Source organism: Lytechinus variegatus, chromosome 3, assembly GCF_018143015.1.
Source record: "Lytechinus variegatus isolate NC3 chromosome 3, Lvar_3.0, whole genome shotgun sequence".
Classification (NCBI taxonomy): Eukaryota; Metazoa; Echinodermata; class Echinoidea; order Temnopleuroida; family Toxopneustidae; genus Lytechinus; species Lytechinus variegatus.
Window position 1 is genome coordinate 13,141,272 of NC_054742.1, and position 144,179 is coordinate 13,285,450.

Sequence of the window (144,179 nt, forward strand, 5' to 3'; positions counted from 1 at the left end):
AAATATGATTTCCTTATCAAGCTTCAAAGTTGTGCAGTTCGTAACATGAAAAAATAATAAATTGAATTTCAATATGATCTCATTGCTTGTTCTTAAATCTCTTTATAAAACGCCTACATGTATTATGATTTATGGAATACCAGTAGCGCCATGTAGGGGAAGGCGGGGTAAGTTGTGACAGTTTTTGCTTTTTGCATGTTAGAATTTATATGATTAACAATCTTGTCGAAATAAGTACCTTGCCTTGAAATTTAATTCTTCTGAAATATTTTCCACCTATATATAACTTTCTATCCCCACACTGAAAGTCATCGTGACCTTTGAAAAAAACAATGTCAAATGGCTCAACTTGCCCCATATATGGGGTAAGTTTGAGCCACCTTCTGGGGTAAGTTGAGCCACAAAAACTATGTACAAAATGTATGAGGGGAGAACCAGCATGTCAATTTTTTGTTTAAAGTCTTTTCACTTGCTAATTCTCTATAAATACTTACATCCTTTAAAAGGAAAAGAGCAGTCATTTAAATTTGCTCCTTTCAGCCAGCATTTCAATTGATTTTTATGGTTTGTTTAATTTTTAAGATACGTACATTACCATAGGAATTACCATGGCTCAACTTGCCCCATGCTGTTTGGCTCAACTTACCCCAGTCCGTACTTAGTGCGATAATTTTGTATCCACACATTTATTATGCATCCATCATATAAAAGACTATGACAAGAATAAAGATCCATACCTGGACTAATAATGTTGTTATCATGTCTTTATTATATTTAAAGACGTGTGTGTTTTCAAAGCACTTATCTATTTCACACTCTTTTTTACTTTTTTGGCTGAAATTCATGTTTTTCCCTCTAAAAAACTACTGTTTGTTTCAAAGTTGAAAACAATGTGGTGGGGTTATGCTATGGGTCATCAATACATGACACCACCACAATGTCTGACTCATTCATTATTGGCCTGGGGCTGGTGGCTCAACTTGCCCCTATGCTCAACTTACCCCGCCTTCCCCTACCCTTCTCCATTGTGTGTATTTGTGTTTTCACCGAGGGAAGGCAGGGCGCACCCCTGGGAACGACAAGAAAAAAAGTTTCATTAGCTAAAAAATAAGGTCTCGTTATGGTCCCATGAAATATGACAAGCCCCCCCCCAAAAAAAAAGGAGGGGGGGGGGCACTAAAAATAGGTCCTTTAGGTTGCATTCACGAATTTTCCACATACCGTACTAGAATTCCAGGGGTGATGCATTTAGGAATTGGATAGTTTTCGCATTTATAACGGGGAAACTGTCTACAACGCATTGATTCCTTTAAAAATGCAATTGAAATCACAATAGCATTTGTCGAAAGTTGGTGGACTGGGACAGCAGATCATCCGAAGATTTGCGCACCGGACCAACAATTGCAAATTTGTCGTTGAAGATATTATTTCCCATAGATATTATTGACATCTCTATGATTTCCATGCTAGCGCGCCGGCTATTTTTCAGCGCAGCGCGCTGCGCTAGCGCTCGCGCTCGCGGCCCGAGCTAGCTAGCTAGCTTCCTATATACTAAAGGTGAAAAGCCGTCTTGTCAGAATGGGAGTAACGTGGTATGTTTTTTTTCCAATTTTAATTGTTCAAAGGAACCATTGATATTGGGCATGCCTTATATTGATTTCAACTATCATTTTCACTACTTTATGAAAGAATTGTGATTTGACTTATATCACCTGTAGATGCCAAGCCAGCGGCAGGGCAAGGACATCCTAGTCGTCTATCGTAGGTTTGGGTTATCCCGAGGAGCTCCCGCCCGCGAAGCGCTGAGCGGCCGGGAGCTCCCTGGGTTAGGTTTGGGTCAGTGTCGCTAAACTTACATGTGCCCATATACTGAATTTCGTGATGTGTGACTGTTAGGGTTGGCGTTACCAGAGCAGAGACTGTCACTGTATCAGTGTCGCTTGACTTGCTACATGGTTTTCTGGTCACATCTTCACTAGATTTTAGTGATAGTTATCGTACATCAAGATTTCTTTAAATAATTTTTCAGAGCAATTAGGCCTATGCTATGGCCTTATCTTAAATAAGTTGTCTCTCTTCTCGTGTGTGAGTGGATGTGTGTGCGCAGGTTGTGTACAAAGCAGTGTTGTAGTCAAGGCTCAAACCTCCAAGGCCAAGGCTTTAATACCCAAGGCCAAGGCTTCAATAACCAAGGCTGATGCCAAGGCATGGAAACCCAAGGCCAAGGCCAAGGCCTGAAAACCTCAAGGCCTAGGCATTTCAATTGTACAATATATGGAAAAAAAATTAGACAACAATGCTTAGGCAGCATACATGACACACAGGACCGAATTTATAAAAGGTGTGAGCGAGCAAAATTTTTGACCCTTGTACATTTAAAACGAAAATAATTTCATGATAGATCCTGTATTAGATTTAGACATAAAACATTTAATTATTGTTCTAGGCGATTCACATTGCAATAATTATTATTACCAAGGTAATCTGATCCTGGCATGCCCATTCTCAACATATGTCTTTCTCCTCTACCTGGTACAGGGGAGCAGAATGTATTTTTTTTTTTTTGGGGGGGGGGAGGTCAAAGCCAAATATGCACTTACAATATAAGTCAAAATGAGAATTTTGGTGCAGTTCAGCAAAGCTTTTTTAAGTGATTTATAATTGATAAGACAGGTATTTTGATTTAGGCTTATATAGAAAGCATAGCGAGCAAGTGGTTTTGAAAAAAAATCAACTTTGAAGTTGTAAAACTCGATTTTGGGTCAATTATGGTGCTAATCACTGTTAAAAGGGCATCCTTGCGAGATGCTGTAATAAGATGTAATAAGAAATGAAATTTAAATATTTCAAGCTGTTTTCGTAATCATGAAAAAGGTGTGTAACTTACTAAACAAATTAATGCGAGCACAAAACACAAGCTGAAATTTTTACTGACCAGAAAAGGAAGCTGTTCTGGACTGCATTTAGTGACTCATAAATAGGATACATAACTCACCTATCAAACAATGCGAGCGCAAAGCGCGAGCTCAAAAATTTGTAATATTCCGACCTAAAAACTAGACATTCTAAGCATTTTTTTTTTGTGTAAATTGAATGCGAACCTTACTTAACAATAATTTATGCAAGCACAATCCAAAATTTGTTGATTTTGAAACCTAAAATTTTGCTCTGTATGCCATGCTTGGCCCCTCAAAATTTTTGGCTCATCATGCCATTGATGCCATAGCCCATTTGGAAATGACGAAATTGAAGTTTGTGTTCAAGTTTACCGAATCTTTTCAGAATATCATTAAGACTTAAAACATTCTTGTTGGTCAAAGAAAATAATACAAGGAAAACCTAATGGAATAGAAATCATCCTTGTTATCATTCTTTAGTAAGTAAGCTATTTTTAAAGTATGAAAATTGTCAAAATTGCAGTCAGATCTGTCAGAATTATTCCTGTCATAAAATCACTATAATCAGTGGCGTACCGTGGGTCACGGCATTGGGGGCACCAGCAAAAACCTGGAACTGCCTAGTGAGCTCGCGAAGCACGCCCAGTTGCCAGGTATACTGACCTAATAGAGATATTTTTATAAGGACAGTGCCAATGTACGGACATGTATCTCACTAGTCAAATAATGCGAGCGCAAAGCGCGAGCTTAAAATTTTTGATATTCAAACATAAAAAGGGACATTACAATCAATCTCTTGTAATCATGATACGTACCTGTCTCGCTAAATAATGCGAGCGCGAACTGAAATTTTTGTAAATATTGACCCCAAACAGGAAGATTTTAAGGACTATATTTTAGGAATATTTTATCTATTAAGATTATACACATCTCACCATAGTCATATAATGGGAGTGCCAATAAGCACTTGCTGATTTTGTTAGAATTACATCTAAACATGCACATAAAGCACTTGTAATCATGATTAACATACCCATCTCACTAATCAAATCTTGCGAGCGCGAAGCGCGAGCTGAAAATTTAGGAAATTCAGACCTGAAGAGGGGCATTTTGAGGCTTGTTTGTAAGAATTCAAGAAGACCTTACGTAGTTCACTAACCAAATGATGCGAGCGCAAAGCGCGAGCTGAAAATTTTTGATATTCAGATCAGAAAACAGAAAAAGGGACATTTTAAGGAATCATTCTAGGAATTGATGGAGAGCAGACATCTTTCACCAATCCACTACTGCGAACGTAAGCACAGACAGGAAATGTTTTATATTAAGACCTTAAAATGGGACAATCACTTAAAGTATTCATGAAAAAAAGCATACTATTGTACATGTAAAAGAATAACTCGAAGTGCGAGGAAATATATTTGGTAGTTTGGTGTATATTGACTTGAAAACGGGAGGTTTTAGTATAGCAGGATTATATATCTCGGTAAACAGACAATGGGAGCACCAGGAACAATGAAGACATATATGCCCTGAGCCAATTATGTTTCATTTATATGAAAAAAATGTTTCTTATGTAATGTAACATAACATAATTATAACATTATAATGAACATTAATGTTTTCTTTCCCACTACGTTTCTCTTCCTTTCTCCCTCTTCCTCCTTTTTTTTAGTCAGCCGATGGGGGGGGGGGGGGCACGTGCCCCCATGCTCCCCCTGTAGTTACGCCACTGACTATAATCATAATCATAATTATTATCATTATTATTGATATTGTCATTATCCTTATTAGTCATGATTACATCATATTACCAATAAACAATATTAATTTTCATCACTTCTCTTTGTTACATAATTATGTGATGATAATTGCAACTGATGGCACTGCTAAGTACACTTACTGCTTCTGCTGCTGCTGACTGGTAGTATTTAGTGTCAGTAGATGTACAGAACAATTGAAACATTTGTAATTACTTTTATAAAACAAATGAAAGTACAAAATACAAAATGCCTTGAAAAAGCCTTGAAAATGCCTTGAAAATGCCTTGAAATTTCAAGGCTCAAAATCCTCAAGGCCAAGGCTTGAATGTTCAAGGCCAAGGCTTTGAAAAAATAGGCCTTAAGGCGCCTTAAGGCCAAGGCCGAGCATCAAGGCACTACAACACTGGTACAAAGTCAGTTGGAGATGAAAAAATCACCACTGCAGACGAAATGAACGGCAGTGAATGGAGTGGTGACTTAAACCAGGATAATGCTGCATGCTGCAATTATCTTATTCATTGGCCAATAATAATAAGCTATATGAAATTTTTCAGGCTCTCTGTTCGACCTTGTGTGTGCACTCATTGACATTGTGCACAAAGACAATTCAATTTTAGTGGAATGAAGTCGCCAGTGCTGACAAAATAAATCAATAGCAGTGAATCATGGACTTTTTGGGCCCATTTTAAAAAGAGTTACGATTGATCCAATCGATCGTATTCGTAGCTATAATATGGAAATCCATCAGCGTCACAATTTTTTCTACAGGAAATTTGCACAATGTCCTTTGTAAACAAAGAGAAGCACAGTGAATTTTCAAGAAAACAATGCATGAATATACATCATTGCTGGAAAATATTTTGAACAAACGTGCATAATATTTTGATGTTGCTGGCCATCCATAGTCTTGATTGATCGGATCAATCGCAATTCTTTGTAAGACAGGCCCCAGGATAATGTCATGGAAGTCTATTAGTATGATATTTTGATTACATCTAGACCTCGTCATTTTAAAATTTGATGTCAAAACTGTTTAATTAATTCTATTCCAAACTGGCTTCCAGACTCTTGACTTCTAATCAACTCATTCATCATGTTCATTGTTTAATATAGATCCTTTGGCTTTGTCACTTTTATCTCCATGTAAGCGCGACTTTAATCTAGGCCCATATTTCATTTCAATTTAGAACTTTCTCTTCAATAAAATAATTTATTTATTATTGTACCAACTACCAAGTAAAATAATGAGCTATCTTCTTGACCATTTTCTAGGCTTTTTATGACAAAACAATTACAATGTTGTTGCCTCTTTCCCTCACTTTAAAAAAAATGCCCTTTAGAATAAAGTTTTGTGTTACATTTTTTCTTCTACATTTGCCAGTACCGTAATGAATCAATCTATCAATGACTAATATCATAGTGGTGTTGTGGCTCAGTGAATAAGCCCCTGGACTTAGAACCACAAGGTCTGGGGTTCGAATCCCATGGCAGGACTCTCGTCCTTTGGCAAGGCATTACGTATATTTGCATCTTTCCAACCAGGTTAATAGCAGTGTATGCTATTGCCAGACACCTTTATTTCAGTGCTTTAAACATGACTACTAGAGGAAATACAACTGGGAAAAATTTCACTTGCTTTTCCAAATATGGAAATTATGAAAATGATAAAATCATTTTATATTTACCAACCATTTTCTTTGCATTGTTCTTACCGCATCCCCCTCCACAAAAAATATTTATTTTCGTGTGTGACATATGCGCTGGATAGGTAAAGATTTCTTGATTATAATGATGTAAGAGAGAATTGGTGTGAATTTTTCTTCATGTATCATATCATGAGTAAATTCTAAGTTTTTGTTTGCTTTTTTCATATTGAATCTGAGCAGATGTTGGTAAATGATATGTGTTTGCTAACTGATATTATTTTGTTGTCTTTTTAACTGCATATGTTCCATGCCCCCATGGCACTTTCCAATATTGTGCTCATTTGTATCATGATGCTCATCAAGTTCTATTGATGCGCTGTCGATTGTCAACGGCTCTTATGGTAAACCTCGCGTACGGGTACCTTGAGAACTAGCTGACGATCACCCAAAATACATGCCACACCTCAACATTCGTTTGAAGCAGCGGATGTGATTGAACTTCTGCAAATCAGGCCCATATTTCCATCAGAAAATATATCAATCAATAATGCAAAACTGTGTCATATGATATTTAAAGCATTTTCTGTCATTTTTGCCTTGTTATTGCTATCTTGTTTTATGTATTGCTCTGTGAAATTGAACTGCAGAAGTCTACAAAATTATTTGTGTACGCAGTAATATGCACGTCCGGAATCATGATAGTGTCCAGTAATACAATACATGACTATAGTACGTCACTACTTGGGTTTGTAGTAGAAAAAATTCCTTGAATGCTTGATATGAGTAGCTGTGCTGAATTTGGGTAATAGTATAACAAACTTAGAAACATTGCATTATTAAGTGCTAGAAATGTTGCAAAGATTATTATTATTGTGAATTTTAAGAAAGTTTGTACTAATGCCTATAAGACTGTTTACAGAATTCTGATTCCTGAGGTCATTGTGGTTTCCTTAAAGACATGTCCAACCCAACAAAAAGTTGATTTGAATAAAAGAGAAAAATCCAACAAGCATAACACAGAAAATTTCATCAAAATCGGATGTAAAATTAGAAAATTATGACATTTAAAATTTCCGCTTATTTGTAACAAAATGGTTATGTGAGCAATTAAGTCACAAGTAAATGAGAGAATCGATGACGTCCCTCACTATTTCCTTTGTTTCTTATACAATATTTCAATTTTTACAGATTTGACAAGGTCCAACTTGAATGAACCATAAAATGTTATTGTTATGGTAATTCCACATGTTCGGGGAGAAATAAAATCTTGTTTCACAGGACAATAAGAAAATTAGAATATTTCATATTTGATATAATGAAATTCAAAAGAAATAGTGAGTTATGTCATCAGTCTCCTCATTTGCATACTGACCAGGTTGTGCATATAACTGTTTTGTGAAATTAAGCAAAACTTTTAAATGTCATAACTGTCTTATTTTATATCTGATTTTGATGAAATTTTCAGTGTTATGATTGTTGGATTTTTCTCTTTTTATTCAAATCAATATTCTGTTTGGATGGACTTGTCCTTTAAGTTTGCTGTATAGATACACAAATTTACTAGTGTCAATGATCCTTTGTTCTGATGAAACTAACTCTTGAATTTACTATTTAGAATCTAGGCCTTGTTCAAAATTCATTAGCTACTTGTTGTGGTCAAGCTCCAGTATTTAAAGTCTCTCAACTTGTTCTAGCTCGCTGTCCTTATGTAAATCAGCATAAGCGCAATTGCAACTCATAGAATAATTAAAAGAGCCATACTTTTTTTCCTCCATCAGTGTGACCCAGTGGCCAGTTACAGATAACAGGACTGTACCCCAAGCTGTTGAAGTCCTCACAAAGCGTCTTGATGCATTGGGTGCAACAAAAACAGGAAATTTTGGTGTTGACTGTGAAACCTACCAGTCAGTTCCAACAAATGGTGAGATTTCACTTGTCAAATTTTACTCTCTCTTCATTGCCTTTCAGTTTTTTTTTTAGTTTAAGTTTGGTAGGTACATCTGCACTGAAAATATCAGGAAAATATTGTTTGCTGCCTGTTAATGCCACAGGGCTTTAATCAAAGGCCATGTTGACTTGCCTTCATTACCATAAAGGAATATGCCTTGTGGAAAAGTGTCTTTGTCAATGAGAAAAGGAAATAAATCACATATCACCATTTAGGTCAAGGTCACTTTTCCATAGTGGCAGTGGGAAAGTCTTGGATTAATTTAAACCACCAATATTTCTTATTGATGACAATACCCTTCCTAAAGTCTAAACTCTCTTTTCGGGGGGGGGGGGGGGGGGATAGGATCTCTTTGAATTGATTTAAGTCCAATTGTACTGTAGATATGATTTCTGACCGATAAAAGTATAGAAAGTAGATTCCAAAATAGTCAGTACTATTAAGTATTAAGCAACGTGGAGCGTTGTGGACCAGTGGATTGGTCTTCGGACTTTGAAACAGGGTCGTGGGTTTGAATCCCAGCCATGGCGTAATTTCCTTCGGCAAGAAATTCACCCACATTGTGCTGCACTCGACCCAGGTGAGGTAAATGGGTACCTGGCAGGAATTTATTCCTTGAAATGCCATCGTGCTGTAAAAGGCTGCGAGGCTAAAGCCAGGGTAATAATATCCAATTAAGCGCATAGAGACGCATTTGGCAGTGATATGCGCTATATAAGCATGTTGGTAACTTGGTATTATTATTATTAAGCATTTTTGTTGCTTTCAAGTACATGTACTTTATCGTTGTTGCTGTCTTGCTCATCTTATTACACACAAATACAGATCTTTTGCTTCTATCCCGCCGAGAAAAAGGTGTGGTTAATAGACCGTTACTTACGGTAGTACATTGAGAAGTGAGGATCAAGTATTTTGAATGATGACTTAATCACAGATGTGACGGGAGATGTGACAACTATCATGAAAATCTTTGTCACAGAGTAGGTCTGTTCTTGCTTGAACTAAGTAATGGAACAAAACTGCAAAGGATCCTTTTCATACTGAACTATCTTTACACTTAGAAGTTAGAGATTAATTTGATTATAGTGAAGATAATGATATTAATCACACTGGCTAATTTGTTTCATTTGATGTTTATAACATGCAGTTCCACCCAAGTATATCCATGTCATGCACAACAAAGAGCAACCATATACATGCTATGCAGTAACGGACAATAGAACCTGTCTCGTCTGTGAGAACTCTTTTGAAGCAATCATGCATCGACTCAATGGATTCTATGTGCCAAAGAAAACAGCAAGGATAGAGTCAAAAGGAACTCGTTATGAGATGGGTGATTTCATTGTAAAGATTGGAATAGTTTCTCTAGGACCCCATGCAAGAGGAGTACTTGTTGAGGTAATACTTCAAATAGCTTTTTGAACATTGCATTCAATCACATAATAATCTTGACATCTGACACCTTGAAGGTATTAATTTTTTTTCCAAAATAAAATAATTGATTTCATTCAGAAGGTACTTAATAATAGTCAACTAAAAAGTACAATTTAATTACAAGTTGAATGTCAATATCAGTACATTGGTCAAATCATCCTCAGCAGATGAGCACTACAGTATTTTGAGATCATGTATAAATATCATGTGCAGAGAGGCACTAACTGTTATTGAGACTCACTCAACCCATTGTGGAAAATCACTAGGGGGGTGTTTCACAAAAATCTAAATATGACTTACAAGTCGCACTTGAATGTCTAGTTGCATGCGTTATAAAAGGCTGGACCAAATTGGTTAGATCATGCCAAGAAGACGCACACCTTGGTGTATCGATCAATAAGATTGCACATTTCATGTTGTGTACGCGTTGGCATTTAAGTGCAACTCAAATCTTTGTGAAACAACCCCTGGTCTTGTTTGTATTTATGTAGGCCTATTGGCCTGTGTATTTATTCATTTTCATTTGTTTATTCATCTATTTTTTATTTTATTTAATTTTTGGACGGGGCTGTAGCAATGCAATTAACATGGTAGTACATATTATTTTTTATTGAGCATAATATAATCTTGGCCAATATTTAAGAAACCCACTCAATGATGATTACTCTGTCAGGAAATTCAAGGCATTTATTGATTGAATTTTTGAAAAAAAGTAAAAATGCATTTTCTAGAGCTTGTTCAATGATATCCTTATTTGTTTTGTCAACAGAAATGAAATAGTACCAGTACTGGTATAAGTGGAGATTTATATTTAAAAAGCATATAGGTATGGTACATGTGTACAGGCCTTAAAGTTGATGGGAAATTAGTTGATCTCTTTCTGTTCATGTTGTACAGGTGGAATACACACCATGTGTCATGATTCAAGACTGTTGGCCATTAATGGTTGAGTTTATGCAAGGTTTCATGGGAGCTCAGTACACACCAAGCCAACCTCCAACGTTAATTGCCAAACCAGAGGTACCATTCAGCGCTGAAGATACTGTCTTTCAGTATCTAGAACAGTTTGAAACTTTTGTCAGGAGAGGATCTAGCACGGCAACAGTAAGGTGATGTCATTACCGAAACTATAACTTCTCCATGTGTAATGATGGCTAGGAGAAGGTTGGACATAGTTTCTACATTTTATATTGAGGACCTCTAGCAGAACCTGTTAATGATCAGTTGCCTACCCGGAGGTGCTATAACTTAACCACTACTCCAGAGAGTCCAGACTGAAAACTGAAGAAATCATACAAATAAGTGTGAGCTCTTTCTAAGCTTTAGTGTAGAGGTGACGTACTGATATGAATTTAATGTATTTTCAGACATTGATATTACAATAATTATTCACATACTTCATGGATATTTACTTTGCTTATATTTCATATTTAAATTTTTGGAAGTAAATATGATTGAAAGAAAAGGCCTGAAAGGATGAGAGGTGAGTATTGAATAATGGCCATTGGAAATTGGTACTCTACTACAACAACTAGAGATGGAGTTCATTTCAATGAAAGGTCAAGTCCACCCTGACACCCCAGAATAATGTTCATTTGAATCAATAGAGAAATATCAAACAAGCATCATGCTGAAAATTTCATCAAAATCAGATGCAAAATAAACAAGTTATGACAGTTTAAAGTTTCACCTATTTTTCACATAACAGTGATACATGTATGCAGGACTTGGTGATATGCAGTCGATGATGTCCCTCACTTACTATTTCTTTTGTTTTTTGTCGTTTGTATAATATTAGTACAATATTTCATGTTTTAGAGATATGACAATGAGGACCAACTCGACTGAATCATAACATGTTAAAACAATGGTCATTCCACATGTTCAGTGAGAACACTGTTTTACAGGACATTGAGGAGCAAATTAGAATACAATACATGTACATGTGTGTCGTTTTACCGGTACTTAAATACAAAAGAAATAGTGGATGATGTCATCAGTTCCCTTTATTTGCATACTGACCAGGATGTGTATATAACTGTTCCGTGAAATTAAGCAAAACTTATGGCCCCATCACATCGTTCTGTGCAAGCCTTGCAGATAACTATTTTTACTACCCGCAGGAGTGCACGCAAGTCTGATTTGCCTGCAGAAAAGTTTTGAACATGCTCAATACTTGTACTGGGTGAGTAGCGGGTGATTGCTTACAGGTTCCACGCCGAACACAAGTAGGAGTCCCGTAATTCACACGCAGTTAACCCGCTTGAAGTACACAGATTGCCCACGGATCTCTGGGTATGCGTGTTATCTGTGGGAATTCTATGTGCAAAATACAGCTGAATTACTGGCAAGGTGTATCACTGAACAGCCTGCCTGAGTTTCAAGTCACATGACCAAGGTCAAAGGTCACTTAGGGTCAACAAACTTTGACAATTTAGGAGGTATTTGTGGCAGAGTCATAACTTTGAAAGTATATGGATCTAGTTCATTAAAATTTGGACGTTAGAGTAACCATGTATCCATGAATATCCTGTGGTGTTTCAGGTCACATGAGCAAGATCATAGGTCATTTAAGGTCAATGAACTTTGGCTGTGATGGGGGGTATTTGTTGAATTGGCATAACTAAGAAAGTTTATGGATCTACATGTAGTTCATGAAACAAAGACATAAGGGTAATCAAGTACGTTTTGCACATGTCTTAGGTCACATGATCAAAGGTCATGTTGGGTCAATGGACATAGTATTTTAAATATTTTGAGTGTTTTCTTTTGTGAATAATCATTCAATTGCTGTTTTCAAATTTAGCATTGCTTCTATATCGAATCAAGAAGTGCAGGTGAGACTGCTGGAGGTGTTCTACTTGTTCAATGAAAATCGTCATGGATTTCATTTCGACCATAAACAAAATGAAATTAATTGATTTTAATCAGTAATTGCAAAAATAGTGATATAATTATGAATTTTGGCTAAAAACATTTGCATTGGATTTGTACACCACAAATTCATGTTTTTGAGCAATATTGGGTCTTCATGCACTTATGAAATGTTATGTAATTTTGCACCGCATACCCGGGGGCCGCAATTTTGGTCTCAAAAGTTGCGCGAGACTTGAAAGTAAAAAGTCAGCGAGCGACGTAAAAAAAAATTCATGGTGGAATCTAATTAGAGTTATGGGGTGTTGCAAGAAACTTGTGATCAATTGCAAGTCTATTTTTGGTTACTAAATCATGTTTTGCAATTAATTGTGAATTAGTGATTGATTGCTAATCTGCTCCATGGAACAAGGAGTTTAATCTAATTTGCTATAACTAACGTTGATTTATCAGTTGTAATATTGCAACATAATATTTGCAATTGATCACAAATATTTTCTTTCAACACCCCCTAAGTGTCATAATTTTCTTATTTTGCATATGATTTTATTAAATTTTGAGTGCTATGCTTGTTGGATCTTTTTGTTGGGGTGGACTTGTACTTTAAGAACATGTGAAATAAACAACAGTGCAAATTTCATTGGGATTTGATAAAAAGAAAGTCAAAGGTACTACATTTTTAGGTTAGACTTTTTTCTGAAATTGAATAGAGGAAATGGCTTTGTCTAAAAGAAAGGGGTATTCATGTACATACCAAATCCAATTTCTTTTTGTCTCGCCCTAATGAAATTAGGCAGAGAGCTAGTAGCCACTTTGTCTGTTACCAAAATGTTAGTTTTTGTTCAATTTGCTCTAATTTCTTTATTTTTGCATAAATTGTATTCATACTTGGTGCATATGATCCTTGGGTAATAAATCCCATATGTGAGGTAATGATAATGATGGCCATTTCCTTATTTCTGCATCAATTTTTATCACTGTTGGTTCAAATAATCCTTGAGTGATAATACCACATATGTGTTTATGAGGTTGATGGGGTCAAAAGTCATTTAAGGGTGAAAACATCATATTGCATATATTCTATTGATAAAGAAATAGGCGAGACTCAAGGTTCGTGAATCACCTTGTTTGTGGGGCCAGGCTCAATTAGCACTTGTGCTATTTTCTGGTCCCATTTACCATCATATTTTTATACATGTGTAACTGTTATGCAATTTGTTTTATAACCTGTAAACATGTGAATATTGTTGGTAAATAAATCAAATCAAAATTATTATATGAAATTGAAAACGGTCAAATTTTCAAAGCCAAGATTTCACAATTGCTTAAGTGACATTGTCAGCTCAATCTTTAAGTAACTTAACTAAAAATTTGTTAATATCAATAAATCCCATTTTTTTGCTTGTTTACTACTTATTCTATTTATTCAATCCACTGGTCTGAGATGGGAGTACCACTTTATACCCCCTAAATTATAATGTGATTTTAAGACCATCTGCAGTTTGATTGTGTACATCTGTTCATGAGATATTGTGTCATATGTTCAGAACTATGCAAAATTGATGGTCTGGTAGCCTGGGGCTGCTACACAATTAATGTTCAGCCACCAGCAGTCATGAAAAATTCCAGTTTGTTGGACCAAAGTAGATTTAAAAGGGGTAAGTAAAATTTGAATTTTGTAATATATACTTGAACATAAGCAAGAGACAATCAATATATTGATCGTTTCCGCTCGATTTCTTTTGGACTTTTTATATGCCTGTCCTATGGGACGTATTATGGTATCACGCTCAGTGTCCGTCCGACAGTTAACATTTCTTTGTGAACGCGATAACTTAAGTTTGGTGTGTATGATACTACCCTTCTGCAGTCCTTGTAAATGCAATAACTTCAGTTTAACTTAGTCTAGGCTAATATAATTTGGCGTGTATAATACTGTACTAGTATGGATCCCAGGAAACCTATTGATTTTGAGGTCAGAGTTCGAGGTCACAGTGAAATGTTTTCATTTTACCCTTCTGAAGACCTTGTAAACTCAATAACTTTAGTCTTACTTGACCTAGGCTCATATAATTTGGTGTGTACATGGATCCCAGGAAGCCTATTGATTTTGTGGTCAAAAGGTCAAGTTCACAGTGACATATTTTCATCTAAGTCCTTTTAAACGAGATAACTTTAACTTAAACTAGGCTCATATAATTTAGTGTGCATGATACTAGCATGGATCCCAGAAAGCCTATAGATTCTGAGGTCAAAAGGTCAAGATCACAGTGACATGTTTTCATCTTACCCTTCTGAAATCCTAGTAAACATGATAACTTCAGTTTAACTTAACCTAGCTAGGCTCATATCATTTGGTGTGTATCCCAGGAATTCTATTGATTTTATGGTCAAAGGCGAAGTCGTCACCTTCCACTTTTCTTGCTTGACCAATAACTCCATTTTTCACGTTACCGGTGGGCGTATTAAGTGCTCGCCTTATTTCAGTCCACCAGAAATTAAAAATATTCGGCCTCTGACTTGGTCTCTAGAAATAAAAGTTAGGACGGAACCTAAGAATAGTGACAAATAAGTTCTGGTATAGTATACTATTACTCTCTATTTACTTCTTTTTTTATATACATCCTGTGCTTATACTGCATAGCAATTTCATTGATTCAATTAGATGCCAAGTTGACTTTCACATTAAATATCTTCAATGCAATAGGTTAATTAAATGTCATTCATTAATTTGTCTGAGGACAGTTAATAATGGTCCTTTGTAACCCAACTTATTGTCTTCAAAGGTCGAAACTTAATTTGTGCCTTATATTTCATCAACTATGTGAAGACTAGGAACAGTGGAGGACCAATGTTTGTCCTCGGACAAAGGTGTGTAGGTGTATGTTTGTTGGAAAGAAGGTATTTCCAAGTTTGAATTTATATTCTTATCCCAGCTTATCTCGACTGAAGTCAGTTCACTGAACATCAACTCAACCTCACCTGCATTCTTGAACTCATGAACAATAAATTAAGATTTATAACAATGCAGATTGTAAATAAATAGATCTTATTAGCATCCAAATAATTTTTTCAAAGAAATATTTCACCTGAATCATACCATACTTGTAATTTCAAGCAAGTCCATGAAACAAGATGAAAATACATTAACACGTAAGGCAAAGTTCGTAAGATAATTGATTAAACAACGGATCGAACATCGTACACTAGTAACACAACACCAAAAATATAAAAATCCATGTAACACTTGTGACTTTATTAAAAAAAAACAGTAACGGTACATTCCCATGCAAATAAGAGAAGCAATGATGTCACTCACTATGCCTTTTGTATGAAATAAAATTACAGTTAATACCATTTCAATTTTATATTGGTAGATTTAATAATAAAGAGACATATATTAAATGATGGTTATTAATATTTACAAAGTGAAGTAACAAACTAAAATAAAATTGTGACATCAGTGACTCTCTAATTCACAAACCATAACATTTTTCATTAAAAGTTATCGGGAAACTATTAAAAATTTATATAAAAACTTCATTTTCAATCTGATTTTGATGAAATATTAGGCATTACGCTTGATTGATTTTGCTCCAATTTACATCAAATTGCTTTCTGAGTAGTTTTAGCTGACTCAAATAACAATATCTACCAAAAGAATTAATAACTGTCCTTATAAAGTGATGAATGATACTTTCTTGGTGTCTACATGTATACCTCTCGTGAGATATAAAAATGGGATACAAAGGAGTGAACAGTGTGAAAATAGACAAGAAACAAAAAAGCATTTTGCACAGTTGAGGGAATTTTTTTACCTTATTAATAAAGATGAGAAAAAAGAGATAAGTGGTTAGTTTAGCACTTTTGAGAAATTTGAAATTTCATATTTGTGCATGACAACTTCCAGGTAAGGTAAACTATCTTTAAACAAATATGAACAACTAATTTAAAAAATACTACAACATTAGGGCTGCAAGATATTGCACACTTTGATTTTCTCACAATAAACTGACATACATTATACTCCATTGAAAATTTAAGATGTTCACAATTTTTTGCATACCTGTACATTTGTCTTAAAAAAAAACTAACAGAAAACAAAACGTGCAATCAAAGGAGAAAACGAATTTAATGGATGATACACTTCTGTGATATTTGGGGATTCCTGGGTTTAGTTCTCACTCAATTATGACAATTTCATACGGTTTGAGGTCTGAAAACACACAAGACTAGAAGATACATTGTGTCATCACAAAATCCAATATCAGTGAATTTCAATGTCTTGATATATTCCAAAATAATTGTGATATTGTACAGCTACTGCTATCAACTTGAAATTGAAAAAAAAATACACAAGTCATCACTATAATTGTCCTGAGAATGTCCAGATAGATACCACCTTCACTGCTGAATTTGATATTATCCTCACTTTAAACAATCATTTTATCTGCATGGTTGAAAATATGACTTGGATGGTCCAACAATACAGTCCATACTGTTTTACAGAATTCAAATCCATGTTTATTCCTCTTTTATGAATCTTCTTTCTGCATAAACTGAGAAGGCTTTTTAGTTTCTTGAAAGAGTTCATACAGCTGTCCAACCTGCATGTCATTCATATCATCTAATTGTTTTTCATCTATATGCAAACCAACCTGTTTGATCTCTTCCTCAGATTTCACTCCTTCTGTCTGAACTGATAACATTGCAGCATAACCCTGTTCATTAGATCAATAGAAAATATGAATTATATTAAAATCACTATGCCAACATTCATCACACAACTGAGTATTGAAATTATTTTTAAAATATACAATTATTTATCCTGATCTAAAAACCAACTTTTCCTATACTGGCAGGTGATATCCTACAGATTGTATATTTTCACCCCCCCAAAAAAGAAAAAAGATTATGTCAATTATATGTTAAAAGTGAAAGAAAAAGCAGTATGAAGACAAGTGTTTGAATGTAACTTATTATCCTTGAACCTGGATTTGTTCAATTTTAAGAATTAGCACGCAAGTTGCCAGGTCAAACATGTAAAAGGAAAATAAAAAAAGAGTTAATGAAAGACATGATTGGACTTCATATTTTATTCAATGTACATGTAAAAACTTGGATTAAGAGGTTTTCTGATAAGAAGGGGAAGGCGGGGTAAGTTGAGCATAGGGGCAAGTTGAGCCACCAGCCGCAGGCCAATAATGAATGAGTCAGACATTGTGGTGGTGTCATGTATTGATGACCCATAGCATAACCCCTAACCCCACCACATTGTTTCCAACTTTGAAACAAAAAGTAGTTTTTTAGAGGGGAAAATGTGAATTTCAGCCAAAAAAGTAAAAAAAGAGTGTGAAATAGATAAGTGCTTTATAAACACACACGTCTTTAAATATAATAAAGACATGATAACAACATTATTAGTCCAGGTATGGATCTTCATTCTTGTCATATCTTTTATATGATGGATGCATGATAAATGTGTGGATACAAAATTATCGCACTAAGTTCGGACTGGGGTAAGTTGAGCCAAACAGCATGGGGCAAGTTGAGCCATGGTAATTCCTATGGTAATGTATCTTAAAAAAAAACAAACCATAAAAATCGATTGAAATACAGGCTGAAAGGAGCAAATTAACATGACTGCTCTTTTCCTTTTACAGGATGTTAGTATTTATAGAGAATTAGCAAGTGAAAAGACTTTAAACAAAACATTAACATGCTGGTTCTCCCCCATACATTTTGTACATAGTTTTTGTGGCTCAACTTACCCCAGAAGGTGGCTCAAACTTACCCCATATATGGGGCAAGTTGAGCCATTTGACATCGGTTTTTTCAAAGGTCACGATGACTTTCAGTGTTGGGGTAGAAAGTTATATATAGGTGGAAAATATTTCAGAAGAATGAAATTTCAAAGCAAGGTACTTATTTCGACAAGATTATTAATCATATCAATTCTAACATGCAAAAAGCAAAAACTGTCACAACTTACCCCGCCTTCCCCTACTGAAAGATGGCTAGTATCTCTTTGTTCGATTGACCATATCACATAAAATTTAAGCCAGAGCAATGCTCGTTTACGATTATTAAATTATATTTTGTTTTCAAATTTTCTGCATTACTCCTATTTGATTAAGATCGGTATGCTGTAATGAAAATTATAAGTCACAAAAAATTGGAACCAGTGGGATTTGAAGCTGCCATCTACATATAATATGATTGGGTAATTTTCACATTTTTTGTCAGACATGCTGTATAATTTACTGCATCTCCTGGCCAACTCAACTTAAAAAAAAAGGTGGGTAACTGTAATTTTTGCAGAAGCATAATGAGCAAAAAGTTTTTAGGGGGCCAGACATGGTGTATGGGACTTATTTTATCTACCGTAATTGTAACACTACTAATAAAAAATCCAATCTTGTGGGGATTTCATTACAGTGCAAATCCAAAAAAAAAGTTTACACTTTGAAAAAGCCCTGGGAATTAAAAAATATACACCATGTGTGTAATTTTTTCACGTATAATCTTGGGTTTGGGTCTCATCTATCCAATGACAGTATAAGTTTTGACAAAATGTTCCACTTGAGTGAGCACTGTTCATTTTTGTAAAGCTCGCAGAAATCTGTTTGCGCAGAAATGCTCATTTTCACGCTGTGTCAAGGGGAAAGGGCAAAATTAAACTTACCCTGCGAAACATTTCTCATACATTTCCCTTGAACTTTGAGTCAATTGAAATAAAACGGATACATTCAAGCATTTTGTAACAATTTTGCCACCCAAAATGATATTTCAACACTTAGTAAGTACAACCTTTACCCTTTTTGTGCCATCTGGATCTGAGGACATAACTGAATCTGAACAAAAGTTTATATCAGACATCTCCAGCATTTTTTCACAAAGTTTTTATCATTTAAAGTGGGTTTACATTTCATTTTTAATTAAGTACTTGTTTATGCACACTTTTTCCGAGCTTGATAATGATTAACAAAATGAAAATCATGCCTAAGCCATTTCATGTAACAGCTCAGTGTAAAGCAATGATATCGTCACGGTAGCCTGGGTGTGTGGGGGAGTGGGGCGCAATGCACTCTTCAAAGTATTTTGGATAAGGAAACAAGTTTAAAAAGGTAAGATATCTTCAAATCAATTTTACTAGCTAAATTCCACATGTTCTTCATGATTAAGGTCTACTTTTATTTGCATGCCATAACTATTTCATAGTTCTGCACAAATCATTTTTCACTAACTTTTCAAAAGTGAATGGTGCTCACTCAAGCGGAAATATTTCTAGACAGTTATATCGTCAATTGCTGAAATGGATCTCTACCAATGTTAAAATGTGGAAAAATCTTCAGGATATTACAAATGTATAATTTTACAGGAATTTTTCAAAGTGTAAACTTTTTTTTGATACGCACTGTATATTTCAACATTTTTCCTTTCTGATATTTTTCTTCGTCCTGAAGCTTTAAGGACCATGGCCCCCAAGCCCCCCCCCTCATCTGAAAGCCAGTGATTTTTTGTTTCCTTTTTTTAAAAATAATAATTGTTTTTCTTTTTTATATCTCACAAAAATTTACTTAGTGGTAATCAGTTATTGTCAATCATCTTCAGACACCCAATTTAAAGTCCTTTTTTCTTCATCTGGGGCATGTTTTGTAGCAACTGTTGTAAATTTTGCTATAATGGCAACTACTATGGTAACAGGGCTCAGCAGCCAATCATTATCTAGGTTTCCATGGTTGTTGCCATAATGACAATGTTATAACAGTGGCAAGTCCTTTATGAAACAGACACCTAGTCATTTTGGAAGGCAAAAGTCCCAAGTTGGCCAGATAAGAGGTTGGAAAGTATTACATCATGCTTGGCTGTGAGATAATTTCCATATTTGTGTGGTTTTTGAAAATCAGAAATTCAATATGCCCTTAGAAAATGATGTTCACAAAAAAATATGAATACTTAAGTTCTACACATCGGTACCTTTATAATCAAAGCATAGAAAAGCTTCAATTGAATTCATATATATACAGGGCAACTGAAATGAGAGATCCCTAATTACATCATGATATATGATAATGAATAGACACCGTTAAATCTGCCTACTTGGTACTTATCTCATGAGATCACAGAAATCAATTTGACATTTTGATTTAGATTTGACTAAATGTTGCATGCTTTAAAATTAAATGTTTCAATAATTGCCTTGTCTTATAGTCTGAGATATCCTATTCATACTCAAATTCTACATGTATCTTTTCTTGTAAAGTCTTACAATTTTCTGAATCATATACTAATTTGTTACCTTTTCAAAGAAACAATTTTAAAGGCTGACATTCCCTTGTTTAATCTATCCCGGGAATCTATCCTTACCTGCCATTCCTTCATAAAGTTTTGAACTTCTTCAGAATTGACATTCTTGTGTCTTCTAAATTCTGCTTTTACATATTCATCTCCAAGCGCTTTCATCTCCAAGGGAAGACGTCGATGTAATTGAAGAATCCGTTTATACAATGCCCTCACAGCTGATCCATGTGAAACAGCCATATTGATTTCACATGCAAACCGAAAGTCCTTAAATCAAGTTAAAGAGATAAAAAAGAATAAGGCACTGTATCATGTACATGTAGGGTGAAATTACTCATCATTATGCGATAATATTTTTAGTGAAAATATTGCATTCAATTTATTTACCGGTATTTTTAACAAAATAGTTATATGAACGAGCTAATTACATCCAAATGAGAAAGTCAATGATGTCACTCACTATTTCTTTTGTTTTTTATTGTTTGAATTATACAATTCAATTTTAAGATTTTGACGATTAGGACCTCCTTGCCTGAAGCACAAAATATTAAAATAATGGAATTCCACGTGTTCAGGGAGGAATGAAACTTCATTTCACATGACAATGACAAGAAAATAAAAATATTTCATATAATAAAACACAAGAAATAGTGAGTGAGTGATGTCGTCAGTGTCATCAGTTCCTCATTTGCATACTGACCGAGATGTGCATATAACTGTTTTGTGAAATGAAGAGAAACTTTAAAAAGCCATAACTTTGTTATTTTACATCCGATTTTGATGAAATTTTCAGTGTTATGCTTGTTGAATATTTCTCTTTTTAATCAAATCAAGTTTTTGTTGGGGTGGACTTGTCCTTTAAATAGGCATTGTACAATAATAAATATTGAATGTTCTACAATACATTACTGGATTATATGAACTTCAAAATGCCTCAGTGAGATAAACCTGCACTTGGAAGGATTTTAATTTGTCATACATAATCCAGTATATTGATTGTACACTATGGGTTGTATGAAAAGGCTTCTGATTGGTCAATTGCCCTCTTTTTGGAAGTATGTAATCCGCTAAATGGCTATGATCGTGGCATACATATACCAGAAATTTCTGCACAGTAGCTTGTGTACAAAACCTCATAGGGTGATGTATCGATTGATACCTTGAAGAAAACAATTCTGTGATACTTTTCATTACGATAAATGAATAAATAAATATTCGCTGTTTGTGTTGTACAACACTTCAGAATTTAGCGAAAATACACACAAAAAAATCAAGTTTTCCCTGCATTAATCTATGAAAAAGGAGCAAAAAATATTGAAAGTGAAAAGCAAATCCAACAAGCATGTATGATACCTCGGGCAGCTGAATTGCGCAGCCAGTCAGCAGGCAACACGCGTAATTACACCTTCATTTTTTTACTGAGCACAATGAATTGAATCATATTGTGAAATCACCTAAAGCCGTGCAACATACGGTAGGTCTGCATTTTGTATTTCAATTAAGTTCAGATATATTTTGATACAATTTCAAGTCAAAGGTGTTCCAATCTTATATAACCCATATACATGCCAATTGTCATTCAACAACATCATTCGTATGAATAAATTTCTCTTATGTGTTTATATTTCGCCTCGTTGAAATTTTGTTTCCAATACTTGTTAAGGGTATGGTTTCACAGCACACGCCTATACTTGTTAAGGGGGCTTTTCAAGACCCCATGGTCGGGCATGGTATCCACTCGTCAATGGAAGTGGCCAGCCAGGGGGGAGGGGGGGCACTCAAACCAAAAAAGTGGTGGGGTGTGCAACGGGCGAGACAAAAAAACGGGGGCCTTGGAGCGGGCTTATTGTAAAAAGGATGGTCCTCGGAATGGGCTTTGGAACTACAAATGCTCGTGAAAACGGGGGTCCTTGGAACGGATCACCTGCATGTGAGTGCATATGCATGGTATGGAACGGTCATGTGTGCATGATGTAGCTAGCACGGCCTCCGCCGGGTGCCCTCGCAGCAGACTTGATGCGATGGTCGGACAGTGCTCTGTGGCCGCTCTTCACCAAAATTGCAGTTCATTGTAGCAGAACAATGCGAAGAAGAAAATGCTATGCTTTGGAGCGGCTTTCTTTGTTCTTTTACTCAAAAAGACAAAAATGCTATGCCTTGGAAGGGAAATTTGAGTGTAAAAATGGGGTTCCCCTCAGCGGCACATACCTACTATGCATTTTATACATGTACTGAGTGCCCCCCCCGGGTCTACCCCAATGGGTGATTTCAAGTACGGTGTTCGGTGTTGAGAGCGTGAAAAGGGTGTTGAGAGCGTGAAAAGGCTGCTGAACCGAGCCCCAACACCGAGCTGAGTTCAGAGGAGCGATACTGATCGCGTTATCAATATCCTATGACGTCATGCCTCTGCGCTGCTGATCATCTCAACTTTACGCGAGAAATTCTCAACGACGAAAGTGAAATCGGGAAGAAATTGCAGTAAAATCTTATCGTACAGAATACAGGTTAAAATCACTGCTATAATCAGAAAGCATAACCATTAATATTATTTTTCATTAAAATGTGTAAAACCCTAATGATTTGCGCTCATCTTAACTGTAATAATAGATAATTTTACGGGGGTGTTTCATCGTGTTCGCCTCCTGTTCGTGAACTACAGTTCATCAACACCAACACCAAACTTGAAATCACGATTTCCCCAATCCCTGGGGGTTGGTGTCGGTGAATAGGGAAATTGCACGTAAATCGTCAACAGTCACAGACAACACCAGCTGTAATCATGGTAATACTCGGTTCAGCTCAGCAGACTACATTCAACACCAGAGCTCAACACAAACTGCCGGAAATATGTCTATTTTCCGAGGTCAATCCCGACACCAGCGTGATTTCAAGTACGGTGTTGTCCCAACATCAACACCAGATTTCAACACCGTATTTGAAATCACCCATTGTCTCCCTCCGTCCCTCGTTTTGCACGGTCGACTCCTTCGCGGGCCGGAGCTCCCTGGCCCGGCCCGGGTTTTATAATATTGGAAGTGGAACTAAAGTCTTTAATTAACATTTGACTTACGTTACGACGGTATGTAGAACCGCCTGGTACACTGTGGGTAGACTCTCTATCTGGGAAAATAAAAGGGGAGAAATCGCTGTGTACTTTGTCTTGGACCTGGGCCTGCCTGGCTTAGCTTCGTGTCGAAATCCTTGGTCTTGCTGTATATTTATTAACAGCCAGCGATCCCGATATCGCTGTCGCGCTAAAGCTACATCAATTACGTAAGCGATGCAGGCTATATACGGTACATCGAGTGCTTGGTCTCCAAACATATCGTCCATATCACAGTCGACTAAAAAGGGTCTTAAAATCGGTATTGTAAAACATGGTTGAGTTGAGTGGTTACACTTCGTAATTCCGAAGGTTCTTTATTCCGAAGGTTCGTAATTCCGAAATTGCCTATACCTCGATGTTCGTTAATCCGAAAACGTAAAAGGGTTCGTTAATCCAAAAATTTGTGGCGTTATTCAGAAGGTTCGATAATCTGAAAACGAAATAAGGTTCGTTAATCCGAAAACGAAATAAGGTTCGTTAATCCGAAAACGAAATAAGGTTCGTTAATAATTTCGTTTTCGGACTAACGAACCTTCGGACTTACGAACCTTCGGAATCATACTAGTCAGGGGCCTAAGGCCTTAAATTTGAAGTTTTGGGGACAGAGTTTACAAAAGCACCAAACTTTCCCTATGTCACTATTAGGTCAATAGCTTCATTTTTTCCCACAGAACATGGTGTTGAAAATTGTTTCTTCATGCAAAAATATGCTAATTTATGCAAATTAGCAGTATTTTATGCATGAAGCCATATGCCATTAGGAATCAATTAATATTAAAAAAAAGATACCAAACTTTAGGAAAGTCTCTATCAGGTCAATAGCTTTAATTTTTCCCACAGGACATGGTGTTGAAAATTGCATCTTCATGCAAAAATATGCTAATTTATGTAAATTAGCAGTAATTTATGCATGAAGCCATATGCCAATGGGAATTAATAAAAGTTAATAAAAAGATGCCAAACTTTAGGAAAGTCTTTTTCAGGTCAATAGCTTAAATATTTCCCACAGAACCTGGTGCTGCAAATTGCAACTTTATGCAAAAATATGCTAATTTATGTAAATTAGCAGTAAGTTATGCATGAAGCCATGCCAATAGGAATTGATTAATAAAAGTAAATAAAGAGATACCAAACCAAAGAAAGTCTCTTTTAGGTCAATAGCTTTAAATTTCCTTATCAAACATGATATTGAAATCGTGTTTTTATGCAAAAATATGTTAATTTATGTAAATTAGCAGTTGATTTATGCATGAATAGTAAAAATTAGTAAAAAAGGAATAAAAAGAAACCAAACTTAAAGAAAATCTCTATCAGATCCATAGATTTAATTTCCCTATTAAACGTGCTACTGAAAATCACGTCTTCATGCAAAATATGCTAATTTATGTAAATTAGCAATTATTTTATATGTGTAAATAAGTCCCATTCCAGTGGGTTTAATAGTGGAAAAGGGGCCAAACTGTTGAAGTACCTCTATCACTCAGTTTAAATCTTCAATTGTATGCTATTGAAAATTCCGTTTCCATGCAAAAGTGTGTTATATTATGGAAATTAAAATAATTTATGTATGAAGCTGTATTCCATTGACTAATATATATTACATAAAGCATAAAGCCGTATGCCAACCAGAACAGTGGCAATAATCGAGCCAGAGCGGCCAGAATCGAGTCGAATTTAGCCCGAATCCTCTGATTTTCGCCAAATGACGACCTGAATAACGACCCGAATCGAACGATTATGCCCGAATTTGTTTTTCTTTTCGAAATTTCTTTCGAAATGGGCTATAATTCACCGATTCGGCAGCTTTTTGGATGCCATTTTTCTAATTTCTAGCCAATTCATCTCATTCGTCTGTATTCTTCTTTGTATTCGAGTAATGATTCGTATGATATGGGGGGGGGGGGGGGCAAGAGTCGGACCTTTAATTACTCTACGACTGATACGAATCGAGTCTTCCCAAAATACCCCAAAATGCCTCCAAAAATCGAACCGAATTCCATCGGAATACATCCCGAATGTGGCCCAAATGGAATTTGTTGTGGTCACATTCGGGAATAGTCTGGAGGGTATTCGGCTGGTTTTGACCATTTCAAAATGAGCTGAACTTTTTCAGCGAATGTTCCCGAATTTTCTTGCATTTACGAAGGCAAAACAGAATATTCCTGAAACCACCAGAATACGTGTATATGGATGGATTCGCAGCTAATTCGGTTCCGTTCTAACCCTAGCTTTAAGCAAAGGGTTACACCAAAACCAAATTCTCCTGAACAAAGTCGGATCAATTCTGCCCAAAATTGCCTGGATTCTGTACTTATTCATCTCGGATTCGGGGAGCTCCCAGAATCGCTTCGGAAGGATCCGGGACTATTCTGTTCTCCCTCCCCAACGGAAACATTCATGGAGAGATTCTGTTTGTCTTGAAAATTTTAAAACCAGCCGAATATCCTCCAAAATACTCCAGAATGAGGCCAAGACACATTTTTTCGAGCCACATTTGGGATGTATTTGGATGGAATTCGGTTGAATTAATTTTGGGAAGGCATTTGGACAATTATTTTGGGAAGTCGATAGCTCTGATTCGGGACCTATTCCAGACAGATTCGACTCTGATTCGGCCTAAAATTGATTAGGAGAATTTGGTCTTGGTGTTACCTTAGTTTTAGAGATAGAGATCAATTCATAAGCCAGTAAAGAAAAATCACTGAAATTATTCAAGTCACCTTCAATCAAGGGACGACAGAAAAAGAAGGAGGATCAGGTCTCTTTGCTCAAATCTTATGTGTGCCTGTTCTAAAAAAAATGTACATAGTAGTCAGAGGGGCAGACATGCACAGTTTTTTCTGCCATGAGAACCATCCATATACCCTCCTCTTTCTGACAGGGGAAAACTCTACTTGGGAAAGAAATCTGACCTCTTGAATTGCTTTGAAAAGAAAGATGAAATACTGTTGATCTTTTCCATATGATTTCGGTTTTTTTTAATTGTGAAAGGGGTATATGCACAGGATTTATAATTTGCATAAATTTGCATTTTAAACATGATGCTCTCGTCTGGTCGCATGGAAAGTCACCATAATGAATGAATTGTGTAACAGTGTCTCATATGCATAGTGTTGTGCTTGTCCCTCGGTTTAAAACCTCAAAATAGGATAGTTGATGAGTTTTACACATATTTGCATAAATTTGCATTAACATTGAAAATTGATTCTTATTCAGGAGCTGAAAAAAAAATAGGCTTCTATAGAAAAGTTTAGGTCTGTACTATACATATACATTAATTCACGGTAAATAGTGTGATGTTGCATAATTTTGCATAAATTAGCCCTATGAAAAAGGATTCCAGTCATTGATATCGAGGCATCCTATCAAGAATTAATGCTTTTGGTACCAGTGACACATGTGGAAAAAATTGTGATTTTGACAATTCTGTATGTCGATATATGGTAATACATGTGTTTTTACATATGATTTGCATATAATTTGCATAAATTAACCTTAAAAATTGATTCATACTCACCAATTTTATAAAAATCGACCTGCAGTTAAATGCTTAGCAAAAGAAAACCCAAATACACACAAATTGGGCATTTGAAAATTATTTTTAGTGAGATATGGTGAATTATGAGTTTTTTGCATGAAATTTGCATGAATTAGCATTTTAAAATAGGGTGCCCTTCACCGATTTCAAGGCACCCTATCTAGAATTAATGATTTTGATACCAGGGACCCACATGCAAAAAATGGCGCTTTTGTAAATCCTGTCCCCAAAATTTTGCTAAGGCCCCTGACTATACGAAGCTTCGGAATTACGAATGTATGGAGTTGAGTCAGTACTCTCCCCTTGAGGCGTGAAGAGAGGGGCTGTGGCTACAAATCCCACCCCGGCCCCCCCCCCCCAAAAAAAAAGGAGGAGAGAGACAGAAAAGTATATTCAAACAGGTTATTATAATAGATTTTGCTGTGGCCAGCCCCGGTAAAATCTTCGACTATTACACCCTATTACACCACTGCCTATTGTGGTCGGTATGGAACTTTAATAATTTCATGGAAAAAGTTGTAGGCCTATAAAATATCGAAAACAGAGAATCAGCGGGGGGGGGGGGGATTTCGTCCACGAGTCATGCCTCATACCCTCACCGTAGAAATGAATGAAAATGAGGCCCTCTGCAATTTCGGGTGCTTGATGTTTGGAATTTCGTGGGCACTGCAGATCCCGGGTTTCAAGGGGGGGGGGGGGCACATGGCGACGAAAGTTAGAGAAGCAAAAAAAAAAGAATAAATAAAAATAAGGTTTTCACCCAAAATTTAAAGTCACTCCTTCGCCGCTAGGAAAATTTACAATTTGACATTGAAATTCTGATCATCTCAAGGGGGGGGGGGGGCACTGGGCCTTCGTGGAGAAATGATGGTGCCTGAGCAGTAGCATATACGCAAGATTTTTTAACGAAAATTTACAATCACCCCAAAAAGGGAGAAAAAAGGGGGTTTTCATCATAGAGATTAATTTAGTAATCTTAATGTTTTTCACCCAAAGAATGAGAAAAATGGGTCTTTTCGTAACAAAAAATAAGTTGACAAGCAAAAAAGTGGTTTCTAAAAAAAAAGAAATGGGAGGGGGAGGGAGGGATTGAACCAAAGGTTTGAACTCCTGTACCCCCCTCCCCCGCCCCCGGCTGCGAGTGCGCCTGTGCACTTGCATGCCTGAGTGATTGAAGAGGAGAACGGGTCGTGCTTGAAATGCTGATGCAAAAAGGGGATCTTTTCTAAAGGGTCACACAGGGGCGGCGGAACCAGGGGGGAGGAGCAAGTGCCCCATGAAAAATTCCTCATGAGGAAAAAATGCCCTTTTTTAAAAATGGAAAATGCCATTTTTTCAAAATGAAATGTGCCGTTTCCCGAAATGATATACCCTTTTTGGAATACATTTTAGGCTAGAAATACGCAATTTTTTTGGCTTCGCGCTCGCAAGGTATGCAAGGAATTGTCATTGATATGTCCACACTGGCGTTCCGTGGGTCACGGCAGCGTGGGGGCACCAGCAAATTTTTTGAATCACTGAGTGAGCGCGCGAAGCGCGAGCTGATTTTTTTATATTCACACCTAAAAAGGGACATTATAATCAAATTAATGTAATCATGATAGGTACCTGTCTTGCTAAACAATGCGAGCGCGAAGCGCGAGCTGAAATTTTCGTATATTTTGACCACAAACAGCGAGATTTTAAGGAATATATTTTAGGAATCCATTAAGAGTATGCATATCTCACCATAGTCATCTAATGCGAGTGCCAAGCGCTTGCTGATTTTATTAGAATTACATCTGAACACATGAAACACTCTTTGTAGTCATTGCAATCATGATTATCATACGCATCTCACCAATCAAATATTGCGAGCGCGAAGCGCGAGCTGAAAATTTAGATAATTCAGACCTGAAGTGGGGCATTCTAAGGTTTCTTTGTAGGAATTAACTAGGACCATATAGGTATTTCATTAACCAAATGATGCGAGCGCGAAGCGCGAGCTGAAAATTTTTCATATTCAGACCAGAAGAAGGGACATTTTAAGGACTGATTTTAGGAATTCACGAAGAGCAGACATATCTCACCAATCCACTAATGCGAACGTAATCATGGACAGGAAAGGTTTATATACGGAGACCTTAACATGGGGCAATCACTTTTTGAGTCATGTAAAAGAAGCATATGTCAATATATGATAACTCAAGTGCTAGAAAATATATTTGGTTTATATTGACTCGAAAACGTGATGTTTTAGTACAACAGGATTATATATCTTGTTAAACAGACAATGCGAGCACCAGGAACAATGAATACGTAGGCCCTGGGCAAATTATGTTTCATAAAGTTATGATAAAAATGTTTCTTATGTAATGTAACATAAATAATTATAATATGACATTATAATGAATTATATTTTCTTCTTTCCCACTACGTTTCTGTTCCTTTCTCCCTCATTTCTCCTTTCCCCGTTTTTTTTTTTTTTTTTTTTTTTTTTTTTTGGGGGGGGGATGGTCAGCCGATGGGGGGGGGGGCATGTGCCCCCATGCCCCCACGGTAGTTACGCCACTGTATGTCCATAGGCAAATACCCCTCCGATATTGTTATTTTTTTTTACCCCATGATGGTTTTATTAGAGATTACATTCAAAATGTTTTGACATTCCATCTTAATCCCTCCCCCCAAACCCCAACATTGATGAATTGGAAGAAACGGGGGTTTCTCTTCAATGTTATAATAAGGACAAAACTATTTCGTTTGCAAATGGTGAACTGGCTCTTTATTTGCATTTTATGATCCAATGATATTGTTTTATTTCTTAAGCGGTATTTTAGGAAGATTTTTCACCAACAAAACAATTATCTCTTGTGATTTTTTTTTTCATTTCTTACGTAAAAAGTGGGGGGGGGGATGTTTGTACAGGCCATCCCCCCTCCTCGAAAAGTGGGGGGATATATCCCCCCAACCCCCGGAATTTACGCCATTGGTTTTGCCCCCCCCCCTTAGGTTCCCTAAAGGTCCTGGGGTGGTATTCTGAGATCCATTTTATCTCAGATAAAATAAAATATTTTATCTCTGTTAAAATCAGTAAGATAAAATACCCTTAAAATCTCTCCGAATTGGTATTCTGAGAACCATTTTATCTTCATTTTATCTCAGTAAGACACACCTATTTTTTAATCAATATCCAATTAGAAACACGCTTTTATAGCTCTCTCATATCACTCAACCAATTAAAATCCATTCCGCCAGGAGGTGTGGCAAAGGGGTGAGATTGCGTCAATTTATTGACTTCAAATACCCTTGCACTATACGCTTACGCGTCTTTACCGAGATTTCATTTTAACAAAAAGGACAATAATCTCATCTTTTTTCGAAGTCTTTATCGCATCTTTTCAAGCATCATTTCAAAGACAATATTAGTCAAGAAAAGTTTTATGAAATACTCTCTGATTGTACAGGAACAACGTTAAGGTGTTATTCTCAATAAAAATATAATTTTTCTTCATTTTTATGTCACCATTTGGTGTTAATTCACCTAGAAATATTGGTGAAATAAACGTCGCAGAGATAAAATAGCCTCTACCCTCTTTTAAGTTTATTTTATTTTTTCTTCAAAGTAACATGGGCGCAAGCACATCATCTGCGTTGCAACGGCCAGATACGCGATGGGTAGGTGAACGCAGGCATTGTTCTGTTGCGTATCATCTGTAGATACGCAAGATAAAATTTATAAGCAAGATAATATCTAAAATTTTATCTGAGAGATAAAATCTCATCTCAGAATACCAATTTCATTTTAAGAGATAAAATAAAATATTTTAAAGATAAAATGACCTCAGAATACCACCCCTGTTCATATACAAAAATGCTTAGAATGTCCAGTTTTCAGGTTGGAATATCACACATTTTGAGCTCGTGTTTTGCGCTCGCACCAATTTTTGTTGATTATGGAAGTCATTCTCTTTCTGTTTAATTAAGATGCATATAATGTCCAGTTATTTGGTTAGAATATCACAGATTTTCAGCTCGCATTATTCGATTTGTGAGATAATAATTATGTAGCCGCCATTCGTGGGTCACCAAATGCGGTCTTTAAAAGGTTTCTTTTCTGGTCAGTATGTTACAAATAATTCAACTCGAGCTTCGCGCTCGCGTTAATTCTTTATAGATTCACATCCCTTTTCCATGATTACAAAAGCTGCTCGGAATGTTTACTTTTCATGTCTAATTACATAAAATTTCCAGTTGAAGTTTGAACTCGTGATTCGTGCTCGCAACATCTCGCAAGATTCAGAAAATGCCATTTTAACAGTAATATTATTATAGGTTCATAAAATGACCAAAAAGCGAGTTTTACAACTTCAGATTTGTTTTTCTTGTTCAAACCGCTGGCTCACGAAAGATAAAACCTAAATATATATCTTATCAATCAGAAATCGCTTAAAAAAAACCTTTCTCAACTTAATTGCTACAAAACACACAACTTTTTCACACAGATGATAATATCATGGTGAAAATATCCGTTTGCACCAAAATTCCCTTTTTGGCATATAAGTGCCCTTTTGGGGCTTCTCTCCCTCACAAACGGAAATACGTTCCACCGCCCTTTGGGTCACAATAATTATTATCCTGATACCCAGAGAGTCAAAGCCATTGAACCAAGCGGCCGGAGCACAGTGCCCTGTGACCACTGGAACTTAGTTTTGGAGCCTGGCTTGCCATCCAATATCATGGTAACGACACTCAACAGACAATACTTTGGACAGCAAAGTTACCGCAAGTATTCAGAAGGCATGGCCACTGATGGAGAGATCAGTGGCCCTATGGGGCACCCCCGAAGTTTTCCTTGGGGTGCTGCGATTTTCCATAGGCAGCACTCCCTGGAAATCTGGTAGGTATGATAAATGACAGAAATGTAATGAAAATGAAAGACGTTTTGTAAGAACCAACACCCCCCTTCAGAAGTTTCCTACACATTGCTAGAAATAGTGTTTAGATGTTGTTTGAAGGTTTGCATGGTGGCATGTACAATTGCTGATGTGGTTTACGGTACACCATGTGGAGTGTTATAGAAACAGTGGATAATAGAGAAGAAATGGATAGGCGAGAAGGTGGATATATGAGAGTAGAGTAGGCCTATTCTTTCGTGAAAGTAGTCCTGAAAAGGACTGTGAACCAGACGGAATGTTGAGGTGAGTTGATTATGTCACATCCCCACTATCCTTTTTCTTATGTTATTAAAAGGTATCAAAATTGTTTTTTTCTTTCATGCAAGTGTGAATGATAATTATGTCTCCTTTACAAGTTGCAGCGAAGAAGTTGGTTGGTTTACGTTAACGCCAGAGCGTGAACCGAAACTCGACAGTACACATTTTGGCGATTTTATTGATGGCCGAACTGTCAGAGCTATTTCATTGCGCAAGAATATTCCACCACGGATTCGACTAGTCTGCGTATTTACGTGGGGCTTATTTACATTTTAGTAAAGTTATCCCTTTTTATTCTTCCAGCAATGTAAATCTATAAAATCTAGAATGTAAATATTTATTTTTATTATCAATAGAAGTCGTATAAATATTTTAGGGTAATTTCATTCTGTTCGAAAATGAATCATTTAGGAAAAATATAAATTTGTCTGGAAATAAGTTAGCATATCAACAAATTATGGGCGTGGCTCCTCATGTTGTTGTCCTCAAAATAGATAATTACAGCATGATCCAAATTGGGACGACTGCCTCTTGGATGTGTATACATATAAAGAGAGGAGAGCAGAGAAGATTTGAGTCTATGCGGAAATCCCATCATATTGCCTGTGCGTTGTGTCTCAGGGCCTGGGATACAGATCAGTGCCAGTGGTATACCGTACCGTAGTTGTTTTTGCCTCTTCCGTGATGTTTGCTTCCTCTTTTGGATAAATCGGAAAAAAAGGAGATCCGACACGTTCATGCTTTCAGAACTTCAGGATAAGTACAAGTAAATCCTGGCCTTGGGTTGGCTTGTCCAAATAAAGTCACAGATCTACAGCAGTACATAGCAGAGGGTAAGTTTCAGAAAATGAATCAATGTCAAAATTAGGGTGCATATACATATTATGTGTTCAATTCAAAGTCGATTTTCTAATTTGAAATTGAATTAAACAGCAACATGAATCATGATTGAAAACTCAGTTTAGAAATCACCTACACAAACAAGATCAACGCCAACAATGCTTTATTCAGTGTTGAAAATATTAAGCCGTCCATATTTTAATTGCCCGATTTCGTTTATAGTGCAGCTTTGACCCATCACAAAAAGGTCGGTTCTAGCTCAGTAGCTGGCACCTGTTTGTGTAGGCTTCCACTGCGAGAGCAAATTTAAAGACCTTTCGAAACTCAATTGTGATGTCGCATTCGCATCTTTTTCGATGTTTAATTTTCCTCTGAATCTTGATTTGAAAGATGTTTACCTTTACAACAGGACATGGAACACCCTTCGTTTCTAATATATCCATGGAACACCCTTCGTTTCTAATATATCCATGTTTTGTAACCATGTTTTCAATAATGATCCAAGTTGGCGTTTGAATTTGGAAACCGACTTTGAACACAACCTTAGACTAAAAAAGTAAATTGAAAATAAACAATTTATAGCTTACTATACAGTGCACAGGATGCTGATGCACTCACACTAGCAGTAGAGGTGCCGGTCCAAAATTGGGATTGTCCCAGAAATCAAGGATATCCCCATAAACAAAGACAATTAAGTCATGTCTTGATAAATTGAGATTGTCCTTGTTTATAGGGACAGCTTTTCTTCACTTACCTCTTCGGGACATGATGGCAATTACGGGATTGAGAGTGCTAAAAATAGATTCAGTGACCAGATCAATTCCCCCAGTCCACCGTCTATTTTACATGACTTGCAGTCTTCCAATAATCTTGTGATGAAACCTTTGCTTTCATAATGAGGAAAAATGCTTCAAAATACTTAAAATATCATTCCCAGACAATAATAAACAATTTGGGTGTCATGTGAGTTAATGAATTGGATGTGTCCTGTTAGGGATTTGTGCCCCAATTGGCTCTCCATAGTTAAATCACAACTTTAAACTAGGGTTTAATTTAAACCAGAGTTTAGAATACAGGCCTTAGGCCTTTGGTCTAATTAGACACTTACTGTATCTGTATGTGAACTCTGTCACAATGTCAAAGAAATGGAGTCGATAAAGTCAACATATTTTATGCCTTTAATTTGCAGTAATTGAGAATGCAGAATATAAAGCTGTTGGTGGTTGGTGATGGCGCTGTGGGGAAGAGCTGTCTTTTCATCTCGTACACAACAAACAGCTTCCCAAATGACTATGTTCCTACTGTCTTTGATAACTACTCGGCCAATGTGATGGTCAATGGTGTACCTTATAATCTAGGGCTTTGGGACACAGCTGGTCAGGTATGTTTATACATGTATTATTAATTTTCCTGTTGTATTTTTTTTATAGATGTATTGGTGCTGAATTGGAATGTTGATACAAAGTATTAGTCATTTAGTCTACCATATTGAGATTGTAATTTAAATGATCATCTTGATTGGGAATGTTAAACTTTTCTTAAGCAATTAAGATTTGTGTATTCAATACTTCTTGATTCTTTTTTATTTAGTATAGATTCATACAATTTCACAAAGTTTTATCATTAGAATCTTTTGACAGTAATTTAATAGTAAATTTCAGTATATGATTTAAAACATTAATGGTTCATTTATATTCAGATGAATTCAATTGTTTTTAATGTATATCTTCAGCAGATATGACCTAAAAATTTAAGTAAAGATAACTGCAGATAAGCATTGTTGATAATTTTATTTACTGATTTTTTCATCCAGGAAGATTATGATCGCTTGAGACCTTTATCCTACCCAGGGACTGATATCTTCCTTATTTGCTATTCAGTGGATAGTAGGGCTTCCTTTGAAAATGTTGAAGAAAAATGGTACCCAGAACTAACCCATTATCTCCCTAACACACCAATTCTTCTTGTTGCAACAAAGATTGGTAAGCAAAAAACCCAGTCAAACCAAATTCATTTAAATTATTGAATTGTTGTGTTAAGCATGTTAAGGTGACCGCACACCTTACGATTGGTCTGCGACTCAATTTTGGAATAAATCATAGTAAAATTTGATGCTAAAATTGAGACTTAGAATATCTTACTGTGTAATGGTAAAAAATCATCGTACAAATCCCTATGTTTTTAATCTGTGACTATGCTATTATCCTTTATTAGAATAAAAGCAAATTTAATATCTAGTCGTTATGACGTCATAGCAGTCGTACGATTGGCTACGATTTGAAACTAATTTGGCCTTTACTCCAAAATAAAGGCTTACAATCTTACAAAATGGTTATATTAGTATTATTTCCATTCACATTCACATTTTTAGAAAATGAGCAAAATGCGATTTGTTCCAAAATCGGATTGCAAACAGTTGTAAGGTGTGCAGTGGCCTTTAAGGTATTCCACAGTTAAAATGAAGTTGACCCATGTCATTTTCACCAAAATTTGCACAGAATCAGTTGGGTATCAAATTCCAATATTACATACACTGTTGGGAAAATTTGCAAAAAATTATAAGTTCATATTCTCATTTTCTTTCCCAGGGACTTTCATTTTGGCAAACTTGAAGGTATGTGACGCCAAGTAGATATTTACAAATGTTCGCTATGTAGGAGCATAATGAACACCTTGCAATGACATTATTCCCCAGCCCTCCCTCCCTCCTCCAATAAAAACTTGAAATCTTTGGACTTGGAAAAGCAGATTTTGTAATAGGAGACTCCTTAATAATTTAAATTGACAATATCTCATTGTACTAATTTTATAATGATTGATTATCAGATCTTCGTGGATCAAACACTGGCGGACAGTTTGTTAGTTTTGATGAAGGAGCTAGACTGGCAGCAAAATTGAACTGTGGCTTTGCAGAGACCAGTGCACTCACGCAGAGTGGATTGAAAGAATGCTTTGATAGAGCTGTAAGTTGAAACTTGTGATTGAAAATATCCCGCCAGGGAAGGGATGGGGGGGGGGGTCTGGGGGGAGGAAGGAATGTATAAACACACACACACAACCAGAAAAACAGGAAGGGTATTTTTGTGTTTTGTTCCTTGATTAAAAAGAAGAAAGACATTAGCAGGCCTATATGTTTCAAGCAAAAAGGCAAAGTTCAAGATATAAATTGTGGCTGTGGAGGTTATTCATTTGCTTAGAGATATCATTTCGCACAAATTAGTCAAGAATTTTATACAACCTAAAATTCAAAGTTCTTTGTATCAGGGTATGTTTAACACTGATGGGGTAGAGTGTACACAGAAAGCAAACTTAAATTATATTCAGTTTAACCCTAAAAAGGCTGGGCTATTTGAGATGTACTGAGGACGAGGGGGAGGGCCATAATAGCCCCCCTTCTGATCTTAACCACCGTTTGTGCGATTGTGCCAAAGTTTGGCACTCACATTCATTACCATATAGACTACAAGCCAGTATAAAAAAAATCAGATTTTTTTTTTTTGATTATGAATAAAGTATGCAAATTTATTTATGAAAATATTTGCATATTTAACACCCAATTTCACTTCAATTTTTTTCCAGGTGTCATCTTTGTAATCTAATTTCAAGGTTTCCACAAAGAAAAATTGCGAAAGCCAATTCTTTCTTGATAACCGTTTTTCTTTGTTTTTAGAATTTCTTATGTATTTTTTTGTTTTTACATCTTTTGTTTTTCATTGTTTTTTTTCTATGTAAATTATTACAGATCATTCAAAAACTAAATTAATCCCTAAATCAATTAAGCAGACCAATTAGAATGAAAAATAATCACCCTTTTATGAATTTCATCTCCCGTAGACTTAGTACACAAAGTATAAAGAATGAGCCATTTTTGGCATGACATTGTCTCGTGACATCCTGATGCTATACCGGTATGATCCAAATTTGGCATGACCCCCCAGTCCTTTTAGAGTTAAGTACATAAAGAAAATTTTGCTTTGAGATTTACATAGTTATTTAAAACATAAATTACATGATAACATTTTAAAATACATGAATGAAAGACATATTAAGTGGAAATGGTAATTATTTCCTATGTTCATGCATTCTATTATCACCTCCCCAATGCTTGTTGTAACAAGGAAGTGAAATAAATGTGTCAGAGTGAAGAGAGAGAGAGGGATAGAGGGGGGGGGGGGGATGAAGAGGGGAGAATAGAGAGGGTAAATTTTCTTAAGGAGAAATAGGAGAAGAAGAAGGGCAGCAAGACAACACAATTTCAAAGTATATATTGTATATTGCATTGGGATAATTATATATTGCACTTATAAACTTAAGTCATAGTATATTAACAGCATCATATCAGCATAATATGTTCCCCTTTACATGGCGTTGCTGTTTTGGTATTCAACTGCCATGCTCTGCCTGATTCCTAAAGCTGGAATGGGTTTAATAGCTTCAACGGCAAAATAATCTATACAACCCCCCCTCATCCCATGTCCTTATAAAATTAAATGAGAAAAAAATATGTTAAAGAATGATATAAAAAAAACAACCACAGCATTCTTTGTTTAGAAATATTTGCAGAACAGGATTATTTTTAGAATTGATTTATTCTGAAATACCTTCTATTTTGTTTTGTTTTCCAAATAGATTGAACTTGCTGCTAATTATTCATCGATGCAGAAGAAAAAAGGTTTCTTTTCATTAGGGGGAAAGAGCAAGAAGGTCATTCCTCTGCCTCCTGTTATGCCTTCAACAGGTGAGAAATACGTTCCAACTTTTAAAAGAATATAAAGCAGCCCTCAGTCTAATCTGTTTATTTCAATTGGTATTTGTTTTTCATTGACTGGGTTAAGAACTGAAATCCCAGCACCATGTATGGATAAGATGTTATTTACTGAATTATAGTTATGAAATGAGCAATAGATTATGAAAAAGATGGATGGATTTCAACTAGTTTTGCAATAGCACTTGCATATTATACATTTTTTATAGCTATAATCACCATTTACATATTTTTCATTGGGCCCCCATGAATCAGATATTGTGATATTATTTAAGTAATACTGACTAAAAAACATTTACCACTGATATTATAGATTCTGTTCCTCAGTATCCTTAAAATATATATATTTTTATCTTTAAAGGACTTGCACCATGGATTGAAATCAAGACATCTACCTTGGGAACAGATATGTCTAGTATCCTTGATGACCCATCTGAAACAGACGTAGTCTTCCATTTAGACGATGGCAAGAGTCATTCAGCTCACAGATTTGTTCTGTGTAGTGCATCAGATTTCTTCTGTAGGGTATTTGAGCAGAAGCTACCAAAGGTATGCACATCAAGAATTAAAATCTGATCAAACCTGTCTAGCTTCATGTCTGTTTGCACCCTTAGCAAATATTCAATTAACAATTATTGCTTTCACCAGCTTAGCATTGTAATTCACGAATGTGTGGGGAATTTCAAGTGATTTTTACAACGCCTGTGTAGAAGTATATTTTATTGAAAACAGAAATCCTCATCATGTTTGTGATTATCACATCAAGAACAAAGTCACTTTTTCCAAAGTTTATAAAGTAAATTCTATATTTGTTTTATACATCTATGGCTTTCTAATGTAATACTTGATAAATGTTCATTATATGATAGCCAAGCATTGTAAATTAAGAAACGTTATGTACAGCATTACAATGTTTTATGGATCCCTTGAAAGTAAATTATTCTCATGAAATTATATTCCATAAAAGACTCAGATATGTCACATGAAAATGTTGTAGGAATTTCATTATTTCTCTACCATTAATCATTTATCATTTCATAATTCAATAAATCTAATCTTGAATAGGATCAACAAGAGGACAGAGCGGTACGTGTTCCTGCCTTTACCTGGGATGAGATCAATAGTGGCAGTATTGCAGGTCTATCTAGCATCAAGCAAGCAGAAGAAGGGGTTGGGCACCAGATCGATGTTTGTCTCTCTGCTGATATCTCCTCACAGACATTCAAACATGTATTGAGATTCCTCTATGCAGGTATGTAGTCCCACTCATTGTAATTATTATTATCATTTTGTTTTTAACTTCATTGTGGATGTAGAATCTGTGTAATGTAGTTTTTTCAGACGTGTATCAATCAGATATGATTATCTTTGTCAGGGAGCGACCTTTGACGTTACCATCTGAAAGACATGACCAGGGCTCGAACCTCTGCGTCGATTTGTAACTTGCCCACGTAGCTTGGATTACAGGCACACGCCACAACCCCAGTTTGTCTGTGGTTCAGACAAAAAATGGAGAAGTTGCCATAGTAACAGTGGACATAATGTTCTGTCATTTATTCTGATGTAGCCCTTTGTCAGATCTATACCTTTGTAGATTTAGGCTGCATAATTCATTCAAGCATGGTGGACATTGCTCTATATCCCTTTTGCATCACTGAATGCTGAATGTATATTGCTGAGCAAAAATTTGCTTTAAACTTATTTTCAACTAATAAGTTTGTTTATGACTCTTGTTCTATTCTAATTTATATTCACATGTTTTTATCTGTAATTGGTAGTGTTGCTTCCATATTGGTGGCTGCTTTATTAGAGACCCATATTATAGATCATTCATCAATACAGTAGCAAAAGCAATTTTCCTTCTCAGAGCAAGTCTTGTCAGAAATATTATGCAATCTTGACATGTGTGCTAAAAGGAAGACACCCTTGTCTTTCTAGGTATTCCTAACATCGATGAAGACACTCCAGAAACTGAATTAGAAGCTCACTTGAAGGCAGCAGACACCTTCTATCTTCCAAGACTGCGGGAAATCATCAATAACATCCAAAATAGTGAGGAGTTTCTTAACCCCAGCATTGGCACATACCTTAATGACCTTACAGGTCAGAGGTCAAAAGAATTGTTCTTCAAGAAGCCTTTATTTTCAGATGTACAATTTGAAGTGGAAGGTGAGTGTTATCCATCTCTTCATTTTGCTGCTTTGCATTCTATTTTACCCTCAACACATACCTGCCAAGACAACATCCAGAAGGGTGATTACTAAATAACTCTGTTCATACATACGGTTTCATTCTGTAATACTAATTTAATATCAGGTAATTTAAAAAAAACTTAAGAAACTTGCATCATACACCAGGGGCCTGTTGCATAGAACTTTTTACCTGAGAAAACTCTGGTTAAAAACTGAAAACTATGGTTAGTCTGATTTCTGCCATTGACTTTAAGACAGGGCAAAATCTCCGGTAAAAACTACCCGAGTTTTCTCAGGTAAAAAGTTTTATGCATTGGGCCCCAGGATACATATCCTAGCTAAGCTCAGCACACATGAAGTCATTCTTGACAAATTGAACCCTTTTTTAGTTTAGTCCATTAAGATACCTGTCAGGAAAGTGAAATAGATTCTGTGCTATCATGCTGTGCCATTTTTATCTCATCCGCCCCGAAGGGCCAGAGGAGCTTATGCCATGCGTGGCATCAGTCGTCTGTCATCCATTCACAATTTCAAAATGCTTCTTCGTCATTTCAAGTCCGATTTCAATTCTGTTCGTCTTGTATGATAGCACTAGGTGGGGGATTCAAAACTTCGTCACAGAATTTTGAAACTTATGAAATATGCTAATTTATGCACATTTTTCAAAATTCACAAAAAAATGCTTCTCCTTTATTTCTTGATCAATTTTGATTTTTTGCTTCCACAGAATTTTGAAATTTTGACTAGAAAAAATTTTAAGCTAATTTATGCGAAATTAATTTTTGCATATTTTTAAAAATTCACATAAAATGCTTTATTTGTTGACCAATTTTTATTTTTAGCTCATCCGAGCTTATGCCGTGGCGTCCCGTCCGTAGTCTGTCCACAATTTCAAAATGCTTTGTCTTTATCATTTAAAGACCGATTTCAATTCTGTTTGCTTTATATGATAGCACTAGGGGTGTGATTTAATACTTCTACACAGAATTTTGAAACTCATTAAAGATGCTAATTAAAGGACAAGTCCACCCCATCAAAAACTTGATTTGAATAAAAAGAGAAAAATTCAACAAGCATAACACTGAAAATTTCATCCAAATCGGATGTGAAATAAGAAGTTATGGCATTTTAAAGTTGCGCTTATTTTCAACAAAATAGTTATATGAACGAGCCAGTTACATCCAAATGAGATAGTTGATGACATCACTCACTCACTGTTTCTTTTGTATTTTATTATATGAAATATGTTTATTTTCTTGTCATTGTCATGTGAAATGAAGTTTGATTCCTCCCTGAACACATGGAATTCCATTATTTTAACATTTTGTGCTTCGTCAAATTCGTAAAAATTGAAATATTGTATAATTCAAACAATAAAAGACAAAAGAAATAGTGAGTGAGTGACATCATCAACTCTTTCATTTGGATGTAACTGGCTTGTTCATATAACTATTTTGTTGAAAGTAAGCAAAACTTTGAAATGTCATAACTTTCTTAATTTACATCCGATTTTGATGAAACTTTCAGCATTGTGCTTGTCTGATTTTTCTCTATTGATTCAAATCAACATTTTTCTGAGGTGGACTTAACCTTTAATGCACATTTTTCAAAATTTACAAAAATGCTTCTCCTTCTATAATTTGTCTACTTTTTTTTTGCTTCATGAGGTTCCCAAAACCACTACACATAATTTTGAAATTTTGTGTAGAAAATTATATATGCTAATTTATTAGCGTTTTTCAATTGTAATGACAGGTCAGACCCTATATGCTCACAAAGCCATCTTGAAAGCTCGTTGTGCTGTCATGGCAGGGATGTTCAGTGGTGTCTTTGCAGAAAGTTCAACAAGTAAGGTAGGTTTCTACATTGATCAAGTATTCGTTTATTCCAAGAACCATCCCAGACTGGAACTCCCTCACACCCCCAACCATCGAAATCAAGAACATAGAAACCTTTAAGCGAAACGTACTTCAAATCTATACAAAGCAAAGCAAAGACTAAAAAAGCATCTTCTCTCTCCACGCCATTAACATCTGGGCACTTCCTGCTCGGTTGGCTCCCACTGTGGGGCGTTGGGAAGTATACCTAAAGAAGAAAGAAGAATGTCAGCTGAAGAAACTAAATAGGTCTTCAAGCAGTGATAATGGATCTATTTTAATGTCACCAAATTATCTATCATTAATTCATCTCAATACCTTTAGCAACAAACCTAATTGTTCCAAATTTTCAAAAAAGAAAATGTGGTATCAAATTTCTTAAGCACACTTGAATATGCACAAAAAGTATTAATATGTCTGCTGATGAATAGCATTGATTTGAATTTTTATGAATTCTGACACTAAAGCCATTGTACAGGGTCAGTGGCTTGAGTTAATGCTGTTTGAGGAAGTGTATTAGTTAATTGTAATATTGATGTCTTGTTTTCCTCAGAAAATTTGAATATGGAAGCATATTTAATATGAGGGATCAAACTTCTCATTTTATCCCAGATTCCAATTCTTGAAACCAGCATGGAATGTTTTACAGCAATCTTAGAATACATTTATACTGACCATGCCCCTATAGAGGAGGGTGATGCTGTTGGTATCTTAGTAACAGCTGAAAGGTTTGCTCAAGACAGACTCAAGAATCTTTGTGAACTCTACATCACCAAAGAAGTGGATGTTAGTGTTAGAGATCAGATTGAGAAAGCAGATATTGATGTCATTGGTCTCCTTCACACAGCACAGGTAAATGAACTATTTGCATCAAGTTCTTACAAGAATCTAAGGTGGTATTCTGAAAACATTCTTATCTTTTATCTTATCTCATTTAGGATAAGACACTAAAATCATTGCAAATCGGTATTCTGAAAATCTTCTTAATGTGTCTTATCTCGGTAAGGACTGCCCCTTTCTTATATTCAATAAACCTGTTTTTTAGATATTACCAGTCAAAATACACTTTATATTGGCAGTTTAATCAATAGAAGCGTTCCTTATGTCAAAAGAGTATCATGGGCGCTGCATGTAAACTAGTTTCTGGTGCATTGTGCAAAATTGGCATTTTCTGATTTTTAGCTCGGGCCGATGAGCTTATTCCACACAGTAATTTCAAAATACTTCTTTTTCGTCATTTCAAGTCCGATTTCACTTTTGTTTGCTTTATATGATAGCACGAGATGGGGGATTCAAAACTTGTACACAGAATTTTAAAATTTATTAAGTATTCTAATTTTTGTGCATTTGTCGAAATTCACAAGAAATGCTACTTCTTTCTTTGTAGATCGATTTTGATTTTTTGCTTTGATCTGGTAGAGCTTCATGAGATTCAGCAAGTCTCTATACAGAATTCGGAAATTTTGACTCTAAAAATTTTTATGCTAATTTATGCAAAATTTATGTGTGTTTTTGAAATTCACATTAAGTGCTTCTTTTGTTGACCGATTTTGATTTTTTTTTCCATGGGAGAGCTTTTTTTTTTTTTTCTGGGAGAGCTTCATAAGGTCCACCAAACTTCTCCACTGAATTTTGAAATTTTGAGTAAAGAAATTGTTTTATGCTAATTTATGCAAAATTTATTTATAAATCACAGAAAATGACTCTTCTTCATTTGTTGACCGATTTGATTTTTTTCTTTCATCTGGTAGAGCTGCATGATGTTCACCAAACTTGTATACAGAATTGTGAAATATTGACTAGAAAATTATTTATGCTTATTTATTAGAAATTTATTCATAATCACAAAAAATGCTTCTTCTTCTTATTTGTTGACCAATTTTGAAAGAAGAATAAAAAATTACCATATGATTGTGATCTTTTGCATGGTCAGCCCCCCCCCACTTTTGGCTCAGTCCTCCTTTGAAAACTGTTCCGCAGCCCATGTTATATGCGCGAGTTAGATTTTACGCACTTGATCAGCATAGGATGTAAAACAGGAAAGATAAGAAAAAGATAAGAACACTTTCAGAATAGCAATTTAAGATTGTAACTTAGATGAGAGCATTTTATGATAAGAACATTTTCAAAATACTGCCCATTCTTCATAAAGCTTTGCTCGACCTTGTGTTGAATCCTCATTCTTCTTCATTGCTAGAATGACATACCCTACACCATGAGCAAAACATTGCACTTTAAGTTAACCAACTCATGGGAGAGTTTTCTATTGATGTTCATCAAGAAACAAATGACTTCATAAATGAATGGTGTATGACATGGCAGACGTTACAGATTAAATGATAGTGTTATTGGTTCTTTCATTTCATTAAAAAAAAATGATAGCAAACCTAAGCTCATGATACCAATTAGTTCTCCAGATAATCCCTACACTTAATGGTTTACAAGACTATAAGACCGCTGTAGGATAACAATGTCTTTAAGGTTATATTTGCCTTTTCTTGTATTTGTCTATATAAATTCCTTTTTGTGTATTTGATGCTAATTTTGCAGTAACAAATGTTAGCCAATTTTTGGTCATAGTTCATTCATTGTTTATATTTCCTACATAGTTCCACAATGCTGATCAGCTATCAGCCTGGTGTCTTCATTTCATCTCATCCAACTACCTAGCCTTTGAGAAACGTGATGAATTCTCTCAGTTAAAAGGAGACAATCTGAATCATGTTACTGAGAAAAGATGGCCACCCATCTCTTATCTAGAGGAGGTGGAGATATGGGAGTCTAAGTATGGGGAGAAGAAGAAGAAATCAGATGAGAAATGTTCTATTATGTGATCAGAACAAAGGGGACTGATACAGAGGCTGAAATAATGCCCATCATAGCTATAGGGCTCAAAGTATTTTTTAGAACATTATATCACATGTTATCTCTTTGAGAGTTGGATTTAATTCAGAGTTCAGCAGAATAATCCAATATAAAATTTAGAGGGATTTTAGAATTTAATGGCATTAGTATATATAGCACAATCATTCAACCCTTATGAAACATGTTCATATCTACTTTACATGTATGACAATTGAAACAACTTCAAACTCGATAGAAGTCCTTGTGCAAGTATGACTGGTTTTTACTCTTTCCTTTTTTCATTCCCTTGTGGTACTGTCCTGTGTCATTCCATGATAAAATGACCAATGATTTCATTTGTGACATAAAATATGGCATTCATGCAGAAGTTATATCTCTATTTATGTTTTGTGTGACCTCTTCAATTCAATTCAATTTTGGTTTATTAGATATGAAATATGTACAAAAAATACAATGCTGTAGTCCGATGACTAATTGTGCAATGTTTACGTTAAAATATGATTTACATTTGAAGATTACCGGTATATGTACACTTAAAATTATCTAAGTTTGAAAGAGAAAACAGTTGATTGATTGAGACATGTATAGGTATTCCAGCAAGCAATGACTTGATTTGTGACATAAATTATGGCATTCATGCATGTGTGCTTAAAGAAGTTACAGCTCTATTTATACAATATTTGTTCTGACCTCTTATACAAGGTTATTTGTTTTGGAAATATGTATAGATATTCCAGCAAGCATGAAATATAATTTTCTATTCTATATATCTAGAATTTTGCCTTTTTATTGGTGAAAAGTAAATCATGTGATTGTAGATAAAACACAAAACAGTGTTCTGCTTTAAGCTGATCTCTTGTGTTAACAGCTTTGATCTTGTGAATCTCAACAAACATTATATTTTTGTATTGCATTGTGCTCTTCCTTTTGTAAAGTTGTGTTGCACTGTATATCCTAATAGGATAGCACTCTTAAATAACTTATAGTACAAATTATCCACAAACATGATTGCAGAAAACTATGTATGCATGACAAGTAAGCTTGGTTGTTCCCATGAATATTTGATTTTCTTAGCTTTAGCTGAATTTAAGTGTATGATTTCAGTTTAGGTGCCTTGACCTGAGATTGAAACTTTGTCATATGTTTTAGTTTGATTGAATCATTATTTTTGTATCCTTAAAAAAGTATATTTAAAAAAGCTTAACACTGAATGATAAGTTACTCATATATATTTAACTGGATTATTTTAAGGTGTGCTTATATCCCCTGTGATGTATATTCAGAACTAATCATGTATCATCATCATGTACCTGATATTATCTGTCCATACTTGACAGAGTTTGCATTCTACCCTAGATGGAGAAATCCTTGGTGGATTAATTTGTTATTTTGTGCTGTTTTTATTAAGGTGGACCTTAAACATATTATTGATCAAGAAGGACATCTGTTTTTTTTTGCTACACTTAACTTATGATTGGGGATGGCCAGTCCTAATAAAAGTATTAAGGATCGTTCAGACATCTGCAAAAATAACAGCTAGGTTTTTTGTATTTACAAAATCAATAGGGTATGAGGCATCGGACTAAGGTGTGTATTGTGTGTTTATTGCATATTTGCAAGGCGATATGTCACCATATGTTAACACTGAAAAATCAAATGCTGAGTATTGTCTGTTTATATCTGAACAAGGTTTTGAGATGAAGGTTCTACAATGTTATTTTATTAATCACATGTACGCAATAATAGACATTTTAGCATTACCTTACATTTGATATCTTTGAAACGGTCTAAGCATCTGCAGCTAGCCCATCAAATGTGTTTTAGTGATGACTGATGGAAGAAATATGCAAAAATATGAACTTTAGCCAAAGTCTTGTCATGCCAAGCTCTGATGATATTCTTCAACTTTTATTTGTCTCATTTGTATCCCTTAGTTGCAATAAACCAGGCTTTGCACCAGATATTTATATTAGTGCAATCAAAGTGACTAGATATCTTCACACCTTTATTCACTACTGTTTTTGCATTTAACATTTAAAATGTTTTTTACTACCTTTAGTTTTATACAAATTGTCTATATGATACGGCTAGTAATGTAATAATGATCATAATACTCTAACAAGGTTTCAGTAATAAGAGTCCAACAGAGATTCCACAAAGTTTAGAAGATATATATGTAGAAATGAAATGAAGCCCATTGTCCTTTTTTTTTCTTTTTATTACTTTTTATTAAGAATGTACAGATCAACTGAATTCCAACATTTGAAATTTCTTAAAGAAATATTTATTGTCTTAGAATAATTATGCACAATTTATACAAAAATAAACTATTGCTTTATTTTACACAAATATTCTCATTTAATATGAAGAAATGATTTTCCTTACTTTTTTAAATTTTCTTAGCTCTGGTCATTGTTTCACATGTTTTATTGACTGTAGAGAATATAAAAACAGATGATTATTCTTTACCTTTAGACAATGCTATGCAAAGTGATATAGATAATAATCAGAAATATTGCATACGCCAAATAACCTAAAACATTGTGTAAAATGTATGTACATATATTAATACTGCCACTGACACATTGCCAATTTGTGATACTTATTTGTTAACATTTGTTTGTAAATAAATACCTGAGACACTTTCAAGACTTGGCAATAAATATATTTTCAATTATTTGTATATAAAGAAGAATTTTATTTGCAGACAAAGTGTACACATGAAAATGGATTTGGGGCGGATGGGGATATGATGTATAAGTTTAATTTCAAGAGGGATTTTAGAAAATTCTTTGGTGAAATCACAATTCGTAGATTCAATTACAAATTGTGTTGTTCAGTAGACTTTTTCCTCTTTTCTTTGGTGATCAAATATTTTTTTTTTAAATTACGGAACGTTAACACTGCATGAGGCTCTCAGATTTACCTGAAGTATTAGTTATACCACACAGATCCCATCACATCTGTTGTATTTTTTTCCAATGAAAGATTTTTTTATTTATCATTTTTGTCTCATCTGAATATTAGAAGGGTGACACAGGCAGCATTGTCAGCATAAAAAAAGTTCAACAGGAACAATGACCTTCGACAGGTTGTGGTATCAACATGAAAAAAAAAATGAACTAAGATAAGATTTGGACTTTTCAAAAATAATTTTGAAAGTTTAACTCCAAATTAGATAAAACTTAAGTATAATGATTATCAAGTGTTAGCAAATAGATAATTTTGATTTTATGTCACAAGGCCAATGTTAAAGGTAATTTTCGGTCAGTAGACTTATTAATGGACAAGTCCACCCCAACGAAAACTTGATTTGAATAAAAAGAGAAAAATTCAACAAGCATAACACTGAAAATTTCATCAAAATCGGATGTAAAATAAGAAAGTTACGGCATTTTAAAGTTTCGCTTATTTTCAACAAAATAGTTATATGAACGAGCCAGTTACATCCAAATGAGAGAGTTGATGACATCACTCACTCACTATTTCTTTTGTATTTTATTAAATGAATTATGAAATATTTTTATTTTCTCGTCATTGTCATGTGACATGAAGTTTCATTCCTCCCTGAACACGTGGAATTCCATTATTTTAACATTTTGTGCTTCAGGCAATGAGGTCCTTATCATCAAATTCGTAAAAATTGAAATGTTGTATAATTCAAACAATAAAAAACAAAAGAAATAGTGAGTGAGTGACGTCATCGACTCTCATTTGGATGTAACTGGCTCGTTCATATAACTATTTTGTTGAGAATAAGCGAAACTTTGAAATGTCCTAACTTTCTTATTTTACATCCGATTTTGATGAAATTTTCAGCATTGTGCTTGTTTGATTTTTCTCTTTTTGATTTAAATCAACATTTTTTTGAGGTGGACTTGACCTTTAACTTCAAAAACTTATCAAAGGCTAAGATTTTGAATTAAGTCTTCATTCACTTAAAAGTAGATAATGGCAAAACAATATAATATTGTTTATCATTCTAAAAGGATTTATCAAATGAAACTTTTATGAGATGGATATTGGATATCATAATTATCAAATGAATAATGTGTTTCTTGCTCAAGGTCGAACTCTGTTCATAATGACTTGTATTAAAATGTATTATCCGGGGTATCATCTTGCTTAAGATTGCTCGAAAATGATGGGTTTGAAAGTGACTCGTTTCTCACAGCTGGGTTTCATATTATACTTCAAATGATTATTCCCATACATTTCCGCCAGTTCGCTAATATCATGCAAAATGATAAGATCAAAGACTTTGAAAACACATTAAATCGTCCAGTCATTCGTGGATTTTATGTCAGACAGACCTATTCAAAATATGAATCTAAATAGCATGTATAATTAGAGCAAAATGAGAATTAAATAAAATGAATTTGAAAAAGAAAAATTGCTATTGTCACAAAAATACATAATTTCACTATTGACCAACACTATCTGTATTCAAACCTTTTCAAATTGCAATTAAAGAGAGACGCACTAAAAACACACTCTAAAAATTAAATGTTAAATAAAAAAATTAAAGGTTGTAGGAGTGACAACTTTTTCTAACCTTGCATAAAGCTGAATGCGACAATTTAAGTGATGGGTCGAACCTTTCAAAGTGGTAAATGCAACATTTAGAAAAGCCTATCTCTCATCCAACCTTTGATTTGTGGATTTAACATTTCATTTTTTGGGGGGGAGTGTACAGAAACCAGGAGCGGGGGGGGGGGGGTAAATGTTTTTGAATGGCAGCTTATTTCATAACGCGTGACGTCGGAATTTCGAAAAACAATTAACAATAGTTCCTGAAAGTACAACCTGGTACAAAGTCCGTCTCCCATTGACTGCATGGATTCACATTGACATTCTATTCTTGCAATTGAAGAGGAAATATCAAACAACATTATGAGTGCGTGAGTTGACATTATACATTTACTACAGACCATTCTTTGAATCATGTCTAATTACATTGGATTGAATGTTGGTGGAAAAATATACAGGACCTCTCGCACAACATTGACCAGTATACCAAGGTCATTCTTTAGTTTAATGCTTGATGAATCTATACCGTCTGCGAAGGATGAATATGGCAACTACCTCATTGATCGAGATGGGAACATTTTTAGACATATTCTAAATTTTCTGAGATGCAAGAAACTTATCCTTCCAGAAGGATTCAATGAGTTTCGTCTATTGGCATGCGAAGCTGATTTCTTTCAGCTTGGCACATTGAAGGAAGAAGCTTTGAGTGTAATCGGTAGCTCTGAAATACTCGGTCTAAATGTTGGCGGGAAGGTCTACCAGACAACCAAGGAAACACTCATGAGAGAGCCTAATGGTTACCTTGCAACCATCATAAGTGAAAAGAATCTTTACAAGTCCAGAGATAAAGATGGAAACTTTGGAATCGATCGAGATGGAAAACTATTTCGCTACGTCCTTAACTTTTTGCGTGAAGGAGCCTTGATTCTGCCTAAAACTTGGAATGAATTCAATCTACTGGTCAACGAGGCATCATTCTTCCAGATTCCCGCCATCTGTGAACACTTAAACAGTTTGAGATATTTTGGTGAAAACAATCATCAGGCAATATGCTTTTTCCATTTTTACTCTTGGCATGGTAACTACGTGGCATATACGAGTCAGTACAAGCGTCGATTAGAAGGGTTGTTTTCCTTCAGGTTAAAATCTTGTAAATACATTGAATCTGTATTTGGTGTTCACGTACTGTCTTTCACATTGGATGACTCGCTTGCTGGTGAGTCTCTGGAGTGGTTCTATCCCAACAGTTCAGGACATAAATGTCGCAAATGCCTCACGTATCCAGGGAAAGAACAAGATATCATCAGCATGCTTCAGATTGCTAGGTACAGCATCCACCGTTCTATTAATTTGAATGAAGAATCTACTAAATATGAAGTCACGAGTGCCCCTGAAGAAACATCCATGTAACTCCACACTACTGATCATGAACGTGGCTTCAAAAATAAGTATTTTGTCCAATCTCAGCAGTCTCGTAGCGATAGCTGAATTTTTCAGTCACTATCAGGATTAACATTAGTATATCTATAAAGATTTTTCTTGTGTTCCCGAGCGGCGAATCCAGCCTGCTTATGAGCTTGGCTACACCACATGACTCCCATTTTCAGAAGAAATATATTGGAGAAGAGAACGAAGAAGATAGCGAGTTCGATCAAAATGACTTTTGTCTTTGACCACCGTGACTATAAGGAAAAGAATGAAAAAACGAAACAAAATCTTGTTAATCAGTTGAAACATATTGTATAGAACTAATATTGTGTACATACCATGGGATACTTATAACGTCTAAAATTGAAAAAAAAAGATTAGTATTTATTATTCAACTGCATTTGATTTTGATAACTGATTGTAATTATCTAACCAGTGATATAATTCACTCCAGTGTAGTAGGCCTATTTAGATAATTTAATTTTTGAATGCATAGCTTTATGTTAGGTAGTAAAATTATTATTTTTCTTTATTACCCTGTTGTGGAATTAACTCCTTTGGAATAAAACTGTGTTGGATTTAACTCCTTTTGGTATAAAACAAAAATTTACAATTAATATATACCAACCTTCCCATTTTTTTAAAATGCGATAAGATACATATGATTCCCGGGTCTACAATACGTACATCAACATCTAAATTTTAATTATAAGTGGATTTAGCCCCTTTTGGAATCAAGCTCTCCATGATTTATGTTGTAGGTCTGTAAGTATTAGCGAACAAGCGGAAGGTCAATCATTTAAAGAAAAAACAATCTCATGAGGACGGTACTTAGATCAGGGCCCTTCAGGGGCGTAAAAACGAAAAAAGATAATGAAAAAAAATCGTAACTTTCAGTGTGCGACTACGTCCCCTAACAATCTGCAGCTACATGTAACTATACAGTTATGTATAGGTTTCAAAATAATTTATGCCACATTTTCTCGATCTCCAAACCCATGATCGCGACCCGTGTTTATTATTTAATTGTTAGTAGCATTAATCCTATCAAAAGTAAGTTACAACCGAATTATATAGTAATTAAGTTAAATTTTATATTTTCAAGTTGGCATCGATCTTGGGACGCACGTCGACTATTAACATGATTAAAGTGGAGAAACTTGTGAGTGGAGGAATTGCTGATCTCTCGAACTTGAAGAGGCATTTAACAAATAAACCAAGTTTATATAAAAATATACTGTTTGAACCTTCCTACAGAGGCGTCGATTATGGGGGGGGGGGGCGATCGCCCCTCCAATGAAAATATTGGGGGGCAAAAATATAATTCCCCCCCAATAATTCCGGATATTCATAAAAAGAAAACAAGATTGTAATGTTCAGCAAGCGAGACGGAGATACACAACTCGTTCTTTATTTAAAATCGTGCACAAAATGTCCACTTTTCAGATTGGAATATAAAAATTTTCAGCTCGTGCTTCGCGCTCGCACAATTTCTGTAGCAAAAACGCATACTTTTCATGATTAAATAGGTGCATGTAAATGTCCAGTTTTCAGTTCTTAGCCTCAAACGAACTCCTTCTCCGATTTGCAATAATTTTTTCTTGGATATATCTTGTTCTTTATCAAAAACGTCCATTAACTGTCATTTTTTTCAGATCGAAATATCAAATTTTCAGCTCGCGCTTCGCGCTCGCATCTATTCTTCTTTTAGATACAAATCTTAATCATTTGTACCAAAAATGCTTAGAATATCAAGTTTTCAGGTCAGAATATAAAGAGATTTCAGCTCACTCTCGGCACTCGTACATATATGCATCCTCCTCATGAGTTACTACAAACAGTTCTAAACAGGCACGCTTTTCCTGTCATTATACTAAAAAAATTAGCCCGCGCTTCGCGCTCGCATTAATTTGTTGGTGAGATACGTGTCTGTGTCTCATGAGTCACATACATACATACATGTACACACACACACATATATATATATATATATACAAGGGTGTGTGTGGATGGGTGTTTTGTACGATCGAGCGCCTTTGGAACGTTGATGATTTTGCCCCCCCCCCCCAAACTGAAAAATGGATCGACGCCCCTGCCTTCCGATCTTGTCAAACTGTAGAATTTCATAATCTCTCGAGACAAATTGGTATTCATTAGTGAAAACATTCCCATAATAAAAGTATATGCCTATGATTCTATTTACAGTGCGATATTTGATAAAACGAAAACGATTTTTGGAAGATTTATCAAAACTTAATTAGAAATCAACAGAAATCTCAGAATCTCTTTCTTCATCATGGTCCCGTAACCATAGTAACATAAATCTTAGGCTGATCTTAAATCGTATATATTCGCATTGATTGTGTAGGATCAGTAAATTCAGCCATTTGATCAGCCTATATAGGGCATGATCAATCGATATAAGCTTTATATTACGTGTCCCGGGTATATCTCTATTAGATTCGTTATGAGTAAGTAAAAAACAATCCGAAGACAGGATCCCATTAAGAAATCATTAGGCAGACGGTTTCTGAACTGCAAAAAGACTCACATGTCTTAAGAGTTCAATACACGACTTTTAAACCGATAGTTCAATCAAAGAAAAGAAAATGAGAAATAAAATAGAAGTTTTAGAACTTTAGAACAATGCTTGTATTTGTATAAAGAAATGAAATCAACTTTTATAGGCTATAGCTGCCGCACTTACTAACACTCCGTTTGGAAATCCGTAAAAAAATATTTGTTTAATAAAGTTATGGAAATGTACGAATTTTAAAGACTTTGTTAATATTGATTATGTTTTCTGTGATATGTGGTTTTCTTTTTAAGAATTCAGATACCGCCCATCAGTAACTTTAAATATTTTTGTTCTATCTGCATTCATGCGTGACACAATAATCATTTTGTGATTCATATTCAGCGATAATTCTCGGTTTCGTTTCTTTTGGGACGGGAGACAGAGAAGGGGGGGGGGGTGCGTTGAGAAAGAGTTCGACTTACCACAGGAGGGAGTTTACTGGGTAGTAAATGACTTGGCGGCAATTCGTCTTGCACTTCGTCTTTAATGTTTTCTTCTGTCTCTCGCTTTCTGACATCATGTATACCCCGTTCAATGGAGTTAGTTTGTTTCTCTCTTGAAATATTTTTAATCTCAATCCATACGATGTCATTCGTCATCCTTAGCATCCCTCGATGAATTGGATTACTGGATTTATTGAGAGCGCTTATGTTAGATACTTGGTCAAACATCCATGCACTTGCCAACACTGGACGACTTTCTGTTTAAAGGCAAAACATTTTTTTTCAAGAACATCTTTGCTTGAATTCAGAAAACAGTCATAGGCCCAGTTTTGGGTGGTGTGTTCGTAGATCCTATAATTATAGATCCACACCCCGCGGTCATGATCTTAATGAAATAAGACGACAATGACACCAGAAATACCGCCCCAACACACAAAACCCGCACCCAAACAAAGGGGAGGAAAAACGCTACAAAAGTATAAAACCTCTAGATCTAGATGTAATAGTAATATAGATCCTCTAAAATTTAAATGGGGGGGGGGGGTGTATGCTTATAAACATTAATTCAGCATATAAAATAAAACTTGAATTTGTTTCAAATTTTACAAAACTTAATTCGTAGACCTAGCTTTATAAATCCAGACGCTGAATATTGCTCATTTTATTCTTAAAAATAAGTTTTCCAAAAAGCTCATAAAAATGAGCAAAACATTTCTTGCAAATATCACAGCTAACGTTTTTACCTTGTCATTTAGAGATTGAAAAAAAATGGTGCTCAATGTCTGCGCACCCATTCATACACGAGAGGTCTATGGGATTTGACAAGAAAACTGCATTTTGAGGCTGCATGTTACATGAAACTCAATATTATTTCACCATATTTTACTCGGATTCTTAAATGATCACCTTAGCAGGTGTTAATTCTGTGGTCGTTGCATGTCTTCTTTTATTACTAATCGCAGTAGGCCTGCACAGACTTGGCGCACCAAATCGGAACGACCAAACTTACCACACAGATTGCAGGCGTAAACGAAGCAAACGTAAATGAGCAAATACAGGTCAGAAACCTGCCACTCGAAATATAGTTTGATATTCAAATTCATGTTTTTTTCCAAGATCCCTCCACCATGATAATGTTCACTCGATCTTGAACCACATTCCTTGATTATGCCCGGCGCCGCGCCGACAAGTTGTAAGGCGTAAATCAAGATGCGCATATAGACATTGCGTTATAAGGCGCACCAGCACCAATTTCTGGCTGGTAGAGGATCTTCCTCGGGCTTGGGTTTTGAAAAAAAAAAAATCATATTTCACCAGTTCCTTTATAGGCATATCATAACCACCTAACTCATAAGAAATAATTCGTACGGATCTTAGATTACAGAGGAGGAAGGATACAGAAGAAGATCATTATTTCACCTTTTTCATCTTTGGTGTAGGTACTGCGTATAATCATAGGCGGCGGAAGCGGGGGGGGGGGGGGGACGTGTCCCCCCTAAATTTGAGGTGGGGGGGGGACGGTCCCCCCTAAATTTTTTTTTGATAACTTTTTTTTTTTTTTTTGGTTGTCTAAAATTTTTTGGGGCGCTTGTCCAATTTTTTACTTTTTTTACCTGTGTCCATCCCAAAATTTCAGGTGGACACCCCCTAAATTTTTTGGCTTCCGCCGCCAATGCGTATAATATGGGACACCAATTATTAATTCCACAGGCACTCAGAAGCTCAAAATTTATTAATCGTTGACGTAGCATAATATCTATATTTAAATTGTAATGCAGCAAAAAAAAATAGGAAAAAATTACGAAAACGCTATATTCTTTTTTCATATAAAATCTTTCGGACTACACCCTGACATTAGTCAACCAACTCGTATTTACTTTGAATGGAGTATCTCATTAAATTAAACAAAACATTTGCAATACACATGAAATATGGTATTTTCTTATAATAATCATATTGGTTTTCTTTCAGATTTTTCCAATCATATATCGTAATGGCGAAACAATGGTCTCATCAGGGGAGCGTTTCATCAATATTTTCATCCGACAAGTTGTCAGATCCGACATCTTTCCATGATTTTGATTGGCTGATAGGCACTGTTCCTATGGTAACTATCGGATAAAACGCCCGACAAGTCCTTTCATGAAACGCCCCCTGGCTGACATATATATATGTTTTCCATGAAAAAAAAACAACAGAAAAAAATATTGTTTAAAAGTTTAAAAAAGTTGTTTCAAATATAGTTTAAACAGTTGTTTAGAAGTCTGAAAATAATTGGTGGGGTGACGGCCTTAACCAAAGCGGTTAAAATATAAACAGTATTTTCAAATTGTAACCATACTATATTAAAGGGCCTTCAGCCAATAGAAATTATGACTACAAGAAGCAAAGTTTATGCCAAGGGATTTTTTTAGCAAGGGGATGAGGAATATAAACTGAGAAACTGAACCTACCAACTAATCAGGCACTTCATCAAAGTTAATTTACCTTGGGACCTTTTCCAGACTTTGCAAACAAGAGGAGCCTTTCATAAAATAAAATTAATAATCCGTGATTTCCACAAACAATTTGTTCTGACCCAATCAGATGCTAAGATTTATTAGTTTATAAGTCAGTAAAATCATGGCCCGTTTTGTTTTATGAGACGCTCCTAAGAAATTTAGAATATACGCTTTTGACTCCACATCTTTTATACAAAATGCTCCCACACCAGAAAATATCAGGGTACAGCCGTATTGCCCAAATTTTTGGCAGGGTTGAACCAAGGATTTTAATTCTCTTTTTTCCATTCATTCCCTCTCATTCGAATATGCCTTTGCATAATTATCAATCTTCCCTATATACCATATTCGTAAACAAAGTAAATGCAAAAAAAAATCGCAACACATACCGTAAAACTATAACTCTATTTAGCTTTTATTACTGTTATCATCATCTTCGTCACTTTCATTGTCCTCGTCATCGTCACCTTCATCTTCTCCTTCTTCCTCCTCCTCATCTTCTTCATCGTCTGGGATTCCCAAATATTTCTTTCCATACCTTTTGCTGAAATCAACAGTTTTCTCTGCTTTAGTAAACCATTTACAACAGGACTTGAAAATGCAGATGATCATTAAAATATTGATGACGGCTACAATGAGGATCCCTATCTCAAGGAAGTTGAACTTGAATTTGACCCACCTTCGCCATGTTCCCTGCAAGGAAATAAACACTGGATAGTTTTATTCTTCTTGTCAAAATTCTTACCAAGCTCTCATTCTTTGAATGAATCTAAATTTAAATTTAATGAAGCTTTTGCCACTCACACTAGCATCATAGTACATGACATGCCTTCACTGCAAACATAAAATACATAAAAAAAGTTTGATATACTTTCTGTCTAATCCCTAGTAATATTCTACCTTCCCAATCTTAAGTAGGTTTTACGGCATTAATTAAATGATGTCGCAAAGAACATTGCAAAGTTACATTATTATCATGTAAAAATTTCTAACATTGTTTTAAAATAGAATTCCAGGATAGAATTTCTCTCACATAAGATCTGTAACTTTTCGATGGTATAACGTGGACAGGAGGCACAATTTCCTTGTCTTCAGATTTCTGATCAATGTCTCGTTCAGAACGTAGGATGGCTATATCAAGCAGACTCTGTTCTGATGATTTTACTTGCATCACATTGTGCTCCCATCCGATCGACTTGCTCCTGGCCAACGAAAAATTACCTTAAAAAAAGTGATGAACAAAGTGTCTGACTCTACAAGTTTTCTTCTGGGCATTTGACAAAGTTTTTAGAGAGTTTTTACAGACGTGTATGATTGTTTGCCTCTGAACGAACATAATGACGCATCCCGAAAGCACACTCGCTTTTCTTTATAACGAAAATGCTCCACCCTCTTATTCATGTATAATTTCGTGCGAGATAGGTCATTTCGCAATCACTGTACGCATACACGTCTTATAATGCGGAAAATCTCTCGTCAAAAGTTATTTAATGACTAACAGCCTTTGTCGAAAATCGCTGAATAAAAACAGCCGTGTCGTTTTTTTTCTTTTGTTAAAACGAAATGTTAGCAATCTTCGGACGATCAGCTGTCCCGATCCACCACCTTTCTAAAAAACCTTTGAGATATCCATTATGATTAATATGAGTTGACTTGCATTTTTAAATGGTACGTTTTAGAGAGCGTCTGAGTAGTGAAATCTTGTGAAAATGCTTTAATAACTCTTATCGGAACGGTATAGATCTATGGTGTGGCAAGAAAATATCTGCGATCAATTGCAAACATTCTTTTGCAATTTTACATCTGATAGATCAACGTTAGCTGTAGCAAATCAGATTAAACTTTTTGTTTCAAGGAACAGAATAGCAATCAATCACTATTTACAATTAACTACAAGACATAGGCCCTATGATTGATTTAAGGACCAAAATAGACTTGCAATTGATCGCAAGTTTCTTGCAACACCCCAATAGTAATTTTTTTAATTGATGTTGGTTTGCCAAGATGGATAGCCATGATAAAAATGATATAGATTTAGGCCTATCCATCCGTTGATATCAGCCTAATACCCCCATCTCACTAGGTGGAGATTCCGCTGCGATCGTCAAAAATCGACAAAGCGTGGCTTGAACGTGGCTTGATCTTTTCAATATTCTCCGTCGTACCTTGATCTTTTCAGAAGCGGCAAGGATCGCCACCATCTTCCTGGTCGCCACAAAATTTTGAACATGTTCAAAACTTACGTAGCGAGATCGCGGAGGTGCTAAAGCGCATCATAATCGAGTCAAGAGCGTATTACAAACGACATATTCGTAGCTGTAACGGAGCTCCAACGCATAAAGCGTAGTAGAAGCGCACTAATAGCGGCACCGATCGCCCGTGTTTTTCAGGCCCGTTCCCAAGACAATTCTGCTACGCTGCTTCCGTTTACAAGGCGACTTCCTTGCGCTCGACACGCTTCACACCGTTTCCACCGCGACGCTTTCCCTTTGGGTGGCACGTGGCACACGTTCTCAGCCCGCTGCAGGCATTCGCGTTGCGCTTTTGCTGCGCCGCTGATGACTGGGCAGCGATTGAGCAGCAATCTTCCGCGCTGCTACAAAACACCGTCCCGATGGTGGCGGATTATCACATTTTCAACAGATTACGAGGCGACACCACGACGTTTTCAAATATACCTCCCAGAAAAAGGACCAAAAAGGGATGCCGGCGGTCCAAGAGGAAGAACAAGAGGTTATGGTGGTGGTAGAGGAGGAGGAAGAGGGGGGTACAGGAGGAGGATGAAAATCTAAGTGCTGAGCCAGCTTGAAAGAGAGAGAAAAAAAGACGCTCACATGTCTTGATGACGAAATGGGTTACCTCAGTCCGCAAAAATATATAAATTGACTGTTTTAAAACTAGAAAGAATTCTAACTACAGTGACAGTAGACAATATTAGAATTTTGTCACTGATGTATTGATTGGGAAAGCACACTTTATGGGGATTCTGGCATTGTGCCCCCCCCCTTATGAGTGCTTTCATATCAGTAGACTACTTCTTGTAAGCAAATTTGAAAGGAATTTACCTAACAATGTTGAGTGACAAACTTTTGTGGAAAAAATCAACAGAATATCAAATAATTTTTAAGCTCTTTTATGAACTTAGGGATGCATCCCTCATATTAACTTTTAGGCTCATCGACATCTTTTGAATGAAATCTTAATAGATATTGTATATTATGACTTAAGTGACAGCCAGGATCGGACCCAGTATCTTTTCGGCCTCCTCCATCTCCTTTCCTCGTACTCGACTTCGAACTAATATTGTTGTATAATGCTAAGATGTATAGGTCCAACCAAATTCTGGACATACATCTTGGTCGGAGGTTGGCAATCGACTGAAAAATGTCTCATGTGCCGCGATTAATATGCCGATTGCTTGAAATCGTTTCAAGAGCCCATCATGAACGTAACACAATCGCTCCATTCGTAGCACCACCGTACCGAGGTCCTAATTAGCGTATGAGCCTCGTTGTACGGTCGCTTTGATCGCAGAAGCAGCGCATCACATCAGCCTCAAATCGTGGCAAGAGAGTGGCAGCGTCGTACTTTCAGCGTATTACCATCGCCTTCAGCGCAGGTTCGTCGCAGTGAAGTTGCAGTGCAATCGCCTGTCAGGCTAAAAATAGAATTCGAGGACGATTCTGCTACGCTTTGCGGGATTTAGACAAGATCGCCATGGTCACCATGCATGACCGCCATCCTAGTGAGATGGGGGCTTAAGTATATCATCACCACCCGGGGGGGGGGGGCCACTTCCATTCACGAGTGGATACCATGCGCGACCATGGGGTCTCGAAAAGCACCCTAAACACGTAATTTCCATATTCTGAAAATGAACCCCTTAACAAGTATTGGCGTGTGAAACCCTACCCTTAACAAGTATTGGAAACAAAAGGAAACTCTTGGCAAATATTCCTTGAAATTAACCCCTAAGCAAGTACAGGAATTTATGTTTTATTGTTACGGGTCCTTCGGTCGTCGGCTTTACGTTATTTGGTGAAGTACGACCCCACCTTCTACACCTCCACATATCGGACTCTAAACACGAAGTGTTGGGGCAAAAAGGACATCCTTTATAAAACATTTTAATTTTGTTTTATCATCTCCGCAAATTCGACCCTAAACACGTAATTTTCCTAGCTAAATAGATACCCTTTTTTCATTATTTTTGTGTTTTTGACACCCTTATCACGTTACGTACGTATCGTGCCCTATCGTGAAAAAGACATCCTTTTTACGTGTTTTTTTGGTCGCGCATGGTATCCACTCGTCAATGTAAGTGGCCCCCCCGGGCATCACCACCATCATCATTACCATCAAAATTATCATCATCACGCATCAGCAGCAGCAGCATAACCAACACCATCACCATTATTGTCAACATCATCATTATCATCATCATCACCATCCTCCCAATCATCATCAAGCTTAATTATTGTCATCAGCATCATCATCATTACCTTCATCAAACGCAAATTCAGGGGACTCTACATAGAGAACACATGGGCAAATTTACAAATTTACTGGCTAATAAGACTAGATTCTTACCCGTTATCAAAAGGAGAGCAAGGCGAAAAACAGTTGCAGCACCCGGCAACAAAACAAGCAAAAAGCACGACCCTGATGTTTCCGCAGACATGGTAATGGAACCTTGATCGGATCCATGTCCAAGGACAGATAGAGAATGTGTATTGAGCACACCACATTGCGCATTATTGCGCATTAACAATTCCGCGCGATCACATTCTGACGCTTAGCGCTCAAAACTAGGCAAGTATTCACAAGCACACTTAGGGGGGGGGGGTGTTGCAAGAAAATATTTGCAATCAATTGCAAATATTCTGTTGCAATTTTACAATTGATTAATAAATTTTAGCCGTAGCAAATCAGATTACACTCCTTGTTTCATGGACCCGATTAGCAATCAGTTGCAATACCAATGATTGATTTAGAGACTGAAAATACCAGTGAAAAAAAATAGCACGTTGTTTATCAGCCTGCCACTTTAACAACAGGTTGTTTAAAATGTTTGTAATTGTTAAACCTTTTGAACAACTGGTTTAAAAGTTTAAACAGTTCTTTAAAAAGTCTAAACATTTGTTCAAAAAGTTTAAACAGTAGTTGTTAAAGTGACGGGCTTAAACAACGTGCTTAAAATTTTAAACACCGTTTTTACAGTGTAGACTTGCAATAATAATCGGAAGTTTCTTGCAACGCCTCAAAACTCACAGCAGAGATACTATTTGTTGTCTTTTTAGGAAAGGGTGTGAAATGATTTGTCTATACAGTAAAAACCATTTTCAATTTTCTGGGAAAATAACATTTCAATGATTTTTTTTACCATACGATATTTCTCGCATAATTTATGACGTCACAAATGAAATAATAAAAATTCGTATAACTTTTTAATCTTTGATTGAATTTCTCAATTCTTATTCCTTCAGTGATATTTTTTATTATTTTTTCTGCTATTTTTGCAATAAACTTTTTTTTCAGGGGTAAATTCCTCTTTGAGCTTATAAAAAAACATTTGTTACTATCTAATTCACATCAAAAGTGGATGAAGGGGTCCCATGTCTGCGCACCTATAATTATTTAGTTTAAGATTAAAAATGAATATCTATTTATTCCACAAAAAAACTGTTGTTATATTCTTGTAAGTGTGCATAAAAATTTCATAAAATTTGAAAGAAAAATATTTACTTCTTGTGAAAAAAACTCGGACAGTCATTTTCAGATTGAACAAAAATGGTCCCCACCAGATCACAATCAAAGGAAAACTCTCTTCTCAAATAAGACGTCATTGAGGATCTCCTCCAGTTTTCAATAGCAAGACTTTCCAATCTACTCAAGATAAGCTTCATCTTCTAATTTGACCATATAGCACCAGATCACGGATCACATTCAATGCAAAAATATTCTCTCTCAGAAATCAGTATTGAGCTTTCGTTCTATGCGACCCTCGACGGATTCAAGAACATAGAATATGAATTGTCATAATTATATTATGCTCTTCATGGCAGCAAGAATACAACCAAGAAGTCTTTGTCGAAAGAAACTGGTGAATCAAAACAGAAGTTTTGTCTGTTTGGAATCCATGGACTCTAGACATATTTGCAATATTTCTTCGGCACTAAAACTTAAGACGAAATTGCTATCCCGGTTCACTAATTTTCAACAAAGGCCTCCCAGCTAATTTGTGTCATTAGACGGGTATATTTTCAATAAAATTACTGTTTTAATGAATCCGTCGTGTATCGCGGAGCAATATTCACCTCTTATACAGAACAAAGGCTATAAAGCATTGGCATATGACTCTATTGACAAGAAAAAAATTCCTATTCACCCTCATACAGAACAAAGGCTTTATAGCATTGGTATATGACTCTATTGACAAGAAATATCTTCCGATTCACCTCTTAAACAGAACAAACACTTTATAGCAATGGTATATTACTCTATTGACAAGAAAAAACTTCATATTCACCCTTATAAACAAAAGCTTTATAGCATTGGTATATACAAGAAAAGAACTTTCTATTCACCCTTATACAGAACAAAGGCTTCATAGCATTGGTATATGACTCTATTGACAAGAAAAGTTCTTCCTATTCACCCTTATACAGAACAAAGGCTTCATAGCATTGGTATATGACTTTATTGACAAGAAAAATCTTCCGATTCACCTCAGAAACAGAACAAAGGCTTTATAGCATTGGTATATGACTCTATTGACAAGAAAAGAACTTCCTATTCACCCTTATACAGAACAAAGGCTTCATAGCATTGGTATATGACTCTATTGACAAGAAAAGAACTTCCTATTCACCCTTATACAGAACAAAGACTTCATTGCATTGGTATATGACTCTATTGACAAGAAAAATCTTCCGATTCACCTCATAAACAGAACAAAGGCTTTATAGCCTTGGTATATGACTCTATTGACAAGAAAAGAACTTCCTATTCACCCTTATACAGAACTAAGGCTTCATAGCATTGGTATATGACTCTATTGACAAGAAAAGAACTTCCTATTCACCCTTATACAGAACAAAGGCTTCATAGCATTGGTATATGACTCTATTGACAAGAAAAGAACTTCCTATTCACCCTTATCATACAGAACAAAGGCTTCATAGCATTGGTATATGACTCTATTGACAAGAAAAATCTTCCGATTCACCTCATAAACAGAACGAAGGCTTTAGAGCATTGGTATATGACTCTATTGACAAGAAAAACTTCCTATCCACCCTTATACAGAACAAATGCTTTATAGCATTGGTATTGACAAAAAGAGAACTTCCTATTCACCCTTACACAGAACAAAGGCTTTATAGCATATATGACTTTATTGACAAAAAAAATCTTCCGATTCACCCTTATACAGAACACTGAGTGGTTTATCCGCCAGAGCAATCTTCAGAATCGGGAATGCACTTATTAAGGGATGCTCCGGGCTGAAAAATGTTTATATCTGAATAGTAAAATTCACAAAGCAAAATGCTAAAAAAAATCATCCAAAATCGGGAAAAAAAATAATAATCCGCTTTTATATAGCGCTTAATCCATCGGAACGACGTGTCTAAGCGCTTTACAGATATAATTATTATTACCCAGGTCATCGGATTCAATCAGTCATTCCCGCACGCAATGTGTGCACATCCTCCACTCCCTGGGGAGTATTCCAGTCAGTTGCCTGTGAGGCGCACACAGTACTGGACAAGCTACAATGACTTTCACATCCTATCGGGTACCCATTTAGCACCTGGGTCGAGAGTGGCAAAGTGTGGATTAACGCCTTGCCAAAGGACGCCAGACCGTGGTGGGATTCGAACACACGACCCTCTGTTTACAAGGCGAGAGTCAGAACCACTACACCACGGCTCCTCCACATACCACCAATAACGAAGTTATTGAATTCAAAAGTTTAGCAATATTTTTTTTTAAACAGTTATATGCTCGTCGTCATGAGTGGGCTGATGATGTTATCCTCACATTCCCTTTTCATATGTTATTACATGAAATCATATAATTGTTTCATTTTTTTCATACATGTGTAAATGATGTGTCTCAATTACGATGAAATAAGTTGCAGCAATAAATAACTATTGCACTTTATCAGCTGTCAATCCAATTGTATTAGTTCTTGATACAACAATTTTGAATAATCCTAATTTCATATAATAAAATACATAAGAACAAATAGGGATGTGATATCATCAGGCCACCTAATGAATATTCATGATCATGACATGCATGCCTAGAACAGTTTCACCGGAATAATGCAAATCTTTAAAATTCAATAACTTTTTTATCCGATTTTGATCAAATTTTCAGCATTTTTCTCTGTGAATTTCCTCTATTTATTGAAGTATGAATATCTTCAGCCTGGAGCATCCCAGAAATATATGACAGCAATAATCAGATGTGTATTCAAAATTAAATACCAACATTTTCTGGAAGAAATCTATCTCATTGTTTGTCAAAGCGAACTTTAATCCTACACAGTATATCTAGTTACTATATTCCTCATTTTAAATTATTTGAATCATATACGATTAAACGCTGCTATATGTGGGCTCTTTATGCCTCACACTCTAGCAACTACTGTTTCAAGTTCGAAACAAGTTGTTTAAATACTGGAACAATAAAAAATAATAAATTGTTTAAAAGTTTAAACAACTTATTGGTAGACTGACTGACGGGCTTAAACAATTTGGTGTGACAACATATATACAGGCAATAACAGTAGCATGATACCATCATACATAAACAAACTTTTGAGGAAATAAATATCCTAATAAATTCTGAAAACATGTAAAACTGAAATTACTTCTTTACCTCTTTCTTCAAAATTGTATAAACACACATTTTGTATGAGTAACCCTCTTACTATGTAAACTACTTGTACTTACTATGTACCTTCAATGTTAATAATTTTCTTCGTTAAAACTAACAAACTATAACAAACTTTGCAACGATAAGAGCTAACTTTTGATAGATGGATGATTTCGTTTAGTTATTACTATGAAGCATTTTTCTTACCATGACAATCCATCTTCCGCAAGTGATTTTTATGTTCAATGATGTTCATATCTGATTAATTGTCAAATTTTCTTTGTTATATTTGTGTTACCATAATTATGCAGAAGAAAAATAAATCAAATCAAATCAGAGCAAGATATTGATATGATGCAAGAAAACGGGGGGGGGGGGGGACACGCATTCCTTTTTAAATATAAACTCTTTCGGTCTTCATCCTATCATTGGTCAACCAACTCGTATTACTTTGAACACAGTATCCCTTATTAAAAAAAAACCCGTTGTAATAAATGTGGAAAGTTCAAAAATGATCATTACCAGTATTTCTTACGAAACTGATTGCTATCAAAGAAAACAACAAAGGATTGGTACATTTATATACGTAAAATTACTGATGGTTTGAAAGACCTTATATACATAATACTGATTGATATTCGTGTATCGGAATTTTATTACTACATTTCGATATACAGTGCGTATCAAAAAAAGTTTACACTTTGAAAAAGCTCTGGAAATAGAAAAATATACAACATGTGGGTCATTTTTACACATATAATCTTGGGTTTGGGTCTCATCTATCCAATGAAAGTAAAAGTTTTGACAGAATGTTACACTTGAGTGAGCACTGTCCATTTTTGTAAAGCTCGCAGAAATCTGTTTGCGCAGAAATGCTCGTTTTCACGCAGTGTCAAGGGGAAAGGGCGAAATCAAACTTACCCTGCGATATATTTTTCCTACATTTCCCTTGCACTTTTAGTAAATTAAGATAAAACAGATACATTCAAGCATTTTTAAACAAATTTGCCACCAAAATTGAAATTTAAACACTTAATAAGCACAACTTTTACCCTTTTGTGCCAGCTGAATCTGAGGACATAACTGAATCTGAACAAAAGTTTACATCAGACATCTCCAGCACTTTTTCACTAAATTTTTATTATTTAAAGTGGGTTGACATTTAATTTTTCATTTAATACTTGTTTCTCCACACTTTTCCCAAGCTTGACAATGATAAGCAAAATGAAAATCAAGCCTAATTCATTTCATGTAAATCCCAGCTCAGTGTAAATCAAATATCGTCTTGATGGCCTTCGTGTGTTGGGGAGTGGGGCAGGGCGCAATGCACTCTTCGACGTGTATTGGGCAAGGAAACAAGTTAAAAAAGGTAAAATATATCATCAAATCAATTTACTAGCTTAATTCTACGTGTTATTCATGATAAAGGTTTACTTTTATTCGCATAGCTATTTCAAAGTTCTGCGCAAATCATTTTCCACTAACTTTTCAAAAGTAAGTGGTGCTCACTCAAGCGGAAATATTTTTCGATAGTTATATCGTCATTTGCTTAAATGGATCTGTACCAATGTAAAAATGTGGAAAAATCTTCAGAATATTATAAAATAATGTATAATTTTACAGGATTTTTTCAAAGTGTAAATTTTTTTTTTGATACGCACTGTATATTTAAAGAAAAAGTTTAGCCCTTCGTAATTTGCATACGAAGAGAAAAATGCACGTGTAAATACGTAAATCACGGATACTCCGGAAAGAAAATACTTAACTTAAAAAAAATCACTAAACCGTTATCGGTAAAATTGTAATGAAGCTAGGTAAAAAAACATAGAAATTTAATTAACGATATACATTAAGTCACTTTTAGAAGATTTTGTGGAAAATTATTCAAAACTATCATGGTTATCATAGTACTCTGCAAGCGCAAACATAGTCTACGTCAACATCATAATGAACAAAAAAAATATGATAATCCACAATACATCACTTAACAAAATGTATGAAATTGTCATTTTTGTAAATTATATCATCGGAGAATATTGCTGAAAATGATAACTATAATGTGTATTTAATAACACTTTTACGAACTCACTGTTTTTACAACCTGTTACTGAATTCGAGATTATAGAAATAATCGAATCACTAAAAATAATTCGTTCAAATTTGATATCATTCACACAAAGATTGTAAAAAATATTCTTCTGTAAACCTTCCGTATAAGATAGTGTTGCAGATAAATTAAAAACGGCTAAGAGTGTCCACATTACCAAGCTTCTAAAAATACTAGAATGATCGTTTGCACTCATTCATAAAGCTCACAATAATCGCAATAATTTTTTTATTTGATGTCAAATCATAAAATTGGATTTCTATATAAGGTCCCACTTCAAACAGGGCTTTAGACAAATGAAAATTAAACATCTTTGTTTTGTGGAGTCTGTTGAAACATTAATTAGTTTGCTGAGTCCCATGGAGGTGTTTCTTCCGATAACGATGGAGGAAAATGTGAAGATTGACGAGAATGAAGATGGCGCCCATCATGATACCAAAGATACGGAATACAACCATGAATGACTTCGTAGCATCAAATATAATACCTTACAAAGAAAACAAGAAAATATATAATCAATGTCAGGGAAATAGTTGACAAAAACTGACTAAGATCTATTGATACTTAAAGTGCGTTATTCATTCAAGTCTATCAACGTTCTTTGTGAAATAGAGTACTTTAACTCTTGTCTTTAGGACTACTCCCAAGAAAAGTAGTTTTTTGTTTTGAGTAGCTGATCTGGGAGAATAATGCCACTGAATATATTTTTTTTATTATTTTATCTTCTCCCCCTTCTATCTTCCTTTCCATTCCAATTCTCTTTTTCCGACTGCCCCCTGCTCTCTACAGCGCTTTTGTGTCATACGAAAAATGGCGAGTTGAACTTTAATAAATGTGATAATTTCTTTGCCGGTATAAGATCATGAAGTAATGAGGATGTTATTGTTAAACAGCAAAAAAAAAATGTTTCGTTTTTTTTCTGGGAGCACACGCATCATTTAATATTAAATCTCAGATTCAGAAAAAGATAAAAAGGGGGCAAATACTATAGGGTCTATAATTTATAGAAATCGAGTTCATCATGTTCATATACCTTTAATACAGAGATAATCGTATAGGGCCTATAAGAGTAAATATCACAAAATATAAAAATATGTTCCCATCCCCCAATCAAACACAATAATAATAATCTCACCTGCCAGTAAACCAGATAACATGGCTCCAATTCCAGAAATGAAAAAAGATATAGCGATAATCCCGGGAAAATTCTCTTCTGAGACTGTCACTGCGATGACTGCATAATAAGTAGAGGCACTTCCATAAATCCCATAACCAGCAAAGAATGAACAAATGATAAGATGGCTAAGATTGGAATATAATGGATACAACACCAACGATAGTCCTGATATGGCAACATCCATTGCATAGAGCTCTGGACTCCAAAAAGACTTATAATGCATGGCAATAGCAAGGGTGCTTCGACTAATAAAACCACCAGAAGCTGCAGCTATGGGGAGATAAACAGCCGAGGAAGGACTGAAACCAATATCAATAGCATAAGATACCATAAATAAAGCCCAACCTATAAAGACAATGTCTAAAATGATTTGACACGGCAAGAAAAAGATTGCAAAGGATGGTTCACGTCTAAGAGCTTTGATGTCGAAAGCAATCGAGAGGTATCGCAAAAGGTTGATACAACAGAGATAAAAACTGGTTTTATCTGAGTTGTCGTTTTTGCTTCTTCCATCATCATCATCTTCTTCGTCTAATTCATCCACATCCTGGCCATTTCTAAGACCATCTTGATCTGGTGTAGGAGGAGACTGAGAATCGGGAAGTTTGAAGATGGCACCGATTGGTACACTGTTTAGGAACAATCCACCTAGGCACAATAAAGTTCCTTGAAGACCATATGCTTGGTGAAGTTGGTTAGTTAGAAATGGGACTGTCATACCACCAACAAGTGATCCAAGGTAGCTGATGGAGTTTGCTGTTCCAAAGTGGTCTCCGAAATAATGGCGAAGTGAGACGAATGAAGCCTGACATATTGTAGAACTGCACACACCTGAAAAAATAATAATTACAATCTTAAAAAAACAAAGTAGGCTTATGTAAAAAATAATGTTCCCTTGGATCGAGCAAAAGACAAATATTAATCTAGAGACAAAGACATCTACAAACAATGTGAGCTATTGTAGACAATAATCTAAATGTATACCTTGATTTTTTAAAATGATATCGTGTTTTTTCTTTTTATCGCTAACCACATACTTTTCTTCTCCATCTCCCTTTATTCTCTTACAATTTTGCTCCCATGGAAGACCTGGGCCCCATGTTACAAAGAGTTACGTTGATCCAATCAATCGCAACTATGGAAAGCCAGCAAAGTCAACATAATTATAAAATGCTTGTTTGCTCAATTTTTTTTCTAGATATGAATGTATATCCATATTTTAATTGATTTCATGACAGTTTGGTGTGTTCTCCTTCGTTTACAAAGGACATTTTGCACATTTCCTGTAGAAAAATTATGACACTGGTGGATTTCCATAGAGTTACGATTAACTGGATCAATCGTAACTCTTTGTAAGACGGGGCCCATGCAGTTGTACTGTATTAGGGAGGCTGATGCACTTTCAAATCGTCTCTTTATCTTTCTTATTCCACCCTGAGTGTATATTTCCTTTGATTGTGTGATAATTATTGTAATCCTATCGAATAAATTTCTTTAATTGTATTTGTATTTTGTTTATGAATGATCCTATATTATTTTATGACGAGAAAAATGCACTTTATAAACCAACCGTTATAGACTGGTCTTATCAATATTACTGACTAAAGCTACCCCGTCAAATAGATATTTATATCAAGAAAGATGATGCATTATGTCATAAAGATGTCAAACGTATTTTGAAAAAGTGAGACGAAGAAATGGGATATCAATTTGACAGTTTTATTGACACATTATGACCAAAATTAATGACCCTTCTACTTTCATGCTTTAAAAAATAGCTTGTGATTTTTGTTCATTTGCATAAAATTATCTTGAGTGAAATAATAATGATTAACTTTGCGATTTTAAGCTTTGTAGCGACAAAACTAATTTCTTAATTTTTCTGGTTGATTTACCTATTATTTACCACCCTACGACCACTTCGGGTGTGGTAGAATTTTATCACAGACCGCGAAACCTAATCACTTGTGGGTCACGTGGGTCTAGTGTCATCCCACCGAGGAAAAATAGTCCTCCCCTTTATTATTTTTAAAAACATGTATTATGATGCAATTGTTGGACATTGATGCACGAATATAAATATACATATATATTATGTATTACACATTAATGTCGATTTAGTATTCACTAGCATATCATATTTTGATGCATTAGAATGTGACGTCATGAATATTTAATTGCGGAGATATATTAGGCAAGGCCCGGTAGCTGGGCAGTGGCATTATCCCGCGCACAACACAGAAGGAAGTCGTCGCGGCTTGTTGACTATTTTAGAGGCTGCACATTAGCTTTCGACTGTATGTTTGCAGTTGTTATTTACCAGCCGCTGATATATAGAGGCTGTTCATGGCTGCTGACCATGGGCGCAGCTGACCAGGAGACATATATTCCTGGGACCTTATTATACTAAGGGTTTTTCTGTTTTTCATTCTTCTGTTCTGTTTATGATTAATAAACACTACCCAACACATCTGCCTGTCCCTTCGCTCTCATCTGTTCTTCTCTTGTCGCCCTTGATGAGTGAATGGTTGCGGCCGACTTCGGCCCCAACAGCTTCACTCATTTTGGAACTTTATCTGCTATAATTACAAGAGTGACATATGTATGAAATACCCATTGGATTATCATCAAGAGTATTTGCAGGCCTATGTTAATCTACGAACAAGTTTTGGCATTGCAAGGATTTTGTGAAATTACCCTCATTCCCCGATTCTACGAGGGAGGTAGAGCGTATTATAGCGATCTTGGAGTGTGAAAATTAATATTTCTTAAAACTGAAATTTGGTTTTACGTTTCCTTCTACTTTAACTTTACAAATTTGTCCCAATGCCCTTGGATTTTGGATACACAAATTCATGCATAAAAATGGCTAAACACACGTTGATACAATCAGGGAAAGGTTATACTCAGAATCATCTGACATTTCTTCCATCTCAAATTGCGGATGTTGTCTTGCCGTCCCCCTATCTGCCTATGGCGCCGCGCCTTTGTTAGTCCAGTATACTGCACGCTCATTATAATGACCAACCTGCCAAAAAGAAGAAAGTACCAAGAGCCGATACAGACTTGGAAAAAGCAACACAGATGATACACAGACCAGTTCCTAGTCCTCCAAGTGTGGCTGTCTTCCTGACATCAAACTTCCTGAGAAGCAGCTGAGCCAGTGGACCTTACATGAATTTAGAAAGCAAAAAGAAAAGTTGAATGACGGTCATCATTATCTTCATAATGTCACCGCCCACCTACGACTGGTCCACGATCCGATTTTGAAACAAATCTCATTTATTGCTCATTTTCTGAAAATGTAACTGTAATTTTTTTTAGGTTTAAATTAATTGAAAGAATATTAAAATAATAATTTTGGATGACTGCAAGCCTTTATTTTGGAGTACAGTCCAGATTAGTTTCAAATCGTAGCCAAACGTAAGATTGATATGACGTCATTACGACTATGAAATTCGCTTTTATTCTTATAATGATAATAGCATATAGTCAAAGATTTGAACATAGATATTCGCGATGATTTAAAACATTAAGTAGCACCAAATTCCAATACGTTTTATTCCGCAATCGGGTCGCAGAGCAATAAGGTGGTGGCCTTATGAACTTCTAATGAAGTTAATTGCAGACTGAAGGAAGGAATAAAGGGGGAAAATAAAATGAATATGAACAAAAATAACGGTTAAGAAAAATAATAATGATTAAGAAAATATAATGGATATGAAAATTAAAATGAGAGCGTATAGGGTTGTGGAAGGTATATTTTTAGGGGATAAGGGAAACCAATATCAGTTTGAAGTTAAATTCTGCGCATGATCAGAAGATAATTTGAACTTAAATGGCATGGTAGTTTAATATCAAATGAGCATAAAGCATCAACTTTGATGTCTTGATTATTCATATATTCTTTTGAATTGTAATTTTCATTAGATCCACTGGAAAACAACAGTGCTTCAATTTGCGACTGGTATTTAATTGTTGGCCAAGTATAGCAACATGCTAATGCATTCAAAGTTTAAATGCAACAAATACCTTTATAAAGAGTGCTATTCTAGTCATCTGGTCTATGCAATTTCTGCATCCTGCTTTGACAGGCATGCTTACATAAAATCTTGTGTTGAAATTTGACTATGCTAATAGAGGAAAGGAAAGGTACTACGTCTTAACCAATATTATGTAAATTTTACGGTAACGATGATCATGAAGTCGACCTGTGCTTGCTGGCTATATATACGACTGGGCCTATTGAATTATAATCACATAGTTTGAATTCAATTCAATTGAATGTAAAATATTAAAATGAAAGGAGAGTAAAAAATGAATATATTTATTATAACAATAGGCCTTTAGCAAAATGGCACAAGACCTCTCTAACAGCAAGGCCTACAAGACATGGCGGACAACGTATATAGATAAGAATTTCACAGGCCCAAATTCGTGACATTATTAAGCAGCACATACATAACGTAGGTCTATAATGTGAGATTATGAACTTATGTAAATGTATTGGCATGTCTTTCAAATTTAAGATATTTGACTGAAATGTAAAAAAAGTCCACGGACCTATAAACATTGAGTAAAAAAGGGTTTTTAATTGTATAAAGTCACTTTGTACACTCATCCACCGGCCCGTTGAAAAACGACATCCAGAGAAGCAGTGTCAAGAACTTACATGCCATATAGTTCATGGTGATCTGAAGTGAGAGGAGAAAACCAACAGTAGCATAGCTGATGTTGAGTTGAACGACAAGAGCAGGAATTATTACCCCGAGTGATTTCATAATACCTTGTTGTAAAAGATGGTTTACAAACTTGGCAAGGAGTACAACATTTGAGGAGAACGCCATTTTGATGGACACTGACCACGAGCTTCACGCGATGCCATATTGTAAACAATATTATTGTAAAAAAAATTATCACAATGGTCAGCTGGATAGTGCTTTGGAAATAATTATATCTCGTGAACACTGTGTCAATAGCGATGCAATAAAACATCTTTGACCTGCGCTATAGGTACACAGTGATCGACCTGGTTACAATTTGGTCACACTTGGTCGTTTTTTCTGAAAACTCTGCAGGTATAGAAAATATGCATTGCTATAAACGTAATGGTAAATGATAAAAGATTTATAGAACGCAGAAACTATTCACTATTGTGTATGACGCTCCTTAAGTCCCCCTGGAATCGTAATGGGTAATATACATTTGAATAGGGTTGATAGTACATCTTTTATTTTGATTTGATTTATTGTTTTCTTCTGCATCCATAACATTCGTATACTATATTTTTCATAACATAATAAATATATGTTAGAATTTTTGGCATGAATCATAAATAAAGAGTACTAAAAAATAATTCCAGACAAAAATGATTAACTATATGATATTCACAATTTGCAGAAGGATTGTCATCATAAGCAGATTGCTTGAAAAAAAGACAAAATAGGTGAATAAAAATAAAGGAGTTTCTTCTTGGAAACCACACATTGAGGTATCATGTTCACGTATAAGACATCTTAATATTAAAAAAAAAATGAAATTCATTTTACCAAAATATACTATGATAACTTTATATAATAGTCTTGTTTTGCCACATTGCTGTCCTGAATTGAAATGTCATATGGAGTAATACATTTCATTCACATATAAATAAGTTATTTTATTGCTAAATAGTGATAAGACTGATTTCTAATGCTCCATTTAATACCATACTAATGAACTGTTTGTTTTTAATTCAAAAGTTTTAAAGATAAATGATTTGACTGATGAGTGTGGCTATTTTTATGTTAAACTATATAGAATCAATATACTTCCAGAAATGTTCAAAACTTTCTTTAAAACAAACGACTCTCATCGTCATACCTAATCTAACCCGCAAGAATAAAGATTATCGCTCATTTCTAGAACGTAAAACCACATCTCAACAATCGATCATTACGACTCAATTGTTAAAAATATGGAATAACTTATCAGAAGACTTTAAGGAATACCCATGCTCGACAGTCACTAGATTTACAAGAAAACTACAAGATTTAAACCACTTACCTTACCTGTTTTATGTAACTATTTTTCATTGTATCTCATAAAGGTCTTGTTTTGGGCCCCCTGAGATAAGTTCTTACCTTCTTCAGGGGTCCACACCTTATGTGTTAATGCCTTATTTCATTGTACATATCGTTATTGTTTTTACACATGAAGGTCAAATCAATGAAATGAATGAAAATGCTTATCCGGGCCGGGGGGGGGGGGGGGTGATGAGCAATATATTAAGCTGAAAATTCTTTTTTTTTTTTTGGGGGGGGAGGCACCTCACATCAAGGGCGATGTATATGGGGGTACATAAACATGTACACATCATCGACTTGGTGATGACACGATTTCCTTTCCGATGGTTGTTTTAGTGGTTTTAATTGTGACCACTGAGTAACAGTTTGACTGACCATTAATAAGCGAAAGAGCAAAGTGAGCGAGCAAATTACTGATTGGTGTCCAAACTTATTTCTTTTAAAGCCAAAACGAGAAAACAGCTCTTAATGAAAATTCAGTTACTCATTTCAGGTGGGAGATGTCATAACTATTAAGAATAAGGATGTCTTAATTGACTTAATGTAAAAATACATTATTGAAATCATTTTTAATTTACAGAGAAAATATAATTTCATTGAATTTTTACTACAAAATAAGATGAGCTGCATTACAGAGCAACAAGTAATAATGAATAAGTACAAAACTCAATGAAATATTACAGTTTAATTTACTAACCAATTAGAGGAATATATCGTCACTTGAAGAAAAGAAACAGATTTGAATCAACATGCCTATCCTATGATCTGTCAACACCATCAATTATCGTTTCAATAATTTTCTCCACTTGCTTTGTAGATATTACGACGGCCGCCGCCATTAAACTGGAACAGAATTAATTCGTTCTTTCATAAATGTTATTATTCATGCGCATAAATCAATCCATATACAGCTGTGATTTGCAATATAGTTTATAATTCGATAACTTGTGATTTTATAACAACGCTTCAGTGTGGAGCGTTGTGGCCCAGTGGATTAGTCTTCGAACTTTGAAACAGAGGGTCGTGGGTTCGAATTCCAGCCATGGCGTAATTTCCTTCGGCAAGAAATTTATCCACATCGTGCTGCACTCGACCTAGGTGAGGTAAATGGGTACCTGGCAGGAATTTATTCCTTAAAATGCCACCGCGCTGTAAAAAGGCTGCGGGGCTAAAGCCATGCAGGGTAATAATATCCAATTAAGCGCATAGGGGAGCATTTGGCAGTGATATGCGCTATATAAGCATGTTGGTATTGCGATTATTGTTATAATTCCTATTCCAGAGCTATAACACACATCGCGAAAACGTGCAAATCGATTTCATACTTTATTTCATACAGCATCGTCATGAGCAAAGCATGCGTTTGGAGGGACCAGACATGGCATATGGGAAAACAGTAGCCGCGAGCGAGCAAAATTTTCACATTATAACTGAACTGAATCTATTACCAAATAACGTCAAAATACATAGATAGGCCTACAAGGTAAATTGTCATATACTTCATTGGTAAAAGGAGTCCACAAAAATAGCAAGTATGACGTGGAGTCCCTATGCCATACATAATCATCAAAATTATAATTTTGTGACAGATTTTGACTTCATTTGCAAAAATTAATATAAAATATGCCACCTCTTTTCCTTTGTTTTCTCTCCTTACATGTCTTTAAAAAAAATTGTTCGTGACAATTTTGGGGGTCCCCCAACTTCTCCAAGCCCCCCCATCTGTATACCAGTGATATCATGATCGGTCTCCTTGTACATTTTGCTTCTCCCTATAATGGCATAATGTTTGATGGAAGTGAAATAAATAAATTTGAATTTAGCTCACGTTTTGCGCTCACCTCAAGTTTGTAGTAAACGTATATAGCCTCTCCACTGATTACTTACGTATTTAACAGTGCTTTCCCTATTCGGGTCAGTCCAAAGCGAGCGAAAAAAACCCCGCTATTTCATGAGAATCAAACTTTGAGATAGATTTTCACATAATATTCAGAAAGTAATATCATAACTTATCATGGGCGGAAATCTCTCCGCAAAGGTAGGGGGACCACGGGCTGGAAAATCTGACAAGCCCCCAATATATATATATATATCACCCCAAATGTCACGTAATTTCGACCAAAACAAATTTGACAAGCAAAAAAAAAAAAAAAAAAAAAAAAAGGTTATCACCCCCCTCAAAAGTAAGGTCATCTCGTCTATACATGTTGTATTTCGATTTGAATAATGTATTTCTTTCCATCATAAAAGACCAAAAATAGTAGGGGGACATTTGATATTGTGTCCCCCTACTATTTTTTGGTAGGGGGACGCATCCCCTCTTACACTTTTCTTTCTTTCCTCCTTTCTTTTTTCTGTTCTTGGTTGTAGAACTTTTTGGGACCATGGCCCCTGCCTGTTACGCCACTTGTAAAATACATTGTCTACCCCGACCACAATTGCATTCACACTAAGATAAAAATGGTCCATGAACTTGGATCATCTTGTCAATCTTTCTCAAATATTTCACTTACACATTTGTGTATAAGAACTTGACAAATAAATCAAATCAAATTATATTGATTGAAAAATCATATTTATTCATAAATCATGTAAACAGAAAATAAACGACATGAAATTAAATATACGTATTCAAAAGATTCTACCAACTTCAACTTGGTAAACAAGCTTTCTTAAGCCAAAACAAGACAAATTTATACCTGGAATCTTTGATTGGGAAAGTCAAAATCCCCCCAAAATAGGCACAGGCTTACCTACAAAATTAGAGATAGGAATAAACCTCAAATAATTTATTTTATGATAGTCCTCAACTGAAAAAAAGGATCAGCCCAATAAAGATATCATAAAGAAATGCAAACAAAATGATCATTAACAACTCGAAAACAAAAGTTATGTATTTTAAGAACCAACCTAAGTTACATAATGCAATGGCAGTTAATATCAATATATACATGGACAGTAAACAGTTGCTGTCTCCAAAAGTGTTAATTTTCTTGGTGTTATAACTGATGAGCTTTAACCTTTTCTGAACATCAAATGAAAATTTGAAGTAAGGTTTCTAAAAAGATAGGTATCCTGTATAAATTGCATGCTGCTTTGCCTGAGAAAGTAATATTTATGTTGTATAATTCACTTATATTAACCTATCTCAGTTAGAATTTGGGCCAATATTTATCATAAGCTAAAGCCAATTCACGTTCTGCAGAAAAAAAAACATTAAGAATTTGCTCATTCTCCCACTATCAAGCCCCATTTCTTCAAATTTTCAACCATTTTGTATGATATTCACAATGTGCAAATTGCGATTCTAATGTACTGCAAATTTAATAATTTTCTCCCTACGAATATCGATGGACTGTCTGAGTTTAACTCACATTTTCATGCTTACAATACCTGATCCTCTCAGAAATTCCACTATTTTGAAGGAAAAAGAAAAGAAAAACTTAACTTGAATTCTATTCGTCAAAGTGGCCCTCGCATTTGGAATGTCATTAATTCTGATATTGCATCTATCGGTAAATTATTATGTAAACATTCAAGGTGAAGTACAAGTCCACCTTTATAGCAGGATATGTACTGTAAATTGAAATTAATAGAACCGTATGTGTGTTTTGTGTATAAGTCTCTCTGTCTTGCCAATAATATTCTATCTAGTTTTTAATGTACATTTCAATTTCCCATGTGTATTATTACCTTTCTTAGTAGCTCATGTGCATGGATGCGCATTTGCGTGCGGTGTGTATGTTTTTTTTTCCTGAATTTAGATAGTTACATTTGTAAGTTATTTCATTCTACCCGTCCTCACTCTTTCTTCTCGAGGCTCTCCTCTCCTGTCTCCAGTTTCATCTTTTCGATTTACCTCCTAGCCCTAACGTCTTCTTTTAATTCTATTCCTTAAACTTCTGCCCTCTACACTTTCTTCTCTGCTATTCTGCTCGCTGATAAATTTTTGCACTGTATATATATGATTTACAGGTGATCTATGTCTCACAAGCTGTGCTTTTTAATACATCACTTCAGTTCTGCGTCTTGATTAAAGTGAATTCATTGTTACTTAATTTATGACATGTATAATGTTTTCGTACAATTGAAATAAAATTGAACTTGAAAAAAGTAGGCCTACATAAAAAAACTTATTTACTATGGAAGTAATACACATTATACAAAGTAAATATGAAGGAAAATTGAAATGGTAATATACTGACATAATGTCCATACAATACAATGATAAGTAATTCTCATAGTAACAATGCTAAACAGCCAATCGTAATCAAGGATTCCATGGAAGTTGTCTTTGGATTGCAAATTTCAATGATAGTAATTCTTATGCAACAGAGTGGTGAACTACTCATTACCGACCCTGTGTGTGTTTCATAAAGCTATTCAGAATAGTGACTTTATGAATGACTGATCATAATTTCTAAATCAACACCAATACATATTTGGCATGTATCACTTACAAGAAATGACCACCTGTTGCCTGTAACTTATAAACAGTTTTATGAAACACCCACATGAATACATCTTGATCATTAATTTTATCCCCCGAACAGAGTTCGGAGGATACTATGGATTTGGCCTCGTCGCGCCGCGTCCGCCGCCGCAGAGATTACCTTGTGAGCGCTCTATCAGCTCCATTTCTCTCCGATCGTCTTCAAATTTGGCATGAGGGTTCACTATGGTATAGCAAAGAAGCCTATCGATTTTGGTGCAGGCGGAGGTCACATGGTAAGGTCAAAGGTCATTTTCAGGTCAGCATTAAAGTTTACATGCAAGACTCTCTTATGACACCTAACTCCGCAACCGTAAGTCACTTTTCTACCAAGTTTGGATGGTAGATGGATTTGGGGTACCTGCATGCTATGCTGCAGTGGGAGGTCACATGGTAATGTCAAAGGTCATTTTCAGATCAACGTTAAAGTGTACATGCAAGACTCCCTTATGACACCTAACTCTACAACCGTAAGTCACTTTCAACCAAACTTGGATGGTAGATCGATTTGGGGTACTTGCATGTTATGCTGCAGTCGCAGGTAACGTGGTATGGTCAAAGGTCATTTTCAGGTCCACATTAAAGTTTACATGCAAAACTCTTTTATGACACCTAACTCTGCAACCGTTAGTCACTTTTCAACCAAACCTGGATAGTAGATGGACTTGGGGGACCTGCATATTATGCTGCAGTCACAGGTCACATGGTAAGGTCAAAGGTCATTTTCAGGTCAACGTGGTAGTTAACATGCAAGACTCTTTCTCCGTAACCACAAGTCACTTTTCAACCACACTTGGATGGTAGATGGACTTGGGGGCCTGCATGCTAGGGTCATTGTCGCCATGATAATTGTAGTTTTTTGTCAAATTTCTGTGTGAGCTCTATATATCACAATGACGGATGACGCGGTGGGTTCGGGGGATACATGTGTTCGGCTGCGCGACCAGCCGAGCTTCTCCAGTTATATATGCCCATGAGAATAGCAAATATCAATCTATTAACATTCATTATCATTAAAACATTGCTAAGAAACAAAGGAATTATGAATCTAGAACATTTCAAAGCATAAATGTTTCCTAAAATCGATTATTGTAATTCATAAAGATAAGAAAATGTATTTTCACCTGTTTCTTGGTAGGCAAATGAAGCAAGAATAACACTACAGTGCATTAGCCTACTGAGGGGATAACCTATACTGTGAAATTTGAGGGGGCAGCCACTACTAGGATCACTATCACTAAATACAACCCACTAAAAATAGAAATTGCCTTTTCTAAAAAAATATGCTAATTTATGTAATCAGGTAAATCTTAAATGCAAAGGTCTTTGCTTTTCAAGCACAAGCGTTTACTTCAATACAAAAACCAATTCCTGTTTTTGGACCCTAATCTTTTTAGTTCAAGGGAATGATGAACATCAATGACAAGATTTATCTTTATCATTTTCATGATTAAAACTGCATTATTCCAATTTCATATTTCAGAATCATTAGAGTGGCTGAAAACTTCACAATTAGCCTACTTTTGTCACTCTTAATTTACTTGACAGATTTGGTTTGAATCTCATCAAATCTACTCCCTGGTGTACGGTAATGAGTGCTGAATTCAACCAAAGCTTCATCTTCCATTATTCTTGGAGCTATAATTTTATGTTCACGCATTCGATCTATCCACTGATGCAATAAAACCAATGATTCTGGAAGATCACTGGATCCAAGAGCCATAGAGGAAGGGATTCGATAGATGAATGGCCAGATAGCATAGTCAACCATACCTGGTGAAGAACCTGCATTAGATGAGAATGAACGTAACAGCTGAAATGCCAGTTCCAGTTCCAGGTATTCTGAAAATTATCTCATCTTTTATCTTAATTACTGTGTAAATCTCGTAACATATTTTGAAGGTTGGTTAAGTATACAAGATTGTGTCAATGGATCACCCTCAAGTCAATAAGGGCACCTCATTTCTGATGAAGAATATTTTCAGGACACCTGCCCCCGGAATTGTTTATCAGTCAGATTTAAGCTGGAATAAACGTCCTCTCTTAGTTTTGAGAATCAGATTAAACAAGATGTAAAAAAAATATGTATGAAGATACTGACATAAGCAAAGCACCTCTATACTTAAACAAGTGGAGCGCAGTGCTGACTTTGAACACCACTACTTTTAAAAAGAATATAAAAAACCACCATTCATATAATGATACAATACTATGTTCTTTGACAATAAAATGACATTTGACCTTGATCATGCAACCTAAGACTTGTCAGTGATACTAGACTACCCGTATATCCGCATTTTACGAACTACAGTGCATATAAAAAAACGGGACAGTTTTGAAGTCTATAAAAAATTTGTTTCAAAATATGGTATCTGTTTATAGTTGCTCTGAGATCTTTTCTTTGAAATGCCATTTAAAAAAAATAAATTTTGTTCATGCTTGAGCGAACACGTGACATTTTTGTCGGGGGTGCAAAAAGAGGCTTGTGCCAGAATGACACAAATTAGAAATTTGATGATTAGACTTTCGGCTAATCAGCAGACTTCCTCTTTTCATTATCTTTGCCATAATTTTCGAATTATGCTGTCAAATTTCATTTACAAATTTCTATATTTACCTGAATATTTTGTTTTTCATTTAAACTTCTTTCACCTTTGAATTTCCCTTCATAAGTAAGACAAGAAGACTTTTTGTCAACCCAAGTAAAAAGATTTTCATTATTAAATGGGAGAATTTGTAATTATTTAAATCCTTTTATTATGTGAAACAAATTATATTTTGGTACCTATAAAAGACATGAATCCTATTTTCAGGGGTTATTGACATGACAAACCGGACAGGATTCACGTCTTTCAATGGCAATGGTGTATTGAGTCAATTTGAAGGAGCAAGACATGGCAGACCGGGTAAAATGTATTAAAAAGTTGTGAAGCGAGCAAACAAAAATTTCCACTTTTTTGTTAAAATTTTGTGATTTTTGAAAGTGATATCATATCTCACTTTCTATGTTTTCTGTTATTTTCCTGTCCACTTCTTTTCTTGGTCATGATTTTTTTTATCTGGGGGGGGGGGGGGGCGGGGCCGAGCACCCAGAGCCCCCACCCATCATAATGCCACTGTTCAAAGGCACCATAACCTTTGTAGCACACAATGAAAGGATTTGAAAAAAAAACGCTATCCCATACTTCGGTTTAAAAAAAAATTGTTCTTGCCTAAAGAAGGAATATTCAAAGCTAAAAGAGAACATATTAAAAAGAACAACAACAGAAATATTAAAGCAAATCCGTAGATTTGGAAATGAATTTTGAGCGCATAATTCAACAAGGGGAATGCCTCTGGCCGTCTCAACCTGCATCACGCGATTCAACATAGCAGCAGTGCTGACTTTGAAAACTACTATAACTCACACAAGATGTTCATTGATACTTGATTACTCTTATTTCCACGTTTTATGAACCAGACCAATACACTTACAGAGATAAGATGGTAATTCAACAAATACCCCCAATGTTGCCAAAATTCACTGACCTCACATGACCTTTGACCTTGATCATGTGACCTGAAATTTGCACAGGATATTCAGTGATACTTGATTACTCTTTTGTCCAAGTTTCAAAAGTCAGACCATCATAACTTGCAAAGTTATGATGGTAATTCAACAGATACCCCCAATTTGGCCAAAGTTCATTGACCTTTGACCTTGGTCATGTAACCTGAAACTTGCACAGGGTGATTAGTGAAAATTGATTACTCTTATGTCTGGGTTTCATGAATCAAATCCATAAACGTTTAAAGTTATGATGGTAATTCAACAAATACCCCCAACTTGGCCAAAGTTCATTGACCTTCAATGACCTTTGACCTTGGTCATGTGACCTGAAACTTGCTCAGGATGTTCAGTGATATTTGATTACTCTTATGTCCAAGCTTCAAGAATCAGATCCACAACCTTTCAAAGTTATGATGCTAATTCAACAGATACCCCCAATTTGGCAAAAGTTCATTGACCCTAAATGATCTTTGACCTTTGTCATGTGACTTGAAACTCAGGTAGGATGTTCAGTAATACTTGATTAAGCTTATGTCCAAGTTAAGTTTCATGAACTTGGACAAAAGGTTAATCAACTTTCATGGGCTGGGAACCCTTAACAAGTGGAATGCCTCTGGCCGTCTCACCTGCATCACGCTGTTCAATATAGCAGCAGTGCTGACTCTGAAAACTACTCGAACTCGCACAAGATGTTCATTGATACATGGTTGCTCTTATGTCCACTTTTTATGAACTAGACCAATAAACTTACAGAGATATGATGGGCAATTCCACAGGTTGGTCCAAATCATGTAACGTGAGTAACCGACACATTCCAAAGATTTGCCAGGGGCATAATAGAATTTCCCAAGTTTTGTTTTTATACAAAGGATAGTAAGACTGTATACTTTGTTGCGATAAAGAGATGTTTAGTTCCTATCAATAATAATGGAGTTACAGCTCCAAGTATGAGTCAAGGTGTCTCCAAATGTAATGTGAGTAACCGTGGAATAGCCCTGATGGTTATTCAACAAAAAACCCAAACGTGGCCACAGGTCATTGACCTTACATGACCTTTGACCTTGGTCATGTAACCTGAAACTCGCACAGGATGTTCAGTGATACTCGATTACCCTTATGTCCAAGTTTCATGAATCAGATCCATAAACATTCAAAGTTATGATGGAAATTCAACAGATACACCCAATTTGGCCAAAGTTCATTGGCCTTTGACCTTGGTCTTGTGACCTGAAATGCGCACAGGATGTTCAGTGATACTTGAATACTCTAATGTCCAAGTTTAACGAACTAGACAAATAAACTTTCAAAGTTATGATGGTAATTCAACAGATACCCCCAATTCGGCCAAAGTTCATTGACCCTAAATGACCTTTGACCTTAATCATGATACCTGAAACTTGCACAAAATGTTCAGTGATGCTTGATTACTATCATGTCCAAGTTTCACGAATCAGATCCATAAACATTCAAAGTTATGATGGGAATTCAACAGATACCCCCAATTTGGCCAAAGTTCATTGACCCTAAATGACCTTTGACCTTGGTCATGTGACATAAAACTCATGCAGGATGTTCAGTAATACTTGATTCACCATATATGTCTAAGTTTCATGAACTAGGTCCATATATTTTCTAAGTTATGATGACATTTCAAAAACTTAACCTCAGGTTAAGATTTTGATGTTGATTCCTCCAACATGGTCTAAGTTCATTGACCCTAAATGACCTTTGACCTTGGTCATGTGACATGAAACTCTAATAGGATGTTCAGTAATACTTGATTAACCTTATGGCCAAGTTTCATGAACTAGGTCCATAGACTTTTTAATTTATGATGTCATTTCAAAAACTTAACCTTACGTAAAGATTTGCTGTTGACACCGCTGCCGTTGGAAAAGCGGCGCCTATAGTCTCACTCTGCTATGCAGGGGAGACAAAAACTTAGGCATTACCCTTATGGCCAAGTTTCACGAACTAGGCCCATATATTTTCGAAGTTATGATAATATTGCAAAAATTTAACCTTAGGTTAAGATTTTGATGTTGATTCCCCCAACATGGTCTAAGTCCATTGACCCTTAATGACCTTTGACCTTAGTCTAGTGACCTGAAACTCAGGTAAGATGTTAAATAATACTTGATTAACCTTATTATTTATGTCCAAGTTTCATGAACTAGGTCCATATACCTTTTAAGTCATGCTGTCACTTAAAAAACTTAACCTTCAGTTATGATTTGATGTTCATGCCAACGCTGATGGAAAAGCAGCGCCTATAGTCTCATTCTGCTATGCAGGTTGGGTAATGCAAGTGAGACAAAAACATATTCAAATCCTGAATCTGCCACGTAACTACAAGTATTGCAAAATATATCTAATGTCATAAACTCTGGTACCAGTAAATGATATCGAATGCAATGAGTTGTTCAACTATATTTGAATTAATAAGGACGAGAAACCCCAAAATTATGACAGATAAGATTTTTAAGGATAGGAAATGATATACTCTCACATGGTAGGGGAAGGCAGGTAAGTTGAGCATAGGGGCAAGTTGAGCCACCACCCCCAGGCCAATAATGAAGGAGTCAGACATTGTGGTGGTGTAATGTATTGATGACCCATTATATAACCCTTTACCCCACCACATTGTTTCAACTTTGAAACAAAAAGTAATTTTTTTGAGGGAAAATACAAATTTGAGCTAAAAACATAAAAAAGGGTGTGAAATAAATAAGTGCTTTTTAAATGCACACATCTTAAATATAATAAAGAAATAAGAACAATATTGTTAGTCCAGGTATGGATTCTCATTCTTGTCATAGTCTTTCACATGATGGATGCATAAGAAATGTGTGGATGTGAAAATATCGCATTGAGTTCAGACTGGGGTAATTTGAGCCAGCCAACATGGGGCAAGTTGAGCCATAGTAATTCTTCTGGTAATCTATAATAAAAATAAAATCCTTAAAAAGCCATTGATATGCAGGCAGAAAGGAGCAAATTCACATGACAGTTCTTTTACTTTTAGAGGATGGTAGTATTTCTAGAGAATTAGTAAATGAAAAGACTTTAAATTGAAAAATGACATGCTGTTTCTTCTTGCATACATTATGTACATAGTTTTTGTGGCTCAACTTTAAAACCCCAGAAGGTGGCACAATTTACAACACATATGGGGCAAATTGAGCCATTTGACATTGTTTTTTTCAAAGGTCACAATGACTTTCAGTGTGGGGTAGAAAGTTATATATATATAGGTGAAAAATATTTCCGAAGAATCAAATCTAAAGGCTAGGTACTTATTTCTATGATATTATTAGTCATATCAATTCTAACATGCAAAATGCAAAGTGTCACAACTTATCCTGCCTTCCCCTACTTATAAACTGAAAGAAACACATTTACCTTAATTTAGTTTAGTATCCATGGTATGGAACCATGCCTGAGGCAGATTTCATGCATTAATTGTTCTTATACAACTCATACAAAGTTTCTTGTAATTTGATTGGTTGAAAGCCATTCAATATTTGATCCATTTTGTGCTGCATGCAAATTTTATTTTCCATTGCACGGTGACCATGCATTTTTTATTTTTCCATTGCACGATTGAGCTTTCTCCTTCAGTGTGTACCCTAAGCATGTGTGTATACGTACATTTTGTGTGTGTTTGCGCACATCGAAGTAAGCGCATCAACAAGGCTGGCTGTGCGCACTGAGATTAATGAATCAAAGTGCGTCACAAAAGTTCACAAACAATTAACTGCTTTCATAAAATGGGAAAACAAAAATATTTTCAGATAAAAGGAAGTGTCAGACAAAGGAAAAATATGTCCTAATTCCACCTCCTTTTGTTGATTTTTTTTCTTATCTATTGTCATATTACAAAATCTAGAAAATTTGTTGTATAAACCTAATGATGCATGCCTTTATTCGTCGATTATGTGACCTATCCACTCTCGTTGAGGCTGTGTTCACCCCATTGCACTCAGCCTAATGGCTGAGTGCAATGGATTAAACAGAGCCTCAACTCGCATGAGGATAGATCGCCTAATGTACTCTGTGCATGCATCATTTGTATATTAATTTAGCACTTATATTGAAAAGGTTCCATTGTCACAAGGTACTAAAATCATGCAATTTACTATACAGTGCATATCAAAAATAAGTTTACACTTCAAAAAAGCCATGGGAATTAAAAAATATACAAAATTTGGGTAATTTTTTTCACATATAATCTTGGATTTGGGTCTCATCTATCCAATGAAAGTAAAAGTTTTGACAGAATGTTACACTTGAGTGAGCACTGTCCATTTTTGTAAAGCTTGCAGAAATCTGTTTGTGCAGAAATGCTCATTTTCAAGCTGTGTCAAGGGGAAAGGGCAAAATCAAACTTACCCTGCAAAACATTTCTCATACATTTCCCTTGCACTTTTAGTCGATTGAAATGAAACGGATTCATTCAAGCATTTTTTAACAATTTTACTATCCAAATTGAAATTTCAACACTTAGTAAGCACAACCTTTACTCTTTTTTGTGCCAGCTGGATCTGAGGACATAACTGAATCCCAACAAAAGCTTATATCAGACATCTCCATTTTTTCACTAAGTTTCTATCATTTATAGTGGGTTTACATTTCATTTTTTCATTTAATACTTGTTTCTCCATATTTTTCCCAATCTTGACAATGATAAACAAAATGAAAATAAAGCCTAAGCCATTTCATGTAAATCACAGCTCAGTGTAAAGCAAATATCGTCACGATAGCCTTGGTGTGTTGGGTAGGGCGCAATGCACTCTTCGAAGTGTTTTGGGCAAGGAAACAAGTTTAAAAAGGTAAAAGATATCTTCAGATCTATTTTACCAGCTAAATTCCACGTGTTATTCATGATCAAGGTCTACTTTTATTGGCATACTATTTAAAAATTCTGCGCAAATCATTTTTCACTAACTTTCCAAAAATCAGTGGTGCTCACTCAAGCGGAAATATTTTTCGACAGTTATATCGTCACTTGCTAAAATGGACCTGTACCAATTTTAAAATGTGGAAAAATCTTTAGGATATAACAAATGTATAATTTTACAGGATTTTTTCTAAGTGTAATTTTTTTTGATACACACTGTACATTCAGCATTAATGAAGTTGTAGGTTTCGAATTTCATGTAACTACGGTCTGTATCAATTCATTTGTAGCCATGAACTTGAAATGTTTAAGACCTTGGACTAAGGTGGGCATTCATTATTGGTTCCTTCTCCAATATTTTGGCTTCAATCTGAGAACTTAAAGCTACCTTTGTGAATTTAGGCTATTAATTCTTAGCGTGCAAGAGAAAACAATACTCTCTGCAAGTACTATGTATAATCCAGTGAGAATGATGAATTTGGCAAGATAAGGGTAAATAGATCCTACCATAGAAAAAGGGTGTTCCTCTGTTCTGAAGCTCATCTTCAATCGAGTTCAAATTTTTGAGTAGTGCAGTTCTTAACTCTTCATTCTTTCCCTTCTCTTTTGCTGAGCGATAGAAGGCTGGAACGTACTGAAACAGAGGCAGAAATGTCTCTTGAGCATGCATGTTAACCAAAAGATAGCACATCTAATTATCTCATTACCATTTCATGTACATATATGGTAGATAAATCACACACTGCATTACATATCTTTTATAACAAATGTGCATGAATCATGACAAAATACAAGATATTAAAAGACCCAGCGAAAAAAAGAAGAAAAATAACTAGTAAAGTACAAGACCCCACCTGTATATAAACAAGAATGTCGCTATTAAAGGTGAGCACATAACACGCCCACCTGTAACGTGGAAAACAGAGTTATTGTTCAAGCAAGGAAAAAGGAAGGTGGCGACTTCACCTTTGACCCTCTGACTTCAAAATCAATAGAATTCCTGAGATCTATGCTTGTATCACGGGGGCGGATCCAGCTTTCGCCAATGGGGGGGGGGGGCGGCGGCGGCGGCAATTTTTTTTACCCCGACCGGCCGCTCAAAGTTGATTTTTATTTGTTTATTTGAAGGGGTAGTCCTAACAGCCACTTCATAGCTTCATTCTTACAAAACATAAATAAAAAAAAATCTCATATAAGCCCTAATTAAATAGTGCAAGCTAAATTTGTTGAAATTTCATGAATTTTGCCCTGAAAATTGAACATTCTGAGAAATGTTTGTGATCGTGAACAAGTTGTGTAAATGTAACTAAATAACCACTGCGGGCAGAAATTTTTAAAAAATGTTCTGCCTGATCGAAAAGAGACCTGTTAAGGACTGTTCTAAGCACTTTTTCTAATCATGAACAAAATAGGTACATAACTCAATTAATTTGAGCGTGAAGCACGAACCCCCCCCAAATAAAAGAAGATATTTTGAGCTAAACACGGGACACTTTATTCATGTTTTAAAAATCATGAAAAGGATGAGTAATTGGTTAGGTATCTTCCTCCATTAATAATGCAAGCACAAAGCACGAGAAGAAAAAAAAATTATATTCTGATGTGAAACTTGATAATATAAGCACGTTTTGAATACAGAACAAACTGCGTATCTAACATTTGAGATTTAGACATAAATTCTTGGCATTCTCGTTACATTTATTTCATTATAATAATAATAATAATAATAATAATATACCAGTATGTGATTTGTAATGCGCCAAATCCACTCGGCAGAATGCCCATTATGAAAATCAATAATGCTCAAGAGTGAGCTGAAAAATTGATGTATATGAAAAGGGCCGATTTAAGCACTATTTCAAGCATGTGTATAGGAAAATTGTGAAGTCAATATGGATAGCACTTAACAAATGATGCAAGCGCCGCGCCCCGAGCCGATTTTTTTTTATCATTTTGACCTAGCAATTAAACTGAAGTTATCGCCTTTACAAAAACTTCAGAAACATGTCAGTGTGTCCTTGATCTTTTGACCTCAAAATCAATAGGCTTCCTTGGAACCATGCTAGTATCATACACACCAAATATGAGCCTAGGTTTTAAAATTTAAACTGAAGTAAATCGTGTTTACAATGACTGCAGAAGGGTAAGATGAAAACATGTCACTGTGACCTTGACCTTTATCTTTTGACCTCAAAATTGATAGGCTTTCTGAGATCCATGCTAGTATAATACACACAAAATTATATGAGCCTAGGTTAAATTAAACTGAAGTTATCACTTAAACAAGGACCTTATAAGGGTAAAATGAAAACATGTCACTGTGACCTTGACCTTTGACCCTTTGACTTCAAAATCATTATACTTGATAGGATCCATGCTAGTATCATATGTACCAAATTATATGAGCCTAGGTTAAGTTAAACTGAAGTTATCATGTCTACAAGGAAATGTTTAAGGGATGGACAGACAGACACCAAGCGTGATACCATAATACTTCCCGTCGGACAGGTGTATAAAAAGTACATATTCATCATACAAAAATGGATACATCATAATAAAATACTGGATCAGCACCTGCATCTTATTCATAAATTGAAATGAAATGCTAATGTAGCTTGTATACCTACATTTCCAAATCTCTGAATGAATAATTTATCCCTGGCTTTGAGGTAAGCATCTGCTGGGTACATAGGGTTGTCTGGGTAAGCTTCATCAAGATACTCACAGGTGACAAGTGATTCCTGGATCAGTTTGTCATCAAATTCTAGAGTTGGGACCAGACCATCAGGGTTCTTGTCAAAGTACCACTCTGGCTTCTTGTATGTGTTCACGTTCACCAACTCATAGCTACACAAGGGGTGGAATGTTAAATGAGAAAGTATAAGAAGAAATCTCATCCTTGAAACAATGAAAGGACATATCTTCAAATATATAGCTACTGATCAGAATACCATAACAAGTGGAATGCCTCTGGCAGTCTCTCGATATAGCAGCAGCGCTGCCTTTGAAAACAAGTGGAATGCCTCTGGCCGTCTCATCTGCATCACGCGGTTCAATATAGCAGCAGTGCTGACTTTGAATACTACTCTAACTCGCACAAAATGTTCAGTGATACATGGTTACTCTTATGTCCACTTGTTATGAACTAGACCAATAAACTTACAGAGATATGATGGTTATTCAACAAAAAACCCCAACATGGCCAAAGTTCATTGACCTTACATGACCTTTGACCTTAAACTCGAACAGGATGTTCAGTGATACTTGATTACTCTTATGTACAAGTTTCATGAATCAGATCCATAAACTTTCAGTTATGATGGTAATTCAACAGATACACCCAATTCGGCCAAAGTTCATTGACCTTTGACCTTGGTCATGTGACCTGAAACGCGCACAGGATGTTCAGTGATACCTGATTACTCTAATGTCCAAGTTTAATGAACTAGACCAATAAACTTTTTAAAGTTATGATGGTAATTCAACAGATAACCCCGATTCGGCAAAATTTCATTGACCCTAAATGACCTTTGACCTTAATCATGAGACCTGAAACTTGCACAAAATTTTCAGTGATGCTTGATTACTATTGTGTCCAAGTTTCATGAATCAGATCCATAAACTTTCAAAGTTATGATGGGAATTCAACAGATATCCCCAATTCGGCCAAAGTTCATTGACCCTAAATGACCTTTGACCTTGGTCATGTGACGTGAAACTCATGTAGGATGTTCAGTGATACTTGATTAACCTTATGTCCACGTTTCATGAACTAGGTCCATATATTTTCTAAGTTATGATGACATTTCAAAAACTTAACCTCAGGTTAAGATTTCGATGTTGATTCCTCCAACATGGTCTAAGTTCATTGACCCTAAATGACCTTTGACCTTGGTCATGTGACATGAAACTCTAATAGGATATTCAGTAATACTTGATTAACCTTATGGCCAAGTTTTAGTAACTAGGTCCATATACTTTCTAAGTTATGACGTCATTTCAAAAACTTAACCTCAGGTTAAGATTTGATGTTGACGCCGCCGCCGCCGTCGTCGGAAAAGCGGCGCCTATAGTCTCACTTTGCTTCGCAGGTGAGACAAAAACTTATGAATGAAGATTATGACCTATTCAAGAACTGCATTATTATAACTATTCAAAAAGGAAAAAATATTATGCATGTAGACCCAAAATGACCTTTGACCATGATCATGTGACCTCAGACATGTGCAAAACAAGTTGGATTACCCTTATGTTGATGTTTCATGAGCTAGATCCATAAACTTTCTAATACCCCTTTCATAAACCCAATTACTATGAATTAGGCGGCTAATAGCAGCATAATTTGGTCATAAAATTGGAGGAGGACAAGAGTTATCCGCATTACTCTGATGCTGCTATTAACCGCATAATAGCGGCATCGGGATAAGATTTTGAGTTTATGAACGCATTTCCAAATAATGCGGATAATTGCCATGGTGCGGTCACAAGGTCACCCTTTTCCAACACAACCGCATCGGAGGGGGCGTGTCCAGTTGTCATGGCGATTATCCGCCTTTTTCAGGATGGGCGCTCGTAAAAATAATGCGGCTTATTTTCGGAGTTTATGAACGCAATTTTTATTGAATTATCCGCATTACCTTAGGCGGCTAATTGGAGGATAGGTTTATGAAAGGGGTATTAGTTACGATGCAAATCCAACACATATTCCCAACATGGCCAGAGTTCATTAACCTTTAAATGAGTATGACCTTTGATCTTGGCCAAGTTCCTGAAATGCACACAGGGTATTCAGGGATACATTGCTGCTCTTATGTCCAAGTTTCATGGACTAGATCCATAAACAGAAGATAATGATAATAATAACAATAATAACAATAATGATAATTAAAATCCTAATAGTAACAATAATTATAAAACAAACAATATACATAATAAAAATAGTACTACTACTAAGTGATGATAATTGATTGACGATTATGAAGGAGGATGCAAGCAGTGAGGAGGCTCCTATAATTTTTTTTTTCACATAGTGAAAATAGTAGGGGGGAAAGGGAAAACAAAGATTTGGAATAGAGATTATTATAGGCCTATATAGGTTGTGACAATATGAACCATTTAACTCAATTAAGAAAATAATAACTAATTAGTCGTTTTAGTCATGTTGTCTGCTCCCCCAATTAGACCAAATAGTGGTTATCATTTTCTTTAGACTAGTTGGCTATTAGACCAAATGATGATACATACTTTAAAGTGGACAAAGTGGCGAATGAACCCATTGGCAAAAACATATACTTAGACCAAATGATAATAGATGACATGTTTATTAGACCGTCTATAAGATGAAATGGTGATTGGAAGAAATGGTATTTATCAACTATGTGGACAGTGGACCATCTGATGGTAGACAGAATGATATCAGACCATGTGATGAGTGGATGACATGGTAGTAGACAAAATGGCAATAAACCATACCAGTCAACCATTGTGGGCAGGGGAATCTTGCAATAAAGGCTACTTACTCAATACCCTTTGCTGCCAATACCAATCTTGTCCTCTCAGCAAAAGGACAAAAGGCCATACTGTAGAGACGAAGAACCCCTGGCTTCAGGGCTGGCAGAGTCTCTCCTGAGAGAGAGACAAAAATAAAAGAAATTATAAAAAAATATAAGAATTTTTTCTCCACAACACCTCAGATTCAAATGCAAATCACTGTTATTGTTAATGGGGTTAATGGGGATGGGTTTGATTTCACAATCAGTATATTCGAAATCATTCCAAAAAAAAAGAAAAGAATTCAAAGGAGGTAAAAGAAAATGGAGCCATCATAACTATATATATCTGCCCCCATGCATTTCTCTTTGAACAACTTTCAGATTTCATTTTGATCAGGTGATGTGCCCTGGTCAAATCAAAGGATAATATGGTTTGGTGGTAACTGGTTAGAGCAGTAGACTAATGATTGTAAGGTCCGGAGTTTAATTTCTGTTGTCTACTAGCTCAGCCACTACTATGACAGCTCAACTCTTTAAAGGCCAAGTCCACCCCAGAAAATTGTTGGTTTGAATAAAAAGCGAAATATCAAACTAGCATAACGCTGAAAATTTCATCAAAATCAGATGTAAAATAAGAAAGTTGTGACATTTAAAAGTTTTTCTCATTTTTCACAAAACAGTGATACATGTATGCACAAGTAAGTGACATGCAAATGAGACAGTCAATGGTGTCCCTCACACACTATTTCCTTTGTTTTTACAGATTTGACAAGAAGGGCCAACTTGACTGAACCATATAGTACTAGACAGTGCTAATTCCACAAGTTCAGGGAGGAATTAATGATATTTTTTACAAAAAAATGAGGAGAAAATTGAAATATTTCATATATCACATAACAAAATACAAAAGAAATAGTGTTTGGATGACATCATCAGTCTCTTCATTTGCATACAACAAGTATGTGCATATAACACGTTTGTGAAATAAAGCTACACTTTAAAATATTAACTTTATTTTACATCCGATTTTGATGAAATTTCCAGTGTTATGCTTGTTGTATTTTTCTCTAATCATTTTTTTTGTTGGGGTGGACTTGTCCTTTTAAACTTTAGATGTATATGTTTCCTTTGTAGATTGAGGTTTGGTGTTAAGATGGAGGAAAGCTGTGCTAATGAGTTCCTTTGGGAGATGCATCATCATAAACTCAACCCAAGACGACACGTTTAACATTAAAAAGTTAAGAGTATTAAGCGGAAATTTGTATGTTTTGGAGTAATTTCAATTTTTTTCTTATACTTTTTAGATTTCTCCTCCTACACGGATGGCTAATCATTTTGCACACAGTTTAAGGGATCTTTGCTTAATATATCATTCCCATAAAAAAACTGAGATTCTGATTTTTGATGAATATTTATTTTTTTATAAAACTGCACAAAGGTAGTGTTGATTAGTACTGGACCTTATTTTCAAAACTTCAATCACTCTTCATACTTCATAGACCTATATTCTTATGAAAAATGCTAACGGTGAAAACAGAAAATTTGGGGGTATAGGTCCCCTGTCAATCTATGGAGGTGTAGTCAACATGACATAGTCCAGCAGAACAACCAACAAAACAATGAATCAAGTCAATGATATCGAGAGAATATTATGTCGCATCACCCTTAGGGATCAATATTGACTCATGTGAACATGCTTTGGAAGACTTCACATCTGTCATATTTCTGAGTGACACAAAGGGTTAGTTGACTTCTCCTAACTTAGGCATCAAGATTTCCTCCCAGACCTGCGCAGTGGATTGTCCTGGTATCTACATTATTCCCATCACTTGGATACCCCACTATGCAGGACTGCTTTTTACTGTTCGTCTACAAAATCCACTGAAATAAGATTATTTAAAGGAGAATCCTACCCAAATACATGTAAAAACTTGTTCTTAGGGGAATAAGAAAAATCAGACAAGTTGACAGGTGAAAGTTTGAACACTATCTGACAAATAATAAGAAAGTTATGATTTTTTTAAAGTTGTGAATATTGGTAATCCCTAGATCAATGGAGACTGCAAATTGGCCACATATGTGATGTCACAGTGATGTAAGGCTAGTATCTAGTATACCTTTCAATAAGTTGTATTCTTGTTGATCCTAAGTTTGTTAATGTTATATTTCCTGTTCTGTTGGTGAGAATGTGAGCTTCTTGATTCTTGAACATTACTTCACATAGCATAGACTAGTTTATTTTAAAACCCCACACTAGTTTATCTGCAAAATATGTTTCTTAATCAGATCTGTTGTTGCATTTCACAATTGGAAAGAATTATTCCTATTGACATTATTTTCACTGATATCATAATCTTCTCAATTCACTCAAAGTAATAATGGTCTATTAATTCCTATTCAATCTAGATCTATGCTCCATTTTAAAAAATTACATTAGAGGGGTTTAGTAACTATTGCTATTCATATTCTTATTTTTTAAATTTTCTCTTTTTCTTTGTTTCTGTATACAGTGCGTATCAAAAAAAGTTTACACTTAGAAAAAATCCTGTAAAATTATATGTAATATCCTAATGATTTTTCCACATTTTAACATTGGTACAGATCCATTTAAGCAAATGACGATATAACTGTCGAAAAATATTTCCGCTTGAGTGAGTGTCACCACTTACTTTTGAAAAGTTAGTGAAAAATGATTTGCGCAGAACTTGGAAATAGTAATGCGAATGAAAGTAGACCTTAATCATGAAGGACACGTGGAATTTAGCTAGTAAATTGATTTGATATCTTTTACCTTTTTTAAACTTGTTTCCTTGCCCAAAACACTTCGAAGAGTGCATTTCTCCCCATCCCACTCCCCCACAAACCGAGGCAATCTTGATGATATTTGCTTTACACTGAGCTGTGATTTACATGAAATGCCTTTTTAAGGCTTCATTTTCATTTTATTAATCATTGTAAAGCTTGGGAAAAGTGTGGAGAAACAAGTATTAAATGAAAAACGAAATGTAAACCCACTTTAAATGATAAAACCTTAGTCAAAAAATGCTGGAGATGTCTGACATAAACTTTTGTTCAGATTCATTTAATATGTCCTCAGATTCAGCTGGCAGAAAAAGGGTTAAGGTTGTGCTTACTAAGTATTGAAATTTCAATTTGAGTGGCAAAATTGTTCCGAAATGCTTGAATGTATCCATTTAATTTCCATTGACTAAAAGTGCAAGAGAAATGTATGAGAAATGTTTTGCAGGGTAAGTTTGCTTTCGCCTTTCCCCTCGACACAGTGTGAAAACGAGCATTTCTGCGCAAACAGATTTCTGCGAGCTTTACAAAAATGAACACTGCTCACTCAAGTGTAACATTCTGTCAAAACTTTTAGTTTCATTTGATAGATAAGACCCAAACCCAAGATTATATGTGAAAAAATTCCCCACATGTTGTATATTATTTAATTCCCAGGTCTTTTTCAAAGTGTAAACTTTTTTTTGATACACACTGTATATATATATATATATATATATACATATATATATATATATATATAACAAGTTAGAATAAAACAGATGAATTAGAACCTTGTTTATCAGTCATAATTTCCATTTTATCAATGCTTAAAACTAAATAAACAAAATATTACGTTAATATTATAAGCTGATCCATGATATTGATTGTGCATTACTTTCATATTAATTCTGATTCTTATTCATAAATTGAAAATTTTCAGTCTACGAGGTGCCTGTTTGATGTTGTTTTATTAATCAATTCAATTCAATCCAGAGAAAGAAGCTTTTGGTCTATCCAAATCGATGTAATATAGGGTCTAACTTGTTTCCAGTTTCATTGTTTTTATTTAAAACATTATTATCTATTTTGCTACATAATTGGGTTTATTGCCCTGATGAGGAAGGATGCAATGGAATTTAACAGAATTATCAAACAGGCTAGTATGATATACAGTATCAGGATTCAAATCTAAAATAGACTTTGATTACAGACGAAATGTCATTAGTAAGGTCAAAGACATTCTTGCAGATAACAAATACCCTCCACTTAGTTGCTATAGATGACTGAATTCCAGAAAATGTCTTCAAAGTATCTTACAAATAGATTTTTGAATTCTTTTGCACCAATCTCAATAAGATAGTATAGTCACGTATTGTATTACCGGACACTATTATGATTCTGGATGCACATATTACCCTGTTCGGAAACAATTTCGTATCGTAAGACCTCGGCAATTCAATTTCACAGAGCAATACAAAGAACAAGATTGTAAATACAAGGCAAAAAATCCAACTGTAACCTTATTTATCTCTAAAAATGACAGAAAATGCTTTAAATATCATATAACATAGTTTTGCATTAACAATTGATATATTTTCTGATGGATATGGGCCTGATTTGCAGAAATCTAATCTTGTCCGCTCCTTCGATCGAGTGATGTTGTGGGTAATCGTCGACGGCTATAGTTCTCAAGGTACCCATGGGCCATGCGCGAAGTTCACCATGAGTAGAGCCGTCGACGATCGGCAGCGCAGCGCATCGACAGAATTTGATGAGCGTCACAAAACGAAAAAGCAAAATATTGGAAAGAGCCATGGAACATCGTGCAGCTAAGAAGAAAAAATAAAATAAGTTAACAAACACGAATTTATTACCAATATCTGCTCAGATTCGATATGAAAAAACAAAGAAAAACTTAGAATTTATGCATGATGTGATATATGAAGAAAAAAATCATACAAATTCTTTCTAACATCAATATAATGAAGAATATCTTTACCCGCCTGGCGCGCGTCCGGAATCATGATACAATTTGTCACGCACGAAAATAACCGTTTTTCGTGGAGGGGTATGAGACAAGTGCGATGCAAAGAAAATGGTTGGTAAATGTAAAATAATTTTATCATATTTATAATTTTCATAATATTTGGAATAGCAAGTGAAAATTTTTGATTGTATTGTCTCTAGTCGTCATTTTTAAAACACTGAAATAAAGGTGTCCGGTAATTGGATACACTGCCATACACGGGATTGTACAACTCAACTCCCGATGTTTAAAGTTAACACCACCTTTGATCTGTTTTATGAAGCTTTTTTGATAAATAATAGACTATCGAGAAGCTGTACCAGTACCGTACAGTAGTAACTTGTAGTAGTAGTAGTTTATAGATCTGGAAACTTTACTGCAGGAACAACTGTATTTTTCCAGTAGATATTAAAGGTAACTATATTCTATAAAGATAAGGCCTAACTTAATGTTAGGCCTAACATAAAATTTATAAGATGCAATGTTTTGTCTTAGGTCCTACCTGTTTTGAAATGATGTTCTGTTGGCATTTTGCTTAAGTTTAACGTTACTCAAAAAGGGAAAACAAACAATGAACTAAAGTCCCGGTGTGACGTGGTGAACGCACAGGCGAGTAGAATCTATCGGAGACCGGTAGGGGTGGGCGATGGCGATGCTGCGATGGACGAGGTCAACTTCACTGATGAATCTGGACTGAATTGTAATACGAGGCCGGTGGCAATTATGAATTTATATAATAAACTGTGTTTACACGAACCCTGGCCTATAAAATATGCCCAGTCATTCTTTATCTAACATGATTGATTATGCCCAGGCGTTCATAGTCCATCCATCGATGCCCGCATACTGTGCGCATTAGCATGCCTAAACAAACTTAAGGACGGCCGGGTTAAGGTTCCGTAACATAACTAACAACACCGATTCAGTAGAAAGGATGTTCTTTCCCGGTGTTGATCCGCTATACGATCATTGCTTTGTGTGAAGAGCCCTGAAAAGTGGGCGTGGATGATAGAAGATCCTATCCTGGGGTACAAGATTCACAGAATAATTTACATTTACCAACGATTGATTGGTTGCTTGATTTTATTTGTGCTAGTCCTACTTATATCTTGTTGTACGCTAGCTCTCATGGGTATAATGCAATGTCAAACATTCGTACCATTTAACATGTTTAAGGTCAAGTCCACCCCAGAAAAATATTGATTTGAATCAAGAGAGAAAAATCAGACAAGCAATACTGCTGAAAATAGCATCAAAATCGGATGTAAAATAAGAAAGTTATGAGTGACATTTCGAAGTTTCGCTTATTTTTCACGCAATAGTCGATGATGTCCCTCACTATTTCCTTTTTTTATTGTTTGAATTATAAAATATTTCAATTTTGTCAGATTTGACAGAAAATTAGGACCAACTTAACTAGGTGAACCCCCATAATGGGGGCATGGGCGGAAATCGGGGGGAGAAAGGGGACGTGTCCCCCGACCAAAAATAGTAGGGGGACACAATATCAAATGTCCCCATACTATTTTTGGTCTTTTATGATGGATAAAAATGCATCATGCACATTCGAAATAATACATGTATTTTGGACTAAATGACCTTACATTTTGGGTGAAGACTTTTTTTGGGGGGGAGGGGGGCTTGTCAAATTTTACAAAGTGACTAAAAGTAAGATGAGGGGAAGACTTGGAAAATAAAAATCTTTCATGCCACTAAGGCATGAAATTTTCGCTCGCGCTTCGCGCTCGCATTGCATGTTAGTTGATTTTTCAAAATGGATGCTTATATCAAGTTTGGAAGTCAATACACAGTACATTTCACCTCGGAAATCGAACTTTCATTATTTTGAGTAATTTACAAACTGATTTTTAAAAAGTACTCTGTAAAAGTGACAGCTTTATGGTCTGAATATTAACATTTTCTGCTCGCACTGAGCGCTCGCAAATTTCGATTTATTAAGTACCTGTTATTTTTGTGTATTCCATTTAGTTTGAAAAAATAAAGTCCGATTGTCAAGACGTATCGCGCTGGCTTCTCGCTCGCATTTTGATTGGCGATTTATGTATGTTCAATATCGATTTTCATGACAGTTTATCAAAGATTTTGGCTCGACTTTCGCTCGCATTAATGGTTAAACAATATTTTGACTGATGCATTCTATTCATAATTACAAAATTGCTTGAAATGTCCAGTTTGCAGGCCATAATATTATCAGATTTCTCGCCCTCATTAGACAATAATAAAAAACGATATTAATAATTTAACGATTAAATTGCCCCTTTCTTTTCATCTCGTGCTTAAAGAGGAATAAGAAGATAGTCATCATTTTCATATGACATGTCCCAAGGATGTCCCGGTCCTATGTCAAAACTCAAATAACAATGAAAAATATCAGCTCTTTATTAAGTGCGATCCATATCCACCTCACAATTTTCCTACAAAGTGCTTAAATATGTAGTTGAAATTGACTCATTTTCAGATTTAGTAGAAGAGGTGTAGACTGCCTAGATTCTAGGTCTAAAACTGAAACACCTGCATGTTTATTCAGATCATGATTCAACTTGTTCTCTAAATAATTATCCAGTTTCAGACCAATTTTTTTTTGCTCGCGATCCTCTATTACTCATCCTTTTCATCATTTGATTGATTGATTGATTTTATTTGTCAGGTAACTGTGAACAAGTACATGAAAATATGAACAGTAGTGTATACCTTGACAGGATTGCCCATGAAAGCCGAGATGGCTTATTTCCAATGGGGTCCTTACATCAGTAATTGACAACAATGTACATCTATATGAAAAACACCTATAGAAATCTACAAACTACATCAATTAAGTCTAGACCACTAAAATTACACGAAGAATTGTAAAACTTAATATATAAAAAGACAAAAACAAATACGTTTGCCATGAAAACCATTTACGCAAAATATGATTAAAATAATTGTAAAACAGGTTGAGTAAACGATCATTACTTCTCGGTTACATATGAAAATTATACTATAATCAGTTTTTAAATAGCGCTAAATGCATCGTAACTAATACAAGATTCATGAATCGTAAAACCTAAGATATGAAAAAGTACAAATAAGTTTGACATCAAACTTTCACGCAAACAACAAAAGATGATGAAAAAATGTAAAACAAGTTGATTATTAAAATAAATCATAACTAAATAGTTATATATAAGACTACATGATACACATGAAATTAGAAAGAATATTTAACATTACAGAGTGGGGACATTTTCAAAGTGTTGTTTCAATACTCTTTTAAATTGTGTAAAAGTCTTAACCGATTTAACATGATTAGGGAGAGAATTCCAAAAATGTATACCATTATAATAAAATGTGTTGCCAATTTGACCTTTTCTCATAGGTACAACAAAGTTAAACAGACTATTTCTTGTTTCATGCCCGTGAATATTAGATGACCGTGTAAAGTTGAGATGTAATGATATTCGTTTGAATAGAAAATTTTATGAACATGGTGAAGTATAAGTTGTTGCGACCTCAAGTCTATGCGAAGAAGGCCAGCTTTTTCGATTTCATTCTTCCCAACATGTGTTCTTGGGTGTAAGCAAGTAATAAATCTAACAATCTTATTTTGAATAATTCTAAACTTTTTTTGATCAACCTTTCCAAGACTGCAGTACCATGCTGCATTAGCATAATCAAATAAACACTGTATTAATGAAAAGCTTAAAATGCGTCTGGATTTCGTATTCATGCAATTTTGATACCGGTATAGAAATTTCAAGCGAGCATTAGCTTTTTTGACAATAGAGTCAACCATAGATGTACATGAGAGATCACTATTTAATATCAGGCCTAAATACTTCACGGAATTCTGTCTCCTAATTAATTGATTGTTATAGTATATATTGAAATCATCTGTATGCTTAGACCTAGCCCGCGAACAAAACAAAATACTTTCGGTCTTACCAACATGTAAGCTAAGCTTATTATGTGTCATACATTTAACACAATTTGATAATTTTAAGCTAAGTTTTTCACCGATCAGCTTATAGGACTTGTATCAGAATAGAGTAAAACACTGTAACACTGTCGTCTGCATATAAAAGTAATTTACTTTTATTAACACAAAAACACATATCATTGATATAGCACATAAAAAGAATGGGACCTAATATGCTCCCCTGAGGAACTCCACACTTTATAGGCATAGAATATGAGAGTACATTTTGCAACTTGGCGGCGATTTGTCAAGTAAGACCTAAACCAATTTAAACACGCTAAATTCAAACCCATCACTTCTAATTTCTTTAAGAGTATTTCATGATTAACCGTATCGAATGCTCTTTGTAAGTCAAGAAGAACCATTCCAACATAACGGCCTTCGGAAATTTCATTCCTAACAAAATCCAACAAGTGAATTAAACATGTTTCAGTAGAATAACCATTCCTAAAACCAGACTGAAATTCATAAATGATTTTGTATTCTTTAAAGTATTTCTCAATTTGAGAATACACGCATTTCTCCAAAATTTTCGACACTATGCTTAACACACTAATAGGTCTATAATTCCCAACATGAGTTTTGTCTTTCTTTTTGTGTAATGGTGTGACTTTAGCGATTTTCATTTCATCAGGGAAGGTACAAGTTGAAATAGATAGGTTAATAATGTAAGTTAAAGGAATAAAGACGTTTTTTGCACCATCCTTTAAAAATCTAGCAGGAACCAAGTCAAGTCTGGTACTTTTTGATATTTTCAACTTGGATAATTCATTTAATACAAACTTTTCTGTGACAGGAGAAAAATTAAAACAGCCTTTTTGTATACCTTTATTGTCGTAAAGTTTTTTTTAAATTAGGACTGTCGGCCCCAAACTCACTTCTGTCCGTAATGGGGAGCTCACAAGCTAATTTATCGGCCACTGTTGTGAAATAATTGTTAAATTCGTTGGCTATCTTTAGATTATCATGACATAGTTCCCCTTTAATATTAATAACACTTTTCTGAATATTTTTTTGTTTGTTTTTTACACCTAACTCTTTGAAATTTTTCCATAATTTCTTAGAATCATGTTTATTGTCTTCAATTTGATTTTGGAAAAATTTGTCTTTAGCTTTCCTCACTTTCCTTTGTACCACATTTCGCAATAGTTTAAATTTCCTTTCGAGTTCTAAATTACCAATATCCTTTTTCATTTTCCTGAAAGCTATATTTCGTTGTCTTATCAAACCAATAATTTCACTGGTCATCCATCTTTCTGTTCTTTGCTTAATTCTTACTTGTTTTAAAGGTGCACACTTATCAACTACTGACATGAAAATACTTTTGAAGTGTGACCAAGCAATATTCACTTCATTACATTCAAATATAACAGACCAATTGATTTGAGATAAAACTAAATTAAAATCATTTTCACAATAGTTTTTCATACATCGAATGCTTATAGTTCTATGCTGCCCAAATACAGGCCTGATAAGTTTCCTTGAACAATACGTTAAAAAGTGATCACTTAAGCCAATTTCAAAGACACCACTTTGACAAATATTTTCTTCTTTACTACAAATTACATGGTCTATTAATGAAGAAGTGGTAGGTGTAGTTCGGGTGGGTTTTGTTATAAGTTGGCTCAAACCATATAAATTCAAAATATTCTTGTATCTTTTGGTCAGTGCTGATTGTTGTAATAGACAAATATTCATGTCCCCTAAAAGAATAACCTCATCATCTTTTGTTAATATGTCCAATATATCATGGAGAGAATCAATAAAGTGATTGTCTCTGGGGGGTCTGTATACTACACCTAAAGTAATAGGCTTTGTATGTGGTAATAGAATGTCGATCCACAATGATTCAATACCATCAGGTGTAAGATCTTCTCTTAGATTAAATGCGATATCATTTTTAATATAAAGGCAGACCCCACCACCATGGTCGCCTGCACGATCTCGTCTTAATATACAGCGCGTCCCAAAAAAAACTATACACTTTTGAAATGGCCGCCAAATAACAAATCTAGCACTTTGGGTAAAAAGACTCACATATATGGAAAGCCAATGAAGTCAACTTTCAAATGACACCAAAAAGTTGGAAAACTATTCATGCTTGAGCGAGCACTGCCCACTGAAACAAAGGGTATGAAAATTAGGGTGGGCTGGAATTAGCCTTCCAATTTTTGTCAGTTGTTCAATGTTGAGAGGCAAATCCTTTCGAACTTGCAAAGTTAAGGGTGTTGTGATAAATTAATGATCAACCGTGACCAGTTTTGGATGCTTAAGCAAATTTCATTTATCGAATTGAACTTTAATGCATGAATGAACACAAATTACACTTTTGGGGCAGCATTTCAACTTTATCATTTGGATCTCTTTTGGAGCAGCATTTCAACTTTATCATGGGGATCTCAGCAATGTGTTCATGGGAGTCGGCCAGTCGGGAGAATAGGGGGTGAGATAGGCCTTAAGTGGGAGAAGTAGGTTGATGAAATAAGGGTCAACAGAACATTCAGCCACCTCCCCCTCCTTCTTTCCCGCCCTCCCCTCCGGTTGAGAGACTGATGGCTATTGTCATGTACGCAAAGTCCAGAGCACAATGTTGGTTTAATGATTAATTATGAATTAGGCATCAACTTTTTTCCTATCAATCATTTAATCAACAATTTATTAGTAAATCAACTCATTCAATGTGCAATGTGATCAAACAAACATTCATTTTTTTCCAATACATTATTTCATTAATCATCATAATCATTAAATTTTTTGGTAATCATTCAAACTGACCATCAGCCACTGGTCACTTGGCAGTTAAGTTTTGAAAGGCTTCAATCCAGGAGGTGAGACAGAGAGAGAGAGGGGAGGGGGTGGGGGTTTGGATGTGGCGGTGAAGAGGGGAAGGTACATATGATCATTAATTTGTAAAAGGACAAAAAGAAGAGGAATGCCATTTTTATCCAAGTCTTAGCATATCTCGCCCTCTTGCTTGTAACAGGTACATGTACCATCACATTACTCTGACTCTCACGAACACACTTCTGATGTCCACAAGATGAATATGCTACACTAAAATTACAATTCCTGTTCACTCATGCATTACATTTCAATTTAGTAATTCATGAAATATGCCTATTAAAATCAAACTTATCTTACTCATGAATAGCATAACACCCTTAGCTTTGTAAGTTCCAAAGGACTAACCTCTCAAAAAAATGTATGGCTAATTCCTGCCCAGCCTAGCCAAGGTTAGTCTCTCAGGAGTAGAGAAGTGGGGGAGGGGGTAGAGATGGAGGGAGGGTTGCAAATGTTCTGTTGACCCTTATCCCATCAACTTACTTCACCTATCTAAGTCATATTATCCCCTCTTCTCCTGACTGTCATGAACACATTGTTGAGATCCACATGATCCATATGATAAAGCTGCACTAAAATTGCAATTCATGATCACTCATGCATTAAATTTCAAGTTACTAACCTATGAAATTTGCACAAAGAACAAACTGATCACATCTGATCTTTAATTCACCAAATAACCTTCAACTTTGCAAGTACCAAACAAAAAATCTAAAAGAAATTGGAAGGCTAATTCCAGCCCACCCTAATTTGCATACCCTTTGTTTCAGTGGGCAGTGCTCGCTCAAGCATGAATAATTTCCCAACTTTTTAGTGTCATTTGAAAGTTGACTTTATTGGCTTTCCATATCTATAAGTCTTTTCCCAAAAAGTGCTTCATTTCTTATTTGGCAGCCATTTCAAAAGTGTATAGTTTTTTTTGGGACGCACTGTAGAATAACCATCGATATAAATTTCTTCATTATTTATGGACGAATTCAACCATGTTTCTGTAATTGCAATTACTGAAATTCTACTTTCATATAGAGAAGGACGCGTAGTTCAGGAATTTTATGTAAAATGGATCTGATATTTAAATGAACGAAATGCAACCCTTTTGCTTTAACGCATACATTCGTAATTCCGAAGCTTCGTAATTCCGAAGGTTCGGTTATTCCGAAGGTTCGTATTTCCGAAGGTTCGTATTTCCGAAGGTTCGTAATTCCGAAGGTTCGTCAATCCGAAAACGAAATAAGGTTCGTAATTCCGAAGGTTCGTCAATCCGAAAACGAAATAAGGTTCGTAATTCCGAAGGTTCGTTAATCCGAAAACGAAATAAGGTTCGTAATTCCGAAGGTTCGTTAATCCGAAAGCAAAATAAGGTTCGTAATTCCGAAGGTTCGTTAATCCGAAAACGAAATAAGGTTCGTAATTCCGAAGGTTCGTTAATCCGAAAGCAAAATAAGGTTTTCGTAATTCCGAAGGTTCGTTAATCCGAAAACGAAATAAGGTTCGTTAATCCGAAAATTGAATTAGGATCGTATTTCCGAAAATGAAAATTATTCATTTTGGTAACAAACACGGATAATAATAATAATAGCTGGGAGAACAGTTTTCAGAACTGAAGTGGCTTCCCTGGGTAAATAATATAATTTTTATCATTTTAGGCCTACATGAAATTTCCAAAAGTTTGAGCACGTGATTCGCTGGCAACATCTCACAAGGATGCCTTTTTAACAGTGATTTACCAAATAGGCGAATTTTACATTTTCCCCAAAACCGCTTGCTCGCTACGCTCGCAGAAATGAAACGTAATATATAACTTACCAATCAGAGATCACTTAATTTTTTTTGCTCAACTTAATTACTACAAAACACACTACCTCTTTACACAGATGATAATCTTATGGCGAAAATATCCGTTTGCACCAAAATGCCCCTATTGGCCCCCCAAAAAAGAAAATACGTTCCGCCGCCACTGGTTGAAACACGCATCGTCTTCATGGCTAACTGCAAAAAGTTCTTAAAATGTCCCCTTTAGATCAGGTCAGAGCTTATATTTAAAATTTCTGTTCGCGCTTCTTGCTCGCAGTTATTATCTAGTTACATAGGCATCTCGTTTTGAAGATCACAAACATATTGCCCATCATAATGAAAAAAAAAATATAGCTCGCGCTCGCATTATTCAAAAAGGGTTTATCATGTTATTACATATTAAATTTTACTTTATTTTATAAGTATAAAGCTAATTATTGACTGTTAGGACTACCCTTTCAAAAAACAAACAAAAATCAACTTTAAGCTGCCGATCGAGGAAAATATGGCCGAAAAAATTGCTCCCCCCCATTTGACAAAAGTTGGATCCGCCGGGAGGGAGGCAGGGGCAGGGGGCACTTGCACCCCAAAAATGAAATAAAAAACAGGGAAATGCATATTTTTCCAAAAATGGGAAAGGTCTTTTTTTCAAAAATAAATATGCTGTTTTTCATGTTTTCGAAATAAAATACTCTTTTTAAAGTAAAGTTTTCAGGCTGGAATATTGCAAATTTTCAGCTTGCGCTTCGCACTCTCAGTTATCCGATTAGTGAAATATGTATCCTAAAGAGGTCACTAAATTCTTTCTTTAAGATTCCTTTTCTGGTCAGTATGTTTATGCTCGCGTATTGCGCTTGTGTTAATTCTTTAGTTAGATGTACATATTTTTAGTGACAGCAGAAATCTGCTCGGATTGTTAAAAACTTATTTCCATTTTTATTGAAATACCCTTAAGTTTTAGCTTGTGATTCACGCTCGCAACACCTCGCAATAATGCCATTTAAAGAATAATTGACCCCCAAAACGAGTTTTACAACTTCACATTTGATTTTTTTTACCAAGCCGCTCGCTTATTATACTCTCTCCCGAAAAATAAAGGCTAAATATACATTTTGCCATAATAAGAATTCATTTCAAATTTTTTGTTGTTGATAATCTAAAGGTGAAAATATCACCAAAGTGCCCATTTTGACGTATGAGTTTCATTTTTTGGCTTTACCCCCCAAACGAAAATTCGTTTGGCCGCCCTTGCCTTCCCATCCTCATAACAATTGAACGGCAAGTGTCCACCCCCCCCCTTGCCTCTGCTTTCCCGGTTTTCATTTTTCGGATTAACGAACCTTATTTTGTTTTCGGATTAACGAACCTTATTTTGTTTTCGGATTAACGAACCTTATTTCGTTTTCGGATTAACGAACCTTATTTCGTTTTCGGATTAACGAACCTTATTTTGTTTTCGGATTAACGAACCTTATTTCGTTTTCGGATTAACGAACCTTATTTCGTTTTCGGATTAACGAACCTTCGGAACAACGAACCTTATTTCGTTTTCGGATTATCGAACCTTCGGAACAACGAACCCTATTTCGTTTTCGGATTATCGAACCTTCGGAACAACGAACCTTATTTCGTTTTCGGATTATCGAACCTTTGGAATAACGAACCGTCGGAATAACGCCACAAATGTTCGGATTAACGAACCCTTTTTCGTTTTCGGATTAACGAACATCGAGGTATAGGCAATTTACGTGTTTCGAAATTACGAACCTTCGGAATAAAGAACCTTCGGAATTACGAAGCTTCGGAATTCCGAAGTGTAACCAGTATATTCATTTAAAGAGATCTCGAGACATTTACAAAACCTAAAAAAGAGTGTCCCGTTTTTGTCTCACCTGCGAAGCAAAGTGAGACTATAGGCGCCGCTTTTCCGACGGCGGCGGCGACGGCGGCGGTGGCGGCGGCGGCGGCGTCAACATCAAATCTTAACCTGAGGTTAAGTTTTTGAAATGATGTCATAACTTAGAAAGTATATGGACCTAGTTCATAAAACTTGGCCATAAGGTTAATCAAGTATTACTGAACATCCTATTAGAGTTTCATGTCACATGACAAAGGTCAAAGGTCATTTAGGGTCAATGAACTTAGACCATGTTGGAGGAATCAACATCGAAATCTTAACCTGAGGTTAAGTTTTTGAAATGATGTCATAACTTAGAAAATATATGGACCTAGTTCATGAAACTTGGACATAAGGTTAATCAAGTATCACTGAACATCCTGCATGAGTTTCACGTCACATGACCAAGGTCAAAGGTCATTTAGGGTCAATGAACTTTGGCCGAATTGGGGATATCTGTTGAATTCCCATCATAGCTTTGAAAGTTTATGGATCTGATTAATGAAACTTGGACATAATAGTAATCAAGCATCACTGAACATTTTGTGCAAGTTTCAGGTCTCATGATTAAGGTCAAAGGACATTTAGGGTCAATGAACTTTGGCCGAATCGGGGGTATCTGTTGAATTACCATCATAACTTTGAAAGTTTATTGGTCTAGTTCATTGAACTTGGACATTAGAGTAATCAAGTATCACTGAACATCCTGTGCTCATTTCAGGTCACATGATCAAGGTCAAAGGTCAATGAACTTTGGCCGAATTGGGTGTATCTGTTGAATTACCATCATAACTTTGAATGTTTATGGATCTGATTCATGAAACTTGTACATAAGAGTAATCAAGTATCACTAAACATCCTGTGCGAGTTTCAGGTCACATGATCAAGGTCAAAGGTCATGTAAGGTCAATGAACTTTGGCCATGTTGGGGTTTTTTGTTGAATAACCATCATATCTCTGTAAGTTTATTGGTCTAGTTCATAAAAAGTGGTCTAGTTCATAAAAAGTGGTCTAGTTCATTAAACTTGGACATAAGAGTAACCATGTATCACTGAACATCTTGTGCGAGTTTCAGGTCTCATGATTAAGGTCAAAGGTCATTTAGGGTCAATGAACTTTGGCCGAATCGGGGGTATCTGTTGAATTACCATCATAACTTTGAAAGTTTATTGGTCTAGTTCATTGAACTTGGACATTGGATTAATCAAGTATCACTGAACATCCTGTGCTCATTTCAGGTCACATGACCAATGTCAAAGGTCAATGAACTTTGGCCAAATTGGGTGTATCTGTTGAATTACCATCATAACTTTGAATGTTTATGGATCTGATTCATGAAACTTGTACATAAGAGTAATCAAGTATCACTGAACATCCTACACGGTGCGAGTTTCAGGTCACATGATCAAGGTCAAAGGTCATGTAAGGTCAATGAACTTTGGCCATGTTGGGGTTTTTTGTTGAATAACCATCATATCTCTGTAAGTTTATTGGTCTAGTTTATAAAAAGTGGTCTAGTTCATTAAATTTGGACATAAGAGTAACCATGTATCACTGAACATCTTGTGCGAGTTAGAGTAGTATTCAAAGTCAGCACTGCTGCTATATTGAACCGCGTGATGCAGGTGAGACGGCCAGAGGCATTCCACTTGTTAGGTCTAAATCTCGAATTTTTCTGCTCGCACTTCGCTTGCATCAATTGGTTGAGCAAGGTTTCCACTTTGGCGAGTTGGAGTTGCGAGTCATACCCGAGCTGCGCGAGCTCTAACTCGCCTTAGCTCGCACAAGCTCGCGTGAAATTTACATTTTTTCCTGGAATTTGCTTCAGTGACAAACGACTCAACATCGAGTTCACTACGCTCGCTGAACGAGTGAACCGAGCGCGAAACGAGTCAGGGCGAGCTTAGTATGATCGAGTTGCAGTAACCTTTTACAGGTATCACAGGTTTAATTCATTCCCCATAGACTCATGTGTTAAATTGGCACTTTAAAAAATTCATAAAAAATAAGGATGAAATTCGGGGGTCGAATGTTTACTACCAGTGGATAGGATATATATCTGGCAATCCATATCTGATCAGAAAAGGGTCCCTCGACCGGCTCATTTAAAAAATAAATTGGCGTGTTTGAAGACACCTTCGGGGGGAGCAGATCACTGATCTCTATAGAGATCAGTGGAGCAGATTCATCACCTCAAACAGCAAAATAGCCCTAATCCTTCTGCCACTGAAAATATAGTCCAAAATTGGTGATATTTCTTCCCAATTTAGGAAAAAGGAAGTTCAGTAATTACCAAAAATAGAATCAGTGTTAGATGGACAATCATATGCATACACTTTGTCAATCAGCCATATCAAAAAAAAAAAAAAAATAGCAATGGGTTGGCTCGAATGAATATCTATGGCCTGCCACTAGTGATTAGGCCCGTGTAACCTACACAGGCTAAAATTTCCTTAACCCCGTACTATAGAAATAGGTGGGGCTAAATTGCCATTTAGCCCCACCTATTACGGGGTTAAGCTTAGCCCACTTTTTTTACACAGCATTTTTGCAAAGTCGGCTAACCCCACCTTTAGTACGGGATTATTTGGCCCTGCAAAAAGCAGGGTTATCCCAGCAATTACGGTGCTAAGAGCGATATTACGGGGTTAAGATAGCTAGTGTAAAACGAAAGTGGGCTAAGCTTAACCCCGTATTATACGTGGGGCTAAATGGCAATTTAGCCCCATTTTAGCGTGTGTAAAAAGTGTACGAGTGAAGTACTTGTACTACGAATGATCGACAAAAAGCACCAGTCCGGGGTTAGCGAGTTTCGTGTGTGAAAAGCAAGCATTCCTTATCCCAGCAATAACAATTCGGCATCACGGTGTGAAAAGGAAAAAAAAAATAGTACGGGGTTAAGGATAGTACGGGGTTAGCGATAGTCCGGGGCTAAAATCCTGTGTAAAAAGGGTACTAAAGCGAGCTATGAACGAGTTATCAAGATTTTGTGATAAGAGTTTCATACGACCAAGGGGCGGGATATGCACATTTTTGGCACTCAAAGATGGATGCCGGCGGCGGCGTCAACACCAAATCTTAACCGAAGGTTAAGAGTTTTGTTAAGTACCGAAGGTTAAGTTTTTGAAATGGCATAAATTTCAACATGCTTTCAATAAGTCATAAGTAGTGTGATATTTTAATATGATACATAATAATTTGTTAAAGATTATGAGTTTTAACCAAAAATGAAGACAGATATATGGAATTTTAAATTTTCAATAATTTTGCTAATTGAATAGTCAAGTACAAACACCGCCTGAAACAATTATTATACTGGGCAGCCTGAATAAAAAAAATGAACTTTTTATCAATCAGAAGGAGCATTGCCCCTAAATTTTTCCTTTTTTATGAGAAATCTTTTAATAAGGAGTCATTCAGGACAATATAATTAAGTAACCTCAATATATACAATTGGGAGCGATATGTTATAATTTTTTCATAATGGGAAATGTACAAGTGTTTACAGCATTTTTACGAGCTGAAAAACTTGAGGTTTTGTGTGAAGTTATATTTAGGGAATTAATTGATGATTTCCAAACACTATTTAAACAATGAATGAATAAAACTTTGTGTAAATTATGGGGCTAAATTGTTATAATTTTTTTTAATATAAAATGAATATCTACATGATATATGTCACAACTGTCACTTGTAATTCCACATTTTTTTACTCAAGAAATGCGGTTCTACTTTTTCAAACCCATCTGCATTTCATGAAACCATATGGTTTGTCTTATTTTCTAGATTTATTTCTAACAACTTGAAAAAAGTAAGGAGTTTCAATACTGTATATAAAAAATAGTGATCATCAAGGGAAGTCCAAATAGATGATCATGATGATTGATATGTATTTTTTTTTTACATCTTATAATGATTCCACATTAGCATGCAAGAGGAAGTCATCTTCCAGGCTAGGTTGAAATAGTTTTTGTTTCATGTTCAATGAAAAAAAAATTAACCTGCTCTGATCAGTGAAAATCACCAGTTTAGCTAAAAGGATTCACAAAAAAATAAGCCTACATAAAATTAATGAAAATGTTAAGAATCACCTATTTCATGTTCTATGGAGATAAACAAAGTACTTTTTCAGTTCACTCTATGTTGAATCAATTAAATGAATTTATATATGAATACTATTTATGGTTTCTGAATCCAAATCCTGCAATTAAATGCATTATTATATTGTGTGTCGTACGGGACAACTTTTAATAGGACAATAATTGAAAAATGAAGGGCAGTAATTAGATCCTTATGGGATAAATCGATCACCCATGGGTCAAACAAAGAGAAACTGATTTTGTGAAATTGCATCATCAAAAATAAAATTGTAGGAAAAAAAAAACATTGTCATGTGTCGTACGGGACATTGCCAAAAAATAGGTTCGGAAAAATCAGGGCTGCCCCCATTATGGATCATGAAAATGTTGAAGATATTAGTTGGAACCATCAATGATATATTATTCTATTGACCTGCAATATTTTAAATCTTCTCTTGCTTTGCAAATAATTGTTTCAGGCGGTCTTTGTCCGTGACTATTCAATGAGCAAAATTATTGAAAATTCCATTGTTCCCCCCAATTAAAATTATATCTGTCTTCACTTTTGGTTAAAACTCATAATTTTCATAAAATTTAGGTATCATAGTAAAATATTAGATTACTTATGACTTATTGAAAGCATGTTGAAATTTATGATATTTTTGAAGTTCTAGTGTGGAATCGCCCATTTCATTTTTTGGCAGATTTGACAATAACGACCAACTTGACAGAACCATCAATGTTAAAACAATGGTAATACCAAATGTTTAGGTAGGAATAAAACTTTAGTTTCATAGGACAACAGGGAAAAGATTGGAATATATCATATTTTACATAATAAAATACAAAAGAAATAGTGAGTGATGTCATCAGTTCCCTCATTTGCATACCGGCCAGAAGTGAATATAACTCTTGTGAATCAAGCGAAACTTTGAAATGCCATAACTTTCTTATTTTACATCCGATTTTGATGAAATTTTCAGTGTTATGCTTGTTGGAATTTTCTCCTTTTCAAGTCACTTTTTTGTTGGGGTGGACTTGTCCTTTAAAATGACATCCATTTGAAGTGAAATTGATGAAAGCCCCCTTATAAAAAATAACTTGGCGCCATCCCAGATAAAATGCATCAGAGTGCAATCGAATGACCCCCAAAATGTTTAAAGGTGATACGTCAGTTTGGCTTGCCGTAAAAGCATTTTTTCTCAATGCCGACGGTGGACCATTCGTATCGCACCTTCGTATCGCCCGAATCAGCTTTGTGAAACAGTTTAGCGTTCTTACGTAGAGCAACGGTTCTTCCAAAGACCATTTTATGAAACGGATCCCAGGGTTATTACCATATTTCCAGTTCAGTGGTTATTGCAGCAAAGATTCATGATTTCATAGGGGAAGCACTCATTCTATGAAAAAGGTTATGATATAACCTTGTTCGATCTGTTACTACTCCCTGTGTGGCAACCGCGTAGCCAGGATTTAATTTTGGAGGGGGCGGTAATTGCACGAGAAGCGCGCTCGGGGGGGGGGGGGGGGGGGAGTTTTCCCTTCCCGTGCGGAGCGCGAAGTTTTTGATATCTCATCAAATTCAAATCAAAAGAATGCGTCTCTAGTACCCTTATCAACTCGAATATTGACTTGCTGTGATTAAAAAAAATAGTTTTCTAAAGAAATTATAAGCGCCCCCAAAATTGGAAAAGATTGAAGAATATTAAATAATTCCTCTTACCGCGCGAAGCGCGGAAGCTTAAAACATTTTATAAAAATACAGAAGATAAATGATAGGCCTACAATTGTGCCTATATACCTTGGTCACATCAGATTTGATTGAAAAAGTTTATCCACATTAAGAAGACGGGTATATAAATGAAGGAAATATGCCCTATTCCTTCGCGAATGGTATTGAAGCTCTGAATTTTAGAAATTTTTCTGGAACTTTAACCTGTTCTAATTTTGATATTTCTTAGATTATACAATATATAGTTCAACTTTAAGAAGAAAAGCGAGCTCAAAATGTGATAGGGATGAGTGCAAGCTAGAAGAGGTACTTTTCCTTTCCTATGCTCGCGAAGCACGGAAACCTCTGTGATTTATTTTGGAAGAAAAAAAATATGTAATTTCGCTCATGAGCGCTTCCTTTTGTTTAGAATATCTTCAGTGATAATCAAAATATCAGATCAATGGCGCAAAACAGGAGATGGACGTGCAGCGATATAGAATAAAGTTTAATATCGTACATACTTTTGTATATAGCGCATTGCACGAACTTAATGCCACCCCCTTTGAGCAGATACTTTGCCGAAAATTACTTGCTGAAAAGCAGAAGAAAATATTGGGAATTGGGAGTGATGGTAATGTTTATACCCGCTCCGAACAGAAAAATCAAAATTATGTGTCAATGCAAAATGAAAGAAAAAAAATACTATTCATACTCTTTACACCCATGTATACTTTTTAACTTATGGCAAGAATATACGATTCCCATAGCCGGGATGGGTAAATATGGAGTAAAAAAGGTGTGGGAAACAAAAGGGAATGGAAATTTATAGTTTTCCGCGCGGAAGCAAAATATTTTATGAAAAGAGAACGTTCGATTGGGTTTTCATTCTTTTGACCCCAAAAGAAGAGTTAAAAACAAACAACAAAGCTATATATTTCTTCCCTTTCCTTCTTTCGCTTTTTCTCCTTTTCCCCCTTCTTTTTTCTGTTGAAATAAGGTTTCCAATGTTTGGCTGTTTTCTCTTTTCCTTTGGGACAAATGTTTGATTTTTTTACACTGTCAGTTCCATCATTATAGCTATTCATCATTACTTAGGTCTTAAGTAAATTTGATTCTTCAAATGATTTTTTCTTAATTAAAAATGTAGATTGAAAAGTGACAATTGTCTTGTCATATTACTTTCCACCAATAGAGGGCGTACACAAAATATGCCCAAAATTAAGTTTTCGAGCGCTCTGGTGAATACAAAAATTACTCCTAAGTTACTAATGAAAAATAAATTGCAACTGAATGGAAACAAGTATTTTTGGTCACAAAATTGATATTTCAATGATTTTTTTTTAATTGTGCTGTGTACAGCATTGGCATACCATAGTCCTACCTATAAATTCCCCACAGGCTGGATGGTAATGAACCCTTGAGTGGGGGAAGGTTAAAATCATGAGAGCTTGTGAAAACACTCGTCATAAATATTCATTAGTTGGGCTGATGATGTCACATCCCCACCTGTTCTTTTTGTCACATCCCCACCTGTTCTTTTTTATTTCATTATATGAAATTAGGTTTTTTTTTCGAAATTTTTCTTCCAAGAACTAGAAAAATTGGATTGACAACTGATTTAATGCATTAGATATTTATTGCTGCAACTTATTTCAGTAAAAGGGTGACATTTTACTCACACAAGTATAAAATAATGAAAAAAAATATGATTTTATGCAATAACATAAGAAAACGGAAAGAGGTGATGTGACATCATCAGCCCACCTAATGAATATTCATGACGACTGTTTTCACAAAATATTGCCAAAATTTAAACTTCTATAACTTTATTATTTGTTATCCGATTTTGATGAAATTTTTGGCATTTTGCTCACTGAATTATACTCTATGTATTAAGATAAATATTTTCAGCCTGGAGTATCCCTTTCCCTTTAAGGTCCAATTAACTCTTGCCACAATCATTCCTATTCAGTCCACTCACGACATCTCTTTTTTTTCTTTCCGCATCTCTCACCATCTATCTTTGATTCAACTTTCTGTCCATCGATCTCTTGTGTTTCAACTCTCCGTTTCTTTTATTTGAATATTCCATTGCAACATTGTCCAATCTGTCTCTCATAATGAATCTTTGTTTAAACTTATCATTCAGCATGTCCCTCTTCCATCTGAATGGTCTATTCCAACCCCACATCCTCTATTATCAAAATTTTATCTTACCATTAAGTGGCTGTGAAAATTTCTCTTTGTTTATTCAAACCACATGTAGATGAATTCTTGACTGTACCCAGTCAAAATTTATGCACCTGCCATTGCTATATAGGAAATATACTTCAATCCCAACTTGTCAAATTTTTGCCATGATATAGGCAATACATATTTTCATATGTCCACTTGATAATTATCACAAAAGATGCATTTTATTTTTTTGTTTTAATTTAGTTTTTTTTCTGAATTTTATTAATGCTTATTTTGAGCATATTCAGTTAAACAAATTACTGACCTACAATGTTATTTAGGGACTCTGCACTTCAAACATATTTTCTTTATGCTTAGTTCCTACTGTGTATTATTTTTTTTATTATCAATGTAACATTTTTAAATCTATTTTTGTTATGCATGGTGAAAAATAAAACAGAGAAGATAACTTATCTCGTCATGTTGACATACAACTTTTCATGAGACAATTTGCCATCTTGACAAGTCAATGGCACTTTCACAAGACATGCATTATATAAATATAAATCACTTATTCCATTTGGCTGATAAGCAATCTTCACATTCAGAAATGTAATTTTTTTGCTATCATCCATAAACAACACTTCTCTTATGTAGGTTATCATACAGCTTGCATCATAGCCAATTATCAACAAAATGAAAATACGTGTATTGATTTAATGAAGGAAATTTACTAATGAATTTACTTTTGTTTGATATTGCAAAATTTTTGTGAGAGAAATAATGAAATAAATGAGCACATATGATATTGGGGTAATTCTGTGTGTATTCATAAAAACACCCCAAACAAAAGTAGGCCCTTGGGGGAGCCAGTTACATTGACGAGGGGATACCATGCGCGACCAAAAAAACAAGTAAAAAGGATGTCCTTTTCACGATAGGGCACGTTTCGTATTTGCGCGAGGTGTAGAAGGTGGGGTCGTATTTTAAACCAAATAAGGCAAAGCCGACGACCAAAGGACCCGTAACAATAAAACATTCCTGTACTTGTTTAGGGGTTCATTTCAGGGAATATTTGCCAAGAGTATCGTTTTGTTTCCAATACTTATTGAGGGTATAGGGTTTCACACGCCAATACTTGTCAAGGGGTGCATTTTCAGAATATGGAAATTACGTGTTTAGGGTGCTTTTTTCGAGACCCTATGGTCGCGCATGGTATCCACTCGTGAATGGAAGTGGCCCCCCCGGGAGTAGGCCCTGGAGTATACATAAATAGTAGAGATATGAATAATCATCCAGTAATGAAAGAAGATCTATCAACAGAAGGCATCATGCTCAAACTTTATATTGAATATACAACATGCATCACAATCTGTTGATTTGTTGATACAGACAAAACTTTCCTAGCTCATTTTAAAGCTGAAATTTGTATACTCTCTCTGTACAGCACCTCATCGATCGGTCCATCAATGTCCTCACGTTGTCCAAGGTACATCAAAATGCAACATGTTAACTCATCATGTCAAAGCCCAAAAGGCAGGATATCCACTGATCACCATGGTAACTTCATCTTTTAGTTTCACTTGCATCCTTGTTTTCCTTTTTACATGGCAAGGGTGCATTATCTTCCCTCAGAAGATGTTCATGAATTCTCAGTGCTGATGAGTTTTGGGAAAAAAAAAGAAAGAAAATAAACATGATATAAATATACACATAAGACACAAATAACCATGGAGATATGGTTTGGTTGCTGGTAAGGTTACCCCTTACAAGGGTGGATCCAGCCTTCACCAATAGGGGGGGGGGGGGGCGGAATTTTTTTCAGCCATATTTTCCCTGATCGGCTGCTTGAAGATGATATTTTTTTTTTTGAAGGGGTAGTCCTAATAGTTACTTTTTAGCTTTATTCTTATTAATGAACATAAATATATAGTATCATACTCTGTGGAATGGAGAATAAGACTGCTGAAAGACCTTTGAAAGACCATGAATTTTGGTTGATCTTTCAGAGGTCTCTCAATGAACCTGCAATGGTCTTTGAGGTCTTACACAAGTCTTGACCAATCTTTCAGTGGTCTTCGTGGTCTTCATGGGCTCCAAAACTTTTTTGAAACGGTTCAAAACAGTCTTAAATTGGTCTTACAGGAAAATGGTCTTTCAGCAGTCATTCAGCGGTCTTTTGATGAACTTTTAAAGGTCTTAATATAGCCTTTCAATGATCTTTCGGCAGTCTTTAAAGATTTTTGCGGAGATCACTGTAAGACTCATAAGAGATCATTGAAAGATAATTGAAAGACCATTGAAAGGCCAGGCAAAAGTCCATGGAAAGAATTCTGAAAGATCGCTTGTTGCATAAAATATCTCTAAAAGACCATTGAAAGATCTCTATAGGACTAGTCTAAGACAAGTAAGACAAGAAATATCCATCAGTCTTTCAGAGTTCTTTGAGGGGTCTTTCTGAGCCATTCCACAGAAATGACAAATTTCAGTGATCTTGAAGACCACTGTAAGACCTCACCAATTTTAAGTCTTTCAGTGGTCTTTCAATGGTCTCCGTTCTGTGGAATGGGAGCCTGGCGCGAAGCACGAGCTAATATTTTTTTTAAATCTTACATATATTTTCCCAAAATTTGAACATTCTGGGCAATGTTTGTTATCCTGAAAAAGATGTGTATGCAACTAAATAATTACTAGGAACGCGAAGCGCGAGCAGAAATGAACTGATGGAAAAGGTACCCATTAAAGACTGCATGCAGTTAGCCATGAAGATGTTCCATGTTTTAACAAATCAAATAATGCGAGCGCGAAGCGAGAGCTGAAATTTTTTACATTTTTACCCAAAGATCGGAAATTCTAAGCATTTTTTATAACTTAAACAGAATATGTATTTAACTAAACAATCGATGTCAGAGCGAAGCGCGAGCGGAAAATTTTGAGATTCAGACCTACTGAACGAGACACTCTATTCATGTTTTGTAAATCATGAAAAGAATGAGTAATAGGGGATCTCTCTACATTAACAATGCGAGCACAAAGCGCGAGCAGAACATTTTTTATATTGTGATCTGAAACTGGATGATAATGTCCTTAGGACTTGTCATCAAAATTATGAAACTGAAGACTGTCTATCTATTCCTCTTGCTAAGTGCGAGATGAAACGTAAGGGACAATTCAATCATTAAATTAATATCTCATTTATTAATGCCTAAGGGCATGAAATCTGATGGTCTAAAAACTGGACATTTCAAGCACTTTTGTAATTGTTACTAGGATGCACCAGATATCATTAACCATTAATGCGAGCGCAAATTGCGAGCCTAAATGTTGTATACACTGTCATGAAGAGGGGATTTTAAAGTAATTTGTTGTATAATCAATATTGAGACATACCGGTACATAACTCGCCAATCAAAATGCGAGTGTGCAGCGCTAGCTGATACATTTTGACAATCAGACCTGAAAACGGATATTTTGAAATCTTTATGGAATACACAAAAATAATAGGTACCTGATAAATCAAAAACTGTTTTGTAAATTAACTTGATATTTAAACTCGATATTGAACAAGATATGTAAATCACCTAAAAGGCAATACGAGCGCGAAGCGAGAGAAAAAAATCTTAAATAGTGACATGAAAGATTTTCTTAATTATTTTTTTAAGTCTTCCCCTAGCTCATTTTATTTCATTCACTTGTCTTCTTCCTCTCATGTTTCCCCCTTCTTTTTTCTTCTCTCTCTTCCCTTCTTTTTCTTTCCTCTTTCTCTCTCTTTTTTTTGCTCTGCCAATAGGGGGGGGGGGTCCAGGCCCTGTTACATATAAGAAGAATTGTAAGAGCAATTACATTCATTTATGATAAAGAACATTCCAGAATATCATTGTAAAAGCTTTTGTTATGCAGGCCTCGCCTATTTAAAGGCCAAGGAGTTTTATTTGTGAATGGAGGCTGCCAAACAATAGATTGCTACACAATAGGATTCCAGTGGACAATATGATTAGCTATGTTGTTAATTTCGATGAGGTCATTCAAGAATGTTTTAGAAATGTAGAATGCTCCAAAAAGAAGAATATTGTTTTAAAAGACAATACCAGAAGCCTCTAGAATAGTGAATACTAGAAGGATCTAGAATAGTTGTAATTAGTATATAAAGCTGGCAGATTCTTCAAAGACATCATATCATACCAGATCACTTCATCAGATCAGAACTCAGAGTTTCATGCCAGACTTTATTTCCATCTGGAATATTTATCTTCTGTGGAATAATTTACCCGCTATCTCAATGAACTGTTTGCATTTATTTTGAGAGAGGAATTCTCAGTTCTCATAGAGATCATCAACCCGTTTAATGAATGCTTTTCAACCCATGGATTGCTGAAATTGACTGTTAATCATCAGCAACATCGTCTTCACGGACATTTCAACTCGTTACAGAGACTCTTAACTCTTGTTATTCATCGTGCTTCAACATCAGTTTCATCATCGCCATCATTGTGAACTTATCTTCGCCAGCCAACTTGGATTAACACTGGATTTTACTTTGGATTCAACTTTTATTATCGCAATCTCCAGAGACGTAAGATCAATATTTATTTATGTTTTATTTATGATTGTTAATGTATAATTAATTTCCTGTAATAAAAAAGGGAAATCAATTTCAAATTATTTTACTTGTTATTTGTTGCAGTATCGTAACAAATATTTTTGGGGGCTTGTCCGGGAGTCGAACCCGGGACCTCTCGCAAGCCCCCTTCTTATATGTAACAGCCCCTCGGGCCCCCCTGGATTTGCCTATGCCCCTTTATCAATCTCCCAATTTATTCACATATATGGTAAACACTTGTTGTGTTTAGTGTGAGGATTTCATTATCTTCCAAGTCTAATGGAAAAAATCCAAATAAATTATAATCACCATTATTAAACACCAAATACTTTATATAATTGTTTGAGTGTACTTACAGTATTTGCCATTTTCCTTGTGAATACCTTGAGCAACAGATGTCTTGAGCAATAATTGAACATCTTCACCTGTCTTCAATAACTAGTAGAGAGAAAAAATGAATACATCAAATCCAAAAAGAGTACACTTTCTTTTGAAATGTAACAGATAAACAGAAAAAGCTAATTGCTTAGTTAACATTCATAATGTGATAAAATAATCAATTATCCAAGAGAACCATTCACTTCAATCATTTGGATCCTCCTTGCCAATAAAGAATGATCAATAGCATGCTAGAAAACACTGTAATGCTATACATACAAATATTTATATATTCTTTCAAAATTAGGAATAAAAAACAGTATTGGCAATGTATATCCATGCTGGTCTGTGAAAGGCTATGATAGTGATACATACATGTACATGTATGAGAAATTATATAACTGAAATAAAATTCACCATGTCATGGAAAATCATTTTTTAAAATTGAAATAGCCCATTGTTCAATATACAGTGTGTCCCACAAAAAACGAAACCGAGATCCAGTGATGGTTTATCATAATTTAATCATAAATACAATTGACAAATGACACACCAATTTAAAGCTTAGAATCTCCTCTTTCATCTGAAATTATTTCCAATATTCCTCATTCATGCATAAGTGAGCAAAAACAATTTGAAGAAAGGATACCAAAAACTCATTTGGCAGGGGGTATCTGAATTTCAAAAAGAAAATCACATGCCTAAAAAGTTTAATATCTGCTCTTCATTTGATACCTTAATCACATAAAATGGTCAAGAAGTAAAAAAGTTATGTTCCCTCGAAACAATGCTTGTTCATAATTTCATTAAATAAATGCCTTTTCACCGTCTATGCATGGCTGATTGTCAACAGAATGGAGTGCCGAGTGAGTCTGGACCTTAGCCTGTAAAACTTCTTCATTTTATGAAATTATTGAAATTCAACCCTTATTTCAAATATCCAGAACTTTGTTTTTTCTTGACCATTTTTTGTAATTGAGGTATCAAATCAAAGAGCAGATATTGAACTTTTTGAAAATGTGGTTTTCTTTTAGAAACCCAGATACAGCCCGCCAAGTGACTTTTTGGTATCCTCTCTTCAAATTATTTTTGCTCACTCATACGTGAATGAGAAATAATCTAGGTAATTTCAGATGATGGAACAGATTCTAAGCTTTAAAGTGGAAGGTCATTTGTCTATAGTATTTGTGATTAAGTTATAATAAATCATCGATAAATCTTGGTTTCGTTTTTGTGTGGGATGCAATGTATATCTCGAAAGACAAAATTTACCCAAACAGTCTGCAAAACTTAAGAAAAAATAATATTGTGATACTTATGAATATATGTACCTTCTTTAAAGCCTTGGGATCAGTGACATCCTTATTTGATTTGAATTCATCCCGAATCCTTAATTTTGCAGCTGGAAGAAAAATTCAAACTCAAGTTTGAGACAAAAGTTGTGAAATATCAGCCACACAAAATTCAAATAAACACAAAACAAAAGACCAGCCCCAATAAAAAAACTTTCTTTAGCAGAGGCATTGATCTGGTGGGGGGGGGGGGCTAGGGGGGCAATTGTCCCACCAATGAAAATATTTGGGTGGCAAGAATATCGTTTTGTCCCCCCCCCAAAAAAAAAAAATAAAAATAATTCCATAAGTGCAAAAAAAAATCTGTTACACACAAATCAGCAAATTAACCAAACATACATGTATTAGTTTTTACATTCCATGTAAGTAGACACCCTAGGCTTCAAATTTCAAGTTTAACCAATCAATGAAGAATATTCATTTTTGGCTAGGTACATATCCAACAGGAGTAAATCTGTTGTTGTTTTTTGCTGCCTTTCACCTACAAATGACCAAGATACATGATCCTAAAGAGATGTAAAATTTGTATGAAAAAGTGCATCTTTATGTAACTTTTTTGATATACACTAATAAAAACGTCCGTAAATTCACCATTTTTGGTATTCTGTCATATCTCATAGCCATTTCAACATATCACTTTGTGTTTTTTGCACTTTTTTAAACAGAGCTTGACAACATTTCAAGTTAAAAACAACCTTGAAAATGTGTCACGCGATTGACGCCAGTCACAAAAATACATAGTTTAGTTTACTAAAAGTATTCTAAAGGCAGTATAATTTGTAATTGATAAAAAGGAGCATACATGTATGCATGTAGTCCTAAATCAAACCATGGACCTACTGGAGTAGGTCCATGATCAAACCTGCAAAGAATATTGCCAACTGGAGACCCCTTCATTATGAAAAAAAAAACACCCTAAAGTGCGGTCACGCGAGTCACATTAATAAAGATTTTCAGGGTAAGTCACGCGATTCACATATTATAAAATGAGCAGCATTTTTGGGAAATAGGTTGATTGTAAATTTTTAGGTAGATGTCAAGTATTTTGGCCTGAATGATTACTTTTATTTAGAAAAATATTGTTGAATGCTTTATGCTATAAATAATACATACAGGTGTATGGGATTACAATATGTAGTCTCACATGTAAACTTTCATGTAAATACATGTAACAATACGTGAATTCAAAATTCCTTTGTTTTATTTAAAGATAAAGTGGATGAAAGTAACCAAAAATATTCAGTTTGAATGAATTTTGGCCCCTTTCACTGTATAAAATCATGACAATTTGCTCAATTTGTAGTTCAAAATGATACTTGTCACACAAGTCAAACTACTGTGTCACATTTTCAAATGGCCATCGACTCAAAACAATAAGTCAGACATCAATGAATTTTTAACATACAGTAATAAATAAATTTCATCAAAATCTGGTGATTATCTTCTTAGGAAATTAGTAAGCAGGTCAGGAATCTTCAATAGTGTCATGTCACGCAAGTCACAAAAAACAAATTGAAATATCTCCTACAAAAACTACTACAAATTCAAAATTTTTGTACGACAATGTGTATTATTGATTGAAATAAAAAGGAAAAAAAGTCTGCAATATACAATTTAGGGTTTAGGTTGGTAATTAATCTTAAGAAGTTGAAATTTTGTGTCAATATCACAGGAGTCACAATCTAATGGCTGATTTATAGTACAAAATCATGCGCGCTCCACATTTATTTATAAACCTATTTTGTTAATGATTACAAAAAGTGCCCAGAATTTCCTTTTCTTACGTTGGAATGACAAAATCTTATGCTCACGATTAGCACTCGCATTATTTGATTGTTGAATTATGTTTTGTCTTCATGGGTAACTGAAAACAGTCCTTAACATGTCCCTTTTCAGGCCCAAAGCGTATATAAAAAAATTCACACTTGCACTTCGCTCTCGCAGTAATTACTAAGTTACAAACACATCTTGTTCAGGATCACAAACACTGCTCAGAATGTTCAATATTTATATATATGTAGATATAATATGTGTGAGTTTGTTTGTTTTGTGCGATTGAGCGCCTTTGTAATGTGGATTTGTGACTCATGATTTTGCCCCTCCCCCATCTGAAAAATGGATGGATGCCCCTGGTCTATGTCACTACCCTGTTTTGAAAATAAGAAATAATTACCTTCAAGAGCTTTGACATCTCCAAGAAAAGTGCTTTGACTTGTTCTCTGCAGCAACTTATACAGAGATAGGACCTATGATTAAAATGAAAGATAAACAAATTTTTTGTGTATGCCGTCTATTGGTGGAAAATAAAATTGCAAGAAAGTTTTCATTTTTCATCCTCTACTTTTAATTTAGACAAAATAATTAATAGAATTCAATTTACTTGAAAGCCAAGTTATATGATGACTTGAAAGTCAAGTTATATGATGAATAGTTGTAATGGAAACTGACAGTGTCAAAAAACAAACATTTGTCCCCAAGAACAAGAGAAAATAAGCCAAACATTGCCAACCTCTTTCCCCACACAGTGAGTATTATAACTATTACAGAACCTTGTTCTTTGGATGATTTCAAGTACGGTGTAGAAATCTGGTATTATGACAACACCAACACCAGCCACAACAACCGTACCTGAAATGATGCTGGTGTTGAGATTGACCTTGGAAAATATGACGTATTTCCAAGAGTTTGTGTTGAGCGCCGGTGTTGAATGTCATCTGCTGAACCGAGGATCACAGCTGATGTTGACGATCTACAAGTACGGTATGTGTATGTGTAATTTCCCCATTCACCAACACCAAACCCCAGGGATTGGGAAAATCTTGATTTCAAGTTCGGTTTTGTTATTGGTGTTGGTGATTTGAAGCAAACGAACAGGCTGCGAACAGGATGAAACATCCCTGTAAATTATATTTTTACAGTTATGATGAGAGCAAATCATTAAAGGGATACTCTATGCTGAAGTAAATATGACTTGAACATATAAAGAAAAACAAGTCAACAAAACACTGAATTTTTTCCATAAAATTCGGACAATAACAAAGAATGGCATTTTAAAGATTTTTGAATTTTCTGGTGAAACAGTTCATGGCGTGTCTTCATGAATATTCAATGAGAAAATTGATGTCATATCCCCACTTGTTCTTTTGTATTTTATTATATGAAACTAGGTTTATTAAATTTTTTCCTCTAACTCAGCCACCAAGGACTAAAAAGATTGGATTGACAACTAACTTAGTGAATTAGGTATTAATTGCTGCAACTTATTTCATTCGAAGGGAGGCATATTATTCACAAATGTATGAAATAATGAAAAAAAATATATGATTTACTCCCTTCACCTTTACCCTAGATTCTGGAAGAGTGCTGTGGATCCCAGCAGTCAGGCTACCAGTTCTGTGCCATTTCATGTAATAACATAGTCATAAGGAAAAGGAATGTGGGGATGTGATGTCTATGGACAATTACACGCAATAGATCCTGCTCGAAATTTGACGGAATAAAGCCATATTTTGGTATGTATTTCCACTCCCTCATCATATTTGTTCGATAATTTTGGGCTAGATATTACTATTCTGAATCTCCATGTCAATTGTCATTTTAGACTCAGGTCTCACTCTCAGTCAGTAATGTCAGTTAGTGGGGAGTGCGTATGGAACTCTTGCCAAAAAAATTACATCCAACTTGACCAAAAAATATATATTCAGAAAAGTATGAAAACACCTTAGAAGCCGTCCTGACTACCAACGTACAGTAGTATCTGGGGCATTCTGCATTCACACCAGCACAGAGATACGATCTTACGTACACGTAAGCTCCCGAAGGGAGCTAGAGAGGGAACTCTTTCCGCGCGTTTTTATTTCCCGTAGGTTTTGTACACAGCCAATATAGCTGCCGTTGGACTAGTGCTGCAGCCGAACCGAACGGAAGTTCGCTGAACTTGGCACTTCCGAACCGGACCGAACGCAAAGGCCTGGTTTGGAAGTTCGGTAAAAAAAAAAAATGTTAATATGCACTGCGTACGTGCGATGACTACATAGATTTAAGTATAAAATTAAACAAAAATATATTGGTTAGTGATTGTGCACAAAGAGAATTCCACTCAATATATTTTTAAAAACCACTATGATAGCTCCCATCACGTCTTTGATTGAACTGTTATCAACTGAAGAATATTTTATTAACATAAATATATTTTCTCTTGATAAAATGAGGGGACATTTTGAAGCTAAACTTGGTATAAAAGTGTGGTGTAATTACGTATTGCCATAATCGATAGTGATCGTAATCGGACCTAATCAGTTTGTATTTAATAAAGAAAAGAACCAGACATAAATTCATTCCTCGTAAATGACAAAGTATGACAGTTTCGGTCTCGTGTTTGATTAAATTTTTATCATTTTCAATTTTTTTTATAAACATGAATATATTTTTTCCCTTATAAAATGTGGGGACATTTTAAGCTTATTAATTAAACTCAGTTAAAAAGTGTTGTTGAATTACGTATTGCTGTAATCGGACGTACATTTAATTGTTTTGTATTTAAAAAAAGAAAGACAAGACATTAATTCCTTGTGACTGACAAAGTAATGGTAAAGTATATATATTCCAACCTTCTGAAATTTCCATATTAATATAAAAGATAAATAAATAAGAGATGAAGGAATGAGGGTGAAAAAACAGAAAATATAAGAATTCAAACCAAATCAACGCATGTTCCCTGATCGATGTTCCGGAAATGGTTGGTAAGGAAAGTTGAAACAGGAAGTTCAAACAACCTGCTCTCATTTGCTATTATACAGGTAAAATTCATATTCCAAACTTGAAATGTTTTTCCATTGTCAATATTTTCTTAAAAGTGGTTTAATCTGGTCAATTACTGAAAATGAAATGATAAATTATCAGTTCCGTCTTAGTTCTGACGATCAACGCCGGGTGATTTCACAACACTAAAATACAGTGTACAGTCCCATGTACTCATTTTCGTGTTGGAAATATGTTTGAAGTTACGTAGCGTCGATCTTTCTGGACCAAGAATGGACTGATATTTTATCTTTTTAAAGTAATTCATTGACCAGATTTCACCACTTTTCAGAAAATAGGGACTTTCTAAAACACTCATATTCTTTGGAATGTGAATTTTACCGGTATAATAACAGTTGAGTGGAGGTTGTTTGTCTACTGTTTCGACATTCCCGATCAACACTTTCCAATTTGAGAAGCTGCGTTGGCAATGACATCGTAATTAGGCCTGGGACGATTGTCATTTTCACCATTCGATTATTTCCTGAAAAATAATCGAATGATTCGATTGTTCGTTGGGGAATCACGTCTTTTGAGTCACAATAGGTGACCTAATTTATGGTGACCCCCCCCCCATGAAGAAATCTCCATCAAAGTCACATGTTCAGCATAAATGAAAGTAGGCCCTTTTCCCCCTTTTCCATGATTTTTATATCAAAAGGAACTACATGAAATGAGATCAAATCTTTCAGTATATTGTTCCAATGAAAATCTTTCCTAAATCAATGCTGTTACTCTGGCATCATGCATGCATCCCTCCAAGTGCCACACCCCTGCATATGAATGAATCAGCCCAGATCAGCTGGGTCCAAAGTCCAAAGCCCAAAGACGTAAACAACTCATTCATGAAGTATTCTTTGAGATTGACCCCAAGTGGAGCATTTCACTTGAAAAATTTCATCCCTTGCCCACACCATGTCTCCGCCCCCACTTGTTGCACTGCCCACGATGCTACACATGTATTTCAAAAAAATATTTTGCAAAATATTTCATTTGAAATACCTTCAAAATTACGATTTTTTATCATTTGAACCTACATGTATAACTGGGTCTATTTTGGGAGACTAGTCGAGAAAGTACTGGTGAAGACGGGCGCATGTTGGAATGTCGTTTTCATTGTGTGAGGGGGATATAAAAAAGGTTGCATTGTTTTGAAACATGAAAGGAATTGTCCGGCTCCCACCCTATCTTTCTCTCTCTCTCTCCCTCACACACACACACACACACAGATGGGGGAGGGGTCAATTCATTTCTGAAGTCATGACCTTTCCTGATAAGGAAACCACTGCCTTCTTCTTTGTTTCCCAAAGTTTCATTGGCTATCAGAAGGTCCAATCAGCTCAAGTGAGCTGGTTGTGTGTTTATGGTCAGTTCCCCCATGTCTGCGCGGTCTCCCAAGTCTGCGCACCCGCGTATCTGCGCGATTCTAGTAAAAGAATATACGCAACGAGCACGAACTTTGCACATACAATGCATAGACAGGTATTCATAAAAATCAAACTCAAAATGGTGGAAAAATAATGAATTCAGGGCATTTCATGTGACGGTCTCAAAATGCAGCCTTTTGTCATAAAAATCCCAGAATCGAGTGCAAAGTGAATGAGTGCGCAGACATGGGGTACCATTTTTTTTTCAATCTGAAAATGACTGCCCGAGGTTTTTTCCAAGAAAATCATATATTTCTTTCAAATTTTATGAGATATTTGGCACACTAACTCATTATGATGTAAGGAACATAATCAACTGAAATATTTTGTGAAATAAGAAGAAATTCATGTTAAATCTTAACTCAAATTGTTATGTGCGCAGACTTGGGGCCCACCATCATACTTATTGTTTTGTGCACGCAGACAATGACTTTTGTGTATCGACGGCAAGGTCGGGTGGGATTAAAATTTTCGGAACACTTTCATGTTGGTGTGTAACTGTGAATATGATACAATCATTGATAATTTTTGAAAAATTACCTCGGTAACATAATTTTTAAACCTGTATGAAGTATTCAAAAACCATTGTCATCGTTGTTTTCTTGTTTTTGTTATTATTACTTGGGTATTCGAGTTATCCCAATGACATAATCAGGATCTACCGAACATTTGATTAGTGTAGATTTTTCTAATCGATTGGTGATTGGCGGCATGCCAATCGAACCATTCGATTAATCGATGTTTACTCCCAGGCCTAATCGTAATCGATCATGATCATAGCTACATGAAATAATCATGAAAAAAATATTCTGATCTTTGTAATTCTGTTTCTGTCCTGATTTTCTCTTTATCAATATTTTTTCTTTCCTTTTTAATTTTCATTAAAACAAAAGAAAGTAGAAATGACTGTTATTTTTTGTTTAAAGATTAAAACAAAAGAAAGTTCAACAATTTTCATAACTATTCTTTTTAGAAACAAAATTTATTATAAATTAATATATGACAGATCATCCTGGAGATCACTTGTTTGTGGGTTGGCGATCTGTATTTTTTATATATTAAATTTAATTTGGCATTTATTGCCGAACCCCGAACCGAACCAAAGTTCGGAAAAAAAATTGCCGAACCGAACCCGAACATGCCGCCTGACTTGCAGCACTAATTTTTACTCTCTAATTTAGAAGCCTAGCTCTGAGTCCTGGCTAACCGGAGCCGAGTCCTATCTAACCCAGGGAGCTCCCGCCCGCCAGCGTCGGGCGGGAGCCCCTGGGTCAAGTCCTGGTATCTGGTATGACTCTAGTCTATGAGCCCGCTCAGCTCAGCCTGAGGTAAACCCGTATAAGGATTTCAAGTTTTCAGCACTATTCTGAAAACTCATTACAATTAACATATATAAATTGGTTGAAAAGGTAGAGTCTATAGTTTGAATGAATAAATAATTTTCAAAATATTTTACCTGTGATCGCATCTTCGAAGTCGAACAGCGTTCGGTACGCGTCATAGACGGTACTTGTACGGTGTCTTCAGACTCGCTGACAAACAAAGAAAATCTGTAGACAGCTGGCAGCCTAGCTCGCCGTCTGTTACGAGGAGTTTAATTTTATTTGTCTTCGAACACAGATGGCTAGCTCGCGATCGCGCAGCCACCAAAAGGGGGTTAACAATGTAAAATCCCCTCGACGGGGCTCATCGATTTTTTCCCCTTTATTTCATAAATATATATATAAAAAAAACTAGCTGGAATATTATTCCGTTTCGGCCAGAAATGCACCAAAACGTGAAAAATTAACTTTAAAAGAAAAAACAAAGTGACTTAGTTCGGCTGCCGCCCAACTCCTACTCCCTGGTTTATTCGAACTTTACAAATAAACATATAGCCTTTGAGTCCCTGTACAGATCGAGTTTGAACTTCGGTCTCTGTAATTGTTGGGTAGAGCCAACGGAGTTCAGCGGAAAAACCAATTATATAAGAGATATAAGAGACCGAAACTTTTGGTCTACAACTGTAAGTTTTTTTGAGGGCTCTGCAACCTCGAAGATGAACTTAGATGTACGTCATAAGGAGGAGTGAGGTGTATTTTCAAGGTGACTTTGCAAGAGCTTTTGGAAGCTATCAAGCGAGACTACAAAACCGAAAACCGAAACCCCAGCCAAAGCAATCTTAATGGAAAGAGTAAAACAAGAGAAAACATTTAATACAAGTTTCATCAAAATCGGTTATGAAATAGGCAAATATGGACGTTTAAAAAAGTCTTGTCGTATTTTCCACTGGCGTAAATCCCGGGGGGGGGGGGAATATCCTCCCCCACTTTTCGAGGAGGGGGGATGGCCTGTACAAACATCCCCCCACTTTTTACGGAATAAATGAAAAAAAATCACAAGAGATAATTGTTTTGTTGGTGAAAATTCTTCCTAAAATACCGCTTAATAAATAAAACAATATCATTGGATCATAAAATGCAAATAAAGAGCCAGTTCACCATTTGCAAACGAAATACTTTTGTCCTTATTATAACATTGAAGAGAAACCCCCGTTTCTTCCAATTCATCAATGTTGGGTTTTTTTTTGGGGGGGAGGGATTAAGATGGAATGTCAAAACATTTTGAATAAAATCTATAATAAAACCGTTAAACCATCATGGGGTAAAAAATATAACAATATCGGAGGGGTACATACAGTGGCGTAACTCCCGGGGGCATGGGGGCACATGCACCCCCCCAAAAAAAACGGGGAAAAGGAGAAATGAGGGAGAAAGGTACAGAAACGTAGTGGGGAAGAAAGAAAAAATGTAATTCATTATAATGTTATATTATAATTATTTATGTTACATTACATAAGAAACATTTTTATCATAATTTTATGAAACATAATTTGCCCAGGGCCTACGTCTTCATTGTTCCTGGTGCTCGCATTGTCTGTTTAACAATATATATAATCCTGTTGTACTAAAACATCACGTTTTCAAGTCAATACAAACCAAATATATTTTTTAGCGCTTGAGTTATATATTGACATATGCTTCTTTTACATGACTCAAAAAGTGATTGCCCCATGTTAAGGTCTCCGTATATAAACATTTCCTGTCCGTGATTTCGTTCGCATTAGTGGATTGGTGAGATATGTCTGCTCTTCGTGAATTCCTAAAATCAGTCCTTAAAATGTCCCTTCTTCTGATCTGAATATGAAAAATTTTCAGCTCGCGCTTCGCGCTCGCATCATTTGGTTAATGAAATACCTATATGGTCCTAGGTAATTCCTACAAAGAAACCTTAGAATGCCCCACTTCAGGTCTGAATTATCTAAATTTTCAGCTCGTGCTTCGCGCTCGCAATATTTGATTGGTGAAATGCGTATATTATAATCATGATTGCAATGACTACGAAGAGTGTTTCATGTGTTCAGATGTAATTCTAATGAAATCAGCAAGCGCTTGGCACTCGCATTAGATGACTATGGTGAGATATGCATACTCTTAATGGATTCCTATAATATATTCCTTAAAATCTCGCTGTTTGTGGTCAAAATATAAGAAAATTTCAGCTCGCGCTCGCATTGTTTAGCAAGACAGGAACCTATCATGATTACATAAATTTGATTATAATGTCCCTTTTTAGGTGTGAATATAAAAAAAATCAGTTCGCGCTTCGCGCGCTCACTCAGTGATTCAAAAAATTTACTGGTGCCCCCACAATGCCGTGACCCACGGAACGCCATGCAGTGTGGACATACCAATGACAATTCCTTGCATATCTAAAAACATGATTGCAAAAAAATGCCAAAATGTTTCAGTCATCCCCCCCACCCATCAACACGGATTTACGCCAGTGGTATTTTCTATATGGGGATCATCAAATTGGTAAACATGCTTCAAAATGTCTGATTTTGTGGACAACCCTCCATATCTTTAGTACACAAATTTTCAGATTTGCCCTTTTATTTACATATTATACATCATTTCCTCCTAACCTTGACATACATGTATGTGAATTTCATTTTCCCATGACATATATTATAATGAGCCATTTTGTTTGACGCATGTTTGCCAATTTTAGGATCTCCATATAGAAAGTACAAGACCTTTTGAATGTCCATAACTTGCTTATTTCATTGATTTTGATGAAACTTATTTGTTCCTCTCATTTTACTCTTTCCAATAAGATTAATTTTCTCCTTGGGTTTGGTTTCCTTAAAGGACAAGTACACCCCGACAAAAAGTTGATTTTATAGGTTTTCCCGTCCAGAGTTGCTTTTAAATTAATGAAAAGATGTTCAAATTCGAAATATTTTGTCAACTTGCACATGACATTTTCATTTATTCAGCATTCAATTTGGTTGTATATAATTCGTTTGAATTTTCTAGAAATTCAATTTAGAGAGAAATAAGTTCAATTAATGGCCCCGGTTAATGGCCAAAAGTTGTCATTTAATTTCGCAACGACGAACTAATCGTTTGATTTCGCCTAAAATACCATTTCAATTTCTTTTATCCGATTTAAACGTCCAAATTCAGATAACATGTTTTTTTGCTCAATTCCATTTTACCCTATCTTTCTATTTTTTCTGTTCTTTTCAGTTAGAATCAGTTTATTCAATTTTATAAAGACATAATTCATATGTCACACTTATAGGATATGGTTGTAAACGCATTGGCGGCGGAAGCCCAAAAAATTAGGGGGGTCTACCTGAAATTTTGTGATGGACACATGTAAAAATATTTGACAAGCAAAAAAAAGGTCATCAACCTAAATTTTAGGGGGGGGGGGACAATAGACATTTTGAGGGGGGTTCACCAGAAATCCCCCCCCCGCTTCCCCGCCGCCTATGTGTAAACGGTTATTCTTTTAGTGATTAAAGATAAAGTCTACCCTAGAAAATTGTTGTTTGAATCGATAGATAAAAATCAAACAAACATAACGCTAAAATTTTATCGAAATCGGATGTAAATAAGAAAGTTATGACATTTTTAAGTTTCGCTTATTTTTCACGAAAATGCACAACTCAGCGATATACAAATGCGAAAGTCGATGATGTCCATCACTCACTATTTCTTTTTTTTGTGGTTTGAATAATACATTTTTTACAGATTCTACAATAAGGACTAACTTAAATTAACCATACACTTTTAAAATAATGGTAATTCCATATGTTGAGGGAGAAATAAAACTTTGTTTCACTTGGCAAGGAGGAGAAAAAGAGAATGTTTCATATTTCATATAATTAAAATCCAAAAGAAATAGTGAGTGGGTGACGTCATCAATCTGCCAATCTGCATACCGATCAACTGTTTTGTTAAATTAAGCGAAACTTTAAAATGTGATAACTTTCTAGTTTTACATCCGATTTTGATGACATCTTCAGTGTTTTGCTTGTTGGATTTTTCTCCTTTTTTCAAATCATTTTTGGGGTGGACTTGTCGTTTAATGAGTGGGTGCAGGGGCAGATCCAGGATTTCGCAAAGGAGGGGGCACATTTTCCCGAGGAATTTGACGAGCAAAAAAAAAAGAAAAGGAGGTTTTTAACCAACGAATAAGGGTATTTCGTCTATACGAAAATAATTTAATCGTTCCTCTCGAAGGGAGGGGTGGGGGGGGGGGGCACGAGCCAGCTGTGAACTCCTCCCCTGGATCCGCCAGGGAGAGGGTGGATGACCTATGCCGATGGTAGGTATTTTTCATCATCTTGTACTTTTTTATTTTACATAATTGTTATTCATATCGTTTGGGGAAGGGATAAGAAACATGGTTTTGACCAGCACAGTCTATGGTTATGAAAGTGGAGGAAAACGAGGGTACCAGTGCGAATTTGAAAACACTTCTTCAGCTATTTTAATTTGAATGAGATAACCGTGAAATAGCGTGCCAATAGAATCAAATTGAATGAAGTATTTGGCTATTTAAATGTTTATCTCATCGGTCATTCAAACTAGTTGAAAAATGAATTATTACATCATTAAATCGGTTGAAATTTTGACGAAATTGGACAGGAAAACCTACTGACAAAAAAGAGAAAAATCCAACAAGCAGAACACTGACAATTTTATCAAAATCGGATGTGAAGTAAGAAAAACAAAACTTAAGAGGACTGATAATTTGATTTGATTTATTGTTTTCTTCTGCATCCATAACATTTGTATAATACATTTTTCATAACATAATAAACATAATATGTTAGCATTTTTGGCATAAATTGTAAATAAAGATTACTAAAAAGATAATTCCAGACAAAAATGATTAACTATATGATGTTCACAATTTGCAGGAGAAGGATTGTCATCATAAGCAGATTGCTTGAAAAAAATGACAATCCCAAACTTATACTAATTGAATAAATACATTTATAACATTGATAAAGCAGAATGGGCATATTCTTTCAAATAGCTGAGGGTGATGGTGATATGATGATGATGTTGATGATGATGATGAAGGCCATGGAGATGATGATGGTCAAGATGAAGATATTGGTAATGACTAAAACGAAGGAGGAATAAATTCACGATAAAAAGGATACGACACAGAAATTTTACTTCAAGTATTCTGATAATAACATAGATTTAACGTTTGCCTTAAATGAGTGAAGAGACGAACATTGTTTAACAGGCTCTGGCAGAGAGTTCCACAAATCTGGACCATGGTGTCTTATGGATCTCTGCGCAATAAGCAATTTGGGGTTAATTAAATGGAAATTTGAAGAGTTACGGGTAGGGTATGAATGAATAGATGTATTCAGAGTATAAAAATTGTGGAATGAAGGTGGGAGCATGTTATTTACGTACTTAAACATAAGTAGTAAGCTTTGAAGAGTATTTATGTCAAATACGGTTAGAGTCTTTAGTTTATGGAATAATGGATTTGTGTGTGATAAATATTGGGAATCAGTACAGATTCGAATTGCTTTTTTCTGTAATAAGTATATTGTATTAATTTTAGTTTTTGCACATGTTGTCCAAACTATGTTGCAATACGATATATAAGGCAATATTAATGAATTGTATAGTATGACAAGAGTTGTATGTGGAATTATATTCTTCATTTTGTAAAGTATACTAGTAGTTATACAACGTACATGTTCATTCCAATTTAAATTTTCATCTATTGTGACACCTAAAAACTTTGTTTCTCTTTTCCTTTTGAGAGGAATATTGTCTATGTTTATATTATAAGGAAATTCGTTACCATGTAAGTGTGTATGCTTGAAATATATAAAGTTTGTTTTGTCTATATTAAGTGAAAGCTTATTACACTTAAACCACAAAGATAGTTTTGGTAACTCACGGTTAATTATATCTACTAAAGTTTCTAAGCTATTATGTGAACAAAAAATGTTGGTGTCATCTGCAAATAATACATATGATAATAAAGGTGTTACAGAAGTCAAATCATTAATATATATTAAAAAGAGCAAGGGGCCTAGGATTGATCCTTGTGGAACTCCGCATTGTATTAACTGAAAATCAGAAGAAATATTATTGTGAATTACATATTGTTTTCTATTGGACAAATAACTCTTAAACCAAGATAGTGTAATTCCGCGAATTCCATAATTTTCAAGTTTTTTAAGTAATATCTGGTGGTCAAGAGTGTCAAAGGCTTTGCTTAAGTCCATGAATACGCCTATTATATGTTCTTTATTTGCCATTGCATTTGTAATTTTATCATATATTTGAATTAACGCCAGATCAGTCGAATGTCCTTTCCTGAATCCATATTGGTTAGAATTTAGAAAATGAAAAGTATCTAGAAACTTATAAAGTCTATGGTAAATAATCTTTTCTAATATTTTGGAAATGCTGGGAAGAATAGAAATAGGCCTGTAATTTGTTATTTCATGCGGGTTGTCTTTTTTAAAAACAGGATTTACCTTTGCAATTTTTAGGGAATCAGGACATATTCCAGTGCTAATTGAGAGATTGAAAATATGACACAAAGGAGAGGCAATATAGTGCATGATCTGCTTAAGAAGGGCAGTACTAATTCTATCAATTCCCTGTGATTTGCTTGATTTTAGATTTTTTGTTATTCAATTAATTCCTGAACATTTGTTGGGTTAAAGAATAAAGAAGAGTTAATGGGTGTGGGAAGAAATTTTCCAAAATTTTCATCAGTTCTGTCAAGTTTGTTTGCCAAGGAGGGTCCTAAGTTAACAAAAAAAGAATGAAAGGTATCAGCTACATCTTCTGAATTTATTGCAAGATTATGAGCTGTGAAATTATCTTTGGGTAATGTTTTGGGTTTCTTGCCAATCAAATCATTTATAATCTCCCATGTTGCTTTCATGTTTGATTTGACTTTGTAAAGATGATCCATTCACTATTTCTTTTGAATTTTGTTACATGAAATATGAAATATTCTCCTCAAGTGAAAAAAACCCGATTAATTCTTCTCTGAACATGTGGAATTGGCTTTGTTTATATGGTTCAGTCAAGTTGGTCCTTTTATTGTCAATCCTGTAAAAATGAAGTATTATTCAAACAATGAAAAACAACACAAAAAAATAGTGAGGGACATCATCATCATTCTGTCTCATTTGCATGTCACTGAGTTGTGCATATCACTGTTTTGTGAGAAATAAGCGAAAATGTTATAACTTTCTTATTTTACATCCGATTTCGATGAAATGTTCAGCGTTATGCTAGTTTGATTTTTCTATATTTATTCAAATCAGAAATTTTCTGGAGTGGATTTGACCTTTAACTACTTGATGAGGGAGTTTATTCCATTCAGGGACAGATCGTTGGGCAAAGGCAAATTTATCATGATATGATGATCGACGCGACGGAAACAAAACAAGCTGACAAGATTCGGATAAAATAATAAACCCGGGGGGGGGGGCACTTCCATTGACGAGTGGATATACCATGCGTGACCCCCCTCCCGAAACTTGCCACATGTAAGAAGGATCTCTTTTTCAAGATGTTACGTACGTAATGTGATAAGGGTGTCAAAAACACTAAAATGATGAAAGGGTAGACATTTTGCTAGGAAAACTATGTGTTTACAGTCCAATTTTCAAGGGTATAAAAAGACTAAAATACTTTCTAAAGGATGTATTTTTCCCCAATTATACTGAGTGTTTAGGGTCCGATTTGAGCGAGGTGTGTTGGGTGGTACTCAACTAGCCCAGAGGACTCCGTGATGATATTTTAATGATTTTGATATGAATATCAAAATCATTAAAAAAGTCATCAAGGAGTCCTCTAGGCTAGTACTCAACCCAATGAAAGTAAAACCAACGTCCGTGATCACATCCACGACATAAAAAATGAAATATCATTGTATAGGGGAAGGCGGGTAATTAAGTTGAGCATAGGGGCAAGTTGAGCCACCAGCCCCAGGCCAATAATGAATGAGTCAGACATTGTGGTGGTGTCATTGATTACCCATTACATAACCCTTCACCCCACCACACTGTTTTCAACTTTGAAATAAAAAGTACTCTTTTAGAGGGAAAAATACAAATTTCAGCCAAAAAAGTAGAAAAGGGTGTGAAATAGATCAGTGCTTATTGTTAGTCCAGGTATGGATCTTCATTCTTGTCATAGTCTTTTACATGATGGATGCATAAGAAATGTGAGGAAGTGAAAAGATTGCATGAAGTTCGGACTGGGGTAGGTTGAGCCAGCCAACATAGGGGAAGTTGAGCCATGGTAATTCTTATTATGTATAATAAAAAAACCCAATCTTTAAAAAGCCTTTAATTTGCAGGCAGAAAGGAGCAAAATCACATGACAGTTATTTTACTTAATAGAGAATGTTAATATTTATAGAGAATTAGAAAGTGAAAAGACTTTGAATAAAACAAGTGGAATGCCTCTGGCCGTCTCACCTGCATCACGCGGTTCAATATAGCAGCAGTGCTGACTTTGCATACTACTCTAACTCGCACAAGATGTTCAGTGATACATGGTTACTCTTATGTCCTCTTTTTATGAACTAGACCAATAAACTTACAGAGATATGATGGTTATTCAACAAAAAACCCCAACATGGCCAAAGTTCATTGACCTTACATGACCATTGACCTTGATCATGTGACCTGAAACTGGAACAGGATGTTCAGTGATACTTGATTACTCTTATGTACAAGTTTCATGAATCAGATCCATAAACTTTCAAAGTTATGATGGTAATTCAACAGATACACCCAATTCGGCTAAAGTTCATTGACCTTTGACCTTGGACATGTGACCTGAAACACGCACAGGATGTTCAGTGATACTTGATTACTCTAATGTCCAAGTTTAACGAACTAGACCAATAAACTTTCAAAGTTATGATGGTAATTCAACAGATACCCCCGATTCGGCCAAAGTTCATTGACCCTAAATGACCTTTGACCTTAATCATGAGACCTGAAACTTGCACAAAATGTTCAGTGATGCTTGATTACTATTATGTCCAAGTTTCATGAATCAGATCCATAAACTTTCAAAGTTATGATGGTAATTCAACAGATACCCCCGATTCGGCCAAAGTTCATTGACCCTAAATGACCTTTGACCTTAATCATGAGACCTGAAACTTGCACAAAATGTTCAGTGATGCTTAATTACTATTATGTCCAAGTTTCATGAATCAGATCCATAAACTTTCAAAGTTATGATGGGAATTCAACAGATATCCCCAAATCGGCCAAAGTTCATTGACCCTAAATGACCTTTGACCTTGGTCATGTGACGTGAAACTCATGCAGGATGTTCATTGATACTTGATTAACCTTATGTCCAAGTTTCATGAACTAGGTCCATATATTTTCTAAGTTATGATGACATTTCAAAACTTAACCTCAGGTTAAGATTTCGATGTTGATTCCTCCAACATGGTCTAAGTTCATTGACCCTAAATGACCTTTGACCTTGGTCATGTGACATGAAACTCTAATAGGATGTTCAGTAATACTTGATTAACCTTATGGCCAAGTTTTATTAACTAGGTCCATATACTTTCTAAGTTATGATGTCATTTCAAAAACTTAACCTCAGGTTAAGATTTGATGTTGACGCCGCCGCCGCCACCGCCGCCGCCGCCGTCGCAAAAGCGGCGCCTATAGTCTCACTTTGCTTCGCAGGTGAGACAAAAATGGCATGCTGGTTCTTCCCGAATACATTTTGTACATGGTTTTTGTGGCTCAACTTATACCACAGAAGGTGGCACAAGTTACAGCACAGATGGGGCAAGTTGAGCCATGTGACATCGTTTTTTTCAAAGGTCACAATGACTTTCAGTGTGGGGGTAAAAAGTTATATATAGGTGAAAAATATTTCCAAGGAATCAAATTTAAAGGCAAGGTAATTATTTCTACAATATTATTATTCATATCAATTCTAACATGCAAAAAGTGTCACAACTTACTTGTTTAGGGGTCAATTCAGGGAACACTTGTCAAGGGTACTGTTTTGTTTCACACGCCAATACTTGTCAAGGGGTGCTTAAGAACATGTTTACGCATGGTATCCACTCGTCAATGGAAATCCCCCCCTCCCTCCGGAAGAATAAAAAAAAATCTTAGACACAGAAAGGCAACTGAGCCCTCCTTCAGAACTTCACTGGTGAATTTTTATAATTCACGAAAAAAGGTATTATGGCTTATATAGTTTACACAATCACCGCACAAGCAGCAGTATACCATCATCACCATCACCACCACCACTATCATCTTCATAATCATTTACTTTATAATTTTTTTTGAGGGGGGGGGGGGGGAGGTGAGTTGAGTGGGCTAAAAATGGATGTAGTTTACACTTGGAATACTTAGTGTTTGACTATTACTATGCCAGGCTATGCAAACCAGTTTCATACTATCTGACTATGCACAGGTAAACGGGTGAATGCTGTATAAGGCTTGGGCAAAAAGTATGTTCTACAGATAGTTTTCAACATTTTTTGAGCAGGAAATATTTTCCACGTTATTTTATGGTTCAAATTATTTTTAACTAGCACATCAATGATGTGGAGCTCATCCAGCACCTCGCAACGAAATTTAACAGTTTTGATTTCAGCCCAGTTGACACTGTAGTGAATTATATTGGTGACATAAATTGAGGAAATAGAATTGAAAAAGAAATGGCATAGAAGCATTTTTTGTGATCTTTGAAAAATCTATCGTCAATGAATATTATTTTTTGTGAGTTTTGAAAATATATGAATAAATTAGCATATTTAATAAGTTTCCAAATTCTGTGTTGAAATTTTGTTTCAACACCTCGAGCTATCATATAAAGCAAACAAAATTGAAATTGATCAACAAATGAAGATTTTTTTTGTGTGATTTATGAATAAATTAGCATGAATAATTGTGATAAAATTCCCAATTTTTTGTGCAAGTTAGGTGAACCTCATGAAGCTCTACCAGGTTGAAGATAAAAAAAATAAAATCAGTCAACAAATAAAGAAGAGGCATTTTCTGTGATTTATGAATAAATTTTCCATACATTAGCATAAACTATCTACTGAAAATTTCAAAATTCTGTGTAGAAGTTTGGTGAACCTCATAAAGTTCTACCAGATGGAAGAAAAAAAATCAAAATCAGTCAACAATTAAAGAAGAAGAAGAAGCTTTTATGTGAATTCTCAAAAATACGCATAAATTAGCATATTTAATGAGTTTCTAAATTCTTTGTAGAAGTTTTGAATCCCCCACCTAATGCTATGATATAAAGCAAACAGAATTGAAATCAGACTTGAAGTGACGAAGAAGCATTTTGACATTCAGTCAACAAATAAAGAAGAGGCACTTTGTGCAATGTATGAATTTCACATAAATTAGCATAAATTTTCTACTCCAAATTTAAAAATTCTGTGTAGAAGGTTGGTGAACCTCTACCAGATGCAAGAAAAAAAATCAAAATCAGTCAACAAATAAAAAAAGAAACATTTTGAGTTTTTAAAAATATGCATAAAATAATTTTGCATAAATTAGAATTTCAAAATTCTGTGTAGAAGTTTTGAATCCCCTACCTAGGATTTGAAATGGTGAAGAAGCATTTTGAAATTGTGGATGGACGACAGACGCCAGATGACACGCCACGGCATAAGCTTACCTGGCCCTTCGGGCCGGATAAATTCAGACTTTAAAAAACAAGGGAAAAATTGAAATCTTTTACATACACAAACACCTGTCGTCACAACTCCTTTCAAATATCATACCCTTGGTCATACACAGATTTTTTTTTCATGGGGGAGGGGCAAAATGCGCAAAAAATAAATCGAAGAAACTCAAAAGTGAGGGAGCAGAGCAACCAACCAACTTTATAATTGGGGTGTTTTTGTATTTTTTCACTATTTTTGGAGGGAAAGCAACTACCCCCTCCTCTGCTGCATTCGGCAATGATCATACAATTCAGGTCATTAAAAAGATTATTTTGAATGGTTTAAGAGCACAATACTTGAGTTTAGTTAACAGTGGAAATCAGTAGCGGACTGTGACCCGGACGAGACAAAGCATTGGGGGGGGGGGCACTGCATTGTCTGTGAACAATGCTGTGCCCCCCCAATGCTTTGTCTCCTCCGGGTCATGGTCCGCCACTGGTGGAAATGCATGAAACCATTATTGTCGTATTCTAATTCGTAAGATTTGGTGTTGATGTTACTGCCACCGTTGTCGGAAAAGCGGCGCCTGTAGTCTCACTCTGCTATGCAGGTGAGACAAAAAAATCAAGTCTCATCATTCTTTATCAAATCCAACCCCCCCCCCGACTTTCATACTTAGCTAAGAGAAAAAAACTAGTCACAACAATTTGAAAGTTCATAGTGAAAAAAGAAAAGAAAAGCTAAGCGGCATTTAATATGAAAAATTCAACTGTACAGTTCTTAGTAACAAAATATCAGCCCGTCACAAAGACTTATTTCAGTCATGAAGTAACAGTATCAATACCATGTAACTTTAACAGTTACTATAATTTCAGTTACCGGTAACATAATTGAGGATGCTCCCCTTTGAAAAAGATACCTTCATAATATCAGAATATTTTTATAAATGGGAAAAATACCAATGTGAGATTTCAAACAAATTGTTTCGAGAAGTAAAAGAGAACACACAAAAATGATTCATTTCATGATCATCTTACTCCTAACTGGCCATTGTCATAACTCGATTCATTTTGTGAAGCCAAGTCTTCATCGATAACAGCAAATTCCAAGAAAACATCCATTCATTTTGATCAATTAATGGATGGAAAAATTTATGATAACTGTGATAACACTAATTTTCTAACAGAGAGTATATTGTATAAATTCCTCCAAATTTTCACAAGACATTCTTTTTTTTGGTGAATCCTGTTGCACATGCTACATTATGTATGTACTTAAATGTCCTAAAATAACAAAAAATAATACATGAAAAAAGTTGATAAGACAAATGTTAGAGGAACATTTAAACAAAAATCCAAAAATGGAATGTCACATGATTTCATATGGATTAATACTTATCATATGAGTATGAACAAAACAATATGGTGAATGCAGAGCATAACTGTATTTAGAACTACAGAATATTTCACATTCATTCTGTACAGACATAACAAATGTACACAAGGGGTTTCTGTTTGTTTCTTTGCACAAAATGTTTAAACAATTAAGAAACTCGTCAGTACTGAACAATTAACACATTGCAATTATGAGAGAAGTTTTGTTCAAAAACAAATGAGCCCTGTTTGAGTGTGTAAGCTCAAACAATTAATAAAAGAACTAACAATGTAATGTAGCAATGTGACATTTCAAAACAGAAAGCTTTATTCCAGATACAATGGCAAACTTATAGCACTACTTCAAACAAATCAAGTGGAGTGCCTCTGGCAGTCTCATCTGCACCATGCGAGTCAATAAAGCTGCAGTGCTGACTTTGAAAACTATTATGAAATAATTATTCACAAAAACACAATTCATATAATGATATGATACTACGTTCATTGAGAATAAATGTCATTTGACCTTGATCATGCGACCTAAGAGTTG

General features: G+C 35.3%; 7 protein-coding genes and 1 long non-coding RNA gene across 8 annotated transcripts; 4 read left to right on the forward strand and 4 right to left on the reverse strand.

Annotated features, from left to right (window-relative positions):
* The first annotated feature begins 1,507 nt into the window (after nucleotides 1–1,507).
* LOC121410254 (mediator of RNA polymerase II transcription subunit 20-like) lies at nucleotides 1,508–11,208 on the forward strand. The gene is made up of 4 exons (XM_041602214.1): nucleotides 1,508–1,592; nucleotides 8,082–8,224; nucleotides 9,399–9,649; nucleotides 10,583–11,208. The coding sequence occupies exons 1-4, from the start codon at nucleotides 1,579–1,581 to the stop codon at nucleotides 10,796–10,798; spliced, it is 624 nt and encodes a 207-aa protein (XP_041458148.1). The 5' UTR covers nucleotides 1,508–1,578; the 3' UTR covers nucleotides 10,799–11,208.
* A 2,132-nt stretch (nucleotides 11,209–13,340) lies between these two features.
* LOC121410255 (succinate dehydrogenase assembly factor 3, mitochondrial-like) lies at nucleotides 13,341–21,130 on the reverse strand. Its single transcript, XM_041602215.1, has 2 exons — nucleotides 20,930–21,130; nucleotides 13,341–17,280 (listed from the first exon to the last, which is right to left on the reverse strand). Exons 1-2 carry the CDS (start codon nucleotides 21,101–21,103, stop codon nucleotides 17,095–17,097), a joined length of 360 nt encoding a protein of 119 aa, XP_041458149.1. The 5' UTR covers nucleotides 21,104–21,130; the 3' UTR covers nucleotides 13,341–17,094.
* A 12,218-nt stretch (nucleotides 21,131–33,348) lies between these two features.
* On the forward strand, nucleotides 33,349–47,887 carry LOC121410256 (rho-related protein racA-like). The gene is made up of 11 exons (XM_041602216.1): nucleotides 33,349–33,532; nucleotides 34,729–34,920; nucleotides 35,353–35,521; nucleotides 36,366–36,502; nucleotides 38,169–38,277; nucleotides 38,666–38,853; nucleotides 39,370–39,556; nucleotides 40,243–40,473; nucleotides 42,252–42,349; nucleotides 42,986–43,225; nucleotides 44,983–47,887. Exons 2-11 carry the CDS (start codon nucleotides 34,738–34,740, stop codon nucleotides 45,205–45,207), a joined length of 1,767 nt encoding a protein of 588 aa, XP_041458150.1. The 5' UTR covers nucleotides 33,349–33,532; nucleotides 34,729–34,737; the 3' UTR covers nucleotides 45,208–47,887.
* Nucleotides 47,888–49,070: 1,183 nt separating this feature from the next.
* Nucleotides 49,071–52,482, forward strand: LOC121410257 (BTB/POZ domain-containing protein KCTD19-like). The gene has a single exon (XM_041602217.1). It carries the CDS (start codon nucleotides 50,183–50,185, stop codon nucleotides 51,176–51,178), a length of 996 nt encoding a protein of 331 aa, XP_041458151.1. The 5' UTR covers nucleotides 49,071–50,182; the 3' UTR covers nucleotides 51,179–52,482.
* A 14,729-nt stretch (nucleotides 52,483–67,211) lies between these two features.
* LOC121410258 (monocarboxylate transporter 2-like) lies at nucleotides 67,212–73,711 on the reverse strand. Its single transcript, XM_041602218.1, has 4 exons — nucleotides 73,561–73,711; nucleotides 71,917–72,057; nucleotides 68,847–69,719; nucleotides 67,212–68,198 (listed from the first exon to the last, which is right to left on the reverse strand). Exons 1-4 carry the CDS (start codon nucleotides 73,667–73,669, stop codon nucleotides 68,050–68,052), a joined length of 1,272 nt encoding a protein of 423 aa, XP_041458152.1. The 5' UTR covers nucleotides 73,670–73,711; the 3' UTR covers nucleotides 67,212–68,049.
* A 6,704-nt stretch (nucleotides 73,712–80,415) lies between these two features.
* LOC121410259 (glutathione S-transferase omega-1-like) lies at nucleotides 80,416–99,083 on the reverse strand. Its single transcript, XM_041602219.1, has 5 exons — nucleotides 98,697–99,083; nucleotides 93,415–93,520; nucleotides 90,523–90,742; nucleotides 88,403–88,529; nucleotides 80,416–81,230 (listed from the first exon to the last, which is right to left on the reverse strand). The coding sequence occupies exons 1-5, from the start codon at nucleotides 98,722–98,724 to the stop codon at nucleotides 80,983–80,985; spliced, it is 729 nt and encodes a 242-aa protein (XP_041458153.1). The 5' UTR covers nucleotides 98,725–99,083; the 3' UTR covers nucleotides 80,416–80,982.
* Nucleotides 99,084–116,560: 17,477 nt separating this feature from the next.
* Nucleotides 116,561–130,793, reverse strand: LOC121410261 (complex III assembly factor LYRM7-like). Its single transcript, XM_041602220.1, has 5 exons — nucleotides 130,687–130,793; nucleotides 125,177–125,249; nucleotides 122,983–123,053; nucleotides 121,630–121,711; nucleotides 116,561–118,331 (listed from the first exon to the last, which is right to left on the reverse strand). Exons 1-5 carry the CDS (start codon nucleotides 130,729–130,731, stop codon nucleotides 118,240–118,242), a joined length of 363 nt encoding a protein of 120 aa, XP_041458154.1. The 5' UTR covers nucleotides 130,732–130,793; the 3' UTR covers nucleotides 116,561–118,239.
* LOC121410262 lies at nucleotides 125,259–126,515 on the forward strand. Its single transcript, XR_005969302.1, has 2 exons — nucleotides 125,259–125,763; nucleotides 126,353–126,515. It is a non-coding gene; the product is annotated as an uncharacterized LOC121410262 (long non-coding RNA).
* Nucleotides 130,794–144,179: the final 13,386 nt, after the last annotated feature.

What these genes read in the sequence shown, in the direction of transcription:
- LOC121410254 (XM_041602214.1), top strand. An exon ending in CCAGTCAGTTCCAACAAATG is followed by an intron (nt 8,225 to 9,398) that starts GTGAGATTTCAC and finishes TATAACATGCAG; the next exon opens with TTCCACCCAAGTATATCCAT. An exon ending in CAAGAGGAGTACTTGTTGAG is followed by an intron (nt 9,650 to 10,582) that starts GTAATACTTCAA and finishes CATGTTGTACAG; the next exon opens with GTGGAATACACACCATGTGT.
- LOC121410255 (XM_041602215.1), bottom strand. Translation starts at nt 21,103, where the DNA reads ATGGCTGTTTCACATGGATCAGCTGTGAGGGCATTGTATAAACGGATT. An exon ending in ACTTTATGAAGGAATGGCAG is followed by an intron (nt 17,281 to 20,929) that starts GTAAGGATAGAT and finishes TCTAATGAACAG; the next exon opens with GGTTATGCTGCAATGTTATC.
- LOC121410256 (XM_041602216.1), top strand. Translation starts at nt 34,738, where the DNA reads ATGCAGAATATAAAGCTGTTGGTGGTTGGTGATGGCGCTGTGGGGAAG. An exon ending in CAGAAAGTTCAACAAGTAAG is followed by an intron (nt 42,350 to 42,985) that starts GTAGGTTTCTAC and finishes ATTTTATCCCAG; the next exon opens with ATTCCAATTCTTGAAACCAG. An exon ending in GTCTCCTTCACACAGCACAG is followed by an intron (nt 43,226 to 44,982) that starts GTAAATGAACTA and finishes TTTCCTACATAG; the next exon opens with TTCCACAATGCTGATCAGCT.
- LOC121410257 (XM_041602217.1), top strand. Translation starts at nt 50,183, where the DNA reads ATGTCTAATTACATTGGATTGAATGTTGGTGGAAAAATATACAGGACC.
- LOC121410258 (XM_041602218.1), bottom strand. Translation starts at nt 73,669, where the DNA reads ATGAAATCACTCGGGGTAATAATTCCTGCTCTTGTCGTTCAACTCAAC. An exon ending in CACCATGAACTATATGGCAT is followed by an intron (nt 72,058 to 73,560) that starts GTAAGTTCTTGA and finishes AATTCATGTAAG; the next exon opens with GTCCACTGGCTCAGCTGCTT. An exon ending in TACTTTCTTCTTTTTGGCAG is followed by an intron (nt 69,720 to 71,916) that starts GTTGGTCATTAT and finishes TTATTTTTTCAG; the next exon opens with GTGTGTGCAGTTCTACAATA.
- LOC121410259 (XM_041602219.1), bottom strand. Translation starts at nt 98,724, where the DNA reads ATGCCAACAGAACATCATTTCAAAACAG. An exon ending in AGAACATCATTTCAAAACAG is followed by an intron (nt 93,521 to 98,696) that starts GTAGGACCTAAG and finishes TCTCTCTCTCAG; the next exon opens with GAGAGACTCTGCCAGCCCTG. An exon ending in TTGGCAGCAAAGGGTATTGA is followed by an intron (nt 90,743 to 93,414) that starts GTAAGTAGCCTT and finishes CCCCTTGTGTAG; the next exon opens with CTATGAGTTGGTGAACGTGA.
- LOC121410261 (XM_041602220.1), bottom strand. Translation starts at nt 130,731, where the DNA reads ATGACGCGTACCGAACGCTGTTCGACTTCGAAGATGCGATCACAG. An exon ending in CTTCGAAGATGCGATCACAG is followed by an intron (nt 125,250 to 130,686) that starts GTAAAATATTTT and finishes TTTTAATCATAG; the next exon opens with GTCCTATCTCTGTATAAGTT. An exon ending in ATCCCAAGGCTTTAAAGAAG is followed by an intron (nt 121,712 to 122,982) that starts GTACATATATTC and finishes TCTCTCTACTAG; the next exon opens with TTATTGAAGACAGGTGAAGA.